The following is a 144,179-nucleotide window of genomic DNA, read 5'->3' on the forward strand; positions in this document are numbered from 1 at the left end:
GAAAAATGGTTCCGAAAATAACTTTGAAAGTGAGAAGGGAAACTCACGGTCTTAAATTTAATAGTGATAAGTGATAACTTAGAATGCTATTGAAAATTTTTGATGTATTATTCTCCTTGTTGCTTTTCATGTATTGTTGATCTATACTTGTCATAGAATTAATTTAGAAATAACTTCAAGAGTGAGAGTCTCAGAACGGGCAAAAACTGAAAAATAGTTAGGTAGTATTAACCTTGTGTCGTATTTGGATATGGATATTATGTTGAAACACATTCATATTGGATTTGAATGGATCCTCTTTATTTGTTTAAATACATATCAATTATAGTGTTGATATTATTGTGTGTGGATCCACATTGGTAAGATTTGAATCTAAATAATCATTTGGATTTTTGCTTTGGATCTGATTGTTGCTTAAGATCCATATTTGTATTTAGTTTGAATCATGACATATTCAAATCTAAATTTGTTTGGATATTGGTTAAAAATCCATATCCTGTTTATGTTGGCTCAAGTATATGTTATTATACTTGCTTTACGAATATTCATCATCATTTTGGGTCCATGCAGATATTAGATATAACCAAAACTTTGTTTTATATATCCATTTAGTTGTTGAATTTGAATCTCGCGCTAAACATTGCACTCCTTTGGAGCATGATCTGATTTGACTTGTTCAAGATCTATATCTTGTTTATATTAGATCTAAACATATTATGATGAGCAATGATTTTTAGATCTAATGGTTTTACGAGTTGTATACATTCAATGTGAGTAGCACTAGAGTGCTAAAAGATGAATTTCTTTTGCTCCTTATGAAAGAACATTCTTGGGATAAAGATTATATTATTATGTGTTTATCATATTTAAAATGAATGATTATATTATTGCATGTTGGTATGCTAAGAGGTGTAAATCAACACTCTTAGACATGGTGAGATCCATATAGCATTGTGTTTGGTTCATGTTAGATTTTTAGATCCATATTAACTTAGTTGGATCATTGGCTCCAAATACCTGTACTGACAATGAATACAGTATATCATCATGTTTGCCTTTTATAAGGTAACACTCTTAAGCATGATGAAAGTCATATTAATGAAATATTTATTTGAAGATTTGTTCTAGTACATGAAATTTTATTTGCCCTTATCAAAGATGGCTAGAAGATATGAATTCAAATCATCCTAGAGTGCTATTGAACAAGACTTTATTTGCTCCATTGCTGAGGTGAACTAGTTTGAAATGTATATTCAAGAGGTGTAATGCAACACTCTTGAACTGGAACCCATATGAGTTTGAATGCCTTTATTTGGAGACTTGCTTTATTCGCTCTTAAGGGTAATGGATTAGTATGGATACAGACATGCATCATCTCAAGGTAGAGAAATTTTTTTGTTTCACCTTGTTCAAGAATTGGGCTATTGTTTGGATCCAAACATGGTTGTTGAAATCATGTTGTACAATATTTCATTTGGATCATTTGTGTTTTTTAAATTCAGATTAGTTGTGTTGCCGATATTGCTGGTTTGATCCGAATTTTTATATTTGAACTGGTGAAATTCCCATTACATAAAGTTTAGCTTCGGATCTAAACTGACTTGTTTGGATATGTGAAAAAAAAAATCATATCTTGTTTGCTTTGGTTTCAATATATGTTTCCATGTTTGCCTTTGGATATGATCATATTGTAATATGTGTTGCCATTCTACATTGAAAGGTTATTCTAGAGAATTATTGAATAAAACTTCATTTACATCTCTTTTTTAAGAAAATGAATTTGTTTTTTAATGCATGTTGAAGAGATATAATATAACACTCTTGGACCAAAATTCATAATGACAATAATGTACTTATTTGAAGCTTTAAAATGCTAGTACATGATAACTTATTTTTCTCAAAAAAGGGATGAGTTAGCAATGATCCAAACATGTTGTTGAATCGTAATGTACATGAGCATCATTGTGTTAAATTCATATTAGTGGTATTGTTGATATTACTAGCTTGGATCTATGCTAATATAATCTGAATATTTATATTCATGTGGCCTTTGGACCTGGATCTATTTATTACTTGAGATCCACCTTACATACAGCTTTGATTCAGATTTGAATATATACATTTGGATATACGGTTAAACATCTATATCCTGTTTATGTTAGATCCAAGCATACTATGTTATTTGTTAATTTGTGGATCGAACTATGTTAGCATGATACTAAGCAAATTCTTGTTTGAGAATGAATTTGAATTTAATATTTGTCATGAGGTGTAATATAACACTCATGAATATCATGAAATCCACACTGATTAGATCCATATTGAGATCTTTGGAGATCAAAATGCATGTCAAATGCATATCTATAAATTAAAGAATATGTTTGCGAATACATGTGTATTGAATACCCAAATGAAAGTAGGATATATGATATTTTTATGCATGAAATTGAGGTGTTCAATTTATAATAACAAAGATAATAATCTAGTGAGAGATAATAACGATCTACTGGAAGATCTGATTTATTCAGATGATAAGTCTAATAATGAACTGACTGGGGAATAGTTTGGTAATGAATCAACTGAGCAAGATTCGTTTGAGGATCGGTTAGGGAAATAACCAACAGAGTCCAAATTCTTATATTCTTCAAACATTGATAATAGTCACGAAAGTCAAGAGCTCCATCGTTATATTTGAATAATTGTTGCATGCATAAGAACCGACTATTCATTTGATGATCAAGTTTGATCAATTGAATATGCTAATAAGCAGTCAGGTAATGAACCGACTAAGAATTAGTTTGGTAATGAATCGACTGAAGCTTATTAGTGATCTCAATGATCATTTTATGGAATACTTGAATGGAGGTATTTGAATTATTGATGCATGCATTTGTTGGCGGATCTTTGTATTGACCTTGATGAGTTAAATGAAATTCTTTCTATGAGGGTATGTATTAATGAAAACTATATAAGATGAAAAGTGCTTGTATGATAAATTATGAGTGAATTGCTTATTTTGTTAAATAGTCATTATAAAGATTAGGTATTGCTAATCAAGTTAATGACTATGTAAATATTTGATAAGTAGGAGCACACTTGAATATGCTCTTTGTTATGTTGGAAAGCTAATATGTATTTTGTCATATGATTATGTATTGCATGAATGCTTTGGAACTCTTGTTGTTAAAGGAGTCAAGTAATTGTGGAAAACAATAAAAAGGAAACATATCATTTGCTTTTGATGTATATTAAATTGTGTGCTGGACTTGATACAAGCGTTTTAATTTAGCTTATCAGTATAAATTAAGAAAGTTCAGGTTAACCTTGTTTTAAGGCAGTTAAATGTTTTCAGATATATGAATGAAACAAAAGACATATTCATATGATTGCTAGCATTTCTAACAAAAGGAATTCCTAATGATTTATTTGTCAGACTTGTAGCCCGTATGAGGCTAAGAATGTCCTGGTTTGCCTCTTTGTGAGGAGGTTGAAAAATATTTAGGTTGATTTCATTGTTGGACAAGAAGAGAATTTATATGTATGTATCAAATGCGTATATGATTGCTATCATTATTATCAAGAGAATTCTTGATGTTTTTTTATGTAAAGCTTGGTCCACATGGGACTAAGTTTTAACATGTTACGATGGAAATACTTGTGCATGAAGAAAACCTCGTAACTAATGTGAAATATATTGAATACTTGAAAGGAAAACCTCGCTGCAAACCTCGAACAAAATTGAAGTTACGATGGACAAACCAATTATGAAAAACCTCATAACTAAAGATCAAGAAAACCCACATATAGTGGAAGCAAACTGGCGGTCTCATGGCCAAGTGGGGGATGTTGAATAGTGGCCCTGAGCCCTATCCTTCATCTTGTAACTACAAGGGGGCCCACTTGTAGTTACAAGCTTTAATTCTCTCCTAAAATCTCTCACTCGCTATATCCGCCTGCTGGGCTAAGGAAAAACCTATGAGGTGGCACTGTATATGCCCAGCTATTCTTTGATCTAGGGTTACATGTTGATCGCCCTAAATCGGAGCCTCATAGAAGCAAACCCGTAAACATATCTCTCTTCTTCCTCTTCTTCTCTATCTGTTTCAGATGTCATCTTCTTGAGCGAGATGTCATGTGAGAATCTGCTGAGCAAATGAAGAGCTAAACTCAGGTGACATTTCGCTGCTGTAACCCAACAAACACTCCTTTGCTGTTTTCAACTTTGTAAAACAGTAGTCCTATGCTACTCCTAATCTGCAGCCGCTGATCTGCTCCCAACCTGTAGCTTCTAATGTCACTCACAAACTATAGCAGTCCGAAAGTTGAACATAAAACAATAGCCATTCTGCTACGCTTCTAATTTACAGCAATCTATGCCTCCTTAACAGCATATATTGCTTTTGTTCATAACCCATGACCACACAAGCTGCTCCCTAATTCGCTGCCACTTGAACTGCACCTAATGTCATGGTCAACTAGTTGCTCCCGGTCCGCAGCATTCCATGCTACCCCAAATCAGCAGCTTCTACTGCTGATCGTAATTGCAAGCACCCGAGCTGCATTCAGTCCACAACAACCAACCTACTGCCAATCAAATCAACAACACTCGACCTACTATTTGTTCGCACCCCTCCCTATCCTCGGGCATCGATTAGAATTAGCACAAATTTTTAATTGGGCTTTGAGGAAAAACTTCAAGAGAAATGGATCTGCCCATCAGAACGAGGTCCAATCGTACCTGCGGCCTTTGACAGGGGTAATCGGACCAAGGACTAAACATTTCTCGGATCATGTATGAGTCATTTGATACAATCCTACATGCTTGTGCATAGATAGTTGAAATTGAAATTGGAAGTTCATTTTGAATTTGGTTTTGAGCATGCAATTTCTAAACTTGTTTTAGGCAAATTGGAATGGAATTTAGACAAGTTGTTTAGAAAATTAACTTATTTGGACAAGTTATTTGAAAATTCAATTTGCTTTTAGGAATTGGGGCAAAATTTAAAAATCTCAAAAATGGAAGTCCATTATTTTGGTGGAAAATGTGTCATTTGAATTTGATTTCAAAATTCAGCAAGAATATTGAAAATTGATTTGGATCGTGGTTTTGACCCAAAATTTTAGAAATTTGCTTGATAATTTAAAAAATTGGATTGAAAATTTGGATAGATAATTGAGAATTTGAATTGGAAAATTGGAGATTGATTTAGATAGATTGATATCTAATCCTTTGTTATGAATTTAACATCATCTCATGATTTTAGATTTAACTTTTGACATCAACTTGTAATCAATTTTTTAGAAAAAATGTCTAAGTTGACTTAGCAAATAGATCAAATTTTGGACAAAGTGGCTAAGTTTTCTTAGCAAATGATTGTTTTTTGAAATCTCTTTTTTGCCAAATCATGTGATTATGTTTTAAGAGATATGAACTTGATTTCAAATAAATTATTTTTTTGGAGAAGAGTTGGGAGCAAGTAAAACTTATTTGTTTTAATGAAGATTCTAAAATGCTAGAAAACTTGTTGTTTCCAAACGTATTTTGACCAAATTAGGATATGATGCTATTTGTGTTTTCTTTTGAAACTAAAAATTTTCAAGTTCTTGTTGCAATAAGGCTACTTTTTGCAACTTGAAATAAGATCACTTAGTATCCATTTGATGCCTTGGAAATATAGAAACGGAAAGAAGTTTTCAAAAATTTATTTCTGGAATTGATGAATTGCAAATAAAATTCATATTTCCAAAACGTCTTTGTGCTTGTTAAACTTGGATTTATATTGTTGGAAACAAATTTCAATGTTTGATGGCTAAAAGTTGGAATCAGTCGGAATTAAATTTGTTTTGAAATTTTCTTAATATTATTAGGAGTATAGGTAATTTTTATAAAGGGTGCATCACATTTTGAATTTTTTCATTTTACCAGCGTAAAGAAGGGTTCGAGCTTTCATTTTCAGCATTTCTCTTCTCTCTCCTCTTTGTTGTTCTCTCTTTTTCACCACGACAAGAAAACTAGACCGGTGACATGTGGATGGCAACCACCGACCGGAGCTTGGCGAAGCTGCTGGCGTTGCAAGGGGAAAACCCAAACTGTATGCAGGTAGATTCAATGTTTTCTTTCTTGATATTTTGTCTTCTTCTTTTTTCATCAGTCTCTATGCTGGCGAAATCAAACCTGTGATGGATCGGATGTCTCTCCTTTTGTCAATCTCTCCCTCTCTTCCCACTGGGAGGGTTGCTCTAAACCCTTTGCAAAGAGAGGGTTTTAGTTCTTTACATCTGCATAGTGGGTTTTAGAGAGCTCTGAAACTCTCTATGCACAGGCAGAGTGTTTCGCTCTTTGAAACCCTCATGTAGAGGCAATTCTGAAACCCTTTATGATGCTGGTGTCGAGGAACCGCCCTCTCCTTCTGTGTTCACCATGATGTCTCTCCCCCCCCCTCGCAGAATGTTTTAGAGCAACCCTCTGCGGGTAAACCCTCAAGACATAGGGTTTCTTCTAAACCCAGTCTTGAAGAACCACCCTCACCCTCTAATGTTGTTGGTTCCCTCTAATGTCTCTCTCTCTCTCTCTCTCTCTCTCTCTCTCTCTCTCTCTCTCTCTCTCTCTCTCTCTCTTTCTCTCTCTACAGAATGTATCGCCTCGCAGCCATCGCGGGTGATGAAGTTTCAAGCAGCCTCGCAGCCATCACGAGTGACCAAGTTTCCAGCTGTCCCCTCTTTCCACCTTTTTCTTCCACTTGCACGAGACGGACAATGCCCTAATGGGCATTTTTTCGTCTCCAAATTTTTTTTCCACCCTCCATGATGGAAAAAAAATTTTGAAACATAATTTCTAGAAACTAAGTTATCAAACACTTTTTTCATCCCTTGTTTGATGGGACAGTGCATTTCCAAGGCATCAAATGTGCCCTTAATTTCTAGAGAAGGTGCATGTGATGTAATTGCAATTGATTTTGATGAATATGAATGCATGAAAGAAGAAGAGTAACTATATGAGACATTCATTCTTCTCTCTCTCATAATCTCTAGACATTCATTCAATAGAGACATGCATTATATAATTCATACACACAAAGATTGATTTTTAATTGAAATATATGACTTTCTCTACATATGCTTAATATTTTATTAAGCATAAGAGTTAGAGATGCATTCCACAAGTTTGAGACTTGAATTAAAATCTTAAAATAATAAGAAATCATGTAAATGATGTTAAAATCAATCTTCAAAATATATAAGAGACGTTGATAACACTCACTTTTGTCTCAAAATAGCCATAAAATCATGTTTTATATTGATTTATATAGCTGAAAATTTGAAATGTCGATTCTAAGAACCCTTGTTTCCTAGAGAATAATGACAAGTCATTAAAGGTTGTTTACCATTTTATGAGTTAAACATCTAAATCAGAAAGAGGAATGTTCCTCTTGAGAACATGCTCCCACTTATGTTGCGTATTCGTGTTGGGCTTAGACATGAAGTTTCAAAAAATTATCTTTTCTATAACCAAATTGGATTTCAGATTTTATGCTAAAAGATTCGTCTATACCTTGAAATTTCAATATGTTTGGTATTCTCTTTTGGAAGAAATGAAGATTATAATTTGAATATAATTTTACAGCATTTTGGAATGTTGATTAATCCCATGCAAGGTTTAAAAATATATTAATGAAACCAATGACTCTTAAAATATTCTTAAGGTTCTGGTTTAAATGAGATTAGAACTTTCTGAATTTTTATAGAAGATAGCCAATTTGTAGTTGAAAATTAACATTTCAAGAGCTTAAACTTTAGAGTTTTGAAAGCATGGTCTGATCTTAGTAATATACATGCATTTCACGCATATATTACTGGAATTGATAAAGTTTTAAAATGAAATATTGAGTGATCTTGTAGTTTTGAATTACAAAGATCAAAATGAAGTTCTCTTACTTTAAAATTAGTTTGGAAACATGTTCCAACCTAACTGTTAAAGAGAAAAATGATTTTAAATAAGAGGTTATATGTGCATATAATATATATATATATATATATATATATATATATATATATATATATATATATATATATATATATATATATATATATATATATATATATCTTACCTCTCAAAGTGGGATATTTGACAAGGATCCACTTAGCTTATGAACTATGATGATTCATAACTACGTTCTTTTATGTAAGAAGATGGAAAACTAGTTTCTAATCTCCTCTGCTACCTTTAATCAACTAAATCAAGAATGCATGAATTAAAATGCCTCAAAATGGAAGAAAACAAGAGAATATTTAAGCTTGTTTGCCTATAATTTCACCATGCAATGGGGTGGATCACATTCATAAGAATATATCAATCCCTAATAGGCATTTAAGTTATATGTATTGCAGCAAATATAAATCACTCTCTAACCATGTGATTCACTCATGGTGGGAAGTTAAAAATGATTTAGGCTAGTTATTTTGAAAGAGACATGGCCTTGGGGCACTTTTCAAAACTTGATCCATGGGTTTTCTTTTTAGAAAAACCGATTTATGCATGGATCATGCATTAAAATGGACATTGATCGTATCTCTCCCTGGCTGAATATCATTCACAGCTTTGAATAAGAATGAAAATGAAACCCTCCCACAAATATTGTACTTGAAAATAAAGAGCAGGAGGCAAAAATAGATAGAGAACATGCTTGAATCACTTAGCTTGTGATCGGTCTTGGTGTTTGAGGCTTCTCCTTCCTTGTTTTCTAGATCAAGTAATTTTAAGCAAGAATGCAAGCTTGGATTCGAGCTTAGCAAAGCTAGAAGAAGTGAGTCTTCTTGTTGAAAACTTCTGGAATAAAAATGATTTTTTTGTACTAGAAATCCTAAGCAAGAGTCCAGTGAATTACCCTAGCTTAGCAAATTTGGAAGAAAGGAATAAAAGAGAAAGAGAAGGAGCTTGGACGATGGAAGCTCCCTTTTCTAGGCTTCTTTTTCTGTTCTTCTTCTTCTTCCCCTTGGCTGCAACTAGGGAGAAGATAGAGACAAGATATGAAAAAAAAAAATGGTCCCCTCACCTTGGATTCAAGGTGGGTTTATATATAGATGGAATTGAAATGAAAAAAGCGTTAGAGGTGGCTTCACCTACATCCTTAACTCCCTCTTGAAACATGCCGAGGGCTTGGGGAGTTTGCCCCTCTTTGAGCTGGTAGGATATGATAGGTCCAGCTAGGTGCCAAGCAGGAATTAAAATTGATTTAAATTTTACAAAATAGGCTGAGGTGACTGCCACCTCAACCAGCCTCTAATTCAGTCACTTGTTTTTTTTTATTGGTCTAATCCATGATACATGGATTGATGATTTGACAAAGGGGATTAAATAAGCTTTAATCCTCTTTAAATGACTCCAACCAAGCACACCTTGCCCACGTGCATGAGCTGGGTGTGCTTGGCTAGGTCTAGTTAATCGTGGTTCAAAACTAGTCAAGTTTAACTTGGGTCCTAGTTTGACAAAAAATCTTGACAGAAATACTCTTGACTCCGCTTTTTTTTTTTGGAAATCGAGTGTTAGCTTCAGACCTAGTTGCTAAGCTCTAAATGTTATTGAATTGTGAATTCATTTTTGACAATTCAATTAAATTTAAAAAAACTTTGAAAATCTCATTAAATTTGATCTAAAATGGCATTTTTGTCCATAATTCAATTGAATCAAATTTCAATTTGAAATATTGCTTTTTCACTTGGTATTTGCTTTGCGCATTTGAAAAATTCAAATGTGTACTTGATTTTCATAGAATTTTAATTTGGGTTCCATGAATTCAATTTGATCATGGAAGGACAATGTTATCCGAATTTGGTCAAATTTGACCAATTGACCAAAGTCAAAACTCATTTTGTGAGCTGATGTTGACTTGGTTGAGGTAATTTGATGAATTTCAACTAAGGAAGCACTTAATTGTGTTTCGATTGCACTCAATTTCAAATTCTACTTTGGCTAGGTTTAGTCAAAGTGGATTTGATCCAGTCAAGACCTATCTCTGTCCAGTAGCTGGATTGTCGGATAGATCTAGCCATTTGACTAGATTTTGACTAAGTTAAGCTAATGTTGACTAAGCTCAATTGAAGTTGGTGCCACATTTGGGTGCACCTAAGGTCAAACCTGCTTGCCATTAAGTAGGTTTATTATGGAGCCATGATGGCACGCAAAAAGGAACCAATGCATGCTGCTTCATTTGAAACTTGATCCCCTTATTTATTAAAAGGAGATCACTTTTAATTAGGAGTGATTTTCTTTAAATTTCTCTAACTCCTTTTTAAAAATTTTTATCATTCCCAATCTCTTTCATGGAAAAGGAACATTTTTAACAAGAAAGAATAATTTCAATGAAATTGCATCCATCAACTAAGATGAAAAAAAATTGGGGTGTTAATAGATGCCCCTCTTTGCTGTTAAGCAAATTGAAGACTTTGCATAGCGCAAAAATTCACATGCCAAACTTTTCTACGAATTGTTTTGAAAATTTATTTTTCAAATGAAGTCGAGCCATCCTTGCTTGAGATGAAATGCTAGGCAAAGACTTGAAATAAGATCTTCCTCCATTTCATAGAAAACTCCATAGATGAATCGATATTTTTTGAGAAATTTTGTAATTGCAAGAGTGTCTGCACTCGACGCTTGTTGAACTTAACCATTCATAACTTTTTCCATTAGACAAGTGTTTTTTTTCGCTTTGCTTTTGCCTTTTTGGCTTTTGGTTTTAAATTTTGATTTTCTTTTGAGACATCCTTCACTCTTGAGGGAAATTCCTCACTACCCAAAGAGCTACTGTAGAGTTCCACTGCTTTGGTGGTTTTGTGTAGTCTACTTTGTGCAATATCTAGCCTATCGGGGGCTTTCTACTGAACCCTTATAGAGAACTTTGAGCTAGTAACTCCCAAACTAGTTGGCCTTAGGATACCAGGTGTAAAACACCCCTCAGACTTACTCAAATTCAGAAGGCTTTAGAAGGCTTGACATGAGCAAAATGTTCATGGATTGCTTTTTAGCTTCATGGTGTAAGCATAAGTCATATATCCACTCGCTATTGTAGAGGTTTGAACCAGAAGAAAAGCTACACTCATCCCAAGCTCATTTCTCAACTCCTTTTGTTTGATAGCTTTCTTCCATCTTGCCAAGGTCTTTTGGGTCATAAGGGCCTTTTTTCATGTTAGACTTTTACAAGTGCTCAATTGCTTGGACCAATAGTAATTCCTAAACATTGATCCCTAAATTTCACTGAAATTTCTTGCATGGTTCAAACCGATGCCCTTGAGGTTGCTTTCCTACGAGACATGGGTTGAATTCAACAAATTTTGAAAATTTTGGTTGAAAAATGCATTTTAAATTTTTTTGCAGAATTATTCTTTAAAGTTCCCTCTAAGAGATACGATGTCCCTTAGTTGTTTTGAAAAATTGCAAAACACATGCTTATCAAAGCATAATTGTTTCAAAATTTTTGAAATAGAAATATAAGTATAGAATTTCTTGAGATGCAAAGCATTAATTGGATCTGGATTTCGACCCACCCACATCAATTAGCCGATAGGAATTGTGAAATAAAACCTGTATGATGGCATATGTTATAGATTGTTAGTACAATTTCTTGTTAGAGAGATATAGCTTCTAGAAGTTACACAAAATTTTAAAATTTCTGCAATTCAAAATTTTGCATGAACTCAAAATGATACATCTCGAAAACTATAAAATACCGAAAAATCTCAAATGTCATGGCCTAAAGCCTGCAAACGATTATTTTAAACATGTTTATGCTGTTTATGCTCAACATGACAAAAAATTACAGAAATGACACATGTATACAATGAAAAAGAGAGAGAGATCCTACCTCAACTTCTTTCCCTTCTTCTTCTTTTTCTTCTTCTTCTTCTTCTTCTTTTCCGTCTAGGCTTGAACGTGGGAAGCAATGAAAGAATCCTTCAGGAATTAGTACAAAATCCAAGGGTGAAAGAGAAGGTCTCCATGTAGATAGTCCCCTTCTAGGATTTCTCTATTTATAGACAGTTAAGAGAGTCTCAAATGTGGTGTACTCTGTAGGATTTGGACATGTGTCCATAATCTAACAGTAGAGGTCACAAATGTGGTACTCTTAGGATATGAGATGTGTCCTTGGAGAGTGAGAGATTCGATATGACTGCGACATGTGTCCTTGAGAGTGGAAGATTCAATAGGATCGTAACATGTGTCAACTTCTAAAGAATTTGGATTTAAACCACGGATTTGAAGAGAATTTGAACTAAATTAGAGCAGATTATAGATCAAAGTTCTGATTCTATGATTAGAGTCAGGGAGCTAAGGTCTGGGCATTCGAACTTGGCACAATGTAAGCTGTATGGGCTTAGACTCAGTGTTTAAGAGGTCGACCTGGGCTTGATCTAGGTTTTTACCCTACTAGTCGTAGGTCAGATTGGAGTTAGGTCAAACTGGTTTCAGTTGAACTCAATGAGGTTGAGCTAGGTTCGAACAAGGTTGAGTCAAATTTCAAGCTAGCTTAGACCCTGCATGAGCCATTTTGGGTTTAGATTTGGTGTAGGAATTCATGTGACTCTAAACTTAGGTTTATATAAAATAATGTACATATGTACAAACGATAATTTTGCCCTTGAGTGCAAAACTAGGCTCTAAGGGGCTGGTTAGGTGGTCTCACCACACTGGGACATGGGTTAGTCTTAGGTGCATGTCAATTTTGACTGAAAAATTCCTCGATTTTTCCTTGGAAAATCAAACTTTCAAAATTAAAAACAAGGATTTTGACTTTGTCTACAAGAAAGAACGCACTGATATTATCTTTGAATGACCCTTAATCCATCGGTGCACTCAGATTGGAAATTGGCCTTCTAGATGTCTCATAAATTATTTCAAAAGTTACTAGTGACTTTGTCTGGATATGGACACTATGGGGCCGTTTGATGGCCTGGAAATCTGGAATTGGACATATATTTCCTGAAAAAATAGAATGAGAAAAATCTTTCTGATTCTCATTTTGATGTGTGTGTGATGACTGAGAAATATATTTCCAAAAATATATTTCTGTGTTTGATGATAAAGAAACATATTTCCAGATTTTCAGAAATATATTTCTTAGTTTGAAATAAGAAACATATTTCCAGATTTTTTAGAAGAGAAAGATTGATGTAGCACATAAACAACAGTAACAAGCAAAAGCGTAGATGCATGTGGTCAAATTTAAACATCACATGTGGTCAAATTGCATGCACAGCTGTAGGCACATAGCAACATAAATCATCTTCAAAAGCAAGGAAAGATAGATAACGTCCATACAGATCATAATCTCAATTTATACAGGATGTTGAACAAGATCATCGGTCAAGATCAGCACTTTTTGTGTCATGTATGGAAGATCTAGAAGAATAGTGAAAGACACCTTCAAGGTCATCAAGGTGCAATGCCCGTGCATGTATATGACAAGAGACCTGAACCCCAAAATGAATCCAGGCAAATATCTTGCAAAGAAGCTTGTCCATCACCATTTGTCTTTTCCTCCTCCTTAAATGCCACTCCTTCAAAAAACTGGACTCCTTTCTCCCAATTATGCAGCTTAGTGCCTCCATTGTGTTATTCCAGGACAAAAATTCCTGCTGAATAGACATTACTATACCAAATTTCTAGAGGAAGGTTATCAACATTAGCTACATTCAACAACACAGAAGTCTTTTGAACTCCCAAGTGCAAAAAAAGAAGCAAATGATTCTTCTCCTTGTGACATGCCACAAGCAAGCAATACCAAAAATACAGAATTCTTTATGATGCACTTTGATAATAACAAATGTAACATTAATTTAGACAAGGATAACACACAATGTTGCAATAATCCAACTTATTCAGATAACCATTTTACGAAGCATACCTTATACAATAATCAAACTTGGCAGCAAAGTCTAACCTGACTACAAAAACCTCTTCAAAACCGGTATCGTTTTGTTTGTCCTTGCAATTAAGTGTCCATCTGGCCTCATCCCGAAGTTGGAAAATGGTTGCAAACTTTTCATCACGAAATCGAGCAAAAATGGGGAAAAAACTAAGATCATCAAAAAACAAATACCTCCAGCAAGGCACTCCTGGTCATTCTGAATGCAAGATTAAAACCAAATGGATCACACAATGAAAAACTAAATACCTGCATATATTTTTTCTCTTCCTGACAATTTTGAAAGCAAGAGTTCCATAACAAAGAAAAAGAATTCAGCATGTAAGTAAAGGTAACTGTCAGAATGGAATTTTTAAAAATTTCGTTACAGAAACAGTAATTTGAAGGTACATGCCAAAGAACCCAAAATTGTGAGGTACATGATGTAACAGATAACATGAAACACTTGAATAAGCATGAGCTTTAGATAAACATGGATGAATTTACACATATCCCATGTCATAAATCTCACGATATATACAACATGGAAATAGAGAAAGAGAAAAGAAGCCTAATAGATAATAATCAGACAAGAAAAAGGCAAAAGTCCAAAAGCTTTGCAAATGAACTGGAGGATGCACAAACCTAAGAAGTCCAAAGTCACCCGAAATATTTGGATTCGCTTCATAGACTGCTTGACACGAGCCCCACCAAGATCTATTGTAAGGTATGCTAGTATAACAGACAACAGGAAACCATTCAAGTAGTCATGGCTATATATGGAACTTCTATTTCTAACCCAAATCTGAAATTGTGCAGTTAAAAGTTTGTAAGTAAAGGTCATCAGAGAAAAAAAGAATTAAATAACTTATCCATTCTCAAGATTTATTTGTCATCAACAATTCTACATTTCATCAATGTCATTATGCAACGCGAACCACCTAGGTCATTATGAAAGCAGCTCGAAAGCAAACATAAATGACACAACAATAACTTTAGATAACTTACTCTTAACAGGAGTAATGCCTGGCTCAAGTCCTTCCACCCAAGAAAAATATCTTTGTCAAAATCTGCATCTCTCTCCAAAAACATGTCTTCCAATATGCTACTGTTGTAATTGGGTGAAGCTTGAGAATCTACTTCAATAAATTTACATAATACAAACTCATTTAAATTTACACAAATCAACCATATGTTTGGAGAAAGTTCATTGATAACAAGTTAACAACATAGGTTAAAAAGAAACCAAGAACAAGTTACATAGAAAAAGAGTTTTTCCAAAAGGTGGTGCTCACCTGAACAAAGGCAGGCCAATTGGCCTGGTGTAAAACGATATGCTTTCCTTCTTTTCCTGCTAAAGCTAATCCTTTAACTGAAAGCCTCGAATACTCAATCTGACGGTATTCCAGAAGCAAAAGATACTCGAACCTTGCACGAATAAGAAGCGATTTCAGACAACAAGCCTTGACATATAATCGAGAAAGTTTCAGGATCTCTGAACTTTTCTTGAGGGGTGCCGGAGAGTGAGAGGGCGACAATTTTGTCTACCACTACTAACTTGATTCAGACAAGCATCACAAACACAATTGGATACATTGGAATCTTGATCGGGAAAAAAAAATTGGGTGCCTTCTTCAAAAATGAATAATTCATGAAAGTGAGAAAATGGTAATGAAAAAAAAAGAGGGGAATGGGCATTTACGAGTATCCTTCATTCTTGAGCTCCTTCACCACATTAAGGACACCCTTTTCCTTGTTCGACTTCAATGCCGACCTCAACACAGAAGCTGTTGCACAAACGAGAGAGGAAGAGACGGAAGACCTGTTCTTCAGCAAGGGTGAGAGAGACGACGAGGGGAGCAAGAGAGTGAGAGGGCGAGAGAGACGACGAGGTGAGGCAGTAGGAGGTTGAGCAAGGGCGAGATAGTCGACCAAGGAAGTGGCAGCGGCAGGAGGAGGAGGAAAGATGCGTGCGTGCCCTAACGGGCAAAAAAAAAACCCAGATAAATATTTCCACTTCTCTCGGTGGAAACATCTTTCCAGAAAAATTTCACGGTCATTTTTTTTTCGCGTTTGATGGGAAGGAAAATTTTAAAATATTTGAATTTTTTTCCTTTGCTGTAGGGCTTTTCAGGCCCTATAGGAGTGACTACAATGCTGTCATTATGCTCAATATGAGATAGAATTGTTTGAACTAAAGTTTAAAATAGTAAGATCAAATACTAAAGAATATGATCATAGCTCAATTTGGGCTGAGTTGCTTGAATTGTGTAAAAATGATGATTAGATATGTGAAAATAGGGAAATGAGGAAGCATTTCCTAGCAATGGCTGCTCCTACAATGGAATCCAAGCTTGAAAGCTGGAAATGAAGTTGTTGATACTCTGCTGACACTAGAGAGAACCTATTGCAAATCAAATCTGGTCTATAGGTGTATTGATGATGAGAAATGGTGGAAACTATAGAAAAATTGGCCATTTCTGGTAAACTTGTTCTGAGAGTTCTTCTAGGTTTGTAAAGATGAAAATAACACTGATTGATCTTAGATAAAACAATTTTCATGATTTCAATGACTATTCTTGAACAATTTAGACAAAATTGGGTGAGCAAAATAATCTTTTTGCTAGGTGGCAACAACTTGGGTAATCTGGTTCCATGTCTAGAACATTATGACTTGTTCTGGTATAGTTCATGGCTTCTGCATTTGAAATTCTTTCAGAAAACTAGTTGAAAATGCTCTTTGTGAGGGACAAAATGGTCATTTTTGCTTGTAAAAAGTTGGGGTGTCTACAAATTCCCCCTTTTGCTACTAAGCTGGTACAAAGTCATGCTTAAATGTCAAAGATAAGACACATCAAATAAAATAAAATGCCTAGCATAAAGGAAAGCTTTTGGTTTATGAAAAACAATAAAAGTTCCTCGCTTAGAAAACCTTTAATGATTTCTGAAAGTCAGAAGTTAAAAACCTCTTATTCTCCTCAAAAACAAAAATGCCCTAGTTTGAAAACTAGGAACATATTCTGAAAAATTTCTTGTTGAAGACATTGTGTGCTTGTTAGAGCGAGTTTTGATCTTTGTGTATTTATAATGGACGAGTTCCAAACATTGTGTGTCAGTAAAGGACAAGTACTAAACATTGTATGTCCATGAGTGTATCAATGCAAAATGAGCTCACGTGAAATAAAGCATTTTGTGCACAGTTATATTCCCTTTGGGAAACATGTTATGATCTCTTAACATCTTTAGGAGTTTGTCTTTTCTCTAATCATGGTTTTTGGTTCTCTATTGCAAGGCCCTCTTCATAGCCATTGCGTGATTTTTCAAAATATATGCTCTCCACTTCTTGAAGAGCCTTGTCAACAAGCACTCATTATCCTAGCAGTGTACAAATACCACAAGGAATTTCACGTCATTTGTAGAATAACTTCTGATTTGAGCCAGTTTTGCCTCTCGAGTAGGCACTTTTATTTCTTTTCTTTTCTTGTTTCATTTCTTTGCTTTGGCCGCTTTTTTTTGTTTCCTTTGCATTTTTCTTTATTACTTTTGGCAAGGTCAGCTTCCACCTACAAGGGAAATACCTCAACTCCCCATAGGCTACTATGAAGTCCTACTGCTTTGATGATCACGTATGCTTCTTTCATTCATAATGTCATCTCCATTAGGCTTTCTACTGAACCCATGTAGTGAGCTTTCAGGTCAGTAACTCCTAGACCAATAGGCCTTAGGGTACCAGGTATAGCAAACTCTTCAGACTTACTTGCTCGAGTTCATAAGGCTCAAGAGACATAACTAGACAAAGGTTCATGGGTCACATAACTTAAAAAAATATATACAAATCAAGCTTTATGCATACATGGTACTCTCGAGTGCTAATCTAGAGGAACGGGTATATTTTCCCCGAGCCCATGTTTTCCAGTGTCCTTGCTCAATTGGCTCTAACCAGTTCTAAATTAACTAGATTCTCATGGCCATTCAACCCTAGATTAATGATATTTCCAAAATTTTGGCTTTGTCCATCTCTTTGAGCTCTTCTTTCTTAGTTCATATCATGATACAGTTGAAGCTCTTGCTCTTTAAGTTCCTTCAAGCAATTATTAGAAATTGCTCTTTTCCTGAAAATGTTAAAATCTCACAAACAAGCCTCATTAGAAATACTTAGTTCAAAATTTTGCATGATGCTTTGTGATTAAATGCTAGGTCTTCTTGTATGTGTTGAAGTACAACTTCCATGTACTAAAATGCAAATTCCAATGTGCTCACTTGTTCCTATATGCATGTGAGTATGATTTCCAAGGGTTGTGATCATGGTTTCCTATATGCCCATGAACATGAGTTCAAAGGTTTGTGGTCAAGTGTTCGTATATGCACATGAATGTGAGTTTTAACATGTGAAAGTTGGGTTCCTTGTGAGGCGAGTTCTAAAGGGGTGAGTCGGAAATGTGAGTTCATAAACACTGAAGTTCTAGGGGCCTTAAAATAGGAGTTCTAGCCAATGCAATCCTAGTTTCAAGAGGTTGTATCAGAGACACAGGTTCGGTGTACATTACATGAGTTCAATGCACTCACTTGTTCCTATGTGCACGTGAGTGCGTCATGCAAGTGTACTTGCTTTGTTTATTGCAAAGGTTGTTAAAGACACAATAGCACAATGAATTATTCTTGATAAATGATTATGATTGACATTGAGCATGGAGAACAAACGACACAAGAATATGAAAGAGGAGAAAACACACCTTTACAATCATAGTTTAAAACTTGATATGAAACAAAAAAAAAAAAACTCGTTCCATCCACATACAGATACCAATTCCGATGTTGTCTTCACCGGACTTGTCAGAAAAAAATTTTGTAAGTTTCAAGTATTTGTATCAAACTGACATTAAGCATGAAGTGAGAAAATCATGATGCATTTTTTAAATATAATGTGCATTAAGCTCACATATGAATCCTAGATTTGGGTTTGATACTGAGACTTGGATTCAGGTTTAGATCTAAACAAAATTCTAGAAGATGGATCTAGATATGACAATGAGATCTAGATCATAATTTGATATCCAAGACCTCAAGTGGGAATAATGGATCTAGATCTATAAAGATAGATCTCATATCAAAAACTTGGATATGAGATCCATATATGAAAATAAGACTTGGATATGTGATCTAAATCAAGAATATGAAATGAAGATATAAAACTGTCAGAGATATAAAACTGTCATGGATCTGGACTAGGATCAAGCTGGACTAGGTGGGTTCAAGATGCATGACATGAGCTGGACCTGCGTGGGGTTCAGCTTTGAAAAACTAGTTTCAGACCTAGGTTGGGCGCAGGTTTACTGGGCTTTGGCTTGGTGCTAATTTTGAAAAACTCTAGTTTAGTAAAAAAAATGGAGGTGGGCCCGAGCCTAGACTCAGGCCTACCAGATTCATGTGAATGTTGATAAAAAGAAAACTATGGTTCATGTGATTCCTAAGTTTTCTTTTTTGAAAAATACATGCATTGTACATTGTAGCAAATGACTAAAATACCTTTTCGTATGATTTTGGGCTGAAATTAGTTCAAATAAGGCGCTTGGCTTGAACTAGGGTTCTAAGAATCAAAGAAAGTTATAAACCAAAGTATATGTGAGCTAAAAACTATGTTTATGTAGAAGAATAAGACTTAAAAAGAAAATGACCATTTTGCCCCTATGTGTGTTTCTAGAATGCTGGATGAGTTTTCTGAACCAGCCTTGGGATAGACTCTTCAATAGGTTCTAGTTAAAATCTTACTGAAAATTTCCTCAGATTGTGGAAAAAAAATAATTTTTTACCAAGTCGTAAATGACACGCTCATAAAAGATAATCAAGGAAGGCCATAAAAATCCAATTTTTATTGGATTTTCATTGGTAGAGTAGAAGGTGTGTGGATAAGCTACTTACCTATAAGGATATACTGAAAGTTCAGAAAAAATTGATTTAATTTTGCAAAATTGTGCTAAAAAATAGTTTATAGAGTGTAGCAAGTACTAGGAATAAGTTCCATGGTCTTCAAAACTGAATTGAACTCAAACCTGAATTAATAAATTAAATCAAAATAAGAGAGTATTGATTAATACATAATAAACATAATATGAACTTGGTTTCAGCTCATTCTGTCGGGTTGAGCACAAATTCAACTCAAACTTTTGAAAACAGTAGAGAAAATGAGCTTGGAACTGAATTGAACTAAAACTAAGAAGAATAAACTCAAACTGAACTAAGAAAACTTGATTTATACATTATAAACATGATCCTAGCTTAATCTGAACTCACTTTACTAGGATGAGCTCAAATCTAGCTAAACCCCCTAAAAACATGAGAGAGAAAGTGCTTGAAACTGAATTGAACTCAAACTAGGATGAATGAACTCAAACTGAACTAGGAAAAGCTTGATTATATACGATAAACATGATCCTAGCTCAGCTTCAACTCATTCTATCAAGTTTAGCTCAAATCCTTAAAAACAGAAGAGAAAAAAACCTGATGGTAATATACAAGTTAGTATAGGACTAAAACTTGGGTTGAGTGACTCAAAGTAAGTGAAATATAAAACTTTCTCAACATTAAGGTAAACTTGTTTTTTGAGCTTGGTTCAAATAAATATCATAGTTTCAAGTTCCGTTGACCTGATTTGAGCTACGAGGATCTAACTTCATGCTGGGATAACTCTAGTGAATTGACTCTAGCAACTCCTAGGGTCATGTAAAGCTAAGAAATGGTTTATCTACTCAATTAATAAGCCATCCTCAAAAATTTGGTGAAAAAATTACACTTTTTAGCTCAAAATGTCCAGATGAAGAATGCTAATTTTTGGCAAGGACAACCTAGGTGATTTGGGTCTAGCTGCTTGTTTAGCTTAAAAATGATCATTTGTTCTTCAAACTTAGTCTTCGAAAATAAATTTGGATAGGTGAAGGGTAAATGGTCATTTGAACTAGTAAAAATTGAAGGTGTTCACAAATGCTCCTCTTCACTATTGAGTTGGAAAGCGGTGCTTACTGGCAAAGACAGAACACCCATCCTAAAAACAGTGAAAATTTTGAAGCTGAACTTTTGAAAAGGAATATTTATAACGCCAAATGTAAATACATATGTGATGCCTGTGAAAATGCTCGAAAATGCTTATGAAATCTAGGCATTGGAGTGTAGGTACTTGTATGCTTGTGTTCTTTGAAGCACAAAAATATCACACTTGTAAAATTCATACAATTGAATGCATATGCTTATATCCTTGTGTTTGCCAAAGCACAAAAATCTCACATAAATATGAGTGCATGTCAAATGCTTGTGCACTTGTAAAAATGCTTGTGAAAGGCTTGTAAAGTTTTGATCAATTCTGTTCCCTTGTATCTTGTAAGGACTTGCATGATTTTGTTTTTGTAAGATCAAAAACTTTTTAGCCAATGTTATGAAGTTCATCTAAAACAATTGTTATTCCATTTCCAAATGATTGAGCCAAGAGGAGTTGCTATCTATGTCATAGGGTTTCTTAGTGCAGGATATGTCACTATCTTGACTCCCTTTGTAATCATAAAAAAGTTATAGTTTTTTTTATTTGTTTATAAAAGAATTCTTAACTCAAGCGACCTTGACTTTTGAGGCAGACCGTTTGCTTGTCTTGAATTTTTCTTCAAATTTTGGTCTTTTTTAGCTCTTTTCATTCATGTTCTCGTTTTCTTGACATTTCAAGTCGACCTTCACCTGTAGAGGAGAAACCTCACACTCCACATATAAGCACTCGTATTTGTACAAGATCCTCTATCACTCGTATTTATATGTGACCCTTAAACAATCATTTTTGTGTAACCACTCTTACTAGTACTTAACCCACAAGCACTAGCATTCGTATGAAACCCTCAAGGATTCATATTCATTTAAGATCCACAAGCACTCGTGTTCATATGAAACCCACAAGCATTAGCATTCATACGAAACCCTCAAAGACTCATATTCGTACAAAACCCACAAACACTCATGCTTGTATGAGACCCACAAGCACTCATATTCGTACGAACCCACTAGAACACAAGCACTCACATTTAATGTGAGATTTTGCATATTTTTGCACTTCAATGCATAGTATGGTCATGTAGCTTTGTGATGTGTAATGACATGTTAGGTTTGCTGGGGTCAACTCAGTCTCTTATTCTCTAATAGTTTCTTGATAAAGTCTTGTTTTACTATATGGTCAAAACCAGTGACATTTCCTAGACTTTTGATTCCCTCTGTTGCCTTGAGCTCTCTTCATAGCTTATAATGGGGTCTGGTCAAAACTCTTATCTTTCAAAGATCATCAAACTATTGGCTGAAATTTTCTCATCCTTGTAGAGAAATAAGAATCATTAAGTGCTTGCAAGATACAATATGATAACTTGTAAGGGTTGTTTATCAAACTTGAAATGATGCTTGTATGCACCGAGATGTGAAACTATGCATTGAAGTGCAAAAATATGCAAAATCTCACATTAAATGTGAGTGCTTGTGTTCTAGTGGGTTCGTACGAATATGAGTGCTTGTGGGTCTCATACAAGCATGAGTGTTTGTGGGTTTTGTACGAATATGAGTCTTTGAGGGTTTCGTATGAATGCTAATGCTTGTGGGTTTCATATGAACACGAGTGCTTGTGGATCTTAAATGAATATGAATCCTTGAGGGTTTCATACGAATGCTAGTGCTTGTGGGTTAAGTACTAGTAAGAGTGGTTACACGAAAATGATTGTTTAAGGGTCACATATAAATACGAGTGATAGAGGATCTTGTACAAATACGAGTGCTTATATGCTTGTGTGCCTATAGATACTTGTAAAGATTTAAAACTTGTATGCGTCAAGATACAAAAATTGCACCAAAGTGTGAAAATGCACTCCGAAGTGTGAAAATATGTGTTGAGGTGTGTGTACTTGTGTGTGCCAAAGCACAAATTTACACATTATAAGTTCACTTATATGCACCAAATTGTGAAAGACTTATGCAAAGACACGTTGACTTGGGGTGCAACAACAGGGATTTTCAAAATCAACTCTGTGTCCCAACTGGTGAGGTAAAACTCAAATGTCATTTATATTGAGCAAAAAGATGTTTTGAAAGAATTGGATATGTGAAAAAATAGCTTTTTAATTAGTTTTAATAATTAGTTCATATTGGTTAGATGACACACTTAAACTCATTTCTTTAAATACGTAGAGGTAGGGGTTGATCAAGGAATTTTTTGTTGCAAGAATCAAACTATAGTCTTAACATTTCAGTGAAGCCAAAACATATTTTTTTGATTTTTTTATATACGATAAACTTACCAATTGTTTTGAAAGTACAATTATTAAGATATAAATTTATAAGACGAAATTATATAATGACTAAATTTGTCAACTAGCTTTAGGTTGGACAGAAAATTGAAATTAGAAAACCATGCTTTTTCCCTTTACGCCCAATTGGAGTTGACCTGATTTAAAATGGAAATAGAAGCTTCCGGCCCATTCTTTTTTTCTTCTAAAAAAAAATTATTTTTATTAAGATAATTGGCTGGTACATGCAGGTTATTGAAGATGATTGGTTGCTACCTATTGTTTCTTCTTCCCTACACCACCCAACAACAAAAAAGAACCTCAGAACCTCCGCAGTGTTCTTTCCTTGCACCGCGTGAAGAAGAAACGCAGACCTCCACGGCTGTTCTTGTGCACGGCGTTGCCACCACCAGTGACCATTTGCCGTGATATTGCTCAGACAGTATCTCTGGCTTGTTGTGGTTCCAACGGACCCAAGCTCGACCAGAACCGAGGTCTGAGCCAACCGGAATCAACCAAACCCCAGCTGCCTGTTTGTTGTCTCTGTGACGCCTCAGCAACTGTCCAAAGAATGGAGAACCATTGTTGGCTCTCGGAGAAACGCCACTAAAGAACCAAATGGAGATCTTTTACTACGCTCAAACAGAAACGTCAATGGGGAAAACTGAGAATTAGATCTATACCGGTGAACATTCCACTGCTAAGCCTTCCTCAATTAAAGACCGCAGTTTCAGTGACGTTTTGGTGGATATGTTAATGAAGAGCCACAAAGGCGTGGACCATGAATGACTTTTTGAAGGAAACATCAGTAAAAGTCATTTTTACTAGCATTGCCATTGAAAGTCTTGAAGGTAGGGCTGTCAACGGATCGGATTTGAATCAGATATCCTTCCAAATTGCTTTTAAAAAATTGGATATGGTAAGCAATTTAACATTTGATTAAAAAAATCGGATCGGATTCAGATTTAAAAAAAAACAGCCAATCGAATATGGATTCAGTTTTAAATAAATATCTGATCGGATCTATAGCCTAATATCCGAGTCCAAAGCCTAATATCGGAATTTTTGGAGTTGGTGATCTTAGGTTTTGAAGTTGCAACCTGGTAAGATGTTTGTGCAAATGACAAGCCAAACACACTAACTTAGCATCATGAAATAAGATGAATAGAAATTTTATGTGAATGTATAACATGACTAAGAGCTAACGAGGAGTTGCATATAATAATAGCCCTATAGTTACCATTTACATCATTTAACTTAAAATATTTAAAATTATATCATATAAAACTAATTAATTAATTAATGTTTTGTTTAACTAAACGTTTTTTTTAATCAAGCAAACTACTATAGTTAAGGCATCAACTAAGCATGATATCTTAAATAATTTATTTATTTAATTGAAAATAATAAAAAAACTTCAATCAAGAAATTCAACAAAATGGGAATTTTCAAAAATATGAAAATTTTAGAGCTATAAATTTTTTAATGGACTGTTATGTCAAATTGGTTACAACAATAGCTATATTATATATTTAAAAAATAGCAGGTTTCAAAAAAAATATTGGCATGTACTAAAAAAAGTTGATAGCAAAAAATATACTTTTTTAAAAAATCAACTTAAAAGAAAATATGTTTTATCATAAATAGAAAATCTTAAATGCATTATGATATTCATTTTAAGTTGAAAGCATCTTAACCTTGTACAATCTCAAATAAATATATTTAATATGAAAAAACTGTTGAACTCATAAAAAAATTTTATTTATCAAATTATCAGTTTACTTATGTAACTAAGTATTTGATATATAATATATAATTCACAAATTTGAAAACAAAAATCTTTAATTAGTAGGAAAACAACAAATTATTATCTTATATATCAGTGGATTAAATATACAAGTTTATATAAAAAAAAACATGTGTGTAATCAAGGAAAGATGACTAATAAGTTATTTGATATATCCTTGAACACTTTTTTTTACGAATGTAACATAAATTATTTCAGTTAACTCAATCAAATGAGAAAAAATCATTAAATAATATCTTTTTAATGCAAAATAATATAGGTCACCTGATTTAATAATTCGCAATAAGTGATCATCATGAAATAATAGTTTATTCAATTAAAATATGTTATTTATTTAAAAATAAACTAATCAATGTTCAATCTACACAATTGTTATGAAAATGTATAAAAGTCAAATATACTAGTAAAAAAAAAAAAGAGAATTGATCAATATAAAGCAATTTATAGTCAAATTCACTAAAAAAGTAGTTATGTAAATTTACTGGACAACTATTGAATCAAACAGGCTAGATGCAAACTCTTAGGTGTTTGACCCATAAAAAATGATCTTAAGCGTTGATTTGGCCCATAAAAATAAAAAAAATAAAATAAAGTATTTTAGTCATTTACTATTAATTGACATGCTTCTATCATCCACTTTTCTCAATTATCAACATTGAAAAAATCAACTCCGAGTCCCAATTGATAAGATAAAAATCAAATGTCAATTATAATGAGTAGAAAGCTATTTTGAAAGAATTGGGTATGTGAAAAAATAGTTTTCTAATTAGTTTTTAATAATTAGTTCATATGTTTACATGACACACTTAAACAAATTTCTTTAAATACATAGGGGTAGGGGTTGATCAAGGAATTTTTTGTTGCAAGAAACAAATTATAGTTTTAAAATGTTAAGTTTTTTTAATTTTTTTATATCCGATAAACTTACCAATTGTTTTAAAAGTACAATATTAAGATATAATTTTATAAAACGAAATTAAATAATGACTAAATTTATCAACTAGCTTTAGGTCGGACATAAAAATTGAATTTAGAAAACTATGGTTTTTAGCTTTCCGCCTAATTGGAGTTGACCTAATTTAAAATGGAAACAGAAGCTTCCCGCCCATTCTTTTTGCTTCTAAAAAAAAATATTTTTATTGGTTGTTCAGTTTATTGGCTGTTTGATGCATATCATTGAAGATGATTGGTTGTCTACCCGTCGTTTCTTCTTCTCTACATCACCCAACAACAAAAAAAAACAACAACGAAGAAGAACCTCTGAACCTTTGCAGTGTTCTTTCCCTGCACCGCATGAAGAAGAAACACAGACCTCCGCGGATGTTCTTCTGCACGGCACTGTCACCACCGACGACCATCCGCCATGATATTGCTCAGACACTATCTCTGGCGTGTTGTGGTTCCAACGGACCCAAGCTCGACCGGAACCGAGGTCTGAGCCGGCCGAAATCAATCAAACCCCAACTGCCTGTCTGTTGTCCCCATGACGCCCGCCCGTCCCCTGTTGTTCATCTGCACGGCGTTGTTACCACCAGCAACCATTCACCAAGAAATTGCTCAGGTCACATCGCCGGGGTGTTGCGCTTCCAACCGACCCGGGCTCGACCAGAGTGGTGGTCGGTGTCGACGGGAATCACGAGATTCCCGTCCGCCTGTCTGCTGTTCCTGAGGTGCCCTTCCTCTGTTGTTCCTGAGGCCCTTCCCATTGATTATTACACAGGGCAGCTTTCTGCCTTCCCGTTACTTGAGTGCTTCACTTCAACAACACATGTATGCCTTTTCTGCTAGGTTGCAGTTGGAATAGAAGCTTATGAAGCATAGAGTTTCTGCTAGGTGACAGTAGATGGTGGAAGATTTTTTGCTTTTTTTGTATTTTACAGATTCTGGAATGCTTTATTTTCCCTATATTGCACAGCGAGTGCATAACAGCCGCATTACACTCTACTTATTTTTAGGGAAAAAATGATATAGATTTGACGACAGCCATGTTTCTCCAGTTGGCATAGATGCAATTAAGACTTCTACTGTGTATGTGCTGTTCTATAGACGGCTCAGAGTGAAGGAAGTGTTTCTAACTCCCACACCAAACAACACTACAAAAGGGCACGTTAAAATAAAACTTGAAAAGACCTCAACACTTTCATTCTTTTTCTCACATTGGATTACACACATGAAACTAGTATTTATAGAACAAAAGAAAAAAACTACCCACTAATGCCACTTGCCAAAAAGCAGCCCCATTTTGTGGACACATAACCACTAATTCCTATTTTTATGGCTAAAGAAAAGAAACAAAAAAAAAACCACCACATGTTCACACGATCTCCACTTCCACATATTTCTCACACTTTCACATTAACTAACAATTCTCTCCACTTCCACATGTTGCTCACATGTTCACATTAACTAACATTTTTCCCCCTTAATGTGAAAAATCTTGTACTCCAATCGCTTCTCGAAAATTGAAAAACTTTGATGGTGGTAGTGCTTTTGTAAAACCATCCGCAACTTGCTCTTTTGTGAAACATTGCTTCAACTTAATTTCTTCTTTCTCAATCACGTCTCTAATAAAGTGATAACGTAACTCTATATGTTTAGTCCTTCCGTGAAATGATGGATTTTTTGCCATGAAAATAGTAGATTTGTTATCACAGTATAACTGAGTTGGATTCTCTTGCTTCAATTGAAGATCTTCTAAAATACGTCTCATCCATATTGCTTGACATGCAGCAGCAGTAGCAGCAATATACTCAGCTTTCGAAGAGGATAAGGCTGTTGAACTTTGTTTCTTTGAGCACCACGACACAGCACTTGAACCAAATCCAAATACAAAATCACTTGTACTTTTTCGATCATCAACAGAACCTGCCCAATCACTATCAGTATATCCAATTAAACCAAAGTTAGTCACAGGTTTATAAAAAATTCCATAGTTGAGTGTAGATTGAATATAACGAAGAATTCTTTTTGCTGCACCAAGATGTTGCACTGAAGGATCTTGCATGAACCTTGATATCAAACTCACTGAAAACACAATGTCAGGTCTGGTATGTGTCAAGTACATCAATGCACCGACCATGCTTCTGAAATATTTTTCATTTACTTTTGTCATTCCATCATCTGCATTCAGCTTTTCGTTGGTGTTCATGGGAGTTGCACAACCATTACAATTCATCATTTTAAACTTTTTCAGAGTATCTAATGCATATTTTCCTTGCGATATAAAGATTCCTTCATCACTTTATACTACTTGAAGACCAAGAAAGTAATGTAACAATCCCAAATCAGACATTTCAAACTCTCTCATCATATAATTTTTAAATTCTGCAATAAGGTTAGAAGAAGTGCCAGTATAGATAATGTCGTCCACATAAACACTTACAATAAGTAAATGATTTTCACTCACTTTGACATAAAGAGTTGGCTCACTATCACTTTTTTTAAAGCCATTTTGATGAAGAAATTTATCAAGACGACTATACCAAGCACGAGGAGCTTGTTTAAGTCCGTATAATGCCTTTTTGAGTTTATAAACCTTGTCTTCTTTTCCTTTAATTTTAAATCCAGGTGGTTGGTCAACATACACTTCTTCATTCAAATAGCCATTTAGGAAAGCAGATTTGACATCAAACTGAAAAACTTTCCATTTAAATTGAGCAGCAATAGAAAGAACCATTCTTACTGTCTCAAATCTTGCAACAGGTGAAAACGTCTCAGTAAAATCAATTCCATATACTTGCACAAAACCTCTAGCAACCAGCCTTGTTTTATATTTTTTCATGTTACCTTTAGCATCATACTTCACCTTATAGTCCCATTTTACTCCAATTGGTTCCTTCCCCGAGGGCAACTTAGAGAGCTCCCATGTGTCATTCTTTTCTATGGTTTGTATTTCCTCTTCCATAGCATTCATCCAATTTTTGTCTACACATGCTTCATCAAAAGTTGAAGGTTCTATAACAGCAAAAGCAAATGCACACTTATAAATGTCACTTAAGGATCGTACCTTTCTTGGAGGAGTTTCTTCAGAAATGGATTCAATACCTTCATTGATCATCTCCTTCAAGACTTCATCTTTCTCCTTTGGTTCTTCGTCAATATGATTTGGATTCACTTCTTCCCCGTCAACTTGGAGTTTCATGGTTTCATTCTTAACCCAATCCCAGCAAGCTTTTTCATCAAATATAATGTCTCTTCTTATAATCATCTTCTTAGTGATAGGATTATAAAGACGATAACCCTTAGTTTCACTACTATAACCAATGAAAATGCATTTTTCACTCTTCTTATCCAACTTGCTTCTTTCACTAGGATCAATTAATGCATATGCAACACATCCAAAGACTTTTAACATACTTACATTTGGTTTGCGATTCCACCATGCTTCGAATGGAGTTTTGTTTCTGACTGCCTTTGTTGGAGAAATGTTGAGAAGATATACTGCCGTATGGATTGCTTCAGCCCAAAATTCACTTGGTAATTGTTTTTCATTTAACATGCTGCGTGCCATTTCCACCACTGTCCGATTTTTCCTTTCGGCCACACCATTTTGTTGTGGGGTCTTCCTTACTATAAACTGTCTACGAATGCCATGATTTTTACAAAATAAACCAAATTCGTCAGACAAAAATTCTCCCCCTCTATCCGTACGTAGTATATTTATTACATTTCCACTTTCTTTTTCTGCAAACACTTTAAACTCTTTAAATTTATCCATTGCATCAGATTTGTGACTGAGAAAATATACCCAACTCATTCTAGTGTAATCATCAGTAAATAGCAAAAAATACTTGCTACCATTTAATGAAGAAGTTTTCATTGGACCGCATATGTCAGCATGAACTAATTGAAGCGGTATTTTAGCTCTCCATGATTTTCCAACTTGAAATGGTAATTTATGTTGTTTACCATAAATACACCCTTCACATACATCATCATGACAATCAATAGATGGCAGTCCATATACCATACCTTTTTTATGTAAGAGCTTCAATCCATTAAAATGAAGATGTCCATATCTCACGTGCCATAGCTTGGAATCATCAATTTTTGTCATAAAAGCATTTGTCTCAAGAGGAAACATTTTATTTCGAACCATATTTACTTTCGCAAGAACTACACCACTTTTATTTTTAATTTCACAAGCATCATTTTCAAATAAAAGTGTGTACCCTTTTTGAACCAGCTGCCCAACACTAAGCAAATTTTGAGCCAACCCGGGAACGTAATACACATCATTAATAAATTTTTCCATACCTGTTTCTGATTTGATGATAGCAGTTCCTTTGCCCTTCACACTTATTCTATTATTGTCTCCAAGCCACACATCCAACTGTATAGTCTCATCAATATCTTTGAAAAAACTCTTGTTACCAGTCATATGATTACTGCAGCCGCTATCTACAAACCAAACTTCACTCTTGCAACGGTTAGCATCCATAGTTGTAAGAAATAAATTCTCATTTTCTTCTACAAAACTAGCTTGTTGTTTTGCCTTTTCAAAACATTTAGCTTCTATATGACCAAACTTCTTGCAAAAGTTACATTGTTTTCCTCTAAAGTACTGATTTTGATTACCTTTCCCTGTTGTGTCATGGGTTTTATGAAAATTTCCATGAAATCTTCCACGTCCTCTACCATAACCACGAGTGACTCCTCTATAGCCTCCTCGTCCTTGACTCCTTCCTTCATTTCTTTGATCATAGCTTCCATTCTTCTCTTTTGAAAACTCTATCTTTGTTTGGAAAACTTGCTCTATTCCTTTTTCTGTTGACCTGTTCATGCGTTGCTCATGTGCTAAAAGAGACCCCATTAGTTCATCAATAGAATAAATAGACAAATCTTTGGATTCTTTTATTGCAGTAACAACATGATCAAATTTAGAAGAAAGACTTCTTAACACCTTTTCAACCACCTTTTGTTCGGTTATGGCTTCACCGAAACTCTTCATTTGATTTACAATAGTAGAGAGTCTAGAAAAATAATTTTGAACGGACTCACCAGTTTTCATGCAAAATGTTTCAAACTCTCTCCTTAAGATTTGGAGCTTAACTGTAGTAATCTTCTTATCTCCATGAAATTTTTGTTTGAGGAATAGCCACGCTTCACTTGACTTCTCTGCACCAGCAATAGTTGGGAAGACAGTCTCTGATACAACCTGCTGCAATACTGAGAGTGCCTTTGCATCTTTCTTCCGAAATTTCTTAACATCAATTTTCTCTATTGACTTTCCTGCTGCCTTTGATACTTCAGTTTCTGCATAACCATTCTCAACTAACTCCCAAAGATCTTGTGAAATGAAGTAAGTCTTCATTTTGATACTCCAAAACTCATAGTTCTCACCATTAAAAATAGGCACTAAGGATTGGGATAAATTGAGAGTATTTGAATTAGCCATACCAGCTTTCAAAAAATAACTCTTACCAATAGCACGCAATTTGGAGTTCTTTGCTTCTGCAATGCTCCACGATACTTGAGATGCCCACGCAACCTGGCGCTCTGATACCAAGATTGAAGGAAGTGTTTCTAACTCCCACACCAAACAACACTACAAAAGGGCACGTTAAAATAAAACTTGAAAAGACCTCAACACTTTCATTCTTTTTCTCACATTGGATTACACACATGAAACTAGTATTTATAGAACAAAAGAAAAAAACTACCCACTAATGCCACTTACCAAAAAGCAGCCCCATTTTGTGGACACATAACCACTAATTCCTATTTTTATGGCTAAAGAAAAGAAACAAAAAAAAAACCATCACATGTTCACACGATCTCCACTTCCACATATTTCTCACACTTTCACATTAACTAACAATTCTCTCCACTTCCACATGTTGCTCACATGTTCACATTAACTAACACAGAGAAGATATTGCAGGTGAAAGTAAGGAGCAAAATTCAACTGAACGACCAAAACGATTGAGACCTTTACATTGGGCATCAGTATTGGCCTTCGCATTGAAGCTTGAACTGACAGGGACAGAGTTTCTAAATTTTGCTCTGAATCATATTATAATATTTAAAGATCCTTCTGGTGGTGGGCTGGGACTCATTTTATTGGCGGTTAAATAGTGAATCTAATAATATTAAGGGGGGAAGAGAGAGAGAGAGAGAGAGGGTGTTCTATCCAACTGTTGTCATCTATCAGGACTTATTGGAACTAAGTAGATCAACTAGTCATGTCGATCAATGTTTGAAGGCCTTAATATTGATTTCCTAGTTGACTTTGTCTTCAATGGTATCATTTTTTCCTTATGCTTTGATGGGTATTCTCTGTTTGTATTTGAAATTGTTTCCCTAACTAATAAGCAGTAATCAGTTTTGTACATAACCCTACTAAAATCTTTATGTTCGATTTGCTGACCTTGATTCTGTTTCTTGATCATGTGTTGAATGATGTTACTGTTGTTGCAGTTCGAAGTTGGAGCTAGTAACAACTTAAAAGTAGCAGATGTGATCAATGACAGGGATGCCAGCAATAAAAAAGTCTTGGAAGATGCTTTGAGAGGAAGTGCTGAGGGATTTGGTGCTGAGGCAAGCATCATGTCTGGCAGCAGCAGCTCTAGCAATACAGAATCAAGGTACGAGCTTCAACTTTTTTTTGTTTCCTTTTCTTCCTTGTATAGATTTTACAATCTTACAATTTCTTCCTTTGCCAGTAAACAGTAAACGATCTTCTTGAGAGAGGAAGCTTGTGGTAAGAAGAAAGGAAGTGACTAACCCATTAGGGGCAGTGATGAAGGCTTTCCTGAGTGCCTTCATAAAGTTTTGGACGAAGTGATGCAGGTGTCCTCAAAACATTGGCACTAAATGAGAAGCCCTTGTTTTTTAATTCTTTTGAAAATAAGGGTAAATATTGAGTGTTGTTTTCTACTCTTTGTGCTTAAGCGATTGTTATGTTTGATATCATCCATGTAGTTGATCCTCATGAGCTCTTCGTTAGAGGCAATACTATGTTGCTGATGGCTTCAAGTTTTTTGTTACAAGAAATGTGACAACTTATAAGTCGGATTTGGATATAACTTAAAAGTCGGATTTAGATTAGATTCAGTTTGAATTCGGATATAACTTAAAATTTAGATTCGGATCGGATTCAAGTATAACTTAAAAATCAGATTCAGATCGGATTTGGATACAACGTAAAATTCAAATTCGGACCAGATTCAAGTATAACTTAAAAATCAGATTCGGATGTAGATTTTAAAGTTGGATTTAGATATGATATAAATTGTTTTTTATCTGAATCCAAATATATGAATATCCAAAAAATCAGATATAATAAAATGTATATCCGATCCGAATCCGATCCATTGACACCCCTATCCATAGGTTTATGCCAGTGAACGAAGTAAAGAAATGGTGACGTTTCTTCTTCAAACGTCAGTCAGTAAAGGTGAAGATTAACTTACATATTGCCTAACATCAGTATAGGCAAAGGTTTACTTACATTCTTTTCAATACATCAATAAATATGTTTTTTTGTTAGTGTATCGTTCCAATTTTATCGGATGTCTCGGAAGACCGACATTTTTTTTAGGGACTTAATACATTGTTGAAAGAAACCGTATTCACGGGTGATGGACAGTGAATGGGAGAAAGTGAGGACGCAGGCGTTAGACACACCGAACCTCCATACATGTTGTGTTAGTGTGTTTGCTCTTTTTCCATAAGAACTATGCCACCTTGTGTCTCTAATTTTACTGGGTATTCGTCCATACGTATGAACCAGATGAACCCTTGAATTTTTAATTGATTCTACTACCAAATGCCATCTATAACAAGTTGACTTTCGGAGTCCCTAATTTTCTTCAACGTGTCAAAGGAATGAGAGCAAGTTCTTCACAACCGCTCAGTTGAAAGAGAGAGAATGTGTGTGTGATTGTGAGAAAGAGAGAGAGAGAGAGAGAGAGAATATGGTGCCTATTATCACTTTCTTTTTTCTTTATATTCCTGAAAGCTCAACCTCCCGTTCTTTTCTCGAGTGGAGTTCCCCTTTTCCACTTCTTCTTCCTTGTTCTTCCCTCTCTTTTTGTTTGGGTCTCCTTTTTTAGAGTGCGGTGGGCACCATAGACTGCATCAAAAAGCACAATGATGAAAGCTACTATCCTCTCGATTTGGGGTTAACAAGAGAGAGAGAGAGAATCAGCCTTTGTGATCACAACTTTGCTGAACAATCGACTTCAGAATTACAAACATTAATGATCATTTCTGACCAACTTGTAGGGTCCCCTTCTACTGGCAAGTTATACGGGTGCATTGAATGTAGACGCATTTTCTGAATTACTGTGCTTGCTATGTTCGAGAGAGAAGAGTAGGTGGGGCCACCGTCAGAAACACGGAGGCCATTGAAATCATATACCTTGGCCGACTATGGTGGAGGTTGCGATTGAACATCATATATTCAATCGGATCAATGGTGGGCACCACCAACCCACACTGAGAACTTGTGTTCTGGCGGGGAAATTTTGTTTTCTCAGCCAACAAGAGCAAAGAAAACTTTCCTTCCTACATGGTGTGCTACAAGATGACTCTAAATTAATTTCTTTTGCAAATATTGATATTTACATGTGAGCGTTCCTTCTCACATGAAAGTTGCTCCCCTTAACTTAAATTCCTCCTGGCAATATATGCCACTGTTGGTCCAAACCTTCGATCTCATTGTACCTACGCTTGCGGACAAGGATCATGGGATGCGGATGTGGCCAATGAATGCGGGCACTGTAATGACCACTGTAAATTTCGCTCACTTCATCGGCCGGCCGGCCCGCGGTCCCGAGGACAAGATAGCTTCTTAGTCAAGCTGCTTCATGTGGGTGTTTTCATCAGGCTCGGTTGCTCAAGCTTGCGAGTCATTCAAAGCATAGGCAAAAAGGTAGAAGGCGAAAGGATTTCTATCGATGCTGCAAAACAAGCTAGAACATTAATAAAGTTGGTAATCGCTCGCTGTCATGGATAATAGTCGCCGCAAGTTTTCTAGATGGAAAAAATCAGTACTTTTGATTTGCTTTCTTTTTGAAAGAAAGTCATGTAAACAGTACTGCTTCATGGTTATTAAGAATATTTGAAACCTCACGCGTTGACCAACTTGTCATATCAGTTTGCTGTGCAGCCACAGGCCCACATCAACCCGTTATCTTGTTATATCTATCGATCTATCTATTGGTTTCAACCCCAAATTCGCATTAGAAACATCAACATATATGTGTCGCTGTCTTTCGTGAAATATTGACCATGAGATATGGTGGCTCACGACTTAATACACAGCACTGCAGAGTGCAGAGAAAAAGCAGTGGCCGAGAGTTTTATTACGATCCCTTGCATGCTTAAGGATATAAAATAAGTGTATGCTTCGCTGCCTTCACAAATTTAGAGGCTAAGGAGTGTTGTCTAGATCTGTGTTCTCACTCCAGGTTGTTGTCGTCTAGTTTCATAAGAACCGGCACCAGTTCCTTCTTCCCCTTGTCAGAAACCGCTCGTTCTGTCCCAATAACATGAAGAACAGTATCTCCCTTGATTATTTTTTTTTTTTTAATAATTAAAGTTCAAAGGTCGTATACAGAAGGACAGGACTTGTGCTTTTGGGCGTGCAATAGAATCACCATCACATAGTCCTTGTTCCTTTTACATATTGTTTGAGGCTGCCAGCCTTTTAATAGGAACCATTTGTCCGTTTTCTATATATATATATATATACTAATAATATCCACCTTTTTGTCCTTTAAGAACAAATGTCCGGCCGACCAAGTTTCAGAATTGCACATGCTCTTTAGCCGAAGGAACATGTCCATCTTTGCGAGTGTCTATATGTGCGTCGCGTGATTCTGTATGTATATCCATCTATCCAGCACAAGATAGAACGAATAATTCCTTTGGAACATATTAGTTGTATCCTGGTCGCACCTTGTTAAAATGATGAATCCGCACTTCTACCCTGTCAATTTCCAGGGACGATTAACGATGCCAATTTGAGCGTTGGCGAACCCATATGATTTATATTCAATGGAGAATACATTGAATACAAAGGAAACGGAATGGTGGAAGAAATAAACTGCCACGAGACCTTTCTGCTATTTGTGTTTCTCAATGAAGGAATTTCGTTGATGGGAGCACTGTTCCCTTTGTATGATAAGCAAAAGCACGTACTCACATGGCGAAACTAAAGCTCGCACCGTAAGCTGATATATAGTACAAGTTCACCTAGTGAACTAACACTTTGTTCTTAAAGTGGAGAGTGAATTTATTGTCTAAAATTTTATACTAATCCGTCGTCAACTTGTAGATTCCATTTGGATTTGGATTCAATCGTAAGAGTTGGATCAAGGGTCTAATATGATCAGGTTTAAATGTTGGGCTTGCATTTGAGATTGAGGATTCTGGTTCTTGTTTTGAATTTTAGACTCTGAACATCTGATCTGACTACATTTGAAGTCATTTGAAAACAGCTATATTTAATTCAACAGAATCTCTATTTATTATTATCTTTCGTGGAAAAGTTTAAAAATTGATTTTGGATTTGTGGGACTAGTGAAGAAGGCTCAAACTAGAAAGCAAGAGCATTCTCTAGCTCTTTTGAATAAGTTAAAAGAGAGAAAGAATAGGTTAATCTTTAAAGCCTTTATTTTCAAAATCCATCTCTGTTTTCCTATGAACTTTGAAGGTAGCTCCATGGGGATCTTCAACCTGAGAACGCCTTTTTAGGCCTTTTGGCTAAAATCAAGCATGGCCATCAAGCCGGGTTGGGCCGGTTCAAGGCTTGACAAACCTTGGTTCAGGCTGGGCCGGGTTGGGCCGGTTCAAGGCTTGACAAACCTCTTTGCAGTCCCAGAAAAGGGCTTTTCATCCTTTAAAAGGTTTTCTTTTCTGAAAATCTTAAAAGGCTTCTAAAATAATGAGGGAAGTCTTTGAAATGGCATTAGAATTTTGAGATAATTTCATTGGAGGATAAACAACTAAGGTTGGGCATCAAAACCTTGCCGGCAACTCAAGCCCAACACACTTAATTATCGGGCTGGGCCTGACCATTACTTTATGCCCATTGGGTACCTGGTTCGATGTGTACTCATATTTGAAACCTTTAATATTTTTTATTTTAATGTATCATAAACCATTGGCAATGTGTCAAGAGTGTCTAAGAGAGCTATCAGTGACATATGAAGAGTGTCTAAGAGAGCTATCAGTGACATATGAAGAGTCTCTAAAAGAGTTATTGACAATGTGCCAAGAGTTTGTAAGTGAGCCTACTCTTGGCATCATGCCAAAGAACATAGAGATGGAAAGAGAGAGAGAAAGAGAGAGAGAGAGCCGATAAAATGGAAATATATAACAAAATTTGTGGATAAGAAGTTCCCTAACTACAAGAACAAACCGCAAAAACAAAATAAAAGAATGAAATTTACAAGTTAGTAGCACAATAAAACATAATAAGAGTGGAGAGAGAGTGGACAGACGGAACAGCAGAGTCACCCAACAGTAGATGAAGGCTGGTATCGTAACCGAATTGCAAAGTGGACATCTCCCTGCATAAAGCGTGCCACAGACTCCGACGATGAGAAGATACCCCTGAAGACCCTATTGTTGCGCTTCTTCCAAATGCACCACAAAGAATAAATGAGCCACAACCTCCAGACATGACCCCAAGTAAAAGACAGATGAGATGAAGGACAAAAGAAGAAAAAAAGAAGAATGGAGGGTGAGTTTGGAAGGTTACTAACAAAATCATGGAGAGGTTATGACACTATAGAAGAAATGACAAGAGGTAAGAAGCTGAACCTGAGACTCAGCCGCGGCATAACAGAGGGGACATTGGTTAGCTAAACTAATACCGAGGCGCTGTAGGTGGTCAAAAGTATTAATGTGACTAGCAAAAAGAAGCAAGACAAAAGCAACAACATAAGGAGATGGACCAGAGGACCAAAGGGACTGGGTGGGAGCAACGCAACGGAAGAACCAAAGGAGGCCAGGTAACAGGAACAAAAAGTGAATTCACGGGAAGACAAAAGAGGCCAAGATGGAGGGGCAAACGGTGGGAGGTCAGCAAGGCAGAAGAAAAGATGAAGGACAAAAAGCAGACCGCACCAAAAGTGTGAAGAAGAGATGTGAGAGATGGAAATATTCCAATCACTAGGGAAATACATATCATAATTGGAACAAATGAAAAGGGAGATGGGAGAAAGCTTATTTGCCAGATGCCACCACCAAGAATACAAAGATGACTCACATGCTCGATTAAGGTTGGTAACCCCAGCACCCCCAAAAAGATGCGGAATGACAACCATGTCCCAATGTGCAAGACAATCCGAAGGGAGATCACCATCCCAAATAAAGTTATGAATGATTTTATCAAATCTTCTTAGTACAACCACAAGAGGTCGAAAGACCGCTACAGCATGAATACACGTGCTTAGCAAGGGTAATATGTCCTGGCAGGGAGAGCAACTTTCCCTGTCAACAATGGAGGCGATTCGACAGCTTCTACTCCACACCAGCCCAAAAGAAGGGTGCAGGAGGCGACAACGAAATCTGAAAACCCAAGTAGTCCATGGGCAGACCAGTAGCCTTACACCCAAAATAGGCTTCCGCAAGAAGCACCGTGACCGGATCCGCGTGAATGAGAGAAAGGTGACACTTTGAGGAATTAATAGAAAGACCAGAGACAAGCTCAAAAACTCAAAGGATGAGCCAAATTCTCACAATCTGTTAGCGAGAAACAATGCCAAACAGGAGAAAATCGTCAGCAGCATATTGGAGGGTGAAGAAGGCCTGCAAGTGGGGTAGTGAATGTTGAATGATGAAACAAATGGCAACAGCATGACGAAATAAGTCATAAAAACACTCGGCAACTAAGTTGAAAAGCAAAGGTGATAGCGGACAACCCTGACGAAGGCCGCGACCTAGACAAAAGAATTCGCCACACAATCCATTGAAGGAGACCGCAAGTTGGGCCCTAGTGACGAGCGAGAGGATCTACTGCCGAAACAACAGACCAAAAACAAGACAGGTAAGGAGATCAGATAGGAACTCCTAACTGAATCAAAGGCTTTGGAAATGTCCAACTTAAGGATTAATGAAGAAGATGCAAACAGTAGAGAGAATGGACGACCTCGTTGATTAACAAACTCTACTGATGGTATGGACGAATCCGCTTCATCCAAATTTGTAAAAGATCATAGCCTTACTTAAAAGCCGTCTGGCATGACCAGAACCGGTGCTTCGCAGACTTTCTCCGTCATTTAGGTTCACACACAGAAGGAGTTTCATAGGCTACAATCATGCATGCATCTGATCTCTTTCTTAGTAGACGGAGGAGCACAAAAACCAAACGCCGACGCTTGATAAACGCAACCTGAAAGGGGTTAATGATAGATGGCATAACAGGTGCAAGTCGCAAGAAAAGCAACTTAGCGACAATCTTATAGGGAGTGCCTAAGATGGAGATTGGGTGAAAGTAACTGACGTCCCGTAGGGTTAGGACGCTTAGGCACCAAGACGCAGGAGGCTGGTTTGTCATTGATTTTTTGGTGCAAGAAAGGCTGCTCAAGAGTGATCGCCCAAGAGATAGAGAGAGATGAGAGGTGAATGTCAGGTGGCGAGACACAAAAGCGAAGAGGTTTAGAGTAGAAATTTCGAAATTGAGCGGTCAAAGCTGGGAGGATGTCATCACCAAGAAATTTTCTGTACCCAATAACCATGGACTGGAGCAACGCCTGACGGCATCTCTGAGAGGCAGTCAAGTGGAAGAAACGAGAATTCTAGTCACCATGAGAAAGCCGACTCAACCTAGAATGCTACTACCAGTGGATGGATTCTCTAATCCGCCACTCCTGAGCAAGACTTTAGAGACAAAGGAGAAAGGAGACAGGAAGACTGATCCACAGAAATATTATCAAATGACTGGAGGAACAGGATCTCCTCATCCCAAACGGTCACCTCAGAAAATTTACCACTTCAAAAAATATGCTTCCAAGCAATAACCTTCCTCCTAATGCAATGCAACTTATGCAAGAGCCTAAAAGCAACTCACCTACCATTGGTGGAGCGAGCCCACCACCTAGGGACGACATCAACAAAGGACTCGTCCCGGAGCCACTAAAGCTCAAAGCGAAACCGGGTGCGCCCGGTTCCAGTCCTACCTCGAAGAAGTGAAAGTAACAGCAAAGCATGATCAGACAAATGCCTTGGTCCTAAGAGAAGGACAACAAGGGAAAAGCAGAGAACAGCTCAGGCGAGAGGAAGACATGGTCCAGCCTCTGGAGAATGGAAAGATCTCTATTGTTGGACCAAGTAAACTTCTCATTATTCAAAGGCAGGTCAAAAAGGCCGAACTCATCAATGAACGAGCGAAAGACAGACATAGATAGATCAAAAGTGATAGGGGAGGAGGAGTCCACAAGGCTAAGGAGGCAATTGAAGTCTCATGCCAAAAGCCACGGTAAAAAAGCAAGCTCACGAGCATGATAAAGCTCAGCCCACAGCTGGTCACGCAAGGCCCTAACACAAGGGCCATAAACCGCTGTAACTAAGACCGAGCCCTTGGGCCAAAGACTATTGATGATGGCTAAAATAGAGTACTTACCAACATGCACAATAACCCCCGCAAGAGGCGGAGACCAAGCCAACAGAATGCCGCCAGCAACACCATTAGCCGGAAGGTACCCAAAGGACAGTTGACGCAATAAAGTACGGGCGCAGGTATGAGATACCACAAACAGCTTGGTCTCCACAACAATAAGCAAGGTAGGCCCATGCTGACGGACCCAAGAAGAGAGGTATCCATGCCGATAATGGGCACTCAGGCCACACACATACCAACAAGCAACCCTCATAGGGAAACCATGTGAAGTGACACACACCTAGCCGTCCTAGCAGCACTGAGAGGAAGGATGGAGGCCACAGAAGCCTCGATCCTACGCAATTCCCGTCGTAACCTGGCAAGGCTGGAGCGGGAGGCCAGTGCAACAGTGGCAACAAAAGATGAACGTAAAAAATGGGAGCGAGACCCTAAGAGAGGCAAGCGCATCCGAAAGAGAAATGCCCAACTCAGCATTTAACAAAAGAGAAATAGGCAGCAACCTATTAGGCGAGAGAGGACAAACAAAAGGTTTGGTGGTGGGACTAGGCAACCGAGCATGAGAGGGAGGAGAGGCCGGGAAACAGGGGTGGATGCAAAATCGAAACACGGAGTGGGGAAAACAGTGCCAACAAAAGGGATGTGGAGGAGGGCAGGGTTAGTGGGGGGAAGAGGCAAGCAGGTGGGGGTGTAAGGGCAGGGCTAGTGGGGGGAAGAGGCAAGCAGGTGGGGGTGTAAGGTCAGCCGCGACTGAATGTAGGGAGCAAAACAAGCAAGGAAGGTAGGTAGGTGACAAAACTATTGTCAATGTAAACAAAAGGGGACCATTGCAGGTGGGCGAAGGAGGTGGTTTTGGTTGGTAGCGGGGGCAAAGGGGGCCAGTTACAAGGGTGAAAAGCAAGGTAAAGGTAGTGAAGGGAGACGAGCTGATAGGGGGTGATGCTTGGATAGAGGCCAAAACAATCAAAACCGCAAGCAAAGAAGAGTGAACAACAACAATGGCCTAAAGGGGGCGACCTTCAAACGCCGGGAGCACAGGGGCACACACATAAGCAGGGGAGACAGAAGAAGGTGGGACTGCCGGCACACAAGGTGGTAAACTGTCCAACGGGCAGGTGGCCGACTGTGCAGGTGCAAAAGACCGGATGTCACCAAGAGTAGACAGAGCCGCAAGCAGCATCGGGTCGGGGCATCCAGAGGTAGGCGAGCGCGAACCGCTAGCTCTCAAAGAAGAAAAGGAAGGGGCAAGCAGGGTACCTCATAGAAGCGTGGCGGAGAGTGGAGAACAGGCAGGGCACCATCAAGTAGGCAAGGTCGGCTCTAGCGGTGAGGGAAGCAGGGGCGGGAGCTGCGATGGCGGGAGCTCGGCACGCGAGGAGAACTGGTGCGACAGTCCACCTCGGCATGCGAGGAGAACTGATGGCGGAACCTCAACAGAGAATGGCGGACCCCGTGCGCCAGGAAAAGAAGGTTTAGGGCAAGGAAGCCGGATAGAGCCAAAGAAAATAGAGCTAGCATCAGAGATGGGCGACCGATGAGCGGCTGACATAGAAACCTGGACCCAGAAGGAGGAAGTGACCGCCACAAAGACGTGTCGCCGACCGAAAAGTCACTGATCATTCTGACAAGCAAGGAAAAGGCAGCGCGAACACGTGGCAGCCTGGCGACCATTCAAGGTAGTACACCTCTGACACCACCATTGACCCCATCTGATGCGGATAAAAGCGACTGACCGAAGAAGGTGTCGAAGCCTGAAAGCACACCGAGAAGAGGGGACACACCAAGCTGAGGGGGTCAGCCGACCAATAGAGACCACCTTGGGGCTCCTCGGCCGCAAGGAACAGTCACCCATCTGCAATAGGAGAAACTCACAGTGTGCGGTAGGGAGGAATGCTTGGAGGAGGCCGCGAGCATCAAGTAGCTGAAGCAAGTCGGCGAAAACACAATTGAAGATGGTAGACTGCCAACTGAATGATGAAGTCAAAGCCTGATGGGCCCCCTCAGGCGAGTAGAGAAAACTGATAGCAACACGACAAAGCAAGCGATTAAGGGGGAGGGCATTACCTGGCCTGATACTGCAAAGACTGGGACCGCCAACCCAAACCCCGCACGGTGGCAACAAAGGCAGAGGAGGAGGGAGGGTGGTCATGTCACCAGACTTGCCAAGAACACATGTGTGGCTACCCACTGCCAAGGGCAGCTGTGTCCGGACCCGCTCAAAGCCTAAGCTGAGCACGACCTCGCAAGCTAGTGAGGTACAACTTAATACAACGTGAGACCAAGGCACCGGAAGAGGACCAAGAAACAAAAGTAGCAAAAGAAAGCCTTAAAAAGCTGATCCACAAATACTGCTGCATCAACACTAGCACACCAATAACACAAGCATTCTCATTCCAACGAATAGGAAGACATTTCGTCGAACGAGTAAAATGAATAAAAGAATATGAAGAGATGAGTTTTAAACATACATATTGGGCGAGTGGGTCCCCAAAACCTGCTAAAGTCAGCCCAGTCTGCTGAGCTTTTTCATCAGGCCAGTATAGGTGTCAAATAACCAATGTATGTCAGGCCCATCACAAGTCGTACTCAACTACCCATCAGTACCCCTCCAGTTGCCCTTCTTACATACAATACTTTCAAAGGATTGAATGTAAAATGCATATACTAGTGCATTTCCTTTTTTCCCATTAGTGACTATATTATTTCTTGTAGTGCCTCATCTCTAACTAAATTCATTCCTGATTTATCTAATTTGATAATGATTCAAGTCTCAAACAAGGTGACTTTTCAACTACCAAGCGGGTGTAAACGGAAAACCAGGCTTGGATTGATACCAGATCCAAACCAGTAAATATTTGAATGTCTCCACAATGTTATAAATATTTCTTTTGTTAAATTCATGAAGAAAAGATGTAAGTGCGTCCGTTCTCCATGCTTTGTGCAAGGTGGAAAATGCATGCTTTCTTTAGAACCGGAATAAAGTATTGAAATAACTTTTTGTATGAGAGAGAGAGAGAGAGGGAGAGATTAACCAAAGGTCAGGAAAAAGCAACTGGGGAAACGGTCAAATGGATGCACTCGCAAAGGTAAGCCTGGGTTAGTTATGGCAATTGCCTATATGGATTAGACAAACATCTTATTTTATATTGATATTTTTGAGCAATTTTTTTATTTATGCATTGATGCTCCTGAAAATTTTAAAATTTGATGCTTGGTGCTTTTTACCCGGAATTTTTTGGCTCTGCCCCTTCTCCCAGCTATAAATACATACTCAACAGGGCCTCGAGGGCAGAATGCACACCGATTTTCAGTGTTTGGAGAATTTGGTGAATAAGTGAAAAGCTTTGTACGAGATGTTCTCTCTCCCTCAAGGCTTCACATCCACCAAATGCTGTTTTTTTCACAAATTCAGACAGTGATCACCTCTCCGTCCAATGTGACGAACCCACCTCAGCTCTAATCAAGCATTTCCATACCTGCAGTACTCATCTTCAATTCACCTTTGCTTTGCCCTTCGGTTTCAGCCGCTGCCTTACTCTCTCACTCATGATCTGACTATAAGATTGAGCTGTTACCGAAGTTCTCCCAAGCACTTCAAAGAAAATTTCAGCTATGAATTCTCTTGGTCTAGATGCTTCCTCCACGGGGGAGAGTCGCCGAGTCGAACCAACACTTCGGCCGGATGATTTCATATCTGCTATTCCCGATCCCCCAAGTCCTTGGAAGGAGCTCATGGGTTCCTTTAAGCACTCCATCTTCCCTTATGGAAGCTTCTCAGCATTTAAGAAGCAACCTGTGTCAGGTCATTTTCTTTCAGCCATGAAGCGACTGTTTCCCATACTTGTATGGTTGAGAAGTTATGATCTAAAGTTGTTCAAAAGGGATATTTTGGCAGGACTTACACTCGCTAGTCTCTCCATTCCACAGGTAGAGAGCCATGACTATATTCGCAGCATATATACTTTCTCTTTTGTTTTGCTTACTGATATGTCCTTTGATTTCACAAGAAACTAGTGCGATGCTTTATCTTGCTTGTTATGATCTGCTGCAGAGTATTGGTTATGCCAATTTGGCAAAGCTGGATCCTCAGTACGGCCTGTGTAAGTCGGTTAAAACAATTTCCTTTGATCTTACAGAATGCTAAAGACAGATAAGCGGATTATAATGAATCGAGAGAGGGGGAAAGATCTTCTGTTTCGTTTACTTTCTCTTACTTGATCCTCTTATTTCAATCAACAGATACAAGCTTTGTACCACCTCTGATTTATGCTGCAATGGGAAGTTCTAGAGAGATTGCTATTGGACCTGTTGCAGTTGTGTCCATGTTGCTGTCATCACTGGTACAGAAAGTGATAGATCCTTATGAGAATCCCTCTGTTTACAGAAAGCTTGTCTTTACTTCTACCTTTTTGCTGGTTTGTTCCAGTTAACATTTGGATTTCTTAGGTGAGGATCAGTTGCATCTCGCTTGCGTCTATTCATTTATTTTTTACCTTCCCCTGTTTTTTGTTCCTGCTGGGATTTATGTCTTCTTGTTAACAGGCTTGGCTTTATAATCGATTTCCTTTCCCATGCTGCAATTGTTGGGTTCATGGGAGGTGCTGCCATCATGATTGGCCTTCAGCAACTCAAAGGACTGCTTGGCCTGCCACATTTCACCAACAAAACTGACGCAGTTTCGGTGGTGAGGGCAGTGTTGTCCTCACTAGCTCATGATGTAAGTAAGAGCTAGGTAGCTAGTGCTAATCAGAAACTCCACCTGAACTTCGCTTCGTTCTTATAAACGTGAACAAAAGATCGTAAACAGAAACCATGTAATTTATGTCATATATGGCATTTTCTAAAACTGAAAACGATTTTTTTTTTTCCAAAAAACAATCATCTCTACAGTGAAGTTATATACACACACACACACACATATATATATATATATATATATATGAGCTCTTTTTATCCCTGATCACCATATAATGTTTGTGCTTAATTATTTTTCAGTTTTATGTTTTTCTATACTTTGCATATCGTATAGTTTTCCTGGTGGATTCTTCAATTGAGAGGAAAGAGAAACCAATTCGGGCCAATGTATAATACTGGGTCGAATGGGTCGAATCTGTTTCTGTTTAAAGAGATAACTCTGCAAGTGGGTCTGGCAGGAGGATGAAAATGCCTTGAAGTGAAGGCCTTTCCTTGTTTTCTGCCCGACATGACTTCCTGGTGATGATGGCTTGACGTTGCCCATACAAAAAGATTCTCTTTTCATTTTCTATATTCTTTCTATTTATCTGTTTCTAGCAAGTAGGTTGCGTCCTGAAATCCGAAAAGGAAGATAGGGTGCTGACTGGTCCATACCCCACAAGGCACAGCTATGTGCCTATGTTGTCACAAGTTGCAATAGCCGAGCACCTACTTTGGACTCTGGTGCAGCAGCCCTCATTTTATAAGCAAAAAATGAATTGATCTCTTGTCTTCAGGATTGTCTTGCTTTGGTAGGCTTACGGTTTTCATGTGCAAGAAGTTTTAATTGGATTTATTGGGTCGCTTGCGCATAAATCTAGACCAGTTTCGCAAATTAATTTCCTCATCTTCTTTTAATATGAAATGAAACGCAGAAACCGGTGTTGGATTAACGAGAGACCGACCATCCTCAGGTAACGATTTGATGGTAGCAAAAAGTTGCCATCAACGGTGATTTAGTTCTCAAAATCCATTGCTATGTGTGTGTGTATGTGTGTGTGTGTTTCTAGTTGGACCAAAATGTCTGGACCTGGGTGTCAGCTGGCGTTTTGACGTCAGCTTCAGGTCAGATGGCCGTGCTTCCATGAATACATCTATTAATGGCTCTTCTCTAGTCCTCTTTAAACTGTTAGGCATACAATTGATTTTTGTTTTGGTGCTTAATTTTTTCCTGTTACTTTGAACCAAAACTAAGACGGGTTTCCCATATATCTAATTCATGATCTAAATTAAAGATCCAAATTAGCTAACCCTTTGTAACCCTAGCTTCTTCACAGCACTTCCACGATTAAGGCTGGTTTTTGGCAGGCTGCAAAGAAGCTTGCTGCACGCATGCTCCATTTTGTGTCAAATTGCTTATACCCATATTGATGAAATTGATAAAGTGGTTCGAATTTTTCATTAGATTAATTATGGCCTTTAATCCTGTACTTGAGTTAGGAAAAGGACCCAGCTTGCTAATTGATAAGGACTAGGCATGGTAAGGAGGTGCCGCCTTGGCCAGTCTAGGGCCAAGGAAAAAGTCTGGGTCAGCTCTGGTTAAATTGCCGGTTAATTAGCCAGTCTGCTAAGCTGAGAATAGGCTGAAAGTCAGATGATGGGGTTCTGCCATTGCTAGGTGATTCAATATGATCATAAACCGGTGTAATCTGAACTTTATTTATCAACAGTGTGAAATTCTCATGTATGTCATTGGGAATGTTCTCCTGGCAGCAATGGCGTCCCTACAGCTTCTTCATCGGCTCCACGTTCCTTATCCTTATTCTGGTGGCAAGATACTTGGTATGATCGATCAACGATCTTTTTGTTGAGGGCAAAAGTACACTAAATTGAATCCAAAGAAAAAGTGTGAGAATAATTAGTTGGCTGTATTGTAATTAATTTGATTCAAAATTTACAGGTGAAGAGGAACAAGAAGTACTTCTGGGTGGCAGCCATTGCTCCTCTGGTTTCTGTCATACTGTCGACTATTCTCGTGCTTTTGACTAAAGCAGAAGAGCATGGGGTCGTCACGGTATAAGTTCGAAAGCACCCACCCAAATTAATTAATAGCCAATGCATGTTTAACAAGCTTAATTGCAATCTAAAAGTAGGGGCCTGTTTGCTTGAATACTTGAAGGTGAAATATGTGAAAGGAGGGATTAATCCAAGTTCAGTTACGCAGCTAAGTTTTGGAAGACCTTATGTTTCTGAAGCAGCCAAGATCGGCTTAGTATCTGCAATCATTGCCCTCACGGTGCGCCTCTCTCTCTCTCTCTCTCTCTCTCTCTCTCTCTCTCTATGTGTGTGTGTGTGTGTGTGCATGCGCCCTTAATTTGGTTGTATGCCATCTACTTCCAACAAAGGATCTGCGGGATTGTTGCTCCATGATAAATAATGCTGTTTCACCAAATCTGATGGAAGAAGCAGGTTCAACATAGTTTTTATTACCGGTTGTCATGCTTCTGATCTTTTCTAGTTTTTTTTTTTCGTTAAATAACTTATTTTGATCATTTTCTTTCAAAAAGTAATAATGTCAAACTGGCACCACACCTGTACACAAATGGAAAAGCCCTTATAAGGACAAAGTGGAAACCAAAAAAAAGCTAAAAAGTCCAATGCTGTTTTTAAAAATTGGCTTAAGTGCATATGCGTGCGTCCACAAGGTTGGTGCTTGCGACATCGTCCACTAATATTGTGGTTTTTTTTTTTTTTACTCATGAGTTTTAATGTACTGTGCCTAGGGAGTTTTAAAGTATTGGGACATTGATTTCCGATACTTTTGATGTTCTTATTGGGTGATCAAACTGTAAGAGCCATACAATGTTCCAGACAAAAAAAATCCAGTTAAGGAGTACACTAAGGCACACTAGTGTTCAGTGGAGGCAGTTTGCATCACTGGACATAGGACCCAACTCTATTGTCCATTTACAACCCACATGTAGCTCTGCCACTGCATCCAGAACCTATTGTTTGTTATGTATATGAACTGTGAATGTCACATCAATCAAATTATATCATTGTCACTAATCACATCAAATGGTTATGAAGCAAGGAGTGTGAAGACACTAAATATTTGTAGCACATCGTTTAATCAACATATATATATATATATATATATATATATATATATATATATATATATATATATATATATATGTGTGTGTGTGTGTGTGTGTGTGTGTGTGTGTGTGTGTGTGTGTGTGTGTAGAAAAATAGGTAGATACCAGATCTTAATTATACTGGTTGATGGGTATTATCTCAATCATTGATTTTAAGGAAATCATATGAATGGTCCAAATGATTCCCATCAAATATGACATATGAGGTCTAGTATATGATGGCTAAAATTTTAAAAATTGTTACTAAAAAGATCATAAATCACTGTTGAATATAATATAAATTGCTGTCGTTTCACCAATGATCACTAATACTAATGTAATTAATGAATATGTTTTTTGGAACAAATTTTTAAATGTTAGCCATCATCTAGCATCTAGCATCCAATCGAGCCATGTACAATGGCATGTTCATGTTCCATGGACTGTGAGCAGTGGCGGATACATCAAGTGTATTTATTTTCATATTGCTTGATTCCAACCATTTGCTTATTAGTATATTATTGCCCCCTCGTTCACTTGTTTAGTGCACTTCAACAATAATTTCGTTGTCTTTTAAGGGTCTCAATTTTTTTAAAAAATTAATGTCCTTCAACCAAAAAATTCTGTGCAACGACTGGCAGTGAGCATGGCAGTTGATGGAAGGACAAAAAGGAAGAATTAATTAAGGAGAATTATGGCCCATTAGGGGGAAGCTCACAGGTGTTTGTTGACTTGGATTAAGAAATCAGGCCAAGAACTCGCGTGAACCACACATCAAAAGGATCTACTTGGTAAAGAGTCGGTCGTCGCTGTCAGAAGGGCCCGTTTCGGGAACTAATGATGATGATAATAATAATAATAATAAAGTGAAAGTTTTGAAGATTTTATTTGTGTTTTTAAGTATTGCGCCACCAGTTAAATGTCAAATGATGTATACCAATAACAAATCGTTGGCTTCGAACATGTCAGGAAGCCATTGCTGTGGGGAGATCATTTGCCGCTATCAATGGCTACCATCTTGACGGGAACACGGAGATGGTGGCCATGGGCACCACCAATATCGTAGGGTCAATGACCTCCTGCTACGTTGCTACAGGTGATCTTATTTTATATCCTTCTCCCTTTGCCTCTACGCTTTAGATGCTTATTTGTAAAGAATTTCAAGTCCTAATGCTTTTGCTTCTATTAGGTTCTTTCTCTCGAACAGCCGTGAATTTCAGCGCAGGCTGCCGGACAGCAATGTCCAATGTAGTCATGTCTATCACAGTGCTGTTGTCGATGGTGCTCCTGACTCGGCTCTTGTATTACACTCCCATATCAATCCTTGCTTCAATCATCCTCTCTTCCCTTCCAGGACTAATCGACATTGCAGAAACAATAAGGATCTTTAAAATTGATAAACTTGATTTCCTTGCATGCATTGGTGCTTTCATTGGTGTGGTATTTGCTTCCGTCGAGATTGGCCTTCTAGTTGCGGTAAGTTACATGAACAACTTTATTCATAAATTTGTTTTAAAAATTGAGTCAAATTCACGACTTATTCATAAATTTGTTTTAAAAATTGAGGCAAATTCTTTGAATGCTGTCAGCCTTCTACGAACATGTCTCAATCTGTCTGTAGACAGTATTTCATGAATCTGTCTCAATCTTTAGGATATTTACTAAACATCGATACAATGTTTTTTTAACCAAATGTCCCTAATGCATTGAGTGCTTAAACTTCATGAGACTACCATAGCAAGTCGGGACACAATTTCACTATATTGTTTCATTGTTTAATGTTGATCGAAATCATCTTTCGCCTCCATCGAACAGGTATCTATTTCTTTGGGAAAGATTCTTCTGGGTTCCACACGACCCAGAATAGACATACTTGGACAGGTGCCAGGAACCAACTTTTTTTGCAACACGAAGCAATACCCATTTGCACTCAAACTTCAGGGGGTCGTCGTAATACGGATCAACACAGCTTTCCTATGTTTCTTCAACGCTCGATATACTGAGGAGAGGTAGATATAAGTTTTTCCCATAGGCGTCAATAAACCTATCAAATTAACCAGTATGTTATGTCTCAGGATTATGAGATGGGTTGAAGATGGAGAATTGACAGAGGGAAAATGTCTGCAAGCCTTGGTATTGGACATGTCAAGTACGTGACTCTTCCTAAATAAAAATAATATAAGGTTTTGCCATACATTTCACGCTTATCAACCGTGTGGACTACAAATAGCTCATGCAAGTACGTTGCTGTTAAATTTCACAATAACCCTTGATTGGACAATCAGTCGTGCAATTGTCTCACACAAGAATTTGCCCTTATAATGAACACTGTCATGCTAAGATAAGATACATGTGTGCAATCACATGCATGAGAGAGAGAGAGAGAGTCATCTACTGTCTACTGAACAAAACTAGACATCGGGCTGAGTAACTCATCCCTAAACGGGCCTGGCTCGGGCCTCATTTTTTTGTTCTCGGGGCTGGCCTGAAAAAGTTTCGGGCCAAATAGGTATATATATATATATTCTTTTATTTCTGTCTGGCTGGGTTGCATGCTTGTGTCTTGCTGGTCAGGCAGCCAGAGCCCGACTTCTTATCGGGCGAGGCCAGCCCGATGCCCATGCCTATAATTGAATGTCATGATGGGATTAAGGGAGTTTGTTTTCCTGTTGAGTCATTCCCAAACCAATTAATATGATGCAAATTAATTATGTTTTTATTATTTTCTCTACAGACATAACAAGTATTGATTCAAACGGGATTGTTACCCTGGAAGAACTTCACAAGAGGCTGGCATCACTTAAAATACAGGCAAGTTTAGGCACGTGATTCATTGAAATGAGTTACTGATAACACTCTGGAGTCTCTCAAGGACCTAATGGCGGTTCCTGCTTGCAGCTAGCTCTAGCCAACCCAGGGTGGGAGGTGATACATAAGCTCAAACTGGCCAAGGTTGTGGATAAAGTTGGAGGAGAATGGATCTTCCTTTCAGTTGCTGAGGCAGTAGATGCGTGTTTCAGCACGAAAAAGAGCATGGTTTAAGTCTTGCGCCTTCATTTCACGGGAAGCCCCCTAACAACCTGAATCTAGGAAATAAGTTATATCTATTGATTCTCCTGAAACTGAGATATGAAAGGAATCTTCATTCCTTTGCAGACAACGACCACAGGGATACATCAAAAATACAGATGTCTAAGCTCAAGGTGTTGCATAGAAACCTACCTAATCCATAAGTACTTGATTGTACATTGATCTAAAATGGCTTTTATGGCGTTCCTCATTTGCAACCATCATTTCTCCACGTGATAGTCATAAAAATATTGCAACATGTTACCAGTGTTGTATTATTGCATCGTTTCTAGTGGTACATGCATGCATTGCCATCATTTCGGCTGTAAATGTATATCTACACGCGAGAGAGGTAGAGATGAGTACTTGAACGGGGGCCAAGGAAGAACCAGATGCAATGGGCAGAGGCTAAGATGAAATGTATAAAATAATGTACTAGTCATTTACATTATTTCTTTCATTCTTTCGTTATGAGGAAATATTATACCATTTAACAGCAGATCGGAGGGAGGGTACAACACAATAAATCGTACAACGTGTCGCTCTCTCAACTCAGCTAGCAGCAGTAAGCTTCAATGGGGAAAGAGAGGGCAAAAGTTCATGTATATTTCATTGCCTTCAGAATAGCAAATGAAGCTCGTGAATATCCAAAACTTATCATTGTCTCACCAACCAAATGGTCACCTGTGAATATTCCAAACCCATACTAACAATTCCTAAGTAGTGGCGTTCTGAATAGAGACCAGAATATCCTTCGGGCATGCACAAAACATGTAGAATTGAAATATCAGGAACATAATGTATACATATGGGGGTGGAACAGAAAAGCAAAGGGACAGACTTAAATTGAGAATCACTAAAGGGCAAAATGAGTTTAAAAATCCTAGGAGGGCAGAAAAAACTACACCAAATCAAAACATCCGCCAAAAGGTTTTCACTTTAAATTCATAAGGGAAAAGCAGCACAAAGGGGACACTGTCATACCAAAATTCTTTAGGCAATAGAAAGATCTGCAATTTGTCAGATGGTACTTTAAAATATGTTAAAAAGCTTTTGTTTGGCTGGACCACAAGTTGTCCTTTTAGTTTTCGCTTTTGAATTAGTCGTATTAGAAACATAACTCACAAATACAAATTGCTTATCTCATCAAAATGAAATGACATGCAGTTCAATCATAACTATAATTAATCTAGTCTTTGTAATAAAGGCAATGATATGCAGAGGTCAGAAACACAGACATACAAAATAAAAAGAAAAATAAAAGATACAAGGTTGGGCAAGACACACAGCTAGATGTAAATAACATAACAGGTGATGTGCAACAAAATCTACTTAATGAGGTTCACTTGACCAACTGCCTAGAAAAGAAACATTGCTATGGTACATGATGAGCATGAATAGAATTTCGTATTGCATATCGCTGATCAGCCAACATCCCATTAATATGAATTTGCTCTAGGAAATCCACACGTAAGCTTTTGAAATAATATGCCTGCTTCAAGTAAAATGAAAATTATCAACCATCCACTAGTTATAAACAGATTGAGCAGCCAATTAAAAAATGTAAATGTTTCATAGATTTACCTTTGCCTTCCAAGTAAAATCAACTACTCGATAGAAAGGATTGATCAGTGTAAGTCTATCTCCTTCTTTGATCTGATCCAAAGACAACGTATAGTAAATGTGGAGATGTCTAATGAAATGGGCCGCTATCATGGCAAAACCAAATATCCTATAACTATGATCTCAGGGACAATCATTGGTGTGTAAAAAAATTGGAAAGAAAAGAAAGAATCCCACTTTGCATTATTGAAGCTCAAGGTTCAGAAGTAATTTATGTAGTTAAAACATGTGTAAGAACTAACACTGCATTTGGATGCCACTTTTAAAGGAGGTTTTGGGATGAAAAAACCCTTGTTTTGCCATCCAAACAACGTTTTGGGGTTGTTTAGGCAGCAGCTATCAGCGTTTCTGGGAAACCCAGTTTTGCAGGCAATGATGTTGCAACCAGGTTGCGAAAAACCTCGTCCCTCCTGATTTTTTACCCCAAGACAATGTTTTGGGTGCGGGCCAGGAGACTTGGCAAGAGAATTTTGCTCCGATAGAAACTTGATTGCAGGGACACCAGCGGCTGAACTGAACACCACACCAGGCATAAAACAATGATTGCAGGAGAAACATCGTTCATGGGAGGTGTCAGTGGATGAAGTTCCACCTTGGAAGCATTGTTTGTGGTGGAACTGGACAGCAGTGGCTGCCGATTTCAATCTCAATAGGCAATGGAGAGTTGTTTCTTGTCAGCAACCACACCATAATGTCGAGGCAACGAGCAGGTTTTAGAACTGTTGATTTTTTAATACTGAACTGTCATGGGCTTGCTTGCATTCTGATCGGGACCCGATGAAAGATATTTACTAAGCAGCTCACAGTTTGATCAGTGTAGAGGGACAAGGCAACCACAGTTTGATTCTCATGGTGTTGGCCCTTGCAAAAGCCAAAGAAAAGTCATAAAGCAGTCATACTGTTGCTCATAGTAGGGTTAAAGTCCAATTTTTCCACTCATCCTTTCCAAATTAGACAGTAAATTATGAACATTTGGTCTGCTAGTTATCCTAAAGAATCTTTTCTTGATCAAATTCTTGTTTGTGTTAAAAGATTACTAAATGCTCTGTGGTTGGATGACAAATGACTCATATATGCTCCACGTCCCTGTTGGAAACGGGAAAACGAACTCATATACCCCACTCTCTAAATAGCTTCTGCAGATGAAACAAAAATAAGAAGCCACTACAAGAGTAGAATGAAAAGAAATTTGAAAGCTCACGGTCAATGACATGAAGCACATACATTAGTGCACAAAATTTCACAGTAACCACCAAATTGCAATGACACTGATTTTTTAGAGTATCATCAGTCTACATTAGATATTTCTTAATTGTGTCGCATGTCCTTGTATCTGATGCTGAATTTTGGAATCAAGTTGGACAACTTTTATATATTTGCGATGTTCACATCAGATTATGAGATTTGTAACTGTTGAAGTATGTTAGATGGGTCTCGGGACCGGGTCCGGATCCGTATCCGATCCAACTTGTAGCCCTTGTTGGGCATTATTTAAGTTGTGTAACCCTAATCCTTATGGTGTGAATGAAAGACAAAGGAGAGAGAGAGTCTGGCGGCTAGTGGGCACCGGCTCCTCCTCATTCGTGGTTTTTTTCCTCTTGTTGAGGGTTTTTCCACGTTACATCGTGATCGTTGTTTCTCTTCCTCTTCTTGTTCGTGTTTCTACATGGTATCAGAGCCGACGAGTTTGGGAAATTTTTAGGGTTTGTGAAGTTCCAACCCTAATATCTCTCACCGCTACCATCGCCACCACTGCAGTCACCGCCGCCGCTGCCGCTGCCACTACCGCCGCTGCCGCCGCCGTTGCTGCAGCAGCCACCGCCGCCGGTGTACCCAATACCACTGTCGCTGTTTCCGCCGCCGCCGGTGTCACTCTTTGCGCCATCGCAGCCACTCTTGCGGCGTCGCTCTTGCGCCGTCGCTCTTGTGTTGTTGACCGTCGCCGTCACCGTTGTCCCTTGCGCCACTGCCTTTTGCGCCGTAGTCTTGCTTCCCGAAGAAGAAAGAAGATATGCGTGCTTAGGCGCTTCCTAAGCTTGCCTCCCCCTATTCATGTCACTTCCTAGGGGTCTTTTGCAAATCCGGTGAAGTGCATCCGCCTCTTACCTGCAATATATTGCTTGGTTGATCTTTGATTCCATCTTCTTGTTTTTGTTTGGCGCCCACCGTGCAAGAAGAGGTGGCTGGTCCGTGACTTGGTAGAGGACGTAAAGGAGGAGAGGAGCGTAACTTGAGGATTGCCTCAACGTTTGCCAGCGCTCCGGCGATCGCATCCCCCTTTCCTTACAAAAGACCGGGGTTAAATTGGTCTTACGGGTGAAGGCTTTCCTCGTCTCGAAGTTGATTTCCTATTCACTTCTATACCTTGATACTTGTTGGGTTTTGCCTCTTGGATCTTGTTTCCAGCAAGGAGAACGTGTGGCGAAACCTCTACCCGTGGGAGATTGCAGCCCGAGAGAGAGAAGGCACCGCTTCCGTCGAGCGACATCGACGATCGTTTCCCCCAATCGACATTCTGTTCACTCTTGGGGCTGATTGGGAATCCGGATATTACTGCCCGTTGGTGCTCTCTGTTGTCATCGGTGCATCTCTTGTTGCCTCCTGTTGGACTATCTGTGATTATGGCAGCTTCTTCATCTATAGACGTTATGGCGGATTGCCGTATGGGAGAGTGGATCATTGATAGTGGCGCTACTCACCACATGACCGGCGATCCTAAGGTCTTTCATGGGTATAAGCTTTCATCAGGAAAGGATCGTGTTTCCCTTGCCGATGGTTCATCTATCTCTGTGGCTGGAAAAGGGAGTCTCCCACTTTTGAACAAGTTCTTAGTCCACAATGCTCTACATGTTCCTCATATTCCCTTGAATCTCTTGTCGGTTAGCAAGATCACGAAGGAGTTAAATTGCGAACTTATATTTTCCGCTGATCGCTGTGTTATGCAGGACTTGGTGACAGGGAAGAGGATTGGGATTGGCCTAGCTTCTGACGGGCTCTATCGTTTACCTATGCGTGCTGCTCAGGCTCTCATGACGGCAGTCAGCCAAGCCACGAAGAATAGAGAGGACTCCCTTCAGTTGCTTCTACGGTGGCATGAGCGCCTTGGACACTTGCCTTTTGGCCTTCTTAGACAGTTGTTTCCTGATATATGTTCCAGGTTAGATATGACTATGGTGTCTTGTGATGTCTGTCACCTGGCCAAACATGTTAGGGCTTCGTACCCATTGTCTAGCCATCGGTCTAATGAGGTATTTGCCATGATTCATTCTGATGTGTGGGGGCCTGCAGGGATTCCTTCTTGTCATGGTTTTCAATATTTTATCACCTTTATAGATGATTATTCTCGTAACACTATTGTCTACTTGCTGAAAGACCGTAGTGAAGTTCCTACTGTCATAGAGACTTTCATTGCCTATGTGGAAACTCAATATGGAGCATCTGTTAAGACATTTCGATCTGACAATGCTCGAGAGTATATGTGCCAGTCTGTTGATAGCTTCTTTCGAAAAAAGGGAATTGTTCATGAGACTTCCTGTAGTTATACCCCTCCTCAAAATGGAGTTGCTGAACGAAAAAATCGTCAGTTATTGAATATGACTCGGGCTCTTCTTTTTCAACGTCATGTTCCAAAAAAGTATTGGGGGGATGCTGTGTTGACCAGTGCGTATCTTATAAACCGGTTGCCTAGTCGCGTGTTGAATGGGAAGACGCCTCACTCTCTGTTACCGGGGACTCGTGAACCTTTCTCTCTTCCACTCAGAGTTTTTGGTTGTGTTTGTTTTATTCACAACCATAGTCCTCACATTAAAAAGCTTGATCCAAGATCTATTAAGGGCATTTTTTTAGGGTATTCTCCCACTCAAAAAGGGTACAAGTGTCGAGACCCTTCCACTGGTCGGGCCTATGTTACCAAAGATGTCACTTTCCTTGAACATGTTTCCTATTTTGGTGAGAATCCTCTTCAGGGGGAGTACTCTATGTCACGGGAAGAGTATTCTCCGAGTCAGGAAATTCAGTTTACAGATTTTTTGAACTACAGGCGTGACTCTGTTGGTCCATCTAGTGATGTGCATGAACAAGAGAAAAATGGTCCATCTAGTGAGGTGCATGAACAGGAGAAAAATGGAGAGTGTTCCACTGAGGCAGAAGAGAAGTGCAATCGTTTATTTGGGCAAGTTTACTCTAGGCGAAGAGTTTGTACAGATGAGATGACAGGTGGTGAGAATTCTACTCCCAATCCAATTAGTCCTTCCTTGGATGACCCAAGTCGTGCGCAGAAGCAACCTGTTGAAGAAGAGATTCAGACTGTTGCTGCTAGTGAAGAGCTTCCCATCGCCCTGCGAAAGGGTGTCAGGTCATGTACTCAACATCCTATTGGTAACTTTGTTTCATATTCTAGACTGAGCAAGGACTACAAATGCTTTGTATCTTCTCTTTCTTTGACTATGATTCCCAGGAATGTTGCTGAGGCTCAGAGTGATCCTAAGTGGACCTATGCTATGCAAGAAGAGATGGAAGCCTTGCGAAGAAACATGACATGAGAAGTTGTAAAGATTTCTGAGGCGGCTCACTTGGTTGGATCTAAGTGGGTCTACACCATCAAGTACAAACCAGATGGGAGTGTTGAAAGATACAAAGCTCGTCTTGTGGCCAAGGGGTTTAGTCAGAAATATGGGATTGATTATTTAGAGACCTTTGCTCCTGTTGCGAAGATGAAGACGGTCAGAGTCATTATCTCTTTAGCTGTGATGAAGGAGTGGAAGATGTACCAACTTGATGTCAAGAACGCATTTCTCAATGGAGACCTTGAAGAGGAAGTATATATGTGTATGCCTCCAGGATATGAGGAACCTGGAAAATGTTGCAAGCTAAGGAAAGCTTTATATGGGCTCAAGCAATCTCCTCGAGCATGGTTTGAACGACTCAGACTTGTCATGAGACAATGTGGATACCATCAAGGGAATGGAGATCATACACTTTTTGTAAAGAGAAATAAGCAAAAGGTTACTATTCTGTTGGTATATGTTGATGATATGATTGTCACAGGTGATGATGAAGATGAAATAATGAAGTTAAAGAAACTGTTGGCGATCGAGTTTGATCTTAAGGACCTTGGTAAGTTGAAATACTTCCTTGGCATAGAAATTGCTAGGTCTGGGACTAGCCTTGTGCTAAATCAACGGAAGTACACTCTAGATTTGTTAAAGGAGACTGGGAAACTAGGGTGTAGACCAGCTTCTACTCCTCTAGATGCTGGCCATAAGCTAAGTCTGAGAGACGGGGAGCCACTCTGTGAAGAGGCAAAAAGAAGATATCAATGTCTTGTAGGGAAGTTAATTTATCTTACTCTCACTAGACCTGATATTACCTTTGCTGTGAATGTGATGAGCCAGTTCATGCATGCTCCCACGGATGCCCACTTGAAGGCTGTTGACAGGATCTTGTGCTACTTGAAGAGGAATCCTGGCAAAGGTCTCTTATATGTCAAGCAAGACACTCTTGGGATTGAAGGTTATTCAGATGCAGACTGGGCAGGCTGTATTGACACTAGGAGGTCCACCTCTGGCTATTGTATTTATTTGGGAGGGAATCTCATAGTGTGGAGAAGTAAAAGGCAAGATGTTTGTTCGCGTTCCAGTGCTGAAGCAGAATACAGAGCTGTTGCTATGGGAGTTTCTGAGCTTTTGTGGCTGAAAGTATTGTTGACTGACATTGGTATAAAAGTTGAAGAACCAATGAAGATGTATTGCGATAACAAGTCTGCAATTAACTTGGCCAACAACCCTGTGCTTCATGACAGAACAAAGCATGTTGAGATTGACCGACATTTCATTCGAGAGAGAATTGATGCTAAAGAACTTATACTTCCTTACATGAGATCTGAAGACCAAACGGCTGATGTTCTGACGAAGGCTTTATCTTCAACCTCATTTGAGAGAAATGTATCCAAGTTGGGCATGTTTGATATGTATGCCCAACTTGAGGGGGAGTGTTGAAGTATGTTAGATGGGTCTCGGGACCGGGTCCGGATCCGTATCCGATCCAACTTGTAGCCCTTGTTGGGCATTATTTAAGTTGTGTAACCCTAATCCTTATGGTGTGAATGAAAGACAAAGGAGAGAGAGAGTCTGGCGGCTAGTGGGCACCGGCTCCTCCTCATTCGTGGTTTTTTTCCTCTTGTTGAGGGTTTTTCCACGTTACATCGTGATCGTTGTTTCTCTTCCTCTTCTTGTTCGTGTTTCTACAGTAACAATGAAAACAAGCTGAAAAATGTCCTTTTTTCTTTTTCTCTATCTCTAACTGATATTTTCTGATTTTTTTTGTCATTATGGTATCAAAAAAGTATGTTGACATGGATTTTATTGGTTTGTGGTAACTGGTAATTGCATTGTGAAAGCCAAGGTGCTCAAGGATTTGACTCTGATCAAGTAAGCAGCCAGTAATTTCATTTACTAGGATAATTTGCTAAATGTACTTCTTGTTCCCTTTTATATATTTGGTGTCCAACAACTTCAGACATGGTTAGGTTTTATAGAAGTATCTTCCTAAATGATTTCAATGTCTATGTTTTCTAATGATTACATCATTATGACAGAGTGAAGCTAAAATTGCTTTAGGAAGATTTTATAATGCGAATGCATAATCTCAACATGTTCTAGGACACTTTGGCAAATTCTGTGTTAATATATCCCTCTTCAGAGACAGAAGGCCATTGAGGCTCAAAAGGCTTGTGTGGAACTCAACAGAAAATTCAGGACTTGATTAAAAAGCTTGAAGATGCTGAAGGAAAGATCGAACAATTTCAACAATATTCTTTACAAAAGTATTTTGTTCAATAACAATATTTGGATGATGTGATCATAAGCATTCACTTCATGTTTTATTTGACATTGTTCCTAAGCATATAGTTCATAATTATCTTTATTCTGCAAGTAAATAAGTCTAAAAGCAATTTGATTGGATATATATTGACAAGCACCATATACAGCTTTCGAATTTTGTTTCTTTCTAATTTTATGCTTCATTGGTTCACATCATGTTGTTCAATTACTTTTAAATCACATAATCCTATATTGATCATGCTTTTTAGTGCCATTGGCTATTCATTAGATATTGATCATGTTTTTTAGTGCCATTGGCTATTCATTAGATATTCTACTTCTTGTCAAATTTAGGCTTGAAGATAAGCTTTCAAAACCGAAATCGTGTGATGGAACTCACATAGGCATTCATCCCATGAAAGGGGAATAAGAATCAAGTGATTGAAGCAGAGACTCATCATAAATAGTAGCAGAGAGCAGTCAAATTTTTCTTTTCCCTACCAAATATGTATCTACGATCAGATGTAATTGTATGACTGATTGCATTTGTTTAATTGTAATTTAACTGTATTCAATGTTCAACTGAAGCTGAAATTGAATTCTGGAAACACCCTTAAAAACCAGGTTTTTGTCATCCAAACAAAAATCAGGTTTAAAAAGTAAAGACCTGGATTTTCTATTGGCATCCAAAGTTTTAAAACCTGGTCTAGAAAATCAGGTTTATATAAACTTGATCTTCTCATAACCAGGGTTTAAGGACTTGTGACCCAAACAAGTCCTAAGAAGCTAGCAAGAGTTTCATATCTCATATTGGTCAAATATATCTAGTGACTGACAAAGCTGGCTCGTCATACAATCTCAGATTTGCAGACGAAAACATAAAAAATACAGTTAACTGGTCAGATAACTGGTAATCAATGCTAACTAATCAAACTATTAAAAAACATAAGCATGAAAAACACTTACAGCATTGCTGTGAAGTCCATAAACAGAGAGAATGGCATGTGTATCGTCAGAATCAAGAACGAGAAAGTATCTGCAAAATGAGCTATTATTTATCTTACAATGAATCCGTAGATGTAGATGAAACTAATTGCCAATTTCTTTCCAATATCTTATTCCGTCTGGAAATTGATAATAGTCTGCTTGATACCGACCATACCGACCAACAAGCTGATTCATGCAAAACTAAATACCAGCAATACAAAATAGCCAGCCACATGCTTATTGTGTGGTATTGGAGAAAATTTACATTACGTAAATCCTGAGAATTTTAGAGCCAAATGAAAACTAGATAGACTAAGTCAAAGAGTAGTCACTTACACTGGTGTGGTAATATCATGTCTAATGAAAAGAAGCACCACAACTTCCAATACTGTTGTTTCATTTTGACCCTCAAGGAGAAGATTTATTGTGCTGATTCTGCATGATGGATATCCTTGAGACCAAAACAGAAAAAAAAATTCAATTATAAATACTACATTACTGAAGAGGATAAGAAGTAGAAATGGACCAAAAGAAAATAAAGAATGCAAGGGAACACCAAATGATAGTGCCAGATACACCTCAATAGCCAATTTGAAAAATAAAAACTTACTCTTAGCAACTGCAGCATTTGACTGAGCTACAGAAATGCGTCTCGGCCTTGAGCTTCCCTGCAATAGAGGGGAAATGGAATGTAACAACTTTAGAACCTTTAAAGAAGCAGTAAGACATCTTAAAGAGACGAAAGGAGAAGCAGAAGAGAGTACAAGTAAGGCATCCTAAGGAAAAAGGAATTATACATAAAAAATCTTGTCTCAAAACCCCCCAACAAAATCGGGTTGCCGAAAGAAAACATAGACACATTCTTGAAACAACAACAGCTCTTTTTATATCAAAAAATGTTTCAAAAATTTTTTGGTGGAAGCCATTTTAACATTCATTTATTTAATTAATAGAATGTCTTCTAAGATTTTAAAAAACATTTCACCATTTCAAAAACTTTTTAATTTGGAACCAATTTACAAAAGACTTAAAGTCTTTGGTTGCAAATGCTACATTCTAAATGATAAAAATGACAAACTTTCATATAAGGCAATTAGATGTGTCTTTATTGGCTATTCCGCAACTCAAAAAAGATATAGATGCTATGACATTGAAAAAGATAAAGTGTACCTTTCAAGAAATGTGATATTTTTAGAAGAAGAAAATGGCTTTGATGCAAACGAACCCAAGCGTGAAGATGATTATGCTTTCTTATGGACAAAGGATGATGATGATCATGATGTGTTGCACTGTTTATGTGATGATCTTTTGAACCCAAAACATAGGGCAAGTTTATTGGATATTGATAGCTATTAGGAGAAATGGGAATTTTGAAATGTAATTACCTGAAGTTACTAGTGTCATAGAGTAAATAATGTCGGGTCTGATCTTTTAAAAATGGATCTCCCTCTATCTTACAGCTGCACTATATAAGTCTATTTAGGCGTAAGAGCCATTACTGATTAATGAAGAGTAAGGTTTAGGGTTGGTTAACCCTAGAAGGCAGCGTGAGTGTGTTAAGCTCTGTTAGTGTTTCTTATTTGCATTTTAGTGGAGCCTCAATATGACCAACAAAGAGATGCTATTTGCGCTAGAGGTCTTCAAGAAACAGAACAAGGAAGCATGAGCATAGCTGCAATGAAATCAGGTGACGCTTCTCTGAGGTCGACTTGCTTGTGCAGGTGATCTTGAACGAAGAACAAACTTTGTCTCCTCTGCTGCGTGATATGCTTTCAAAGAAAGACAGACCTTCACCTACCATCAACCCGGCGAGCGATGGTCCACGAAGCTGAGAGCAGCGAGAAACACAGGACCCCCTACAATTGTCAATCAGAAATGATGGCTCAAGTGAGTTTCAAGGGAGGAGAGTTTCATTTGAACCTTGAAATCCCAAATGGAGTTCCCCAAATTTTCAGGGGAAGCCACGTTCAGTTGGGTCTTCCGCGCACAGCAGTATTTCGACTGTCTGGGCAATCCCCTTGAAAACAGTCTCCCATGCGGCTGTGCATCTAAAAGGGCCAGCCATAAGGTGGTATCGGTGGTTACTGGCGCAGCAAGGTAAACCTCCTTGGCCTGAGTTCGACGCAGTTCTGACTATGTGTTTCGGCCCCTCCACTTACCTGGATTACAATGTTAAATAGTCTAAGATTCAGCAGGACATTGTCACTGAGTACCAAGCAGAGTTTGAGGACAAGAGCAACATGGTGCAAGGGTGGCCCAATGAAGTCCTCATAGGTGCATTCATTCGGGTCTGCGAGACTGGTAGAGAGCTTTGAATTAGCCAGGACAGCTGAAGAAAAACATGTCAGATTTGGGTTTGGGTCGCGTGAGAGCAGGGTGCTAAAAGGACCACTGTGGTCATTGTAAAAAACGACGACTGCTACTGGCGAAGTTGGAGTTCACGGCACCACTGACAGACACAAGGGAAAGGGCAGGCAGGTGCTGATGAAACGTTTGAACCCTGAGCAGATGAAGGAAAGGAGGAGACATGGGCTCTGTTTCCAATGCAACGAGAAATGGTCGCCTGGTCATGTGTGCAAGAGGCTACACCTCTACCTAGTCGACGAGGCTGAAGAAGAGAGCGTGGAGGTTCAGGAGGAAGAGGAGTCAAGGGCAGGAGAGCACAAAGAGATGACGGCAACAACAAAGATTTCCTTTCATGCCTTAACAAGGGACCTTGTACCGCAAGTCATGCGTGTAGAAGGGCAGCTTCACAGGCGGCCTGTCAGCAGTTTGGTGGATACATGATCCACCCATAACCCACAATTTTATTTGTGAAAGCACAGCCAAGGCACGTGGGTGCAGGGTCATAGAACAACCCAGCTTCAAGGTCCTGGTGGGGAATTGAGATTCATTGTTTTACAAAGGGAAGTGTTCCCTTGAAACAATAGAAGTTTAGGGACAGCAGTTTGAAGTGGAACTGTACCCCATAGCCATGGGAGGGTCTGATTTGGTACTTGGAAGTTGGGAAACAATGGCTTAAACAGTTAGGGAAGATCGAATGAGACTTTGTTGAGATGATGAGATTTACGGGAAAAGACAGAGACAGAACATTAGTGGCCACAAGAGTGGAAGACAGCAGGAAGATGGTGGACAGCAAGAAGGTCAAGCGAGTCTGCACCTTTTATTCATGTCCCTTACAAAAGAGTTAACACCAACAGTGGCTAGTGCAGACCAGCATCATAGACATCGTGATATTTTTGTAAATATAGTGATATTAACATCAAAAATAAGGAAAACGAGAAAAAATTGCAGTATTTTGAAAAAAACAGGAAAAAGTATTTATTGCATTATTATCATGTTTTTTTGTGATTTTTTCATTTTTCTATTTTTTAGCATTGATATTATCATGGATTTAAATGTAAACTTAAATTAAATTATTTTCATCATTTATATTATCATTAAAACATTCCTTTATCACTTTTACACAGTTTTATTTATGTTTTGCTATTAGTTTCTCATTTATTTCATTTATACCTAATTCTTTTATTTTTTAAATTTTTTCCTGAGATTTTCCCAAAAAAAAAAGAACAACTTTGCTGTTAAAAACCCAAGAACAGTATTTGTGACACTGGTGCAGACTCTATATCACTCTTGCTGCAACCTCTACTTCAAGATTTCCAAGGTGTAGTTGACAAGCCCAAAGGACCGCCCCCTTGCCGCAGTCATGACCATAGAATTGAAATGGTAAGTGGACCTGTCAACCTTAGGCTCTATCCCTACAGCCATCAGCAAAAGGCAGATCTTAAAAACATGGTGGAACAAATGCTGCAAGAAGGTGTAATACAGACAAGACGGAGCCTGTATTCATCACCAGCGCTGTTAGTAAAAAAAAAAAAAAAGATTGGTCTTGGAGGCTATGCATCGATTACCAAAGCGTCAACGCTGTCACAATAAAAAACAGGTACCCCATACCCGTTATTGAGGGAACTTTTGGATGAATTACAAGGGGCAGCAATATTCTCCAAGTTAGATTTGAGAGTTGGGTACCATAAAATTGGAATGGCAATCAAAGACAACCGAAAAACGGCTTTCCAAACCATGAGGGCCACTATGAATTCACGGTTATGTCATTTGGGCTCAAGGATGCTATTATTAACACACCCACTTCAACATTGCCCAACTTCAACAGGCCATTTCAGGTTGAGACAGATGCATCAGACTTTGGTATATGTGCAGTGTTCAGTCAGGAGCAGCAGACCACCACCTTTTTCAGCAAGGATATGGGAGGAAGATTCAGCTCCAAATCTGCTTATGAGAGAGAACTCGTAGCAGTTGTATTAGCGGTGAGGAAATGGCACCACTATCTCCTCCATATCTTTACCGACCATAGCAGCCTTAAGCACTGTATGCAGCAGTGAATGCACATGCCTGCCCAACAAAAAATGGGTAATGAAGCTTATGGGATACGATTTCAACAATCTTCTACAAGAAGGGATCAGACAACCTTGTGGCTGATGGCCTGTCAAGGAGGTTTGACCCTCATCACATGGGCGAACCTCTTTGCAGCTCATATCCCAACCTATTCTGGACATCTGGCATCAGTTGGAAGAAGCACACAGGCAGGCTAAGACAGTGCAAGAAATAAGAAAGAGGCTGGATTCTACATCGCTGCAGACGAGTACACTTGGCGACCTCCCTATCTCCTCTATCAGAACAGAATCTTTGTTCCACCGGAAGCAGGCCTAACCTAACACTGCAGGCTGAGTTTCATGATGCTAAGGAAGCTGGGCACCAGGATGAAGCGGGACGTCAGGAATTATGTGTGTGTGTGTCCCCAATGCCAAAGGCATAAATATGAAACTCTCAAACCTATTTGCCTTCTTCAACCCTTGCCAATCCCAGCCCAAGTATGGGAAGACCTTTCTATGGATTTCATAGAAGGATTGACTGATTCAAGAGGTAAATCTGTTATTCTAGTTGTTGTTGACAGAATGTCTAAATATGTTCATTTTATGGCCCTTGCTCACCCATTTTCAGCCAAGGATGTAGCCAAAATCTTCCAAGACAACATCAGGAAACTACATGGCATCCCAAAATCTATTGTCAGCCATCGGGTTACTCTCTTCCCTGGTCAATTTTGGCAAAGCTACTTCACCCTGCACGGCACAAAACTGAAGATGAGTACAGCCTACCATCCTCAAACGGATGGGCAGACTAAGGTATTAAATAGAGTCTTGGAAACATACTTACGTTGTTATGCAGAGCTGTAGCCACACAATTGGGTAGATTACCTATCATGGGCAGAGCTTGCATACAACAAGGCTCAGCATTCAGCCACTAAAAAAAGGTAACCCCCTGTCTTACATCCGCACTATATAAGGCTGTTTAGGCATAACAGCATTACTAATTAATGAAGAGTAAGGTTTAGGATTGGTTAACCCTAGAAGGCAGTGTGTGTGAGTGTGTTAAGCTTTGTTAGTGTTCCTTATTTGCATTTTAGTGGAGGTAGCTGCCGCCAGCTATGTTTTCCCCAAAACATAGGGCTTGTTTATTGGATATTCACTCTTATGATGAACCTTCACCCTATCTTGAAGCCAAGTCTTATCAACATTGGATAGAAACTATGAAGGAGCTTAGAGCCTTTAAAAACAATAAAGTCTAGGAAATTGTTTCTCTTTCCATAGGGAAAAAGACATGTAGATGGGTACATAAAGCTAAGACTAGAAGTGATGGACCATTTGAAAGGTATAAACCTATATTGGTGTAAGATTTTGGGTGTCGAAGTATAACCCACATCCAAATTCAGCAAAGGAAAGATAAGAGAGAGAACAGGAAAAGAGAAATGAGGAACAATTTCCTATGGAAAGAGAAACAATTTCATTCTCACACAACCCATTTATATAGTGATCCCTCTACACATTTTACAAGAATCTAAAATGAAACAATCATAATCTATAGCCTAGAATGAAGCAACACAATAACCTAGAGTCTAGAATAAAACAATTATCACAATAATCTAGAGCCTAGAGTGAAGCAACACAATAACCTAGAGTCTAGAGTAAAACAATTGTCACAATAATCTAGAGCCTAGAGTGAAGCAACACAATAACCTAAAGTCTAGAAAGAAACAATTACAAAAATTGCAATCATAAACCTGCCTAGATAAATGTGCTCAGACATGGTAAGACGTGTTGGATCTGAATCAATAGACGTGTTGGATCTGGATCAGATAAGATCCAACATCTTATCATCCTCCCTCAAGTTGTATATGGTTTTGCACCATGTACAACTTGCCTTTTAGAAACCAAAATCGTTGCTTCGTTAGTCCTTTTGTAAATAAGTCTGCAACTTGTTCATCTGTACGAACATAAATAAGCTGGATCTTCTTATTTTCCACCTTTTGTCTAATAAAATGTTGATCAATCTCAATGTGCTTTGTTCGACCATGTTGTATGAGATTAAAAGCAATGTTAATAGCGCTTTGATTATCGCACATTAACATTGGCGTTCTAATCTTTTCTCCAATGTCTTCTAGCAAATGTCTAACCCATGTAACTTCAGTAGTTCCTACAGCCATGCATCTGTATTCAGCTTCAGTGCTGGATCCTGCCACTGCCTTTTGCTTTCGACAACTCCAGGACACAAGATTACGTCCAATGAAAATACAAAAACTAGAAATGGACTTTCTTTGATCGGGATCTCCAGCCCAATCTGCATCTGTGAATGTCATAAGTTGATGTCCAGTAGTTATATTTTCACTCTTACCATAAACTAAGCCATCTCCTGCAGTCCCTTTTAGATATCTTAATATTCTTTTGACAGCATCCATGTGAATATCTCTAGGTGCATGCATGAATTGAGATACTTGATTCACAACATATATAATATCTGGTCTAGTGAATGTAAGATATTAAAGTGCCCCAACAATACTTCAATATTGTGTAGGAACTTCATATAACTCCCCATCCTGAGCACTTAGTCTTTGATTTAGAACACTAGGAGTTCCAACAGGCTTACAATCAGACATACTTGTCTTTTTCAGCAGATCCAACGTGAATTTATGTTATGTCAATGTGAGGCGATTATTGTGCCTATCAATCTCCACTCCAAGAAAGAATCGTAAATCACCAAGCTCTTTCATTTTGAAGTTTTGCATCATCAAAACTTTAGCTTTTCTATGTGTTTTTCTGAATTTCCTGTGACAACAATATCATCAACATATATAAGTAAATATGTTTTCCTTTCGATAAATGAAAAGAGAGTGATCTAGAGGACATCTCTGAAAACCACATTTTTGAATCCTGCAGGAGAAACTGTCAAACCACGAGCGTGAGGCTTGTTTGAGTCCATAAATGGATTTTCTTAGTTTACAAACCCATGCATGAGAGTCTCATTTCGTATATCCTGGAGATTGTTCCATATATACTTCCTCCCTCAAATCACTATGAAGAAAAACATTCTTCACGTCCATTTGATGTAATCTCCATCCATATTCAACTGCCAATGATATAACCACATGAATTGTTCCCATTTTGATCACAGTGCTGAATGTTTCATCATAGTCTTCTCCATATTGTTGTGTGAAGCCTCGTGCCACCAATCTTGCCTTGTATTTTTCCACACTGCCATCAGGTTTATATTTAACTTTATAAATCCATTTCGATCCTACTACATTCTTTTCTTTGGGTCTAAGAACAACTTCCCATGTCCCACATTCATGTAATGCATCTATTTCTTCATTCATTGCCTTGATCCAATGCGACGACTTGGATTCTTCCTCAAAAGAAGTAGGTTCATCTTGTTTTATAACTTGAGACATAAAAAGCTGAAAATCTAAGGAAAGATTATCATAACTTACCCATCTATGAATGGGGTGTCGCACTCGCACAAATCTTCTAATAGGCTGATCATAGACTTCAACATGGGAAGAGGTCGGATTGCCATCTCTCCTTCTTTTCTGACGAGTGTAAACTTGTCCTGAAAATCGACATGAAGCATTGTTTTCTCCTTCTTTCATGGCTAGAACAAGTTCTTTGTTTCCTTATATTTGTGTGATATGTGAAGATCCTATCCCATCATGTGGATGGGATTCTAGACTACCTTCTGCAAATAACTCAGCACTTACCCAAGGATCATACGATTCCACGGGTTGAGAATTCTCAGTAGAAATGTTAAAGTTGTGTTCATCAAATACAACATTTTTTGATACTTTGATGCGTCTGGTTGTAGGGTCATAACATCTGAAACTTTTGTATTCATCTGCATAGCCAACGAACCTGCACTGCTTTACTCTGAAATTTATTTCCCAGTGACGAGTCAATGTGAACATAGCACACACATCCGAAAACCCTTAAATCATTATAGTTTGGATTTCGACCTAAAAGAGTGAAGTAAGGAGATTTTGAATCCAAAACTGTCATGGGCAGACGATTTATTATATGTACAGCGGTGTGAAAAGCCTCTGTCCATAGAGTAATAGGAGTATTACTATCATGCATCATACTCATACCACTTTCCACGATGTGACGATATTTCCGTTCAGCTACACCATTTTGTTGTGGGGTGTATGGGCATAAAATCTGTCGAGTAATCCCATTTTCTCGTAAAAAGTTAATGAAGTCATGTGAAGAATATTCTCCCCCACCATCACAATGGAAATTGACAACTTTAGATGAAAACTGTGTTTGGATCATGGTATGAAATTCTCGAAAGATATTAAACACTTCCGTTTTTTGTTTCATGAAGTGAATCCAAGTATATCAAGAATAAAAATCTATGAACAAAACATAATAACGAGAGCCAGACAAGGAATCAATGGGAGTTGGCCCCCCATACATCAGAATAGACAATCTCAAAAGGTTTAGAAGTTCTTTTATTGATATTATGAAAAAGAAATATATGACTCTTACATAGTTCGCAACTAGAACATTTCTTGTCATAGGAATCAAAGGATAGACTGGACTTTGGAATGAGATTATCTGATGCAAGTTTTTCCAAAAACCCACGACTACAATGTCCCATACGACCATGCCATAAATTTGACTTACTAACGTCTGATTGGAGACAGCTAGAACTTGGAATTTGTGAAGGTGCATTGGAAGGAAAACAGGTCAATTGAGCTGGACTTGAAGAGGCTTGTAAGAAACAAGGATTTTCCTTGAAAACATACATATTTCCTTGGCGTTCCCCTTCAGCGAATGTTTTCTTCGTTAGAAAATCTTTGACATACACAGAAAAAGAAGTAAATTCAACAGATGAGTTTGTATCATCTACAAGTTTAGAAATGGAAATGATATTCTTTTTTATATTTAGAGCAAGGGCAACATTTGACAAAGATAGTGAAAATGGTGATGTTGGAAGGGAAATTTGTGCATTTCCAATATGTGTGATAGGATGAAAACTTTTGTCACCTTTAACTATATTACTTTTACCAAAATAAGGAAGAAGGCCATGTAACTTACCAGCATTTCCAGTTACATGAGTAGCAACACCTGAATCTAAATACCATTCGCCTTGATCATTTTGTTTCACTGTCATCTTGGAGAGGGCAGTCATAAGTATTTGTTGTACATTGGCTGGTGGGAGTTTGATATTATGTTCAACTTCAGGTTTATTGCCTCTGTTTTGTGGACTGAACCAGCAATTTGCTTTGATGTGACCCTTCTTGTTACATTGGAAACAGTTGGCACCTTTTTTCTGGTATTAGTTTGAAATCTTCTTGTAACACTTGGTGTGGGCAGAATACCTTTGCCATCATGCCCACGATTTATGCCTCCTTGATGAGCCCCATTTCATTTTCTATGACCTGCAACTTCCATAACTAAAACATTGTGAGCATTACCTTGGTTTGTTCCTCCCATCAGTTGTTTCATGTTCATTTCTTGTTGAAGCAGCTTGCCCTGAAGTTCATTGAAGGTGGGCAAGATAGGCAAAACTTCAAGAGCAGTAGTGAAGACATAAAAAACTGGTCCAAGGCCGCTAAGAGTCTGCTGGACTTTTTCTTTGTCGGAAACAACATATCCAGCAACTCCCAACTGATCAGCTATCCCTTTAAGACGTCCCAAATATTCCATAATCGAAATTGACCATTTGCTAAGATTCTGAAATTCTTTCTTTAAATATAGAATACGTGGCTCTGAAATTTGAGAATAGGTTTCAGCAAGACTAATCTATAATTGTCCTGTTGTACAGTCATCAGAAAGAGAAATCAACACTTCTTGAGAGAGCATTGATGTGATATACACAACAACACGTTGATCTCGTTTCATCCATGTTATAAATTGAGGGTTACGCATTTCCTAAGTGGAAATTGTCTCTCCTCTCTCATTCTTAACCTCCTGTTGAATGAACTGTGGTGGTCCTTATGAAAGGAGTGATCTGCCTTTTCCAGGTAAGGTAGTTGGACTGGTTCAGTTTTTCAAAAATAAGATGTGGCAAGAAGTTGGAGGACATATTGGATTGTGAGAGAATATCCATGATAAATTATATATCTATCAACGTAGATATATACTAACAGAAATATAAGAGTGTTGTCAAGATAGATGAAGGTTTAGGAGCAAAATGTTAGAAGAGGTATAAGAGAAAACCAATCAAGAGATTTCAAGTCTGTTCAAACATTCTCCTTGGTAGAACCAACAAGACCTTGCTCTGATACCATGTAAGATTTTGGGTATCGAAGCATAACCCACGTCCAAATTCAGCAAATGAAAGGTAAGAGAGAGAACAGGAAAAGAGAAATGAGGAAGGGAGGTATAGTTTTACATTCTCACACAACCCATTTATATAGTGATCACTCTACACATTTTACAAGAACCTAGAATGAAACAATCACAATAGTCTAGAGCCTAGAGTGAAGCAACACAATAACCTAAAGTCTAGATTCTCTAGAATAAAACAATTATCACAATAATCTAGAGCCTAGAGTGAAGCAACACAATAACCTAGAGTCTAGAATAAAATAATTACAAAAATTACAATCATAACCTTGCCTAGATAAATGCGCTCAGACATGGTAAGACGTGTTGGATCTGAATCAGTAGATGTGTTGGATCTGGATCAGATAAGATCCAACATCTTATCAATTAGTTGTTAGGGGACATACTCAAGAATATGGCATAGATTATGAGGAAAACTTTGCTCTTGTTGCTATAATGACATCAAATATGACCCTAATAGTTGGAGCAATGATTAAGCAATGGTGCATATATCGATGTCAAGAATGTTTTCTTAAATGGTTACTTTAATGAGGAAGTGTACATGCACACACCCCTGGGCTTGATATACCTGAAGATAAAGTTTTTCATCTTGAAAATGCACTATATGACTTGAAACACATTCTAAAAGCTTGGTTTGATAGGTTTAGTCAGTGTTGTACATATCGAATGATAACGTATGATACTTACCGTCACGTTTATAAAATGCGATACAATACCCCACCTATGTCATAAACAGGTGGTGTATCGTGCTTGTATTGCACGTATCGATGATACAGGCACCGTATCATACGATATGGTGCGATACACCCCGTATTGCATGATACGGTCTGATTTCGAGAAAGGTAGGCCTGAACCACCTTTTTCACGAAACATTTTAAAAAACCGCCCTTTCTTCATTTCTAACCCTAGACACTGTGCTACCTTGGAGGGAAATCATTGATTTTCACCGTGAAATCATTGATTAAACCGTGGATTTGTGCATGGGTGGCTGATTCCCGTTGGGAGGAAAGGGGTTTTTTAATTTCTTCTCCGTAAGGTATGAAATATCTTGTTTTTACCATACATTCATATATTTTTACCGTAGATTCATAGATTTCAATTGTTTTTCGTTAAGTTTATCGTAAGTGTTCATTTTTGTGTGAATATATGGCATCGTCTGATCCCACATGGCAGTGGTGAGAAAGAGTGAAGGAGAATGACCAGTTAAGAATCAAATGTAGCTTTTGTGAGAACACATCTTCAGGAGGGATTATTAGAATAAAATTTTGATGTAGCTCCATGCACTGGAAAACTTAGAGAAACCTTTGCCTCCATTTGTGTGTCAGCAATGTGTAGATATGCTTAGTGTTTTACATAAAAAGAAGGTACGAAAACAAATGAAAGAGGCAAATCGAGGCTATAATGAATCTTGGGAAGATGAAGAAGAAGAAGCTGATGAAAACATCGCAGATGATGAATATGACATCATTCTAAGAACATATGTGGAGAGCTCAAGAGGTAAAGGGAAAGGAATCATGTATGAAGGAGGTAGACATGGACCATCTGAAAGGAAGAGAAGAGGTGTACCAGATATTAGGCATGGCCATGGACCTAGTGGTAAAGTTCCTAGTGGTAGGTCTAGTGTTGGTTCTATTAGAAATTTTTTTTCTTCTTATACTAACCCAAGTTGTCAGCCCCATATTCGTGCCGATATGACATCCAAAGATATGTTACATCAGGCACAATTGACGGTAGAGAAATGTTTTATGATGCATATATTCCTTTTAATGCAATTAATTCCTTTCAGTTCCAGGCCATGGCAGATGCAATTGCTTCTATAGGCTATGGATTCAAAATGCCATCATATCATCAATTGAGGGGCAAAATTCTTGAAGCTACGATGAAAGAAGTAATGGAACATTGCGATCAGTTGAAATTAAGTTGGAAGGAAACAAGTTTAGTAACGTTATGGTTAAACGAGGTTTTAAATCATGTTATTCTGACACTGTTATGGTTGTTAAAAATACTACTACCGGCACCGGCACGTAGATGACATGATTATCACAAATAATGATGTCTAAAGAATTATGCAGGTAAAGCATTTTCTAAAGAATGAATTTGAAATGACTAATTTGGGTAATCCAACATATTTCCTTAGTATTGAAGTGGTTTATAGTAGAAGGGGAAATTCTAGAGAATCTCAAGCATTTTCGTCACCTAGTTGGAGCTCTCACATATATATCAATTACAAGGCCTGACATATCCCATGTTATACATGTCATACATCAATTCCAACAAAGACCTACTTTTGTACATGTGGGAGCTGCATTGAGGATTGTTCGATATGTCAAACACACTATAACTAGGGGACTCTTTCTATCCCCCTCATTTTAATTTGAATGTGATCGCTTATACTGATGTTGATTGGAGTGGAGATTCTAATAATAAGCATTCCACCACCGGTTTTTGTGTTTTCCTAAATAACTCTCTTGTCTCTTGGAGGAGCAAAAAGCAAAATAAAATTTTTCTATCTTCAACCAAAGCAAAGTATCATGCTATGGCCACCACTACTATGGAGATTGTATGGTTAAGGAGTTAAATGAAGGACATTATTAGAACTGATTTGACTGAAGCTACTAAGCTTTGTTGAAACAACAAAAGTGTCGTCTACATTGCTAGCAATCATACTTTACGTGAAATGACAAAACATATTGAAATTGATTAGCATTATGTGATAGAAGAATATCTCAGTCGAACAATTGAGATATTCTTCACTAAGGCACTTGCTTCAACTAGATTTCTTCAGAATATCAACTTGGAGATTTCTTCACTAAAGCACTTGCTTCAACTAGATTTCAGTTCCTTCTTAGCAAACTTTCGGTAATCATACCGTAAGTTTGAGAGGGGATGTTAGCATTTAAGGTTTAGATATCTTGTATGCATGCATATAAATCTTTATATGTACTGTCATATGTCATATAACCTTGGTTGTTTGATATATGATTTGTATATATTTATATATATATGTGTGTGTGCATAGGTGTTCGCACCCCTCCCCGTCCTCGGGGGCGTCGATGCGAATCAACAAAATTGTCAAATTGGGTTTTGAGGAAAAATTTTAAGAAAAAGGGATCCAGCCATCGGCACGAGGTCCAACCGTTCTTTAACAAGGATAATTGAACCGAGGACTAAGGATTCTTTAGATCGTGTACAAGTTATTGATGCAAATCCTATATGCTTATGGCTTATGCATTGAGGCTTTGGATTTGAAAATTGAAAGTTCATTTCAAACAAATGATTTGAACTTGTTTAGGAGTAAAATTGATATAAGTTGCTTGGAAAAATGACTTGTTTTGACAAGTTATTTGAAAATTCTTTGGAGAGTTTTCAAATTGATTTGTATTGAAGGCCATTGTTTTGGTCGAAATTATGTCATTTGAATTGAATGAGATTGGTTTGAAATGAATAATCATCATGATTTTAATCAATGATTTTGAAAGTTGAATTATCAATTTGACGACTTAGTGTTAGGCGCAAGTTATTTCATAGCATGTTATTTCTATTCATTTCTGTTTCTGCTCTTTATTGCCCCGCGTCTCAGTTCAGTCATTGCTTTTGTACGAGTCGGGTCCAGTTAGGCTTTTGTTAACCCAACCCATCACCCGATGTACTTAAGCTCGATTAAGGGCAATTAAACCCTAATGAAGAAGTATTTGGCGTGAGAGAAGTTGGGCTTCGTGTGTGGCTTTGTGAAGGTTACAGCAGAGGGCGGCGTTGATCAGGCACTTAGCCGTGCAGAGGCTAACAAGGTATCAGAACTTCAGCGACCATGGCGGAAATGATCACAGCGAGAGATGCGATTGTAGCGGTGGAACAACATCGCAATCAGGTGGAAGCAGCAATCAGCGGCCTGGAAGGGTGGATGCATGGAATGGATCAACGCCTGAACGCTGTGGACGCATGATTGGAGGCCATGATGGTGGAGCAACAGGCAATGTCGGTGCTTTTACATGAAAGTCTGTGGCAGGGTTCTCAGCAACGTTCCCCTAATTCTGACCAGACTCAATCTGACGATCGCAGGGAACAAGGATGGCTAGTGAACGACACAGGAGGAGCAGCTTGGCAACCGGCGAAGATGGAGTTTCCAAGATTTTCAGGGCACGACCCAGTGAGTTGGGTGTTTTGCACCGAACAATATTTCGACTGCCAAGGGATTGTGGGCGATCATAGAGTGAACCAAGCGGCAGTGTATTTTGAAGGTGTGGTGATACATTGGTACCGCTGGTTGCTATAGCACCAAGGAAAACCTGATTGGGAAACATTGGTCAAGGAGATCACATCTCGCTTTGGTCCGTCGGCATATCTTGATTATAATGTTGAATTGTCGAGGATCAAATAGATGGCTACGGTGGTGGAGTACCAAGGAAATTTTAAAGCTTTGACTAAAATGGTGCATGGATGGCCCATCGAGGCCTTGATCGGAGCCTTCGTAGGCAGACGTAAGGATGAAATACGTATTGAAGTTCAAGTATGAAGCCACAAACCTTATTGAACTACTTCGAACTTGCTCGCACGGTGGAGGAGAAAAACAAGCGACTGCATGTAACCAGTCGGCGCACATCAGCAGAAATTGGTCGGATGTGAGGAGCAGTCCGCGCTAGATGATGAAACCTGAAGTTTTTTCATATGCCGCAGGGAGAAACCAGAAAGGAAACGCGCCTCACCAAGTTGTGAGACACTTAACACCAGAACATATCAAGGAAAAGAGCTGGCAGGGCATATGTTTCTACTGCGACTGCCCTTGGATACCAGGGCATAATTGCAGGCGACTGCACATGTACCTCGTGGAGGAAGGCGACGAACCACTAGAGGTCAACGAGGATTCCCCTTTAGCCGCTAAACCAGACACCAATGAGGAACGGATGACACCAAAAATCTCACTGCATGCCCTGGCTGGTGATGAGGTTCTGCATCTGATGCGTGTGAAGGGCAAGTTGCAAGGCCGACAGGTGAGCGTGCTGATCGACACTGACTCGACCCACAATTTCATTTGTGAGAAGCCTGCTCGAGCTCTTGGATGCGGCATGGAGGCTCAGCCAACTTTTGACGTGGTCGTTGATGACGGTAGCACATTGAAGTGCAAAGGTAAATGCCAGTTGGAAAAGTTGCATATCCAGGGTCTTCAGTTTCCTGTACAGCTGTATATTCTAACCATGGCGGGAGCCGACTTGGTGTTGGGCATCCAGTAGCTGCACGAGTTGGGAGAGGTTGTATGGGATTTCGTAGGTATGAAGATGCAGTTTAGAGGACCCGCGAACGAAAAGTTCACACTTGAAGCAAGTCCCTGGCGACCTTGTTTAGAAGCCCCAGCCACACGTCTGATGAAAGGATCGACGACCTCTTTCCTTTTGCTCTCAACTCAAGTACCCATGCATGTCGAAGCGCAGGGTCAGTGCGGGTCTGAAGGGTATCGAAGAACGCTGCAGGAATTACTACATGAGTTCAATCCAGTTTTCATCCCACCCAAGATACTGCCACCTGAGCGAGGACACGAACACCGCATTGAGTTACAGCCAGGGTCGGAACCAGTTAAATCACGACCCCACCGCTACAGTCGTGTGCAGCAAGAAATGCTAGAGGAACTTGTGCGGGAAATGCTGAAAAGGGGGTGATTCAGCCAAGTCGCAGCCCCTTTGCATCGCCCGCCTTATTGGTCAAAAAGAAAGATGAAAGCTGGCGTTTCTGTGTGGACTATCGTGCGTTGAATGCCATCACCATCAAAGATAGGTATCTTATACCTATTGTGGAAGATTTGCTAGATGAGCTTCATGAGGCATGTATATTTTCCAAACTCGACTTGTGCTTAGGTTATCATCAAATCCGCGTTGTGAAGGAAGACATTCCTAAAACTGTTTTCCACACCCACGACGGGCACTACGAGTTCACCGTCATGCCATTTGGGTTGACAAATGCACCCTCCACCTTTCAGTAGCCGATGAATGATGTATTTTGCCCCTTCTTACGACGGTTCGTATTGGTATTCTTTGATGATATTTTGATTTACAGCTGTAGAAACACGAACAAGAAGAGGAAGAGAAACAACGATCACGATGTAACGTGGAAAAACCCTCAACAAGAGGAAAAAAAACCACGAATGAGGAGGAGCCGGTGCCCACTAGCCGCCAGACTCTCTCTCTCCTTTGTCTTTCATTCACACAATAAGGATTAGGGTTACACAACTTAAATAATGCCCAACAAGGGCTACAAGTTGGATCGGATACGGATCCGGACCTGGTCCCGAGACCCATCTAACATACTTCAACACTCCCCCTCAAGTTGGGCATACATATCAAACATGCCCAACTTGGATACATTTCTCTCAAATGAGGTCGAAGATAAAGCCTTCGTCAGAACATCAGCCGTTTGGTCTTCAGATCTCATGTAAGGAAGTATAAGTTCTTTAGCATCAATTCTCTCTCGAATGAAATGTCGGTCAATCTCAACATGCTTTGTTCTGTCATGAAGCACAGGGTTGTTGGCCAAGTTAATTGCAGACTTGTTATCGCAATACATCTTCATTGGTTCTTCAACTTTTATACCAATATCAGTCAACAATACTTTCAGCCACAAAAGCTCAGAAACTCCCATAGCAACAGCTCTGTATTCTGCTTCAGCACTGGAACGCGAACAAACATCTTGCCTTTTACTTCTCCACACTATGAGATTCCCTCCCAAATAAATACAATAGCCAGAGGTGGACCTCCTAGTGTCAATACAGCCTGCCCAGTCTGCATCTGAATAACCTTCAATTCCAAGAGTGTCTTGCTTGACATATAAGAGACCTTTGCCAGGATTCCTCTTCAAGTAGCACAAGATCCTGTCAACAGCCTTCAAGTGGGCATCCGTGGGAGCATGCATGAACTGGCTCATCACATTCACAGCAAAGGTAATATCAGGTCTAGTGAGAGTAAGGTAAATTAACTTCCCTACAAGACATTGATATCTTCTTTTTGCCTCTTCACAGAGTAGCTCCCCGTCTCTCAGACTTAGCTTATGGCCAGCATCTAGAGGAGTAGAAGCTGGTCTACACCCTAGTTTCCCAGTCTCCTTTAACAAATCTAGAGTGTACTTCCGTTGATTTAGCACAAGGCTAGTCCCAGACCTAGCAATTTCTATGCCAAGGAAGTATTTCAACTTACCAAGGTCCTTAAGATCAAACTCGATCGCCAACAGTTTCTTTAACTTCATTATTTCATCTTCATCATCACCTGTGACAATCATATCATCAACATATACCAACAGAATAGTAACCTTTTGCTTATTTCTCTTCACAAAAAGTGTATGATCTCCATTCCCTTGATGGTATCCACATTGTCTCATGACAAGTCTGAGTCGTTCAAACCATGCTCGAGGAGATTGCTTGAGCCCATATAAAGCCTTCCTTAGCTTGCAACATTTTCCAGGTTCCTCATATCCTGGAGGCATACACATATATACTTCCTCTTCAAGGTCTCCATTGAGAAAAGCGTTCTTGACATCAAGTTGGTACATCTTCCACTCCTTCATCACAGCTAAAGAGATAATGACTCTGACCGTCTTCATCTTCGCAACAGGAGCAAAGGTCTCCAAATAATCAATCCCATATTTCTGACTAAACCCCTTGGCCACAAGACGAGCTTTGTATCTTTCAACACTCCCATCTGGTTTGTACTTGATGGTGTAGACCCACTTAGATCCAACCAAGTGAGCCTCCTCAGGAATCTTTACAACTTCCCATGTCATGTTTCTTCGCAAGGCTTCCATCTCTTCTTGCATAGCATAGGTCCACTTAGGATCACTCTGAGCCTCAGCAACATTCCTGGGAATCATAGTCAAAGAAAGAGAAGATACAAAGCATTTGTAGTCCTTGCTCAGTCTAGAATATGAAACAAAGTTACCAATAGGATGTTGAGTACATGACCTGACACCCTTTCGCAGGGCGATGGGAAGCTCTTCACTAGCAGCAACAGTCTGAATCTCTTCTTCAACAGGTTGCTTCTGCGCACGACTTGGGTCATCCAGGGAAGGACTAATTGGATTGGGAGTAGAATTCTCACCACCTGTCATCTCATCTGTACAAACTCTTCGCCTAGAGTAAACTTGCCCAAATAAACGATTGCACTTCTCTTCTGCCTCAGTGGAACACTCTCCATTTTTCAACTGTTCATGCACCTCACTAGATGGACCATTTTTCTCTTGTTCATGCACCTCACTAGATGGACCAACGGAGTCACGCCTGTAGTCCAAAAAATCTGTAAACTGAATTTCCTGACTCGGAGAATACTCTTCCCGTGACATAGAGTACTCCCCCTGAAGAGGATTCTCACCAAAATAGGAAACATGTTCAAGGAAAGTGACATCTTTGGTAACATAGGCCCGACCAGTGGAAGGGTCTCGACACTTGTACCCTTTTTGAGTGGGAGAATACCCTAAAAAAATGCCCTTAATAGATCTTGGATCAAGCTTTTTAATGTGAGGACTATGGTTGTGAATAAAGCAAACACAACCAAAAACTCTGAGTGGAAGAGAGAAAGGTTCACGAGTCCCCGGTAACAGAGAGTGAGGCGTCTTCCCATTCAACACGCGACTAGGCAACCGGTTTATAAGATACGCACTGGTCAACACAGCATCCCCCCAATACTTTTTTGGAACATGACGTTGAAAAAGAAGAGCCCGAGTCATATTCAATAACTGACGATTTTTTCGTTCAGCAACTCCATTTTGAGGAGGGGTATAACTACAGGAAGTCTCATGAACAATTCCCTTTTTTCGAAAGAAGCTATCAACAGACTGGCACATATACTCTCGAGCATTGTCAGATCGAAATGTCTTAACAGATGCTCCATATTGAGTTTCCACATAGGCAATGAAAGTCTCTATGACAGTAGGAACTTCACTACGGTCTTTTAGCAAGTAGACAATAGTGTTACGAGAATAATCATCTATAAAGGTGATAAAATATTGAAAACCATGACAAGAAGGAATCCCTGCAGGCCCCCACACATCAGAATGAATCATGGCAAATACCTCATTAGACCGATGGCTAGACAATGGGTACGAAGCCCTAACATGTTTGGCCAGGTGACAGACATCACAAGACACCATAGTCATATCTAACCTGGAACATATATCAGGAAACAACTGTCTAAGAAGGCCAAAAGGCAAGTGTCCAAGGCGCTCATGCCACCGTAGAAGCAACTGAAGGGAGTCCTCTCTATTCTTCGTGGCTTGGCTGACTGCCGTCATGAGAGCCTGAGCAGCACGCATAGGTAAACGATAGAGCCCGTCAGAAGCTAGGCCAATCCCAATCCTCTTCCCTGTCACCAAGTCCTGCATAACACAGCGATCAGCGGAAAATATAAGTTCGCAATTTAACTCCTTCGTGATCTTGCTAACCGACAAGAGATTCAAGGGAATATGAGGAACATGTAGAGCATTGTGGACTAAGAACTTGTTCAAAAGTGGGAGACTCCCTTTTCCAGCCACAGAGATAGATGAACCATCGGCAAGGGAAACACGATCCTTTCCTGATGAAAGCTTATACCCATGAAAGACCTTAGGATCGCCGGTCATGTGGTGAGTAGCGCCACTATCAATGATCCACTCTCCCATACGGCAATCCGCCATAACGTGGGCAGTAATATCCGGATTCCCAATCAGCCCCAAGAGTGAACAGAATGTCGATTGGGGGAAACGATCGTCGGAGCGCCGGCAGACGTTGAGGCAATCCTCAAGTTACGCTCCTCTCCTCCTTTACGTCCTCTACCAAGTCACGGACCAGCCACCTCTTCTTGCACGGTGGGCGCCAAACAAAAACAAGAAGATGGAATCAAAGATCAACCAAGCAATATATTGCAGGTAAGAGGCGGATGCACTTCACCGGATTTGCAAAAGACCCCTAGGAAGTGACATGAATAGGGGGAGGCAAGCTTAGGAAGCGCCTAAGCACGCATATCTTCTTTCTTCTTCGGGAAGCAAGACTACGGCACAAAAGGCAGTGGCGCAAGGGACAACGGTGACGGCGACGGTCAACAACACAAGAGCGACGGCGCAAGAGCGACGCCGCAAGAGTGGCTGCGATGGCGATGGCGCAAAGAGTGACACCGGCGGCGGCGGAAACAGCGACAGTGGTATTGGGTACACCGGCGGCGGTGGCTGCTGCAGCAACGGTGGCGGCAGCGGCGGTGGCTGCTGCAGCAACGGCGGCGGCGGCAGCGGCGGTGGCGGCGGTGGCAGCGGCGGCGGCGGCAGTGGCAGCAGCGGCGGCGGCGGCGGCGGTAGTGGCAGCGGCAGAGGCGGCGGTGACTGCAGTGGTGGCGATGGTAGCGGTGAGAGATATTAGGGTTGGAACTTCACAAACCCTAAAAATTTCCCAAACTCGTCGTCTCTGATACCATGTAGAAACACGAACAAGAAGAGGAAGAGAAACAACGATCACGATGTAACGTGGAAAAACCCTCAACAAGAGGAAAAAAAACCACGAATGAGGAGGAGCCGGTGCCCACTAGCCGCCAGACTCTCTCTCTCCTTTGTCTTTCATTCACACAATAAGGATTAGGGTTACACAACTTAAATAATGCCCAACAAGGGCTACAAGTTGGATCGGATACGGATCCGGACCCGGTCCCGAGACCCATCTAACATACTTCAACAACAGCAAAGACGAACAGGAACATATTCAACATCTGTGCATTGTATTAATAGTGCTAAAGCAACATCAACTGCACGCTAAACTCTCAAAGCGTGTCTTTGGTACATCCAAGATTGCGTACCTAGGACATGTGGAACAAGAAAAGGTCCAAGCCGTAAAAGAGTGGAGCATTCCAAAAACGGTAAGAGAACTGCGCGCATTCCTTGGGCTCACAGGTTACTACTGCAAGTTTGTCAAAAATTATGGTCTTGTGGCTGCACCTCTCACAGCACTAACAAAGAAGGGTCGATTCGTGTGGAACCCTCAAGCGGAACTGGTGTTCCAACAATTAAAGGAGGCAGTGACAACAGCCCCGGTTTTACAGATGCCCAATTTCCAGCTTCCTTTCACCGTTGAATCGGATGCATCAGATTTGGGGGTAGGAGCTGTTCTTAGTTAAAGCAGCCATCCAATTGCTTATTTCAAGAGAGCGATGGGGCCGACATTTGCTAGTAAGTCCACTTATGAACAAGAGTTGACAGCCATAGTTCTTGTCGTTCTAAAGTGGAAATATTATCTTATGGGGCAGCAGTTTGTAGTATTGACTGATCATTGCAATCTTAAACATTGCCTCCAACAATCGTCGCTATCTCCAGCACTTCACAAATAGATACTTAAGTTGATGAGTTTTGATTTCAAGGTCTGTTCTTGCAAGGGGAAAGAGAATGCAGCAGCGGATGGGCTGTCAAGAGCCTTCGAAGCACAGGTCAATAGCCTACTTTCCATTTCACAAGTTCAAGCTCACTTGTGGGATGAGATTCGGCAGGCGCAGGGAGAAGTCGTATCTGTAAAGAAAATCAGAGAAGAGTTGGAAAAGAACCCTCTCAAGGTACATGGGTATGAGTGGAAACCACCATATCTATATTGCAGCAGACACATCTTTATTTCGCCTGAGACCATGCTGCCACATTCCCTTATACAACATTATCACAATGAACAGGCGGCAGGTCATGAAGGAGTAGAGGGCACGTACCATCGACTGCACCCTACCTGATGCAGGCCTACTTTTGACTTCGTCAGAGATGGCCGAGGGAGAGGCCGAGGCCAGACCAAAGGCATGTAACATGGGCTTTAGACTAGGCGAGGCTGGTCGGAAGTCGGCTGCCGAGCAAGAGAGGCTAAGGCCAAAGGAGGCCGCGGCACGGCGCGGGGCCAACGATGGGCACCAGCCAAAGGAAAGAGGCATGCACAAGGTCGGCAGTGCCAAGAGACACTCGGCCAAGAAGGGCCGAGCTTTGAAGGTCAACTCCGAGTTGGAGGTGTTGGCCTACACAACCAGGAGCATAAGGAGAATGTCTCCCAAGACTTGCAGGGACGTGGAAGTATTGACAAAAGAATGCGAGCTTAGGGAGGTTAGCAAAGTACTTGGAGGTGCTACAGTGAGCGGTGTGGGCGGAGCATCAATGGCCAAGTACGGGTAGCAGCTTGAATGGATCAGTGGGCAGGATGTTCAGCATCTAGTTAGGACAGAAGAGTCATGTCAGTGGCAGTGGACCAGGACCGGGTTAGACCAGACCGAGCCAAGCATCGCATTCCAACCCAACTCGACATGAGCGGCCTCAAGCAAACCAAGGTAAGTATCGACCGCAAGGCTATCAAATTGGAGAGCCTGGGCATAACCCAGGCATGTCATCCCTCAGACCTACAAGTCTGAGATTTCAGAGAGCGGGCGCAACAAATCATCACCAGCACCCATTTGCTTAAGTTATAATTGCTGTTGATAGATTGTGGGTTTCGGGTCCGGATCCATACCCGACCCGCCTTGTAGCCCGTTTTGGGCTCTACTTAAGTCATGTAACCCTAATCCTTAAGAGTTAATGATAATCTTAAGAGAGAGAGAGTCTGGCTGCTAGTGGGCACCAACTCCTCCTCATTCGTGGTTTTTTCTCCCTCGTGTTGAGGGTTTTCCACGTTACATCGTGATCATTGCTTATCTTCCTCTTCTTCTTGTTCGTATCTCTACATGGTATCAGAGCCGTGAAGTTCCGGCGTTTCTGGTTGTCTTTTGCCCGTGTTAGAGGAGAATCGCCCGGCACTGTTCATCGTCTCGCCCGTGCCCGACGCTCGTGCCCGAGCGTCGTCTGTCGTCCCGCCGCCATCTCCGCCCAGCGTCGGCCTGCCCAGACGACGACCTGTCCAGCGGCGGTCTTTTTCCGCCCAACGCCGTGTCCTTTTCCGGCGCCGTGCCGCTCTGCCTGGTCTGTTTCCGCCCAGCGCCGCGCCGACTGCCTGGTCTGTTCCCGCCCAGCGCCGCGCCGCTTTGCCTGGTTCCGTTTCCTGCTCTCTGTCCGTTTTTTGGTGTTGTATCGTGTGATTGCTTCTTGCTGCCTACTGGTCTGTGATTATGGCAGCCTCTTCCTCGTCAACCGTCAACACCAATCCCACTGAAATAGGGGCTTTTAGAACTGAGAATGTTCCCATGCAGGTCATCACTCTTCGCCTCACCAAGGATAATTATTTCTCGTGGTCGCCTGCTATGACCATGGGGATTGCTGGCCGTGGTCGCATGGCCTATATTGATGGGAGCAACCCCGAACCAGCAAGAACAAGTGATGTGTGGCATACTTGGTTTCTTGAGGATAATCAAGTGAAAACTTGGATTGTCAATTCCGTTTCCGCCGATATTCAGCCCCTTATCCTTCGGAAGAAGACTGCTAGAGACATGTGGGTGGTCCTCGAGCAAATGTATGGCCAAAAGAAGACCGCAATTCGTACTTACCAAGTAATGAAGACAGTCTATGGCATTCGACAAGGGACCTCGTCTGTTGCAGAGTACTATGGGGCTTTGAAAGCCAGTGGGAAGAGCTTGACTATCATTCTGATATTCCTTGGCATTGTCCCCATGATCAGGCGCTCTATGTTGCTCATGAATGGGAAAACAGGGTGTTCCTATTTTTAGCAGGTTTAAATGATGAGTTTGAAGGTGTTCGAAGTCAGATTTTGAATTCAGGGGAGGTGTCCAGTATTGAAGATGTGTATTCCTGTGTTGAAGCGGAAGAACAGAGAAGGCTTGTTACAAAAGAAGGGAAGAGGGAACTTGTGCCCTATAACGAGAGATCTGCTCTCGTGAGTCGTGGTCCTGGCGGCCCATCTAGGTCTCTTCGCCGGTGCACTCACTGCAAGAAGACAGGTCACACTGTGGATTATTGCTGGGATCTTCATCCAGAAAAGAAGGGGAACAGAGGGAGATCTTTGACTGGGAGAACGCCCGTGTCTGAGGTGCAAGCCTCTAGTGGAGAAAAAGTCTCCATTTCTGCTGACCAGCTTCGTGAACTAAGGGCTTATTTGGGCAGGCTCGATGTCAACAAGACTGAGACCTCAGAGGGAACTACAGCTAATCATGCTCTTGCAGCTATTGGCAATCAAGGTAACTCTTCTGTGGGGGAATGGATTGTCGATAGTGGTGCTACTCATCACATGACAGGTAATCCAAAATTGTTTCATGAGTATAAGTTGTCCTCGGGAAGGGAACGTGTTTCTCTTGCAGATGGTTCCTCTACCTGTGTGGCAGGCGAAGGCACTCTGTCCTTGTTGGACAAATTTCATGTGCAGGGCGCTTTACATGTTCCCCAGTTTCCTTTAAATCTCTTATCAGTCAGTAGACTTACTAAAGAATTGAATTGTGAACTTATATTCTCTGCCGATCGTTGTGTTTTGCAGGACTTGGTGACAGGGAAGAGGATTGGGATTGGTTTAGCTTCTGATGGATTATATCGTCTTCCCATACGTGTGGCTACTGCTCTGTTGACAGCGATCCGCAAGACAGATAAGAGAAGAGAAGATTGTCTTCAGTCTTTTATGTACTGGCATGAACGTTTTGGGCATTTACCTTTTGGGATTTTGAAACATTTGTTTCCAGACTTGTGTTCCTCCTTTGATGTGTCTTCCATTTCTTGTGATGTTTGTCAGTTTGCCAAACATGTGAGGGCTTCGTACCCTCTTTCTTCTAGTTGTGCTAATGAAGCTTTTTCTCTGATTCACTCTGATGTATGGGGACCTTCGGGCATTCATACCCGTCAAGGTTTCCAGTATTTTATCACTTTCATTGATGATTTCTCTCGTGCTACATTTATATACTTGTTAAAAGACCGCAGCGAGGTTCCTCGAATCATCGAGACATTTATTCTTCTTGTGCATACCCAGTATGGTGCGAATGTTAAAACTTTCAGGTCCGATAATGCCCGTGAGTACATGTGTCGGCCTGTTGAGGAGTTTCTTAGACAACGGGGGATTGTTCACGAGACATCATGTAGTTACACCCCCCCTCAAAATGGGGTAGCTGAAAGGAAAAATCGTCAACTTCTTAATGTCACCAGGGCTCTTTTGTTTCAGAGAAATCTTCCTAAACACTATTGGGGTGATGCAGTTCTTACTAGTGCCTATCTTATTAACCGCATGCCCAGTCGTGTTTTGAATGGTAGGACTCCCCACTCGTTGCTTCCTGGCAGTCGTCCACCATTTCCTCTTCCTCCTCGTGTTTTTGGTTGTGTATGTTTTATCCATGATCACAGTCCAAATGTCAAGAAACTTGATCCTAGGTCTATCAAAGGTGTCTTTGTTGGATACTCCCCTACGCAAAAAGGATACAAATGTATTGATCCTATTACTGGTCGAGCTTATGTTACGAGGGATGTTACCTTCTTGGAACATGCCTCTTACTTTGGTGCGAATCCTCTTCAGGGGGAGCAGTCTGTGGGCAGGGAAGAGTATTCTCAGAGACAGGAACTTCAGTTTATAGATTTTTTGGACTACAAGAAAACAGAATCACTTAATACTGTTGATGTGCCTGAGAAGGAGGAAAGGGGTGACAATAGCATTGAGAAGGAAGGCCCTCAGTTGTTTGGACAGTTCTACTCTAGACGAGGTACTCGGACAGAGGTGATGACTTGTGATGCTAGATCTACTTCCAATCCCAATGCCACTCCTTCCCTGGATGAACCAAGTCCTACCGAGGAGACCGTGGAGACCCATGATGAGGTTGAAAAGAAGAATGGCGATCTTCCCATTGCCCTGAGAAAGGGTGTCAGGTCATGTACTCAACACCCCAGTGGTAATTTTGTTTCTTATTCCAGACTTGGGAAAGATTACAAGTGCTTTGTTTCTACTCTTTCTTTGGCTGTGATTCCCAGGACTGTCGCTGAAGCTCAAAGTGACTCCAAGTGGGCCGATGCAATGAAAGAAGAAATAGATGCCCTAAGAAGAAACTTGACATGGGAAGTGGTGAAGATTCCTGAAGCCGCTCACCTAGTTGGATCCAAATGGGTGTATACCATCAAGTACAAACCAGATGGGAGTGTTGAAAGATATAAAGCTCGACTTGTGGCCAAGGGGTTTAGCCAGAAATATGGAATTGATTACTTGGAAACCTTTGCTCCTGTTGCGAAAATGAAGACTGTGAGGGTGGTTATATCCCTAGCTGTGATGAAGGAGTGGAAGATGTATCAACTGGATGTTAAGAATGCATTCCTCAATGGTGACCTCGAAGAAGAAGTATATATGCATATGCCTCCAGGATATGAAGAATCAGAAATGTGTTGTAAGCTGAAAAAGGCATTGTATGGCCTTAAGCAATCGCCCAAAGCGTGGTTTGAACGACTGAGAAGAGTGATGATACGTCATGGATACAAACAAGGAAATGGAGATCACACTCTGTTTGTGAAGAAGAAGGAGAGCAAGGTTACTCTCCTGCTCGTCTACGTAGATGACATGATTGTTACTGGAGATGATGAGGAGGAGATTATCAAGCTAAAAGGGTTACTGGCTACAGAATTCGACCTCAAAGATCTTGGAAAACTAAGGTATTTTCTTGGTATGGAGGTTGCTAGGTCTAGTACTGGTCTTGTACTAAACCAAAGGAAATATACATTAGACCTGCTGGAAGAAACTGGTAAATTGGGATGTAGACCTACTCCTACCCCTTTTGACACTGGGCACAAGTTGAGTCTTAGAGATGGAGAGCCTCTCTGTGAAGAAGACAAAGGAAGATATCAACGTTTGGTTGGGAAGCTAATTTATCTTACCCTCACGAGACCTGATATCACCTTTGCGGTGAATGTTTTGAGCCAATTCATGCATGCGCCAACCGATGCACATCTGAAGGCTGTGGACAGAGTGCTATGCTACCTGAAGAAAAATCCTGGTAAGGGACTCCTGTATGTGAAACAAGAGACTGTGGAAATCGAGGGCTATTCTGATGCGGATTGGGCAGGTTGTGGTGATACCAGACGATCCACTACAGGGTACTGTGTCTACTTGGGAGGAAACCTTGTTGTATGGAGGAGCAAGAGACAGGATGTTTGCTCTAGATCCAGTGCAGAGGCAGAATATAGGGCAGTTGCTATGGGAGTGTCAGAGTTATTATGGTTGAAGATATTGTTGACTAACATTGGAATAGAGATTGAAGGACCTATGAAGATGTATTGTGATAACAAGTCTGCAATCAACTTAGCCAACAATCCTGTACTTCACGACAGAACAAAACATGTTGAAATTGATCGTCACTTCATTCGGGAAAGGATTGATGCGAAAGAGTTGATCTTACCTTACATGAAGTCTGAAGACCAAACTGCTGATGTTCTGACGAAAGCTCTTCCTTCAGCTTCATTTGAGAGGAATGTATCCAAGTTGGGCATGTTTGATATGTACGCCCAACTTGAGGGGGAGTGTTGATAGATTGTGGGTTTCGGGTCCGGATCCATACCCGACCCGCCTTGTAGCCCGTTTTGGGCTCTACTTAAGTCATGTAACCCTAATCCTTAAGAGTTAATGATAATCTTAAGAGAGAGAGAGTCTGGCTGCTAGTGGGCACCAACTCCTCCTCATTCGTGGTTTTTTCTCCCTCGTGTTGAGGGTTTTCCACGTTACATCGTGATCATTGCTTCTCTTCCTCTTCTTCTTGTTCGTATCTCTACAATTGCTTTTGCACATGTTTTAGTTTCGTCTCGGTTTGAGACGCCTTAGGACTGATTTGCTTTTATTGTTTGTAACGTCTCGGTTTAGGCTTTAGAAACGAGACACTAGCTAGTATAAATACTTTGTAATCGTGTGAACTTTATGCTTTTTGAGAAATGAAATATTGAAGTTCGTTTGAGAGTCTCTCTCCTCTCCCTGCGTGGGAATCGTCTTCACTCGTCCTCAACTGGCGGGCTGCTGGATCTCTTCTCCACTCGTCCTTAACCAGCGTGGCTGGAATTTCTTTATTACAACCAGCGGTCTCCAAGGCCGATTGGATAAAAGATTGAAGAAGAACGCGAAGTTGCTACCGGCGGCATCTTCCTCGACTTCAACCTTCGCAATACCTCCACCTGCAAGTCAGCTTCCTCACGGTGCAATTCTCCTTAAACACAAAAGAGAATTAGAGGCCGGTTGAAGTCTCAAGAAGGCTACAAGAGAACAGGTTTACCCGTGGTTCTGGTGAATCTCGCCTCGGCTGTAGCAAGTGACGTCCGGCTGCTCTAGAAACCAGGTTAGTACCGGTTGTCTCCGTGGTACCTCCGACTCTAGGTAGTAAACGAAGGCCTTTCCAAAATCAACCGAGGACGCGACTTTTCCTCTTCAAAATCCAGAGAGAAAGCGGCAGAATTCCAACAAGCCAACATCAAATTCATGCAGGAAACAGCCCACGGCTTGACCGAGAAATTAAGAGCAGGCGGAACTTTCTATTGAAATCTGAAGGAAACTGCGACAGTCCTCATTCAGCTGGTTATTCCATTAACATCGCCCAGGAGAGAGCTTCTTCCTGGCCAAATTTCAGTTCAATCGAACAAGAGACGGCTGAGTTACAGCCCACAGCCGGAATCTGTAAATTGAGCACCAGCGGCATCCACCGTTGCACTCTTTCCGGCGATTATTCCAACCGCTCGACAATACCAGCTTCATACCGATTTTGCAAATGGTCAATTAATTAATTGATTGATTATTAGCTTAGTGGAGAAGGGCAGTTCGGTACATTCAAAGAGGATACGCTCAGAACTTCAAAAGCCCAAACCGTGTGCACATTCTCTTCCTCACCTCTTCGGTTTCCCCTCATCAAAACGGGAGTTACAAGTGTCAATCTCATTTAATCTCCACCCTACATCATTGCCACGTGCCATCCATCCAAGGCCCCAAGGCCTGCTCGCTCCAAACGTTTGCACAATGGATTAAATCCCTCTCCACACATCACCTCCTCCATCATTAAGCCATAAAGGTAAGAGTTTCTTAACTTGCGCCAAGTGTCCCTCACCTCCACTCGTTGGACTCCCCTCCTCTTGAAACCGTTCCTAAAACCCCATGAGCTAAAGAGTCATCCTCATAGCTCGCCACCTAGCACCACCTCATCATTAATACCCCTTTCCACTCATAATTCCCACTTCCATCTCGTGAGTCCCTTGGCTGCCCTATTAGTGTAACCGACCACTTCTCCTTGGCAGCGTCCACCATCAATTAGTCCACTACCTCATCCGCATGACCCTTAGCCCATTCTCCAAGCTTAACTGATACCCTCTTAAGTGCTCCACTCCTCACGCACTTAACTCCCTAGCCACTACCTCATCACTCTACATTATTAGCCTCATTCGTCATTAACCCATCAACATTACTTCCCATCACTCGTATAAGCCATCTCTTGGCTTTCCCTAAGCATAACCGCCCCTCATCATTAGTGTCCACCTCTCTAGAGACGTAACCCCTTTCATTAGCTCAACCAAGTCCTAACTCACTTAGGCCTAGACCTATCCTTCACTCTAGACGAGCTTTCCAACATTATGTGTTTGCCAGCGCCAGAAGGTGACCGAAAAGGACCAATGGAAGATCGTTCCTTGTCAATCAAGGTCAAGTCAAAACTCTAGAAGTAATGCGCAAACTAATGGGAAAACAGAGCTGGCCCTTTCTAGAGAAAGATGGGCATAAATGCTTCCAACTACAGGAACTTGGTGAAGCATATTCCCAATATATCAATCCTGCTTCACTATCTAAAAGTGTCGCAAACAAGTACAAGAACTCCATGGTAACTTGTACTACGGGTCTCATCTGCTTCAAAAATGAAGAACACATAATGGATTTTCGTACAACTCGCCTCTTTAGAAAATGGAAGCATGTCAAAGTCTGTCACATATCTATAGCAATGGCAGTTTTGGCATTCCTTTACCGAAGATTGACCAAATTATCAATTGGGGATACAGATTCAATGGAAGGATGTATTTCCGCATTACAAGCATGGTTCTACAAACACGTGGGAACACAATCATGCCATTTTCAAAACACCGTACGGAGCACTACCGTAGGAAGATAGAGGAAGTAGATGACTCCTCCATTATTTGGGACTTCTTTGATCGAGAAATCATCAAGTCAAGATACACCTACAACCCAATCAGAAAGAGCCTTTTGCTAGAACTATTTTTCATAGTTGGATACCATCTAGAGCACTGCATCAGACAATTCTAATAGCGTCAAAGAAAAGCATATTCAATTGAATCAGAATGAGCCATTGTGGAGTGTGAACCGGATACCGAAGAGTGGTCCGGAATATACACCCACCCAACAACGTTGGGAACCATTTGCTCACTTATACCTTATCCTTGGTCTAAGAATGGGTCCTGAATACGTGAAATGGTGGAATGAAATATGTCCATTTATCCTTCCATCCTAGATCATCCCGTCTAGTTTGAATATTGTTGTCAAGACCAAGCCAAATTTTGTCAAGCATTGTCAAGTTGTGTTAAATTTTGTCAAGTCTTTTCAATCTCATTTTCCTTACAATATGCAATCAAAATTTGCTACTTAGTCGTATGTACAAATTATCTTTCATCAACTCAGATATTGACATCTTCAATTTTTCTTCTCACAAGGTGAACATCTGCTTTATGGTGGAGACTAGATGCCAACAAAGAAAGAGGATTGAGATGAAACAAGACCAACCCTTCATGGGAGACAAGGGAGAAGAATCCTCCTCGAACACAACTCCCAGGACAGAAGCAAATGATTCGGAGTATAAAGAATACAAGAGATTCCGAAAATATATGATTATGTTCAATGAAGAGCAAGCTCAGGCAAAGAATGTCAAAAAGAAAGAGAAGAAGACAAAGAAATCTTCATCGAGCAGCTCTGATTCTTCTGAATATGTTACTATAGAATCAAGTAGTGAGGAAAAGCAAAAGACTCCCAAGAAAAAGAAAAAAGGCTCGAAAGCAAAGATCCAAGAAGTTGAAAAGAAGTTGAATGCAATTCAATTCAAAAACAAGAATAAAAGAAATTTTACCTATGAAGACTTTTACAAAAGCTTTGAAAATGACAATCACATCAAGAACTTGCCTAAGAAATTCAGCAAATTTGATGGCCATCGAGACTCAAAGGCACACTTGGCCATGTTCTTTGCAGAATATTACAAATTTCACCACAATCATAAAGCTTTCCTTCGATTCTTCCCAAAGAGCTTAGAAGGAATTGCAGCACAATGGTATAGAGAGCACATTAATCCGGTAGAAGCAAAAAAATTTGATAGACTGATCAACCTTTTCATTGAAAGTTTCATTCAAAATGTCGAAACTACACCAACAATCACCATATTGTGTAATCTAAAACAGAGACCAGGTGAGAAGGTCAAAGATTTTATTCAAAGATGGAGGTCTTCTTGCAATAAGATAAGAGACCCAATCTCCCAATCCCATACATTGGGGTTGATCACCAACAATTTGACACAACCATTAAGGAGCCTCATTTTTAATGCTCCAATCAAATCTTTCATTGATCTCATTGAGAGAGCAGAATGCATCTAGGCAGAAATTGAAAATGGAGCTTTTAATGTTGTCATCCCGGTAAAGTTCAAAGAAGATGCAAAGAAAAGCAGCAGGAGTCGGAATGCTCCACCCAATATCATAGCCAACGTTGTTGTCTTCAAAAAGGAAAAGGCAGACTACTCCAACAATAAAGGAGTAGCAAACAAAACCAACAACAGCAGTGGCACCAAAAACAAATATCTTGGATGGGAATATGACAGAAAATTGACTCCATGAGAACAGAGTTACGAAGAAATCATGCACGAGCTGGTTGAAAGAGGCACTCTATTTCTCCCAAAAGTTTTCAATCCTTCACCAATAATGGGAAGAACAAAGAGCAATTTTGCAAAATTCATCGTGCCCCAGGACATGAGACACATACAGATGATTGCCTTGTGCTCAAAAACATTATATAAAGCGCAGTTGACAAAGAAATAATCAAAGCAGTCAGTGAACAACCAGACATCCTGAAAAACTCTTTTCCTAATCATAGGAAAGAAACAGCTGCAATGATCAGATTTTCAACAAGTCATCAAGTCACGGTGACAAACAAAAGGGACAAAGCATCCTTGGATTTCTTTGAGTTGCTTTCCAAACATGACAAATGATCCATTAATGAACAAACCAGACTGGGCAAACAAAACAGTCAAACAGAGGTTGATCAAAGGTCGCAAATATGGGATCCCGAACCTTTGGAAGTCATCTTAAGGGAATTAGACTCCCTACCCTGAATCAAGAGGGAAAGATTTAGCCGTAATTGGGGAGATGAATGGGCTTTTGAACTATACAAAAACGGTCCAATCACATTTTGTGATGAAGATATACCAAACATAATGACGCCTTGTACATAATAGTTAAAACAATGGGTATCAAAGTCCCCCATGTCTTAATTGATGGAGGAGCTAGCCTAACCACAGCAGACAGCTTGAACATTGGGCATAAGGCAAACTGACTATACCCCATTATCAATTTTTATTCATGGATATGACAGATTGCGACAACCTTGCATAGGTTGTGTATGTCTCGATCTAAATATCTTTGAAACACATCATCGGGTTTAATTTCATATGGTAGATATAGAACCCTCATTCAACTTGTTGCTCGGCAGATCATGGATTCATGCTACAAATGCAGTTCCTTCCACACTACATCAGTGTGGCAAATGGGTTCACAACATGAATACTATAACAATCTATGCAGAGGACATGCAAAATCGTCTTGTGCATCCAATGATTCCGATACAACATATACAATTGAGGTACCAAGTAATCGAGTCTGCAAAGAAGAACTATCTCAAGGTCTCAGCAAATTGGCTATTCAAAAGCCAAAGAAGCAAAAGTGGGTGGTAAAGGGTACCAAGCCAAATCTGTTTGAAACAAATTACAAGTCATCCATTGTTCAAAAATTTCTGTCGAAATGAGACAGGATTGGACCTGCTCATGCGTCATGGCTACCGACATTCACTAGCCTTGGCAAACATGAAAATGGAATCCTAGAACCAATTACGTTGGCAGGACAGTGAGACACTCAAGCCCTAAGATGTCAAAGTTATGAAAAAGAGGATGTCAAAGAAAAATTTAAGCCAGTACCTTTTGTCAAAAGTGACACCATAGGCAAATCTTCACCATCAATTTGAATCAATCATTGCTTCAACAAGTCCACTATCATTTTGACATCGAGTCATCATTTTGTCATTCTACTCCAATAGACATAGTGTCTTTATTTTGTAACACATTCAAAATGTGCGGTGACATATGTAATTTGCTTCCATACAAAGTGTCTCAATTTTTATCTAACATTTTCACAATCTTTACGATGGCACCTGAGGATCAAACATCAAAAGCCTTCAAGGAGGTAAATCCAAAACTCACCGAGACAAAATGTCTAGAGTTCATCCAAATGAAAAAAAACAAGATCAACTGTCACCTTTGATTAATGACCCGATTGAGGAATTTAACATTGGCAAGGAAGAGAATCCAAAGATTTTGCAAATCGGAACAAGACTCTCAACAAAAAAAAGAGAAAAGTTGATAGACTTCTTCAGACCCTAATTTGGATATGATCTTGATTACCGAATTAAGATCTAGACTCGTAATCATGCTTTGGGATTCGTGTTGAGTCAAATTCATGATTTGAACATAAATTGTGTTTAGATTCGAAATTGGCTTTGAAATTGCAATTTTTCACAATCTTTTTGTGAAATTGTTTTGTAAGATTTTGAAATTGCTTCCATCAACTTAGATGGAAAAATTTGGGGTGTTAACAATAGGTTAAGTTCATTATGTATTTTCTCTTTGTTTTCCATGTATTTTTTTTGTTCCTTTTCTTTCTTCATTTAAATGAAAAAGAGGAGCTCGCTGTTGGCCAGCTCCCAACGGCCAAATTCCTAGCCGTTGGAGAGAGCCCAACCGCCATCTCCTTCTCTCTCTCTCTCTCTTTCTTTTTTTTGTATTATAAATAAGGGACCATTGTCCCTTGTTTTGTATGGGATTTTAGGCTTGCTTTTAGGGGTGTTCACTGAGACTTAGTAATACAAGTTATCTACCTCTAGATTGAGGTTTCTCATGTTCTCTTCAAGGGTGTGACTATCGAAGTATTTCTTTGATCAAGTTCAGCTCTGATTTACACATAAACCATTGCTAATGTCAATATAATGACCTTTTTATTTTCTCACAGATCATCTAATTTTATTTTTTTAAGAAAGCTCAAGGTTTATATTTGGAGGCTTACACTCAACAGGGACTGGGTGTAGAACTTTGCGATGCCTTAATGCGTATGTGTTTGAAAAGATCACTGCACATTAAGGAGACGGCAAAACAAGGACCCACAAGGCATAAAAGGATAGGTTGCTATACTTTATTTTAGCTTATTTATATTGCTCTAACTATTCAATGGGAAAGGAGATGACCTTTTCTAATATGGAGTCTTCCAACTTGTTAAGAAGATCAACAATCTTTCCAGCCTCTTCTTTAGCATTGAGAGATGGGTCCTTTGAAGCAGCAGCATCAAATCCACTAAGAGCCCTTTCATAATTTTCCAGATATCTATTGGCCTGTCAAAATAACATTTAAATTCAGCTCTTCGAACTAGAGAAAATTGGAAAGGGAATGAAAAATATCTAAGACCAAACAAGCAACAGATTAGATGCCTCAACTTTGGGAAGAGAGTGTTCACTTACTATTGCACAGTTGAAATACAGATCAGGATTGGTATTTGCCTTCTCGTCTTTTTCCTTGCGCAGGAAAAAAAAAATCAAAAATTCATGAGTATTTTACTAAGGCTCTATGAAATTTCACCATTGAAAAGACTTTTCCCCCCATTCAAAGACAGGCAGGCATGGGAACTATCCAACAATCAGACCAATCAGGTTCAACAACATTTTGTTAACTTACTGCATTTTGGTAAGCTTTTATTGACTGCAAGAGTTTTCTCTGTTCCCATGCTCCAGCCACAAAAAAACTTGTAAGAAATGCATTGCCTAAAATGTCTGGCACGTACGGACAAGAAAAGGAAAGGAAATCTCAGAGTGCAAGCAGTAATACACAAGTTCAAATGATAAAATCAGACCTGAGAAGCACAAGCAAAACCAACGTCAGAGCATCCAAGGGTACTAATGGAATTACAGTGGAAGACAGTACAATCACAAGATACTTAAATTATCTTTCAGGAATGAGCTGAAACCATGGTTATCTCATGCAGAGACAACTAAAGGAGAAAGCAGAAATAATAGATAATAAGAAGCCTAAGTGCTTTTCTAAGCAAACAGAAATAACAAGGTAATCACTGATGAATTCCTTCATCTCTATAGAAAGGATAACCAATAGGAATGTCATAGAGTCACATGTGCATTATTATCTTTATAGTAGGTCTTACATGCCAACATGTATTCCTATGAAATTACTAATTTCACATTTTACGTAAGTGATTAAATAGAGATATCTATCAACTACCACAATTGTTAATCTTTTATACTTTTTCCTTTGTTTTGAACAGAATCTAGATAGCAACCTTGTATACCAACTGTCCAGCCAATATTTAAAGCTCATTGAGTCAACTTGACTCGGTTGACTCGGCCTTCTACCAAGTCAACCCAGATTTTTTTTTTTTTTTTGTTGAAACTCGGCATGACTTGGCCATGACTCATCTTGACTCGGGCCAAAACTCGGTTTGACTTGGCTGAAACTCATTTAACTCGATGCACTCTAGTGACAAACTTTGTATGTTGTAATTAATGGGGTGATTTATTTACTAATTACTTAATGTTTGACACGAATCGTCTGACTTATTGAAATGCAAGAATTTAGAATTATTGTTCATTTATTAAATTTGCACATTACAAATGAAAAGTTAAAACTAATTAGGCTAAACTTCATGTACAGTGTATTTATTTCAATTCTTCGGACATTGGACTCTTTGCTTTTGGATTTTCAGCTTTACATAATATTACATACATCATACATGTTGAGTTTGTTAGCCATTATATAGTTGTAAATGTTGAATATATTGATCTTAGTGTTTGATTTTTATTGACTTGTTTGTCATTAATATATTGATTCTTGCTACAGGGTTTTTTTTAAATATGCAATTATAAAATAGGAGAAGCAGCACAGTTGCCTAATTTCTTGTTTGAGCAAATATAATTTAGTTATGACTTATGACTTGATGTTAGGTTGGCTTGTTTCTGAGTTATACATGTATTCAAGTCATTTTACAATATCTTTATCTTTAAATGACAAATATATTGTTTTTCTTTCACAAACAATAGTTAACAAAACCCTGACCGAGTCGCCGAATTGACCTGCCGAGTCACAAGTCCAGAATGGACAAGTCGAGTCCCGAGTCACCGGATTTTAAAACATTGATACAAACTTGAAACCTGCCATGAGATTACAAATCAGTTCATCTGTTCCCAGAGTCATGACCATAGAGGGATATTCAAATCAGTATACAAACGGTCACATCATCAACAAGATTTTCAAGAACCACCTATAGAGACCAGAACAGATTAATGTTTCGTTGAATTTGGACAAGAAATACATTTTAAAAGACAACAGGCACTTGCCCCGGGACATTCTCATTTCAAAAGGTATAGATGATTACACCATCAGAAAGATTTATATCTATCATGGAAAAGTCACTTTCTGGATGACTGATGCTACAATTCCTTTTTTTAATACACTGATAGTGAAAATTAGTATGGAAAAGGTCATGCAAAAAACGTGAGGATACAAAAATTCACAGGTTTAGGCACGTTACTTTGAAAGAAGCCTAAAAAAATCACCCAGGTATAATAAATCGCTAAGCATTCCTACATTTTGTAGGCAATTAGGAAAAGAACAACCTGCTACAAATGTCCAAAAAAAGCCACAATCTCTTGTGTTGGAAATCACTATAATTTCATAAAGGTGGTGAATTGCCTTACACCAAGAGTATCCATCCCTTACGTCCAACATGACTGCTTCCTTTGCATGTCTAATGCTTTCATCAACCATCTCACACTGGTTTTCAGCACCTAAAAGATAAGGGCACAAGTGGACAGAAACTTAGCATGTCTATCAGATTTTTAAATAGATCCATCTCACATTGCATAATCAACCGGTTATAGTCCAAACCTTTATCAAGCATGCATATATTAGTTTCATCAAGCTTCAACAAAAAAATGAAATATATTTTCTAGTTAAAAATTTCAGCTTCACTAGAAAGCCAAGCCATTTACCAATTCCATCAATGAAGAAAACCAGTTACCACAGATCTTAGATCTGAGATGATCTGAGATCTTAGGAGCTTAGATCCTAGGATTTAGATCGTTGATTTCTAATAAGGATATGAATCCTTTGTTTGATAGATAAAAGGATCACATCATGGATTTGTAAACCTTGCATCTTGAATTCCATGGATCTCATATCAAACCCCTCCCACTTGGACCTGAGATCCATATAACGGGGATCTTAGATCCATAGGTCTCAAATCCTAGTTAGCTAACCATAGTCACAAAAAACTTTCTTGTGTTTTAAAAGGCGAGGTTTTTCTCCAGTATAATATCGTGAGTTTGAAAAAAGGAAAAAAATATGGTAAATTTAAAAAAAAATTAAAAACAAACAAAATGAAGAAAATAAGTGAGAAAATAATAACACACACATCAAAAAATAAGCAGATTTGCGCTAAACAAAAATTAGAAAATGAAAACAAGCAGTCTGTCATTAAAAAAGCATGAAAAAATGAATAAAAGTAAGAAAAGGAAAACACACGAAAAAGAGTTGAAAACGCATTTTTTTCATTTTTTTTGTTTTGGTGTCTTTTTCGAAAAAATAGTGTTTTTTTTTTCTTTAAACACCTCATTTATTTATCGTGTTTTTCTCATTTTTTTTTTTAATGTGCCTTTTGTGACTATGGACTTACAATTTAGGATACTCAAATGCTATACATGAAGAAAGACACCTTGCCTTGAGCCAGCCTTCTTTCTAGCATTGACAACTGAGAAAGTATCTTCTTGTCAGGACCCTGTAGAAAATCGAAAATATCATAAGAACATTTACAGGAAGTTAAATTTGAAGCATCATGAATGATGGGAATAACCTTTTGTAAAGCAAGAGAAAAGCAGTTCCTGGCAGAAGATAAATCTCCCTTCTTCCACATACAGTTGCCCAAACATAACCAAGCATCTAAAAGAGAAGGATTCAATTTGACCTGGAGACAATAACAAGTCTTCACTATAAGTTACCTTCCACATTTGCTCTCTCTCTCTCTCTCTCTCTCTCTCTCTCTTGCTCTCGCTTTTGAACCCCATAGGCATGCAACCCCTGCATAAGCAAAAGCAGATACCTACCCAGGGCGAGGCAAAGACGGCAGGTGGTTTTATCCACCTAGGGAACGGTTTTTGGTGAAAATTTGGGAAAAGAAAAACGTACTGCTTTTGATAGATGGTCTTCTGCCTCTTTCCTATATTCAGGGTATACATCAAGTATCTTGCCTCTTAGAAACTCAAAGCTGGCCCGCTGGGACGGCTCTTTTCTTTGATCTGCATGAAAAGCAGGGAAGTTTATCTCAGTGGCTTAAGGCATTTCCAATGTCTAAAACCACCAGAAACTCGAAGTAAAACTACATTAACAATTCCCTATTCGCATTGTAGACTTTCTAGTCTTAACCCATCCTAAGAAATACCAAGTATATGTTTTTGTATTTTTGACTGTGCTATTTTAATTTGTCAGAGAAGGCATGCAACTATTGGACAATGTTACTGGTACGTTAGTTTCAGAATGCTAATCCGGCAATCGAATCTACGGAAAGCACTTCAAATATTATTAAAAAGGAAAAACTGTTCCAGAGCTTACAACCACTGCTATGGCTGTTTAGTAAGCGCCAGAGAACCTCGGATAATTCGTTTATACCTTTGTTTCTCACGGTCATTTACCATTCAATCTACAATTTAGTAGCTTATCCATGTTCCGTTACCCCTAATCGTGCATGAAACTATGGGTTAGAAGGAGCGCTGACGCATGACGGAAATTTCTAATAGGCTTTTAGTGAGTTAAAGCAGAGGTTTGAATCAGGTTTTTGAAAAAAAAACCTTGAGTCGCCTAACTCAAGGCCGCCCGAGAAACAAGTTTCATTTGATCGTTGATTAACGAGTTCTCCTTCTCGCAAGGTTAACAACTAAAGAGAAGCAGCAATGCTCCACTACAACCAGGGTTTCCTAAAAACTCATCCGCCAAGATGGATCACATCAAGGTTATGATTCCCAGCTAAACCGCTCACTTAAGGTAATCAAACTATTTTCCACGACCAGGCAGCCAATCCTTTGTCATCGAGCCGAAGGAGCTTCTCACAAACTGCTTCCTGGAGAGGCCACTTGTTCATCCACCCAATTGACAAATGATTCTTCTGTTCTTTTTTTCGCCGTATCCGGGACGAAAAGGAAACTGCAAAGTGGCAGGGCAGTGCGCTTGTGCCAGCAACGCACCCAGACACTGAGGACCAACTCCCTTTCAACTCATAAGGCGCTGTCTAAGGCTTCCCGCAGCCACATTTCAAGAAAGAAAAGCATCAGGCGCAGGAAAGAGGGAAAATACATACCCAGAGGGAAAGCGTCGTCGAGGATGCGGAGGGCGATGTTCGCCTGTTGGTGAAGAGCGGATATCTTCTCCACGGGGTCAGAGGGGAAGTAGGTGTCGCGAAAGGCGTAGAGATCGTCGGCTGCCTTCGTAGACCTCGCGATAGGATCGGCTACAGCTTCGCCAGCTGCAACTCCTTCGATGCCTTCCTCCATCGCGGATAGAACATCCAAACGAACGAAGGTGGGGGCGGGCAGTCGCGAGAGTCTAATACCATTTTTGAGACAGGAAGGGTAAGGATGTAATTGGGAATCAAAATATAACTTAAAGCAAGCGAACGGCAAGAAATAATCCAACTCGTGGGAACCGTTTGAGTTCTAAAAAACTAGGGGGCGTTTGTTGAATTTTCTGATTCTTTGGTGAAATATTATCAGGGGCAAAGTTTCCTTGGTAAAGGGTTGGAGAGTTGAAATTCCACAATGAAAAAGTTCACTCGTTGGTGTTTGATGCTGAAGTGAGGGAATGAGAGAAAAACAGACATTGATCATAACATAATAAAATTATCAAGTAATCATTAATAAATAACCACATGAATTTTCTTGCTTATGAAAGATGGCCTTTGCAAAATTAACAAATTTACACAACAAATGATCATAACATAATAAAATGATTAAGCAATGATAATGAACATGAAAGAAAAGAGATGTTCACAAGCGCCATATAGATAAGACAGCTGAAGGTTATAACAAACCAAAAGTTGAGCATTACACAACCTGGAACATAACAAAAAAGATGTTAATAAGAACAGAGAGAAATGACGAACAAAGAACAAGCATGTATTGCGTTCACGGAGAACAAGCGATTTTAGTATTTTATATTTTCTTTGTGATGTTATGTCACAAGTTCATTGGGGAAGTCAGCATGCATTGTCTCTCCCTCATAAACATTTAACGGACACTTAAAACACATTCTGTGCATGAACCCGTAACATGGAAATAGGGAAAACAAGACCAAAGAAAAACGACAAACAAAGAACAAACATGCATATACATACATCAGAAAATGCTTAACACAAAATCCTCCAAAACACTATACAAGATCAAGAACAATCCAGTTTCGGCATACATCTTTGGTGCATATGCAGTTGCAACAAAGAGACGGGGGAATGAGAGAGAGAGTGTGTGTGTGAGTGAAAGAATGGCGTCTTCTACTACCTTTGGATGTTTGGGATGGAAGGTCACCGGGGCCGAAATCTGCATAGAGTCAAGAACCAGAGGTGCCGCTCAATAGTTCGGCAAAATGGTTTCCTGCATGGCATGTGCAAGTGAGGTAAGTTTACCTGGATAAATAGTCAGAGCCCTCCGACCATTTACCGTGGTAAATTTCAATAAAAATGCTCCCTTAGGTAAAGTTTTTGCCATTTGATGGAGGGGAAATCCATACCAATTCCCCTCCTCTAGAGTGTTTCACCCGGCTATCAAACGCCCTCCTAAGGAGGACGGTGGACATGGAGCCCTTTGGCTTTGGCACCAGCAAATAACAAAATAGCATTCAGGAAGTGTCCTCGAAACTTGCTCAACCAAGAGGCTAGTATGAAATAGTTATAAGGTTTGAATTTTGTAAATGCCCTTTGATTGGTGCGATGATGAAAAAAATGCAAAAAGAATATTTCAGAAACATCATTCACATACTTTGAAATAAAAAATGGATTCTGAATGTGCTTTCAATTGTTTTTTGCACATATCACTACTATTTCAACCAATTGTTATTTATGAAACGTCAACTTTAGTTTTCCCACTCAATGAAAAGGAATTGAACATAATTTCCATTCAGTACATGCTTCCAATGAACTGTTTGCTAATGACACTACCTGTAAGCAAAAAATGCAAGGTATGTAAATGACTAGATAGAAATTTGTTCGTTTACAAACAAAAGAGAGTGCTTATGGTGATTATGTCACATGTTACATGTTGTAGGGAAGGCATTTGATGAGTGGAAAACTAAGGATATTTTGTCAAGGCATAGGTTCACCAGAGTGGACGTTGATTGATCACTACTACTTCTAATAAAAGAGACAACATGCTATTGCAATTGATGTATTCCTGTTTTTGTAGTCCTTTACATCATGTTAAACATGAGCAACATGTATAAAACACTATTAGTAAAGCATTATTGTATGAAGTTTCATTGTTCTCTTACCATTTTAAAGTAAATAGTGTTAGTAAAATGCTATAATATGCACTTTCACTAATTTATTTCTATTTTAATGTAAATGCCACCAATTATGGCAGTGTCTATTATAATTTTAGTATAAACACTATTAGTAAAGTGTCACAGCATGTAGTATCACTACCATCTATTTCACTGTTTTAACATAAACACTATCTACTGCATTTAATTATGTCTTTGAAAGTGATATAAGGCATCTATATCAAATTTCATTGTCATTGCTTCATGTGCAAATTAAAATGTTAGAGTTTGGTAAAGTTACCATACATCTGTAGATGTTAATTTTGTGGGGATATATGCCAGCTACTTTGTGAGTTGTAAATGCAGTTGTTAATATTGATGATGCTTATAATGATACAAATGACATGATGAATGTAAAGCACACAAGTGATACAGTTTTAGTTGAAGATGATTTCCAATATGGAGAGTCATATGTGAGATGAACATGTAAAAGTTCATAGTGTTCCACTACTTACATGCATGAAGGAACAATGGGAAGATAATGTTGATTTGCGCAGTGCAAATGAAAGTGTTCATATCGATATGCACATGTATGAACAAAACGTTGGGGAGTTTGATGCATATGAGGACCATCAAAATTGCTTGCACAAACATGGCAACAGTGACTTTAGTGCATACAAGCATACTCCTAAAGAGCATGGACCTGATAATAGTATTTTGATAGATACACACATGTAGTAACAAGGCAGTTATGAGTTTGATGATTCACATGTGGTTCATATTAAAGTTACAAATCTATATCGCATCTGCTTCCAATTTTTGTCAACGAAATAGCTATAATATGATTGGCAATTGTAGTGTGACATCATATGCACAACCAAAATCATTGGCAAAAGTTGTTTATTCAAAACAACTTTTCTCTATCCAGATTATAGTTTCCTTCAAATTTGCTTAATATTTACTACAATCCTTAATTACTCGGGATACATGAACTAAATTTTTTGACATTTTATCAAACATCTATTTTTCGCAAACTTACTATAGACAGAGGTCATGATTAGTTAGCCAATAATTCATTCCCATCTCTATTCAAATAAATAAGTACATAGTTACAAAGTCATTTTCATCCATTCCCCCGAATTGTGTCCATCCAATCTTGCCATTCCTCTCTTGATATTAGTTACTTATAAATGAAGAATGATGAGAAGACTATATGACCATCAACCATTTTCTCATCTGGGAAAATTAATGGTGGTTGAACAAAATATGAGAAGACCTTGTTGGTGAACAATCAATGCAACTGTGAAGTGCATTTTCATGGGAGCCAATCATGAAAAGGTTTGAGCCATGGGCATTAATGGATAGAAAGCTTCACCATCTATGAAGTATGTGAATACTTGTTCTTAGGAAATATTGTTTGTGCCAACTGCTACATTTATAGCCTGTATGTACAACAAATGTTGCAAAGACCACAACTTGGGCCAAACTTCACTCTAGCAAAGAGTGTTGTTCTTATTGCTAACAAAGAGCGTTAGGATGACCTCCATACCTAAGTTTGGTAATTCATGGATATTTACATCATGTGTTCGAATTTTGGTTAAAAACCAACTTTCACACTTGTATAATGCGGATAATACTATCAACATTATGGAAAGTGAATACCACTAGGTTATGTGTTTTGTGTATTTCCTCAACCATACCATCACATGATACAACTCCATAAAGATAGATAGTGGCATTAGCTAAGATATGCACTTCATGGTTGCCTTCATTGATTGACAATTGGGGACAATATTTCATGAGTTTGATTTTCATCATGTAGAGAAAATCCCCAAGTTAGGTCAATGGATTTGATTGTGGAATGTTCGTGGTCAAGTATATGGAGTCTATATTGCTGGATGAACCCATGCACTTCACCCACATCAATACACTAGTAAAGAATTTAGAAGATAGTTATGCATGAAGATGATGATTTACATTTGTCAAAAGTTATATACAATAACTCAAATGTTGAAGAAGATAATGGAAAATGGTGAAACACTGATGACTAACATAGATGGGAACTCTCTAATCATGTAAAGGCTATAAGTGGCTACTATGAGAACTAGGTGGCACTAGAACAATGTTAACTTTTTTCGTTGTGCTACTAACTTGTTTTCACATAATTTCTTTCGATTTTCAACTTGTAATCATGCTATTTTTTCCACTTTAGCATTTACACTCCCCATGTTGATGAGGTGCTTCATTGATAGTTGTAGAAAGATGTATAGATCTGCAACTTATTTTTAGGATCTGCATGTCGCTAGTCTCTTCCACCATGATACAACCACAGGTTTGAGAATAGGCATAGGATGGACAGTAAAGTCTTTTAGTGCACGATTGATCTGTTCTTTATTGTGCTAAATATATTGCTTTTTTGGTGTATCATTCTTCGATCTATATGGTGGTGAATTAGCATAGTTGACATGTGTTAAGTCGACCATTTAAGCTGCTAGCAATGTGACATGTGAAGTCACACTAGTCTAACAAGTGGTGAGGACAACACAATCATAAAATGAGGCATTTTTTGCTTGAAGTTTCTTTTGCTTGAAACTGAACTTTCTGGCACCGAAGTTGTCGTTGTTGTCGATTTAGTAGGTGTAAAGGTGAAAGTTGGCCAATTTCTTTGTTCCTAATTCATTTGACGGTTTCTAGATTAGCCTAATGTGCAGCTTAGTCAATGATGATGCATGCGTTAGAGCATTGTTCATTCCTAGTCAAATTTGAGTTTGAAGACCTACATTTTTAAGTTATACAAAAATAGTTCAATGCAAGAATGTACAGTTGCAAGTGAAAATGTTGTCAGAAAACCTGAGTTCGACGATAGCCATTGTGCACAATTGATTTAATAGTTATTGCAGCAGGTGGATTTTTTTTTTTTTGGAGTATAGTGCATCATCAAACCTTTATTTTGGTGCATCAACATGGTTGATGTGTATCAGGTTGACCATCTAAGCTCCTATTTATATGATGTATGAAGTCACATTAGTCAAACAAGTGATTAAGACATAAATAACATAATAAGGCCATTTTCCCAATCTTTTTACCTACAAAAACACATCCATTCATTGTCGTGGCCTATTACTAGCAAGATAATGGATGTGAAGGCTAACTGGACCAATTTCACCAATCATATTTCACTTGAACATTTTTGAATGAGCCTCACGTGCAGCTTAGTCAACAGGAAGTCATGTATGGTAACATTGCCTCTAGTCCCCATCAAACTTGATTTGAAATAGCTACTTTTATAAGTTGTGTAAAGACAAGACTTGTACATGGGATGTAAATTCAAGGCACTTACAAGGTTCAATCCAATAGAAATTTAGGAATAAGGCCCATTATGCTCCTAATAATGCAACGTGTTAAGACACAATAGCATAACAAGTGATTAGAACATAAATTTATGATGGGGCCATTTTCACCAACATTTTCTCCATATTTTTGCCTATAACAACACATCCACATACCATGGTTGTAGTGTCTTTCTGGTTAGATAGTGGATGTGAAGGCAAAAGTTGGCCAACTTCACCAATCCTATTTCATTTGAACGTTTTTAGTAGCCTCACATGCAACATAGTCGATGGAGGGCCATGAGTGGTAGCATTGCCTCTGGTCCTAATCAAACTTGAGTTGGAATACCTAATTTCATAAGCTATCTAAAAAACAAGACTTGTACATGGAATATACATTGACGACACTAACATATCTTAATCCAACAAAAAGTACAAGAATTAGGCCAATTAAGCTTATATTGGTGTGATGTAAGATACCAATGTAACAAGTTGTCATAACATAAATCATAGAATGGTGTTGTTTCACTAGCACTTCCCTCATCTTTTTGCCTGCAACTACACATCTACACACTAGCCTATAGTTGGCGAGATAGTGCATGGGAAGGAGAAAGTTGGCCGACTTCACCAATCCTATTTCATTAGAGCATCTCTCAATGAGTCTCATGTGCAACTTAGTTGACAAAGGGTCACACGTTATAAAATTGTCTCTAGTTCCAATCAAACTTGAATAGGAATACCTACTTTCATAAATTGTCTAAAGAGAATACTTGTATATGGGAAGTAAATTCAAGGCAATAACAAACCACAATCCAACAAAAATTACAATAATAAGTCCAATTTATTTCCTAATATTGCAACTTGTGAAGATACACTAGTCTAACAAGTTATCAAACCATGAATCATAGAATGGGGCCACTTTTGCAAGCATTTCCCCCACCTTTTCGCCTACAATAGAACTTCATGTACTATGGTTGTAGCATATCGCCAACAAGATAGTGGATGTGAAGGAAAAAGTTGACCTATTTCACTAATCTTATGTCATTTGAGCATTTATAGATGAGTCTCACATGCAACTTAGTCGGCAAGGGGTCATGCATGGTAGCATTGTCTCAAGTCCCATTCAAACTTGAATTGGTATACCTACTTAAATAAATTGTCTAAAATATACTTGTACATGGGATGTAAATTCAAGGCATTAACAAAGCATAATCCAAAAAGAACTGCAAGAATAAGACCAATTAAGATCCTAGTGATACGACATGTGAAGACACAACAACATAGTAAGTGATTAGAACATAAATTATAGAATGAAGTCATTTTCACCAGAATTTCCTTCACTTTTTTGCATGCAGCAATACATCCATGTACCACAATAATGGCCTATTGCCAGTGAGATAGTAGATGTGAAGGTGAAAGTTGGCTAGCTTCATTGGTCTTCTCTCATTTGAGCGTTTTTAGAAAAGCCTCACATGCAACTTAGTCAATGTGGGCATCACTATGTGATGGCATTGCCTTTGATCTCAATTAAACTTGAGTTGAAATACTTACTTTCGTAGCTATCTAAAGACAATATTTTTATATGGGATGTAACTTGAAGGCATTAACAAGGCCCAACCAGAAATTGTAGAAATAAGGCCAATTAAGATTCTATTGTTGTGATGTGTGAAGACACACCAGTCAGACAAGTAACTAAAACAAAAATCACAGAATGAGGCATTTTCACCACCATTTTGAGCACTCCCTTTACCTGCAACAACATCTCTGTACATAGCAATTGTGGCTTGTCACCATGCGATAGTGTCTGTCAAGGAAAAAGTTGGCCAACTTTACCAATCCTATTTATTTGAGTGCTTTTAGATGAGCCTTACCTGCAGCTTAGTCAACAGAGGATCATGTGCGGTAGCATTGCCTTCGGTCCTAATCAAACTTGAACTGGAAAACCCACTTTAATAAGCATTTCTGAAGATATGACTTATACATGAAATGCAAATTCAAGGCTCCCACTACAGCAAATAGTATTATTGGCCAGGGCTCTTGTTATGGCCAATAACTAATTCAGCCATTGGCAAAAATATTTTGACAAAAGCCCTTCCTCTAAGGATTGCAATGGCTGCCCTGTCATATGTCTTGTGCCCAAAAATAATCAAGCGAGGCACAAGCTGTTGCCAAAAAGTTTTTGGCTGCACCCCAAGTAGTTATTGGCTACAATAAAATCTATAGCTAATAATATGACTTAACCTTACCCCAAGTAGTTATTAGCTACAATAAAAGTTGTGGCCAATAATATGACTTAACCTTACCTAGAACCAGCACTCGTGCATTATTCATATATATATATATATATATATATATATATATATATATATATATATATATATATATATATATATATATATATATATATATATATATATATATATATATATATATATATATATATATATATATGTGTGTGTGTGTGTGTGCCACGAAGAGTCCAATTACACACAAATTTATACAAAACCAAAAAATTTTATCCACACATTCAACCAATATCTAGTTTTCATAAATTGAAATTTTTATTCAACTGATCAAAATCAAAGGCTTGACATGCTGATTTAGTGTGCTCTCCACTTTTGTATCTTCATCTACAAAAAAACTTCACTCATTATGTTCTTGCCATCAATGTGCCAAAGGTTGCTGAAAATATCCAAGAAAACAATAGTTACTACTTAGACTACAAAAAGAAATACCACTACAATTTTGAGATTTTTTTATTATCATATAGTGAGACTCAGCAGGATTTGAAATTAACAAACTTATATAAAGAAACATATGAATTTTTTTACAGCACTTACATATGATGGGTCATTGATAATTATCACTAACCAACATAGAACTTGCACCCATTTTCCAAGTTAAGAAATTCCACCGACTTGTTCAATGAACGACACACAAGGTTAAGTATTACATTCACATATGCGAGTATTGCATTTAAATTGATGGAAATAGCTGTCAATCTTCGAAGCACTTGGAGATAATGAAAGGCACATGCTTGAACCAAATACTAATCACAAATTTTTTCTATATTGGCGGAACTGCCTATTAGTTCTAATGGATAGATCCATCATAGATACTTCTCTATGAACTGGTCGTCCAAGAACTACATCTTATTACATATCTATTACAAGTTCAATCAATTTTGGCACTTTATCAAACTCTAAGTCAACAAGTTAATCAACTCTCAAGCACCAAAACTTAGTTATGATGAACCTAGCTAGTTCCATCACCAACAATCATGAAAATACAGATCATGTGGCCACTACTATAACAAGACTAATATTAGTTTAAACATTTTTATAGTGAAACTTTAATATATGATTGAGAGCCTGACTAGATAAATCTAGATTGTAAACTAAGGGAAAAGTAAGAATTACTGATTTAAGAAGTATGGGAGGTCTCTATGAGATGGTTTATGTCTATGGTATCACAAGCTACCAACTTGTAAAGGGTTATTTCCTATGTCACAGCGGTATGCCAGAATGGGCCGCGTACTTGTATCGGTACGCCGGTACGGCAAAACGGGTATGGTGGTACATTGGATCCGGTTCCGGGTCGAAACTAGATCCAAACCACGAAAAAGATTTAAAAACCCTGCGATGCCCGACGCTCGTCTCCTCCCTCCCTCTCGACTTCGACAACAGGTCTTCCGGCGGGTGTAGACATTCAGTTGGAGACGAATGGCGATCGGCGATGAACGGCGACCAACGACGGACAGCGAGTGGCGATGGAAGGCGAGTGGGTGACGCCGATGGTAGGTTTTTCGTTTGTTAGTTTGTTCGTTCCCTTTTGGTTTTTTGGGTTCCCAACTTCCAATCTGCTTCATTGTTGTGGGATTTATTCTTCTCTCTAGTTTCCCAAAATTAGTAAGCACATTCCGATGGAATTTCCTGCTCCCCAATTATCTATTTTGAATGTCATCATCTTTTTGAAGAACCTGCTCCATGTTCGTCTGTTCCTATGGCCTCCATTTTCAGCCACTTCATTTGCTGTACGAGAAATTGGACAGGCATCATTCTGTCGTTCATGTCCAAGGTTTCCACTTCAAAGGGCTTAACGTATGGAATTGGGTTAAGGTTCTGGCGGTTCCTTTCTGCTTTTACCGTTGGGGAAAGTTGAGGTCAGTTTCTAGCTTAAAATAAATGGCATCGGGTGCTCATCTGCATCCTTTTCTTCCTTCTAAAAAATTAGTGGGAAGGAACATAGGTAGGAACCGGGGTCATCCAACGATGCAGGGCTCTTATGTTTCTCCCCATTCTATATGTTTCTGCTTTATTTTACATTGTCATATTGAGACCAATTTTGTTTCGTGAAAAGAATAATAACTTGCATAATGAGGTTGTCCCTGGTTGACTGTTGGCCCTTAAAAAAAAGTGCAGTTCTAGTTTTGCATATGCCCTTGTCGAGTTTTAAGACATGTTCATTAATTTGATTATAACTTATATGTTATGCACTATGTAGCTTACGGTTGTTGTTGACTTGTTATATCAATGTTGTTTTATGTTTTTCAAGCATGTTTAAGTTAATTGCTTGTTTAATTATCTTTGTTATAGACTATAGTATGGCTGCCTCAAGTAAAGGGACGTGAACTACGTCTACACCTACAAGTTCAAGTTGTGCATCGAGAGCTTCATCACAATCACAAGAGGACCAGCCATTATGGGGTTATGTGGAAAAGAAAGGAAAAGCTCATGGAGGTGGTGGGAATGTAATCTTTGAATGTTCTTTTTGTAGAAAGGTATTCGGTGGGACATATACAAGAGTTAAAGCACATCTATTTCACATGAAAAATTATGGCATTCAATTGTGTCCAAAGATCAAGCCTGAGAGTGTGAATGAGTTGAAGAAGGAGCAAGAACAATATGATATGAAGAAAAGTGGTAAATCATCTGGTTTTATTAACATTCCTTCAGTACTCTTGTACGATGATGCATACGAAGGGGAAAGGCAGAAAAAAAGAAAGGTGGACACATCTCAAAAATCAATTAAGCAAACGTTTGCTTTACATAAAAGGCAGAAATTAGATAGAAAAGTTGGATCATTCTTCTTTTCTAGTTGCATACCATTTAATGCAACTAGAAATCCATATTGGAAGAATCTAGTTACATCTTTGGCAAATAGCAACATGTCTGGATATGTTACACCAAGCTCTGAAAAGCTTCGAACCATCATCCTACAACAAGAGAAGAGTCAAATAGATAAATTGCTGCAATATAAAAAATTGACATGGGAGCGACATGGAGTTTCAATTGCATCTGATGGCTGGACAGATATTCAAAGACACCCACTTATTAACTTTATTGCAACTTCAGCTAATGGGCCAATCTTTCTAAAAGCAATGGATGCATTTGGTGAATTTAAAAATGCTGAGTATTTGAAAGGGTTAGTTGTAGAGTTGATTGAAGAAGTTGGAAAGGATAATGTCGTCCAGATAATTACAGATAATGCACCTGTATGTAGAGCTGCCGGTCTTCTAGTGGAACATAAATATCATCACATTTTTCGGACACCTTGTGCAGTCCATAATTTAAATTTGGCATTGAAAAGTATCTGCAATCTACCAAGCAAAGAACAAGATCCTCATGCGAATTGTGTTTGTGGATTGAAGACTTGGAGAGAGATGTTAAAAACATTAGAAACTTCATAGTTAATCATCAGCATTTGCTTTCCGTTTATAATAGATATACTGATTTAAAGTTGTTAAGAATTGTAGAGACACATTTTGCTTCTATCATTGTTATGATGAAGAGAATCAAGAAGGTTAAAAGTGCATTAATCAATATGGTGACAAATGATGATTGGAACTTCTATCGTGCTGATGATGATGACAAGGCTCAAATCATCAAACAGTTGCTTGTTGATGACGTTTTTTGGGATAAATCTCTTATTTTCTTGCATTCACAGAGCCTATTCAGGAGATGTTGAGGGCACTTGATTGTGATAAGCCAATGCTTCATTGTGTTTATGAGATGTGGGACAATATGATTGAAAAATTACGGGATGTCATTTTCAATCATGAGAAGAAGGACTTTGCACTTGAAGATTCAATTTTTTTTATCATGTGCACAATATATTAGTAACAAGATGTGATAAGAGCAACACCCCTTTGCAATGCATGGCACACTCATTAAACCCTAAGTATTATAGATTAAAGTGGCTCTCTGAAGGTGTTGGAAGAACCCCACCACATATAGATCCTGAATTATCAAGTCATAGGGTGACATGTCTTAATAAAATTTTTAGAGATCCATATCAAAATGAATGAGCTCACAATGAGTCTACAAGCTTTTCTATAGTAAATGAAAATATGGCTGCAATTGTAGATAGAGACACATATCTATCTATTCCTTGGTGGGTCAAACATGGACATGATTATCCCACTCTTCAGTACCTTGCTTTGAGGTTGTTAGTTCAGCTTGCTACATCTTGATGCTCTGAAAGGAATTGGAGCACTTATTCACATATTCACAACATTAAGATTTACAAACTTACAAGCAAGCATGCAGAAGATTTAGTTTATGTGCATTCTAACCTTCAGTTACTTTCACGAAGCAGTAATGAATATAAGTAAATCAACACTTATTGTCTTGTAAATTTTCGTATTTATATTGTTGATTACTTGATAATTATACTCTTAATTCTTATCCTTTTATAGGGAAGGAAGTAGTAAAATTGGGATGTGAATGGTGAGGAATTTAACTTTGAAGGAGAGGATGATCTAGACCATCTTAATTTGGGATTAAATGAACCATGTACAATACACGAGGTAGAGGTGAATGACGAGGACGTTACGGAGGTGGACATGGAAGAGGAAGAAGAATCGGAAGAATAATCTCAGTCAATTTATGTTTTCTTTATGAGATTATGTGTACGAACTATGAAAGAAACATTTTATGTTTTTTTTTATGAGATTATATGTAGGAACTATGAAAGGAATGTTTGATGTGATGATATCATTTGTTTTTTCAAAAATTTTAATTTTTTAAATTAAAAATATATAATGATCGATAATTATCACCATACTGCCATACCAAGACTTATGAAAATGCCGTATCCGTACCCGTTTTCCCATACCCGTACAAGCACCCGTACATGTACCTATGTGACAAGGTTATTTCTAACAACTTCTTGATCCATAAAAATATCAAAGTGAAACTCTTATGCAAATTAATCCAACCAATCCTCTGTTTGGGAGATTTTTTATGGTTGAAAGCTGATAAAGTTCTGGTGGAGGACCAACACGTCGATTATCTTGGTACTGATCAAGTTGTCTATTGATAAGCTTTTGCCAAGTTGTTATCTATTTCTTGCTGAAGATTGCATCTATAGTAGTCAGATTTTTGCTGGAATCCAATTTGATATATTTCTATAAGGAGGCTTCTTCCACAGACCTGAATTCTTATCTCCTACCACTTGGGGGGCTGTGGATTAGTTTTGCTGCTGGGATCATTTCTTCTTCATGTGGCCAACAAACTTTATTTGTCAAAGTAAAGATCTCTCCAAGGGAATTCTAAAACTCAAGTAGATTATCTTCGTTAGCCTTATTCAAAGGATGAAAAAGTTTCCCCTATTCCTTTTCCTAAACTTTCATCAATAAACTATATCCAACGGGCTAGATCCATGAAGTATTTCATTCATAGTAAAAACCTTTGGGGACTAGTTGATGGGATGAAAATTGAACCTCAATTAGTCTTGACCAAGGTTGTTGATGGAAAGGCTGAAGAATTGGATGAATGGAAAAGGAAAATGTTTGTGGCTGAGTATAATAAAAAAAGTGAGAAGTGTGGAAGGTAGATCATCACAAAATTAATACAAGTGGGCAGATTTCAAAATTAAATTCTGCTCAAGAAGCATGAAAATGCTTAAAAAGGACTCACACTATAAGGGACATAACACACATGCATAATATCAACTCAAGATTTATAATCTCCAACAATGAGGTATATCCATTAAAGACTACGTGGCTGAAATGGATGAATTGTATGATGAGTTGAGCATATTTGAACCACATTGGGTTGATGCACAAGATCTTGTTGTAAGAGAAAATCAAATCTAATGTGATAAAATTTATAAGTTTGTCATTGGTCTAAAACCCAATTTGATGGTGTTAAAACTTCCTTGTTTCATCATTCTAAAAACCATCTATGAATGATGGTATTGCTGAACTTTAAATGGAGGAGAACCGGCTAAACCTTGATAGAGAAAAAATTAGTAATGTTCTTGCTACATCTAGGCTGCCTACTTAAAACCTCATCAACCTTCACATTTCAACTGAATGAGGAAAGAAAAAGATGATTTGTTACCATTGTCAAGAAGGACATATTAAACCCAAATATTTAAAGTTAATAAGTATTGAAAAAAGAAGCAATGTGGCTGCTCCCATCCAAGAAGAAAAGAAAGAATCAAGTTCATCTCATCTTGATCAACTCATAAGTGCGCTAACCAAAACTCATTAAAGCCATTCAACCATTACTAAAGGGATGAGGTACACCTTCAACATTGGGAGCTACTATTGTGTCTACTTCATCAAGCAAGTTTTCTTTGAGTATTGATTCGGGTGCACCTTTCATATGACTTCTTGTGGATCCCTTCTCACTGAATGCGCCAAAACTAATTGATATTCCTTTGTGCAAACAGTTGACAAAACTCTTCTTGAAATTAATTTTATTGAAAATCTTGATAAGATATTTGAATCCAAAGTTTTAAAATGCCCCAAGTTAGATGTAAATTGGACTTGATTTTTTATCTTCTTTCCAACTAGCTGACCTTGGTTTTGATATAGTTTTCTCACAATATAAATGTTGGATACAAGACCATTTATCCAAGAAGACGATCAGGGAAGGTTTTAAGACAAATGATCTCTATTACATTGATTGTTTGGACCTTCAAAATATTCGTGCAATACCATCAAGAAATGTGATATTCAAACTTGACACCAAAAGCTTAGACATCCAAATTTAGAGAAAATGTCTCATCTTCTTTTCTTGAAAAAATATTGTAAAACGACTTTTTGTTGTAATGATTGTAACAAGGAAAAAATGAAGGTCTTACCTTTTTATAATATAAATTTTGTTGCCCAAATGTCTTTTGAATTGGTGCATTTCAATATGTGGGGACCCGCACTTGTTATGTCTAAAAGAGGATTATTATATTACATAATTTTTATTGATGATTTCTCTAGGCATGCTTGTCTTTACTTTCTCAAACACAAATCAGAGGTATTTGTAAATTTCAAGAATTTCTTTAACATGATTAAGACTCGATTTGACACCAACATTAAAGTCTTTAGAAGTGATTCAGGAGGTGATTTTGTTTTAAACAAATTTAAACAATTCTTAAGAAACAATGATGTCGTACATTAAAAATCTTGCTCAAAGCCTCTACAACAAAATGGAGTAGTTGAACAAAAACATAGACACATTATTGAACGTGCAAGAATGTGTTTTTGATCCAAAAATGTTTTAACATTTTTGGGCTGAAGCTGTGTTGACATCAACCTACTTGATTAATGGAATGCTTACCAAAATCTTGAAGCATATCTCTCCATTTGAAATATTATACAATATTAAGCCAAATTATAATAAAATTAAAGTTTTTGGCTACAATTGTTATGTTGTAAGTGACAAATTCCCCAAAAGCTATTAATTGTGTATTCATTGGATACTCAAAAACACAAAAGAGTTATAGATGTTATGATATTGAAAGAGATAAAGTCTATGTTAGTAGAAATGTGATATTTTTTAAATATGAAAATGGTTTTAAGAGTGAATCCCAACAACTAGAGAATTATGTTTTTTATGGACTGATTTTGGTGATGATTCTAATGATAAGGATCAAGTTGAAGAAATTGGAGAAGATAGTTCTAAAAATGACGATTCTCCAAGATATATTGTTGTTTATTTTGAGGCTAAGAAAGATCCAAATTAGATTAAAGCCATGAATAATGAGCTTAACGTTTTTGAAAGTAATGTGACTTCAGAAATTGTTTCTTTACCTATAAGGAAAAAGACCATAGGATGTAGGTGGATCTATAAAGTCAAAACCAGAAGTGACAGGACATTAGAAAGGTATAAGGCTAGACTTGTCGCTAAGGGCTATGCCCAATAATATAGGGTTGACTATGAAGAAATCTTTGCTCCGATTGCTCGTATGACCTTTGTAAGAACTCTTATTGCAGTTGCTTCTATTAAACAATGGTCTATTTTTCAAATGGACATTATAAATACTTTTATAAACAAAAATTTAAATGAAGAAGTTTTTATGAATTGACTTGCCTCAAGATATAGTTTTAAGACTTAAGAAAGCTCTTTACGGTTTAAAACAAGCTCCCAATGCCTATTTTGACAAGTTTGATAGTGTCATGTTTGATCAAGGTCTTCGATCATGATATTTAGATACTGCCATGTTTGTGAAGAACATTTCTACAGAAATAATTGTATTGTTGTTATATGTTGATGATATGGTAATTACAAATAGTGATGATGAAGGAATCATAAAAGTAAAACAATTTCTTAAGAAGTGCTTTCAAATGACAGATTTAGAAAAACTAACATATTTTCTTGGAATTGAAGCTGCCTATAACAAAAGAGGCTATTTGCTTCACAAATGAAGTTTGCTGGTGAGATAATTGATAGAGTAGGAATTTCAGATGACAAAATTGTAGACACTCTAGAAGCTTTATGAATAAAAATGAAGATTGATGATGGAGAGATAATAGAGAACATCACTCCATTTTGACAAATTGTTGGAGCTCTCTCTTAACTCTTGATCATCAGACCAGATATCGCTCATGCGGTTCATGTTATAAGCCAACTCCAACAAAGGCCCACTTTAGTACATATGGGGGGGACAACGAGAATTATGTGTTATGTCAAGAATACAATCAACAAAGGGCTTTTCTTATCTTCCTCTTGCAAATTACAATTAATTGCTTATACAGATGATGATTGGGTTGAAGATCCCAATAATAGGCACTCCACCATTGGTTTTTGTGTGGTTTTAAGTAATTTGTTAATTTCTTGACAATGCAAGAAACAAAACACGGTGTCTATTATTAACTGAAGCTGAATATCGAGCCATGACATCTACGATAATGAAAATTGTGTCTCAAAAGTTTATTGAAAGATATGGGAATTCATCTAGTTGATCATGTTAAGCATTGTTGTCAGAACAAGAGTGTAATTTATATCATCAACAATCACATGTTTCATGAAAGAACAAAACATATAGAGATGGATTGCCACTAGATTTGTAAAGAGTTTTTTCAGAAAAACATTGAACTCTCCTATGTTCCATCAACTAAGAGATTTCTTTAGTAAGGCGCTTGTTGTTGCGAGGTTTCAATTTCTTCTTGGCAAACTTTCAGTTATTACACAGTAAGTTTGAGGGAGGTGTTAGAATGTATATGTCCATATACATATATATATATATATATATATATGTATATATATGTATATATATATATATGTATGTATTTTGTATATTAGTTAGCTAATGTATGTCTTATATATATATATATATATATATATATGGTACTTAGGATCTTTATTTCATTTTTCTTTTTCTTTATGTATTTTCCTTGTTTCTTATTTTCTTTTTTGACTTTTTCTTACTTTGACTAAGAGTTGACTAGTCCCAATGGCTAGATTTCTAGCAGTTGGAACTAGTCCAACGTCTAGTTCTATGGCTTCTTGTGTAGTCACCTTCTATATAAAGGGTGGGTATTCATATGCTTTGTAAGGCTCTAATACATCATTTTAGTCATTATTTCAACCTAAGTGTTGAGTTATTTTTGAAAACATTTTCAAGTTTACAATTTCCCCATACTTGCTTAGAAAATAATGTAAATTTCATTACTACAGTTGTATATACACAACATCAATACCGTGATAGAATAGGACTCAAGCTTAAAACCAGCTGCAAGGGCAGCAGGTGCATATGGAGCACAAACACTACCATCCACGTAATTATCATAGAGAACCTGTACTAGCAATAACGCGAATTGTTAGATGGATAAAACCTGTCAAACACGACATCTTTGCACCCTAACTTAATATGGAGCACATCATCTAATCGTTTCTTTCATAAGAAAAAATTACAGTAAAGAAAAAAGGATCAGAAAACAGAAGGTTTGCATTAGGAATCATAAAAATATGTAAATCATGCAGTCTAGTAGGAGATGAACCATCCAATTACAGTTGACACTGTATTCACATCTATATACATGCTTGAAAGAATGACTGATTCCTAAAGCAGCCTATATATCTGAGCAGCTTCCAAGCCAGTATCTATTAATAATTTTGACCATTAGATCTGGACTCTTGTTGCAGAGTTGGCAGCAACCAATGGCAATGAGCTACACAAACATGCTAGAATAGGGATACCACAAACAATGAATACCACTACACAAACATACTAGAGCATAAATGATGTAGTGAGACCATAGCTTATTGACACAAGCTTGACTACAGTGTAGCTCGTTACTCTATCCTACCTAAACACAAAAGAAAAATATATATTTCTGTTAATCTTATATATGTTAATTTCTTGTTCATGACAATAATCTGATATATAAGAAACTAGTGTTGTAGAGTGGATTTGCCATTTAAATGTAACTTTTAGCGTATCTTGAACTGTTTGATCTAGTAGCAAGGCTAATACTTAAGGAGCACATTGTTAGAGCAGGTTCCATGGAAACACTAACAATATTGGATAGTAAATGGTCCATTTGATTTAGCAGTAGAACAAGAACAAGGCTAATATTTAAGGAGCCACATTGTTAGAGCAGGTACCATTGCAGCAAACAAATTGTTGTGCACCAAACAGCAAATATTGTAGAACAAAAATTTAGAACTATACCTACTATCACACCTTTTCCTTTTTGGAACTACACTTATATAAGTAGGTTTTCCAATCACTTTTCGTAACATATACCCTCAATGATATAAAAGACAACATGTAATTTATCATAAACCAACTTACCATAATGAAGATGTAATATAGAGGAGCCCATTACGTAATGTTTTTACAGCCAACTCGTGCATCTATAAAATAAGGCATAGACACAACGGTTAGATGATTAAACCAAGCCGTAGCCTAATGAGCTTACGTAGGCTATACAGGCCAGTCAAGTTAAAAAAGCATACCCATCTTTTAGCACCTTTAGAAGAACCCACTCAAAGCCCACAAAAAGTCAAAATCTTGACCCTTCATCAACAAACAAGCAAATTTAGTTAATGCTTTTGATACAATTTAGGAATAATGCAGGTGGTAAATTGTAAATATCTATAAGTAGGACTGAAATAAATGGATCGGGTCGGGTTAGAGATGCAAATCAGCCCGAACTTAATGGTAGAGACATTTTAAGAATCACACTCTTGAAGCTACCAGCGATACCAAGAAATCACACAAGGTGGAACCTCAAACTAAAGGTGAAAAAACTTGTATTCAGTCTCAAAAAATACATAAAAATAGGCCTTAAAGCCCACACAAAGCAAGGGACCCAAGTCCCTTATTTATAGAAGAAAGAAAGGAAGAAGGAGAAAATAAGCTAGTTGTTGGGCAGCTCCAATGGCTAGATTTCTAGTCATTGGGGACAGCCAACAACTAGTTCTTTTTTGTAAATAAAAAGAAATAAAAAATATACAGAAAATTCCATGAAAAATAAAAATAAAATAAATACAAAAAGAAAAATAAATACAAAAAGACCTATGCATACATACATATATTTATATATACAAATCATACATCAAACTACTAGGAGTTTAAGATATATGATAGTACATATAAAAACATACATGTATACTTACATCAGAGCTAATCCTTAAATTCTAACACCCCATCTGAAACTTATGGTGTAATCACTGAAAGTTTGCCAAGAAGAAACTAAAATCTTGCTAAAGCAAGTGTCTTGGTGAAGAAATCTCCAAGTTGATATTCTGAAGGAACAAAAGATACATCAATTGTTCGACTAAGATATTCTTCTGTTACAGAGTGACAATTCATTTTAATATGTTTTGTCATTTCATGAAAAGTATGATTGCTAGCAATGTAGATGATGCTTTTATTGTCACATTAGAGCTTAGTGGCTTCAGTTAAGTCAATTTCAAAGTCCTTCAATAAACTCTTTAACCATCAATCTCCATGGTGGTGGTAGTCATAGCATGATACTCTGCTTCATTGAAGATAGAGAGACTTTATTTTGCTTTTTGTACCTCCAAGAGATGAGAGAGTTGCTTAGAAAAACACAAAAACTGGTGGTGGAATGCCTATCGTTAGGATATCCACCCCAATCAACATCAGTATAGACAAACATATTCAACTTTGATAAGGAAGATATAAAAAGTCCGTTAATTATAGTGTGGCTGACATATCGAACAATCCTCAATACAACTCTCATGTGTACAAAAGTAGGTCTTTATTGAAATTGTCTTATGACATATACAACATGAGATATGTCAAATCTTGTGATGGATAGATATGTGAGAGCTCCAACCAATTGACGAAAGGGTTTGAGATTTTCTAGAATTTTTTCATCATCAATCTTCATCTTTATTCTTAAAGCTTCAAGAGTGTTGAGCACCTTGTCATTAGTGATTCCAGATCTTCTTATAGTATTATTGACAAACTTCATTTGTGAGAGTAAGTTTCCTTTTATACTATAAGCTACTTAAATACCAAGGAAATATTTTAAGTTACCAAAATCAGTCCTTTCAAATTCTTTCTTTAAGAAATCCTTTACCTGTATAATTCCATTGGCATCATTACTTGTAATAATCATATCATCTACATATAAAAGCAACAACAATTATACATACAATAGTATTTTTAACAAACATACCAGTATCAGAATAACATGATTTAAAACATTGTTTAAACATAACATTGCTAAACATGTCAAACCAAAGTTTTGATGCTTGTTTCAAGCCATTAAATGTCTTTCTAAGATGGAGAATTTTTCCTTTAGGTAAATCAAGCCAAGGGGTTGAGTCATGTACACTTCCTTATTTAAGTAACGATTCAAAAAAATATTCTTAACATCCATTTGATATATGGGCCACTCTTTGATGGCAACAACAATCATTAGGGTTCTAAATAATGTTATTTTAGCAACAGGAGCAAATGTCACCTTGTAGTCTGTGCCATATTATTGAGCATATCATTTGGAAACTAATCGAGCTTTATAACTTTCAAGTGATCTATCACTTATAGCCTTAACTTTATATACCCACTTACATCCTATCGTCTTTTTCCATATTGGAAGAGAAACAATGTCCCAAATTTTGTTGTTTTCAAGGGCTCTAAGTTCATTATTTATAGCGTCACCCAATGTGGGTTAGTCTTGACTTCAAGATAGGATAAAAGTTCATCAATGGAATGAATAACTAATAAGCAAGTCCTATGTTTTGTAGAAAAAGACTCGTACAAGACAAACTTTTGAGGTGAATTACTATCTCTTTGAGATATCCTAAAAGTAGGTTGAGACTCTTGGGTGTTTTCTTAAGTCATTCTCCTATAAACTATAACTTCTCTTGGTGGTCTATTATAAAAAAGAATGCTATCAATCTCATTCAAATATCATCATATTAGGAACGCAAATCTTCATCATCATCATTTATCCATAAGAAAAAAATAGTCATCTTCATTCTTGGGTTCATTTGCATCAAAGCCATTTCTTTTTCTAAAAATATCACATTTCTTGAACCAGACACTTTCTCTTTTACAATGTCATAGCATCTATACCCTCTTTGAGTTTCAAAATAGCCAGTGAAGATACATTGAATAGCCTTAGATGAAACTTTGTCATTTTTGTCATTTAGAAAGTGACACTTGCAACCAAAAACTTTGAATCCTTCATAAATTGGCTCCAAATTAAAAAGTTTTTGAAAAGGTGAAATGCTTTCTAAAATCTAAGACATTCTATTAATTAAATAAATGGATGTTAAAATGGCTTCCTCCCAAAAAAATTTTAGAACATTTTTAATATAAAAAGAGATTTTGTTATTTTAAAAATATGCCTACGTTTTCTTTCGGCAACTCCATTTTGTTGGGGGTTTTGAAACAAGAGTTTTGATGTATAATTTTTTTCCTTTAGAAATTCTTCAAATTCATTGGAAATGATATCTCCTCTATAATCACTTTTAAAAATTTTTAGGTTAGCATCAAATTGTGTTTTAATCATGATATAAAAGCTTTTGAAATTTATAAAAACTTTCGATTTGTGTTTTAGAAAATAAACCAAAGCATATCAAAAGTAATCATCCACAAAAATAACATGTATAGCAAATCACCTTTAGACATAAGAGGAGTTAGTCCTCATACACCATAATGCACTAATTCAAAGGGTGCCTTTGAAACAAAGTTTCTATTGCTAAAAGGTAAGTTCTTAATTTTGGCTTTAATAAAATGATCAAAAGAAATCGCTTCTTTACATTTTTCCTTAAAAGATTGGATACAAGACATGTTTCCTAAACTTCATTGTCCATGTCTTTGATGTCAAATTTGAATGTCAATTTTTTTGACAATATTGGAAGTGGGGTTCGAAAGATCCAAAATCTTTTTTCTTAAAACCTTCCTCAATCATCTTGTTGAAAAGATGATCATGTATCAAAAATTTATTTCGTGAGAAGACAATATCACAACTATGATTAGTTATTTGAGAAATAGACAAGAGATTCAAGTTCAGTTTGAGAATAAATCTAATTTTTGGTATTTTGAAAACTTTTGACAATAAAATTTTAATCAATATTTTCAATACATTTGACTTCAAGAGAAGTTCCATCGACGGCTTTAACAAAAGGGCATGACTCTTCTTTAGTGCATTTAATAAGTAGTGAACTATAAGTGGTCATATAAAATGAAGCTCCAGAATCAAATATCCAAGAATACTTACTTGATGATGTAGATGATAGAATTGCTCTAGAAATTGGAGAAGCCCCTCATTAGAAAAGCGGTTAAAGTGCATCAATGAGTTTCAGTTAAAGAGCACTTACAAGCTTGTCTAGGTCAAAGTGATTATTTTCTTTACATTCTTCACTTTCTTATCAAATTTCTTTATTTAGAACACTTAGGTTTAATATGTCCTTCTTCTTGACAATAAAACATATGATATTTTTGTCTCTATCCACATAATTTCGACTGAAATGAGGAGGTGTTCGCACCCCAAATTTTTCTACATCGGAACTAAAGTGATATCAAAATTTTACAAAAGAATTGTGAAAAATTGTAATTTCAAAGCTAATTTCGAATCTAAAGAACAATTTAGATTTAATTTAACCCGTGACACAAATCCCAATGCAGGATTACGAGTCCAAACTATTTGCAAATGTCATTTGACATCCAAATTCAATTGCAAATGTCATTTGACATCCAAATTTAGTTGCAAATGTTATTTGAAATCCAAATCCACTTGCAAAATTCAAATTTTGACTCAAATCCAAGAATTGGATCTAATTCGATCTAGAATGCTATGTGGGAGCCACGTGTGGGCCCCACCTAACCCGTGTGGTCAAGAGCCCCCTAGGGGTCACGCCCCCCCATTCAAAAAAAATATATTAAAGGAAGAAAAGTCATTTTCAAGGAGAAATGAATGAGAAACCTAGAAAAAGAGAGACATTTATGTCTCTCTCTCTCTTCTTTAACTAGGTACTCTTTAAAGAAGAGTCAATTTCCAAAAAGCAATAACTAGGCTGGTCAAACTCACCTAACCTACTTAATCCAAGTAGGTTTGACCCGAGTGCACCCAAATGTGGTGCCAATTCCAGCGAGGTTCGGTCAACTTGGGCTCAACACAGTCAGAAGGGTAGATCTATCCTACGACCCAATGAGTGGACGAAAATAGACTGACCGAATCAGACCCACTTTGGCTAGACTCTGTCGAAGTATAATTCAGCTCAATTAAGAGCTTTCTTAGTTCAAATTTATCAAATCACCTCAAACAAAGTTAAACTACTCGCAAATGAGCTTTGACTTTGGTCAATTGGTCGAAATTGACTAATCTGGACAATTTTGCCCTTCTATGGCCAAATTGAGATTACAGAGCCTAAATTGGTTTATGAAAGGCACATATACATTTGGATTTGTCAAATATATAAATCAAATACCAAATCGAAATTCAATATTTCAAACCAAAGTTTGATTCAGTTGAAATCCATCTTTAATCAAATTATGGACGAAAATACCCCTTTCGAACCAAATTTGATAGAATTTTCAAACTTTATTCAAATTTAAATTGAATTATCATAATTCAATGGCATTTGGAGTTTAGTAACTAGGTTTTAACCTAACAAGCTCGATTTCAAACAAAGAAAAAATAAATTGCACAAAATAAGGAAAAACCCTATGCAAGGACATTTTCGTTCAAAATTTTGGTCAAAGTTGTTCTGCTAGGTGTGAACCAATGTTCACCAAACCTAGCCCAGCCCACCTAACTTGTATAAATGGGCTAATAATGGTCAAATTAGAGCCATTAGACCCTCTTTAACTCATTTTACAAGTCCCCATGGTCTTAAGCAAGTTCCCAAGGTGAGTTAAAGAGGTGGTTGAACCCACCTCCTCCTCTATATATGCCTCCTCTTGGCCACCAAGGGGGAGGACGAAAATTTCAAATACTTCACCAAGTTGTGGCAGCCAAGGAGCTAGGAGGGAGAAGCGAAGGAGGAGAAATAAGATTCATCCAAGCCTTCTTTCCCCTTCTCTCTCATTTTCTTCTTCATTCCCTCTATCGAGTTTGCTAAGTGAGGGTGCTGAAGTGAACCCTTACTTAGGATTTTCATAGAGAGAAACTCTCTTCTTTTCCACTCCAAATTCCAGCAAACTATTCTTTTTCTAGCTTTGCTAAGCTCGAATCCAAGCTTGGATTCTTGCTTAGGATTGCTCGATTTAGAAAACAAGTGAAGGCGAAGATCAAGTATCAAAACCGACCACAAGGTAGGTGATTTTAATCAATTTCTCATTTATTTTGGCTTCTTGTTGGTTCATTTTAATTTCAGCAATTAGGGGGAGAGGTTTATTTTTATTTATTTTATAGCTGAGAATGATGTCCAGTTAGGAAGAACCTATGATCAAATGTACATGTTAACGCATAATGCAGGGCCCCAAGGACACGACCCTTTCAAAAGAACAAGCTTAAAACCATTTTGAAATCCTCACCATGAGAGAATCCCACGGTGAGAGAGAGTGATTTTGCTGCAATATATGTGATGAAAACGCCTATTAGGGATGGATACATTATTGTGAATGTGATCCACTCTTGCATGGCAACATTATGGATGAATTAGTTTGAGTATTGTTGTTTTCTTTCTCATTTGAAGTCGTTCGGATTCATGTCTGTCAAAATTTAATTGATCAAGGGTGGTAGAGGAGATTAGAAACAAGTTTTTAATCTTTCTACGTAAAAGAACCCAGCCATGAATCATCATGATTCATGAGTCATGCGGTCGCTTGATTAAATTCAATTTTGAAGAGTAAGATACGTATATATATATACTGCTATATATATACACATGCAATCTCTTCTTAAAAATCATTTTACTCTTTTAAAATCAGGTTGGAACACGTTTCCAAACTGGTTTTTAAGAAGGGGGGTCATTTTGTTGATTTTCATAGTGCAAGGCTATGAAATCATTTTCATTTATTTTTATTTAATTTCAGCAATCCATACATAAAATGTATGCAAGTTGCTGGAATTAGACAATGATTTATGAGAATTAGCTTAAGAATGTCAAATTTCATATATTTGTGATGCCAATTTTCATCCATAAAGTGGTTGTATTTTGAAGGACAATAAAAATGTTCTACTCCTACCTAATCGGCTCTCTAAAAGCCTTTTAGAAATTTCTGATTTCCTCTACCAATTTTCAGACTTACATGTGATTGATTGAGTCTCAAAAATAATGTAAGATCACATTTCAAAAACCATAGTCTTTGTATCCCTTAAAGAACAAGACCAAAAGTGTTTTCATAGTCCAAGAAATGAATGGATCTTCTAGGAAAAGAATATGAAATTTTGTTTGATTTTGGTGAGAAAGAAAGGTTCTTAGAACTCCATGATATGAATGAGAACTTGTGGCACATGATTTTTGCCAACTTGATGCTTTGTTCATATGGAGTAAAACTGAATTTGATCATTTTCCAAAGAGTGAAAATCTCTTAGAATCAACATTTTAATTTTTATCCATTTAAGCCAGAATAAAATCTGATTTTCTGATAATTTTGAGGGAAAAGGATGATATCCACATTTCCTCCATGTTTTAAAATTTGATTTCATCTTCATTTGCCTAATTCTTAATTGTTTTGAGTTTCTCATCCATGACTCAAGCTTGTGGACTACATCTCTAATTCATGTGCTTAATAATATAATAAGCACATTTAGAGAAAGTCCTACATTTAATAAAAATCAATCTTCATGCATAGATTGTATGACGTGTGATTGCAATGAATGAATCTTGAGAGATTATGAGAGAGAGAAGAATGAATGTTTCATATAGTTTCTCTTCTCATATCATGCATTCACTTTCACTTAAAATCAATAGCACCACGTGCACATTATCAAGAAGTTAAGTGATTCAACTTTGAGTTGCAAAAAGTGACCAAGTCATATTGCAACAAGAATTTGTAAATTTCACTTAATTTCAAAAGAAAACACAAGCAATGCATTCACAATCTTGGCCAAAATATGTTCAGAAAACAATGTTTTCTAACAATTTGGATCATAAGTTTTATTAGAAGAAGAACTCAAATCAATTTTGTTTGCTAAGGAAACTTAGTTATTTTCCCAAAAGTTGATCATCATTTCAACTCATCATATTGAGCTCACAACAAAGAACTCAATCTCAAATCTTCAAAATCCTCAAGAATTGCGGATTTCAAATCAAATGACACCAAAAGAAAGGTTTTTAAATTAACTTGAAAACTCTCCAATCTTCAAATCCATTTTCAAAACAAGTTCAAATCACTTATTCAAAATGAATTTTGGTTCTTGAATCCAAAATCTCAATGGACAAGCATATAGGATTTGCATCAATAACTCATACATGATCCAAGAAATCCTTAATCCTTAGTCCAATTACCCCTGTTAAAGGCGACATGAACGGTTGGACCTCGTACCGACGGGCGGATCCCTTTCTCTTGAAATTTTTTCTTCAAAACCTTAATTTTAAAAGAATTTTGCTGATTCGCATGTCGCCCCCTTTGGAAAAGGGGTGGGGTGCGAACAGATGGCACGCCCGGTGGGACCTGTCATTGTTTGTCTAAGGACCTATTTGGATCATATACAAGTTATTTTCAAAATATCGGATATCAATTGCACAAAATTTTTCATAAACGTGCATACCGACATCATTGAGGAGATTCCATGAACTCTTTCTATTTCAATTTATCATACCCCTCCTTAATTTAGGGATTGTATGCAGCCGATGTATGCTCTCAATTTTTCAAATCTATATCTTAGGAATGTATGCAATAGAGTCATTTATTTCACATTTTGTCATGAATTTTGAAAAACCAATCCTTACCTATATCTTATCCCGGTCATCATGTTGTCAGGCTATTTCTAGGACATTAGTCCAAGATATAGCCCTATAACTGGACCGCCCAATTGGACTGAGAAGTCCCCCCATTAGTACCGAAATGGACAATAGTCCCGGTATATCAATGAGAGAACAAGGAGAATTGAAGAACCCAAATCTAGAAAACCCTTGGAGGAGTCTATGCCAGTACCATAAGATTGTTATATAGGCATACCTTAAATTTTGGATAAATCAAGAATGATTTACCCATTTATTCTTCATAGGTTCCAAGACCAATTTTCAAAACAATGCATATAAGCAAGGGTCATAGGGATTGCATTATCAATTTTTCATCAATTGCTTGTTTTGATGCATGAGATGTGATGTTTAACCTTGTCTCCAAACCATATCCAAACCCAATGTCAAAGCTCTTCTCGAGTCTCTATTGGGTCAATTCATGTCGACATCTAATACTTTCTCTTGTCCAGAAGGACTCAGAAAGCATTTTCCCATATGACCAGATCCTATTCGGGTCGTGTCAAGGTCGATCCGAACTTCGCATCATCCCAAGTGGAGTCTACCTACCTTAGTGGTATCTTTTATGGTACCCAGCTTTTCGGTGTATGTTCTCGGACCGGTTAGAAGATTGCAGTTTCGAAGAAGCAGTCAGTATTTTCATGCAACCTATCAATGGCAGTTTAATTCATGCAATGGTCGAGAGATGGAACCCAAGGAACAATACATTCTGGTTCCCATGGGATGAAATGGCAATCACTCTAGATGAGTTTTCAAACATTATGGATTTGTCAGAACCAAAAGGTGACCGAAGAGGACCAATTGAAGACCAGTTCCTCGTAAATCCATGTCAAGTCAAAACTCTAGAAGTGATTCGTAGACTCACAGGTAAACGGAGTTGGCCCGTTCTAGAGAAATATGGGCATCAATATCTTAAACTACAAGAACTTGGTGAAACATATTCCCAATATGTCAACCCTGTTTCACTATCTAGAAATGTTACAAACAAGTACAAAAACTCCATGGTGACTTGTACTGCGGGTCTTATCTTCTTCAACAATGAAGAACACATAATGGTTGCATAGCTCGCCTCTTCAGAAAATGAGGGCATGTCAAAGTCCATCACATTTCCATAGCAATGGTAGCCTCGACATTCCTTTACAAAAGGCTGACCAAATTCTCAATTAGGGATGCAGACTCGCTAGAAGGATGTGTCTTCACACTACAAGCATGGTTCTACAAACATGTGGAGACATAATAATCATGTCATTTTCAAAACACTGACGGCCAGTTATCCAGTATGGAGCACTACCGCATGAAGATGGAGGAAGTGGATGACTCAGCCATCATTTGGGACTTCTTTGATCGAGAAGTCATCAAGTCAAGATACACCTACAACCCAGTTAGAGGAAGTCTTCTATTGGGACCATTCTTCATAGTTGAATACCATCCAGAGCATTGCATCAAACAATTATCACTACGTCAAAGGAAAGCAAATCCAATGGAGTCAGAAGGAGCCATTGTAGAGTGTGAACTAGATACCGAAGAGTGGTCTGGAATATGCACCTACACCCAACAACATTGGGAATTGTTTGCTCACTTGTATCTTGTCCTTGGTTCAGGAATGGGTCATGAATATGTAAAATGGTGGGATGAAGTCCACCCATATATCCTTCTGTCATAGATTGTCATGTCTAGTTCATTGTGGTTAAGCCAAAATTTGTCAAGTTTTGTCAAGTTGTGTTGAACTTTGTCAAGTCTTGTGAATCTCATCCTTCTTTCAATATGCAATCAAAATTTGTTAGTTTGTTCTTCATACAAATTATCTCTCATCAATTCAAATCCTAACATTTTTAATTTTTCTTCTTGCAAGGTGAACATCCGCTTCATGGTCGAGACTAGAAGCCAACAAAGAAGAAGGATTGAAATGGAGTTAGAGCAAACTTTTGTGGGAGACAAGGAAGAAGAATCCTCCTCAGAACACCTCCCAGGAGGATAGAAGCAAATGATCAAGAATTTAAAGAATACAGAAGATTCCAGAAATATATGATTATGTTCAATGAAGAACAAGCTTAGGCAGAAAAGACTAAAAAAAAAAGGAAGAAAACAAAGAAATATTCATCAAACAATTTTGACTCTTCTGAAAACATTACAACAGAATCCAGTAACGAAGAAGAACCAAAGACTCCCAAGAAAAAGAAGAAGGGAGAATCTTGGAGAACAAAAATTCAGGAAGTCAAAAAGAAGTTGAATGCAGTTCAACTCAAAGGCAAGAACAAGAGGAATTTCACCCGCGAAGATTTCTATGAAAGATTTGAAAATGACAAGGATATAAAAAACTTGCCTAAAAAAATTATCAAATTTGATGGCCATTGAGACCCAGAGGCACATTTGGCCATGTTCTTTGGCAAAATGCTACAAATTTCACCACAATCACAGGGCCCTCTTTCGATGTTTCCCAAGCAGTTTGGAAGGAACCGCAACACAGTGGTATCGGGAGCATATCAATATGGTTGAACTGAAAATTTTTGACAAACTAATCAACATTTTCATTGAAAGATTCATCCAAAATGTTGAAGCTGCACATACAATCACCATACTATGTTATCTGAAACAGAGGCCAGGTGAAAAGGTGAGGGATTTTATTCAAAGATTAAGGTCTTCTTGCAACAAGAGGAGGGACCCAATCTTTTAATCCCATGCATTGGGATTGATTGTCAATAATTTAACACAACCATTGAGGAGCCTCATTTCCAGTGCTCCAATCAAATCTTTGATTAATCTTACTGAAAGATCCGAATGCATCGAAGCAGAAATTAAAAATGGAGCCTTTGATGTCGTCATCCCAGTAAAGGTTAGGAAAGACAAAAAGAAAAACAGTAGGAGTCAAAATGCTCCGGCCAACATCATAGCCAATGCCGCCACCTTCAAAAAAGGAAAGTCAGAATATCCCAAGAATAAAGGGGTGACAGACAAAGCTAGCAGCAGTAGTAGCAACATTAAAAACAAACATCCTGGATGAGGATACAATAGAAAATTCACCCCATTACAACATAGTTATGAAGAAGTCATGCACATGTTGATCGAAAGAGGTACTCTGTTTCTTCTGAAAGTTTCCAACCCCCCACTGATGATGGGGAAAACAAAGAACAATTTTGTAAATTTCATCGTGCTCCAGGACATGGTACAAAAGATTGCCTTGTACTCAAAAATATTATGCAAAATGCGGTCGACAAAGAAATCATCAAGGAGGTCAGTGAACAACCAGACATCCTCAAAAACACTTTTCCTAAACATGGAAAAAGAATAATTTCAATGCTCAGGTTTTCAACAAATCATCAAATTATGGTGACAAATAAAAGGGATACAACATCCATGGATATCTTTGGATTACTTTTCAAACATGATAAATAATCCATCAATGCACAAACTGGACCGGTTAAACTAGACAATCTGACAGAGAATGATCAGAAGTCACAAGTATGAGATCCTGAACCTTTAGAATCCATTTTCAAGGAATTAGATCCCTTACCTCAAGTCAAGAATGAAGGATTTAGCCCTGACAGGGGAAATGAATGGGCTTTTGAACTATGTGAAAATGGTCCGATCGCATTTTCTGATAAAAGATCTACCAATTGGAGGCACATCACATAATGAGGGGCACCATAGTTTCTCATGTTTTAATTGATGGAGGTGCAAGCTTGAATATTTGTCAACAATAGACAACTTGTACATTGGGCATCAGGCGGGCCGACTATAGCCCGTCGTCAGTTTTCATCCATGGATATGATGAAACAAGACAACCATGCTTTGGATGTATATGTCTACATCTGAATATCTCTGGGACATATCGTCGGGTTTTATTCCATGTGGTGGATGTAGAACCTTCATTCAACCTGTTGCTTGGCAGATCGTGAATCCATGCTACCAATGCAGTTCCTTCCACTCTACATCAGTGCGTCAAGTGGACTCACAACAAGAATACTATAACAATCTATGCAGAGGACAGACTGAATCGTCTTGTGCATCCAATGATTCTCGTACCAACGTATGCAATTGAGGTACCCAGTATTCAAGTTTGCAAAGAAGAAGAAATATCTTAAAGTCTTAGCAGATTGGCCATTCAGAAGCCAAATAAACAAATGTGGGTGAAAAAGGGTATCAAACCCGAAACAAGTTACAAAAGCCATCCATTATTCAAGAAATTTTGTCAGAATGAGAAATGATTGGATTTACTCATACGCCATGGCTACTGGCCATTTACTGGCCTTGGCAAAAATGAAAATGGAAACTTGGAGCCAATTACCTTGATAGGACAATGAGGCACTCAAGCCTTGGGATATCAAAGTTATGAAAAAGTAGATGCCGGGGAAGGGTTCAAGCCAGTACCCTTTGTCAAGAGCAGCACCATAGGCGGATGTTCACCATCAATCTGAATCAACAAATCCGCTATCATTTTATCATCTATTCATCATTTTGTCATTTTGTCGTCATACCAAGTGTCTTCATTTTGTAATACCTTCAAATATGCAATGACATATGCAATTTACTTCCATATACAATGTCTCAAATCCCATCTAACTTTTTTATAATCTTTAGGATGACATCTAAGGATCAAACATCAAAAGCCTTTAAGGAGGTAAATCCAGAACTCACTGAGGCAGAATGTCCAGAATTCATTCAAATAAGAAAGCAAGATCAACCGTCACCTTTAATTAATGATCTAATTGAGGAAATTGACATGAGCACAAAAGAGAATCCAAAGATTTTGTAAATCTGAACAAGTCTTTCAGCAGAAGAAAGAAAAGAGTTGATAGACTTCCTCAAAGAGCATCAAGAAGCCTTTGCATGGACTTATGAGGACATGCCAGGACTTGATACAAAATTAGTCGGCCATTGACTACCATTGAAACCAGAATGCAAGCCAATCAAACAAAAGTTGAGGAAACTAGACCCTCGTTTTGAGGGGTAAGTTAAGGAAGGCCTAGATGACCTACTAAAGGTAGAGTTCATCCGAACAATCGACTATCATGAATTGTTAGCAAACATTGTGGTAGTTCCAAAGAAAAATGGCAAAATTCGACTCTACATCAATTTCAGAGATTTGAATAAAGCCACACCAAATGACGACTTTCCACTTCCAAACATCGACTTGTTGGTAGACAGTACCGCAGGCCACACTATGTTCTCCTTTATGAATGGATATTCTGGTTATAACTAAATTAAGCTGGCAGCTCAAGATCAAGCCAAAACATCATTTACAATCCCATGGGGCACGTTTTGCTATACTGTAATGTCGTTTGGTCTGAAGAACGGTGCGGCAACATATCAAAGGGCTATGGTAACCATTTTTCATGATCAGATGCATCAAATCATGGATGCATATGTAGATGATCTACTAATTAAGTAAAAAACAAGGGAGAATCATATCAGCATTCTCTCTAAAGTTTTCGATAGACTTCTGCAGTATAAGCTTAGGTTGAATCCACAAAAATGTGTATTTGGGGTGAACTCTGGTAAGCTTTTCGGATTTATAGTCAACAAAAAGGGAATCGAGATGGATCCTTCCAAAGCGAAGGTGATCATCGAAATTTCACCGCCAATAAATCTTAAGGAGCTACGCCGCTTGCAAGGCAGAATTAAGTCAATCAGAAGGTTTATTTCTAATCTTGCCATGAGATGTGAACCCTCCAACCATTTACTACAGAAAGAAGTCAAGTTTGAATGGGGACATGAATGTCAAGCCTCATTTGAAAAGATCGAGAAGTATCTTCTTTGCCCACCAATTTTAAAACCCCCAATTCTGGGGAAACCTCTACTTCTTTATATCACAGTTAACAATTCAGCCTGTTGTGGATTTTTGGCTCAATATGAAGAAGGATGTCGAATAGAACATGCTATCTATTACATCAGCAAGACATTTGTGCAATATGAAAAAAGTTATTCCCACATCAAAAAAACTTGCTTAGCCTTGGTATGGATGTGTCAAAAATTAAGGCACTATCTATTGTCTTGCGAGATTAAAATTTTATCCAAACTCAATCCACTTAAATATATCATTGAGCAGCCATTTCTAGATGGAATGATAGTAAAGTGGTAGGTATTGTTGATGCAATATGATTAGGAATATGTGTCACAAAACTTAATCAAGGGTCAAGCCATCACATATCAATTAGCAAATTTTCCTCTATATGAAGAAATTAAAACAGATGATGATTTTTCATATGAGCAAATCCTAACGATCGAACCAGAGCCGATGTGGGAAATGCATTTTCATAGATCAAAAAGCATAGCTGGGGCAGGCATTGGGATACTTTTCATTACACCAAAAAAGGAAATGATTCTTTACTCCCTCAAATTGAATTTCTCTTGCACACATAATATGGGAGAATACATGGCCTTAATCCAAGGAATCAAAATGCTTCTCAAATTTAAAGTACAAAGAGTTCGCATTTTTGGAGATTCTCTCTTAGTTGTCAGTCAAGTCAATGGGGATTGGCAAGTAAAAGATCAGAAATTGATCCCATATCAAGGAGTATCAGCTCGAGGAGTATCAGCTCTTGCATGTCAAAAGAGAATTTAACCCGATTGCAGATGGTTTGGCCAATTTAGGCTCTACCATTCAGCTTCAAACTTGGAGAATCTATCAGATCTTTTGAAGTCAGAGGACTCGAACAACCATCCTTTGTCATACCAGAACAGGTGTTACAAGCATAAAATAGAGAAACACCATGGTATCAGAACATCAAAAATTTTCTCTGAATAAGAACACTTCCACCTGAAATGTCTCGAAAAGAGCAAGGAGCTCTGAGACACATGTCTTCAAGATATTTCATTTTAGCTGACGTTCTATACAGAAGAGGATTCAACACAAAATATGCTAGATGTCTCGACACAAATGAGGCATTAGAAGTCATTCAAGAAGCCCATGAAGGAATTTACGTGGGACATGTAGGGTATCAAACCCTCATCAAACAGATAGTCAGAGCAGGGTACTATTTGGCCCATAATGCAGAGAGACTGTCACCAATTTGTCAAGAAATGCATCAAATGTCAGTTGCATGCACCATCAATTCATGCTCAAGCAGCATACCTTCATTCGGTTAGTTCACCCTGGCCATTCTCTATGTGGGCCTTCAACGTGGTCAGTCCAATCAATCCACCTGCCTCAAATGGACACAGGTATTTTCTTGTAGCAACAGATTATTTCACCAAATGGGTCGAAGCAATCACCTTAAAAATAGTCGAAGGATGACATGTAGTGTCCTTCATTCACAAAAACCTTTTGTGTAGATTCGGCATCCCGCACGATATCGTTTCTGACAATGGTACTCATTTTAAAAATGAGAAAGTGCGCAATCTCTGTCACATACACAAAATACAACATCACTTTTCTGCTCCGTATTACCCTCAAAGCAATGGTCAGGCAGAAGCAACCAACAAGATTTTGATTCGTGTCTTAGAAAGTAATGTGGAAACAGGCCAAGATTGACACGAGAAAATGTACAATGCCCTTTGGGCACATCAAACTACAATTCGAACGCCCACCAATGCTACACCGGCAGAATTAGTATATAGAACAGAAATTGTCATTCCATTACATGTCCAAAAACCAACAATGAAATTTGCTACTCTCATTGAACCCCCAATTAACAAGTATAAAAAAAGAGACTTGCTCAATTAGACCTCTTAGACGAGAAAAGGCTACAAGCGGTAGAGCATGCTGAAGTCTATCACAAGAGAGTCACCCGACATTATGCCAAATTGGTCATTGAAAGAATATTGCAGGTAAATGATCTTGTACTAAGATCTATAGTTCCACTCAAGACTAGACCCAAAGGAAAATGGGCACCGAACTGGGAAGGACCATATGTCATCAAAGAAGTTCTACTTCACAATTCTTATCGACTGATTGACGCCGATGGGGTCGAAATCCATGATCCAATTAATACTTTGCATCTCAAAAAAATCTACACTTGAATTTGTAATTCAAAAATTTCAAAACAATTGTGTTTTGATAAGCAAATTCTTACCAATTTTCAAATCAACTAAGGGGCATAGTATCCCTTAGAGAAGGTTTCAAAAATGCATCAAAATTGTCAAAATTTTCAAACTCAGCCCATGTCTTGAGAACAACAGCAAGGGCATGGGCTCGAAATATGCAAGAAATTCTCAATGAAATTGAGGGATTAATGTATAGGAATTAATGTTGGTCCTGACGATTGGCACTTGTAAAGGTCTAGCATGAGACGCCATAAGAAAAGCCCTTGTGACCTAAAAAACCTTGGCAAGATGCAAGAGAAACCTATCAAGCAAGATGAGTTGAGCATTGAGCTCGGGGTGAGTGTAGTTGTTCCTCTGGTTCAAAGCTCTACAGGCACGGGTGGGCATATGACCTATGCTTACGCCGAGAAGCTAAAAAGCAATCCACGAACATTTTGCTTATATTAAGTCTCTTAAAGCCTTCTGAATTCGAGTAAGTAAGTCTGAGGAGTGTTTTACACTTGGAACCCTAAGGCAAACTGGTCTGGGAGTTACCGGCCAAAAGCTCGCTACAAGGGTTCAGAAGAAAAACCCGATATACTTGATATTGCACAAAGCAAACTACACAAGACCACCAAAGCAGTGGAACTCTGTAGTAGCTTTTGGGGTGATGAGGAATTTCCCCCAGGGGTGAAGAGTAGCTCAAAAAGAAAATCAAAATTCAAAAGTTGAAGCCAATAAGTGAAAAATTAAGTAAAAAGGAGAGAAAAAACACTTGCTGATGGTCTAGAAGGCGTCAAGGGCAAGTTCTCCAAGCATCAAATGCAAAAACTTTCACAATTGCAAGATTTTTAAACCAACATTAATTCCTCTACAAAGTCTCCCGTGAGATGGGGGAAAATCTTCTTATTTCAGGTCTATGCCTAGCATTTCCCCTCGAGTGGGGATTGTTCAACATCATTTGAAAAATAGATTTTTCAATTTTAATTTGCACAAATTTGTGCGTAAATTTTTGTTATTAAGCAAATCCTTCAACTTGCTTAATAGCAAAGAGGGGCATCTATTAACACCCCAAAATTTTCCACGTCGGAACTAAAGCGATATCAAAATTTTACAAAAGAATTGTAAAAAATTACAATTTCAAAACTAATTTCAAATCTAAAGAACAATTTAGATTCAATTTAACCTGCGACACAAATCCCAATGCAGGATTACGAGTCCAAACTATTTGTAAATATCATTTGACATCCAAATTCAGTTAAATTGGATGTCATAAGAATTTTGCTGATTCGCATTTCGACCCCCTTTGGAAAAGTGGTGGGGTGCGAACAGATGGCACGCCTGGTGGAACCCATCATTGCTCGTCTAAGGACCTATTTGGATCATATACAAGTTATTTTCAAAATATTGGATATCAATTACACAAAATTTTTCATAAACATTCATACCGACATCATGTAGTAATCATTGATGAACCTCTTTCTATTTCAATTTATCCTACCCCTCCTTAATTTAGGGATTGTATGCAGCCGATTTATGCTCTCAATTTTTCAAATCTATCTCTTAGGAATGTATGCAATAGAGTCATCTATTTCGCATTTTGTCATGAATTTTGAAAAACCAATCCTTACCTATATTTTATCCCGGTCATCATGTTGTCGGGCTATTTTTAGGACATTAGTCCAAGATATAGCCCTATAACTGGACCGCCCAATTGGACTGAGAAGTCCCCCCATTAGTACCAAAATGGACAATAGTCCCGGTATATCAATGAGAGAACAAAGAGAATTGAAGAACCCAAATCTAGAAAACCCTTGGAGGAGTCTATGCCAGTACCATAAGTTTGGTATATAGGCATACCTTAAAATTTTGGGTAAATCAAGACTGATTTACCCATTTATTCTTCATAGGTTCCAAGACCAATTTTCAAAACAATGCATATAAGCAAGGGTCATAGGGATTGGATTATCAATTTTTCATCAATTGCTTGTTTTGATGCATGAGATGTGATGTTTTACATTGTCTCCAAACCATATCCAAACCCAATGTCAAAGCTCTTCTCGAGTCTCTATTGGGTCAATTCATGTCAACATCTTATACTTTATCTTGTCCAGATGGACTCAGAAAGCATTTTCCCATATGACCACATCCTATTCGGATCGTGTCAAGGTCGATCCGGACTTCGCATCATCCCAAGTGGAGTCTACCTACCTTAGTGGTATCTTTCATGGTACCCAACATTTCGGTGTATGTTTTTGGACGACTTAGAAGATTGCAGTTTCGAAGAAGCAGTCAGTCTTTTCATGCAACCTATCAATGGCAGTTTAATTCATGCAATGGCCGAGAGGTAGAACCCAAGGACCAATACATTCTGGTTCCCATGGGGTGAAATGACAATCACTGTAGATGAGTTTTCAAACATTATGGATTTGCCAGAACCAAAAGGTGACCGAAGAGGACCAATTGAAGACCAGTTCCTCGTAAATCAATGTCAAGTCAAAACTCTAGAAATGATTCGTAGACTCACAGGAAAACAGAGTTGGCCCTTCCTAGAGAAATATGGGCATCAATATCTTAAACTACAAGAACTTGGTGAAACATATTCCTTATATGTCAACCCTGTTTCACTATCTAGAAATGTTACAAACAAGTACAAAAACTCCATGGTGACTTGTACCGCGGGTCTTATCTTCTTCAACAATGAAGAACAAATAATGGATTTTCGCATTGCTCGCCTCTTCAAAAAATGGGGGCATGTCAAATTCCGTCACATTTCCATAGCAATGGTAACCTCGACATTCCTTTACAAAGGGCTGGCGAAATTCTCAATTGGGGACACAGACTCGATAGAAGGATGTGTCTTCACACTACAAGCATGGTTCTTCAAACATGTGGGGACATAATCATGTCATTTTCAAAATACTGACGGCCAGTTATCCAGTATGGAGCACTACCACATGAAGATGGAGGAAGTGGATGACTCAGCCATCATTTGGGACTTCTTCGATCGAGAAGTCATCAAGTCAAGATACAACTAAAACCTAGCTAGAGGAAGTCTTCTATTGGGACCATTCTTCATAGTTGAATACCATCTAGAGCATTGCCTCAGACAATTATTACTGCGTCAAAGGAAAGCATGTCCAATTGAGTCAGAAGGAGCCATTGTAGAGTGTGAACTAGATACCGAAGAGTGGTATGGATTATGCACCTACGCCCAACAACATTGGGAATCGTTTGCTCACTTGTATCTTATCCTTGGTCTAAGAATGGGTCCTGAATATGTAAAATGGTGGGATGTAGTCTACCCATCTATCCTTCTGTCCTAGATTGTCATGTCTAGCTCATTGTGGTTAAGCCAAAATTTGTCAAGTTTTGTCAAGTTGTGTTGAACTTTATCAAGTCTTGTGAATCTCATCATTCTTTCAATATGCAATTAAAATTTGTCATTTTGTCATTCGTACAAATTATCTCTCATCAATTCAAATCCTAACATTTTTAATTTTTCTTCTTGCATGGTGAACATCCGCTTTATGGTTGAGACCATAAGCCAACAAAGAAGAATGATTGAAATGGAGTTAGAGCAAACTTTTATGGGAGACAAGGAAGAAGAATCCTCCTCAGAAACACCTCGTAGGAGGATAGAAGCAAATGATCAATAATTTGAAGAATATAGAAGATTCCAGAAATACATGATTATGTTCAAGGAAGAACAAGCTCAGGTAGAAAAGGCTAAAAAGATAGGGAAGAAAACAAAGAAATATTCATCAAACAATTCCGACTTTTCTAAAGACACTACAACAGAATCCAGTAGTGAAGAAGAACTAAAGACTCCCAAGAAAAAGAAGAAGGAAGAATCTTAGGAAACAAAAATTCAAGAAGACGAAAAGAAGTTGAATGCAGCTCAACTTAAAGGCAAGAACAAGTGGAATTTCACCCATGAAGATTTATACGAAAGTTTCAAAAATGACAATCATATAAAAAACTTGCTTAAAAAATTATCAAATTTGATGGCCTTAGAGACCCAGAGGCACATTTGGCCATGTTCTTTGGCAGAATGCTACAAATTTCACTACAATCACAGGGCCCACTTTCGATGTTTCCCAAGAAGTTTGGAAGGAACTGCAGCATAGTGGTACCAGAAGCAAATCAATTCAGTTGAACTAAAAATTTTTGACAAACTAATCAACCTTCTCATTGAAAATGCCTATTAGGGATGGATATATTCTTGTGAATGTGATCCACTCATGCATGGCAACATGATGGATGAATTAGCTTGAGTATTGTTGTTTTCATTCTCATTTAAAGTTGTTCAGATTCATGTCTTTCAAAATTTAATTGATCAAGGGTGGTAGAGGAGATTAGAAACAAGTTTTCAATCTTCCTACGTAAAAGAACCCAGCCATGAATCATCATGATTCATGAGTCATGCGGTCCCTTGATTAAATTTCATTTTGAAGAGTAAGATATATATATATATATATATATACATATATATACATATATATTGTTATATATATACACGTGCAATCTCTTCTTAAAAATCATTTTTCTCTTTTAAAATCAGGTTGGAACACGTTTCCAAACTGGTTTTTAAAAAGGGGGATCATTTTGTTGATTTTCATAGTGCAAGGCCATGAAATCATTTTCATTTTATTTTTATTTAATTTTAGCAATCTATACATAAAATGTATGCAAGTTGCTGGAATTAGACGATGATTTTTGAGAATTAGCTTAAAAATGTCAAATTTCATATATTTGCGATGCCAATTTTCAGCCATAAAGTGGTTGTATTTTGAAGGACAATAAAAATGTTCTACTCCTACCTAATCGGCTCTCTAAAAGCCTTTTAGAAATTTTTGATTTTCTCTACCAATTTTCAGGCTTACATGTGATTGATTGAGTCTCAAAAATAATGTAAGATCACATTTCAAAAACCATAGTCTTTGTATCCCTTAAAGAACAAGATCAAAAGTGTTTTTATAGTCCAAGAAATGAATGGATCTTCTAGGACAAGAATATAAAATTTTGTTTGATTTTGGGAAGAAAGAAAGGTTCTTAGAACTCCATGATATGGATGAGAACTTGTGGCACATGATGTTTGCCAACTTGATGCTTAGTTCATATGGAGTAAAACTGAATTTGATCATTTTCCAAAGAGTCGAACTCTCTTAGAATCAATATTTTAATTTTTATCCATTCAAATCAGAATAAAATCTGATTTTATGAAAATTTTGAGGAAAAAGGATGATCTACATTTCTTCCATATTTTAAAGTTCGATTTCATCCTCATTTGCCTAGTTCTTAATTGTTTTGAGTATCTCATCTATGACTCAAGCTTATGGACTACATCTCTAATTCATGTGCTTAATAATATAATAAGCACATTTAGAGAAAGTCCTACATTTAATAAAAATCAATCTTCATTCATAGATTGTATGACGTGTGATTGCAATGAATGAATCTTGAGAGATTATGAGAGAGAGAAGAATGAATGTTTCATATAGTTTCCCTTTTCATCTCAAGCATTCACTTTCACTTAAAATCAATAGCACCACGTGCACATTATCAAGAAGTTAAGTGATTCAACTTTGAGTTGCAAAAAGTGACCAAGTCATATTGCAACAAGAATTTGTAAATTTCACTTAATTTCAAAAGAAAACACAAGCAATGCATTCACAATTTTGACTAAAATATGTTTAGAAAACAATATGTTTTCTAACAATTTAGAACCTATGTTCTATCAAAAGAAGAACTCAAAATCAATTTTGTTTGCTAAGGAAACTTAGTTATTTCCCCGAAAGTTGATCATCATTTAAACACATCATATTGAGTTCACAACGAAGAACTCAATCTCAAATCTTTAAAATCCTCAAAAATTGTGGATTTCAAATCAAATGACACCAAAACAAAGGTTTTTAAATTAACTTGAAAACTCTCCAATCTTTAAATCCATTTTCAAAACAAGTTCAATTCATTTATTCAAAATGAATTTTGGTTCTTGAATCCAAAATCTCAATGGATAAGCATATAGAATTTGCATCAATAACTCGTACATGATCCAAGTAATCCTTAGTCCATGGTCTAATTACCCCTGCTAAAGGCGACAGGAACGGTTGGACCTCGTACCGACGGGCATATCCCTTTCTCTTGAAAATGTTTCTTCAAAACATCAATTTTAGAAGAATTTTATTGATTCGCATTTTGACCCCCTTTGGGAAAGGGCTGAGGTGCGAACAAATGGCTATAAGTTTTCATATGAGCACCGAGTCTTGAGGTAGCAAGAAAACTTTCATTCTTCTCTATAAAAATGTTAAGTTTATTCTCTTCCATTTGAAGCTCCGCTATAGTCTTATTCATGGATAACACTTTATGTCTATAAAGTAAAGAGGTTTTGACCTCATCATAGTCTGGTCTAAGACCAAGAACAAATTTATAAAATTTCTCCCTTGAATTTGTTTTTCTCTTAGCACTATGTCTTTTGGATCAAATCATTCAGATTCAAATAAGGCTACTTCATCACATAATTATTTTATCTCTCCCATGCACTCCTTCATAGATTTATCTCCTTGTTGGAGACTTGCAATTTTCATTTGAATGTTGCACATGTAGGCTACATCCTTCATAGTATGAGATTTCTTGAGGAATTCCCAAGCTTCATGAGCAAAGTAATGTTTTGTTATTTAACTTATTGTTGTAGTGTCAACACAAGAAAGAATTCGTGTAATGATTTTGTAGTATCCTATCTTTCATTTTTTGTCATATTCATTCACAACCTTATCTTTTGTGATTTCATCTCATTCATTTATGGTTTGGTTAAGACTAATTGTGGTTCACTTTTAGACCCATCAACAAGTCCCCACAATCCTTAACTTCCAATGAAGTGTTTCATAGTTCTTGTCCAATGAACATAATTAGATGAAATAAGCTTAGGAAGAGGAATATAAGTAGTTCTATTATCCATGATGTGCACTTTGTATATATATAGTTGAGTTGTTGAGGTAACTCTAAGATGAAAATAGAAACAAAAACAACAACAAGAGAACTTGAGACAACACCAAAACAGTAAATGAAAATTAGCAAGATAGAAGCTTGTGACAACACCAACAACAGCCACAAAAGTTAGTGAGATATCCATAAAAGCTACCAAAGATCGGCAAGAAGACAGCTCCTCTTGTGCAAAACGGCAGCCAATACTTCCATCAAATAGTTGGTGTGCTTCAAAACTATGAATAGGCAACAAGGACTAATTTTTCAAGATTTTGAAAATCAGCAAATGAAGAGCCAAATTATGGATCTGATACCATGTAAATCAGGTTTGAACTTAATAATAGAAACACTTTAAGAATCATACTCTTGAAAATACCAGCCACTCCAATAAATCACACAAAAAGATACCACAAACTAGAGGTGAGAAAGTTGTATTCAATCTCAAATAATACACAAAAATAGGCCTCAAACACCACACAAAGCAAGAGACCCAAGTCCCTTATTTATAAAATAAAGAAAGAAAAAAGAAAGAGAAAAGGAGCTAGTTGTTTTTCATGTATTTTTTTGTAAATAAAAAAATAAAACATATACAGAAAAATATATGAAAAATAAAAGGAAAATAAGTACAAAAAAGCCTATGCATACATACATATATTTATATATACAAATCATACATCAAACTAATAGGAGTTTGATAGATATGATAGTACATATAAAAACATATATGTATTCTTACATTAGAGCTAATCCTTAAATTTTAACAAGAGAGGTTTGAGACATTGTATCAGCCTACTATATAAGACTGTTCGTAATCTGGCTTTTGATAGCTTTTTGATTAATGAAGTAATTGGGGTTTTGTTTCCCTAATTTGGTGTGTGCGTGGTTTGCTAGTGCTAATTTGATAGTCAGCAGCTATCAACTTTGCATAGCATAATTCTACTTGGTGCAAAAGTTTAACAAACCTGTTCTATATACATGTATGCAATAAGCTACCACAAAGTTAATTGATAGAATGCAAACAATATAAT

At 38.1% G+C, this 144,179-nt stretch overlaps 2 protein-coding genes across 2 annotated transcripts; one reads left to right on the forward strand and one right to left on the reverse strand.

Annotated features, from left to right (window-relative positions):
- Positions 1–43,881: 43,881 nt before the first annotated feature.
- LOC116261763 (low affinity sulfate transporter 3-like) lies at positions 43,882–51,877 on the forward strand. Its single transcript, XM_050079802.1, is given in 14 exon segments — positions 43,882–44,502; positions 44,627–44,675; positions 44,815–44,979; positions 44,982–45,021; positions 45,118–45,292; positions 47,023–47,091; positions 47,210–47,323; positions 47,429–47,545; positions 49,359–49,485; positions 49,579–49,865; positions 50,205–50,398; positions 50,465–50,538; positions 51,124–51,204; positions 51,292–51,877. Coding segments are annotated over 14 exon segments (1,947 nt in total). The 5' UTR covers positions 43,882–44,187; the 3' UTR covers positions 51,432–51,877.
- A 743-nt stretch (positions 51,878–52,620) lies between these two features.
- LOC116261688 (uncharacterized) lies at positions 52,621–101,374 on the reverse strand. Its single transcript, XM_031640480.2, has 13 exons — positions 101,122–101,374; positions 99,957–100,066; positions 99,625–99,735; positions 99,492–99,549; positions 98,471–98,560; positions 96,441–96,535; positions 96,227–96,280; positions 95,957–96,100; positions 61,500–61,557; positions 61,226–61,340; positions 60,869–60,938; positions 53,043–53,114; positions 52,621–52,950 (listed from the first exon to the last, which is right to left on the reverse strand). The coding sequence occupies exons 1-13, from the start codon at positions 101,312–101,314 to the stop codon at positions 52,834–52,836; spliced, it is 1,287 nt and encodes a 428-aa protein (XP_031496340.1). The 5' UTR covers positions 101,315–101,374; the 3' UTR covers positions 52,621–52,833.
- Between the last annotated feature and the right edge of the window lie 42,805 nt (positions 101,375–144,179).

The sequence above is a fragment of the Nymphaea colorata genome, chromosome 10 (assembly GCF_008831285.2).
Source record: "Nymphaea colorata isolate Beijing-Zhang1983 chromosome 10, ASM883128v2, whole genome shotgun sequence".
In the NCBI taxonomy this organism is placed as follows: Eukaryota; Viridiplantae; Streptophyta; class Magnoliopsida; order Nymphaeales; family Nymphaeaceae; genus Nymphaea; species Nymphaea colorata.

What these genes read in the sequence shown, in the direction of transcription:
- LOC116261688 (XM_031640480.2), bottom strand. Translation starts at nt 101,314, where the DNA reads ATGGAGGAAGGCATCGAAGGAGTTGCAGCTGGCGAAGCTGTAGCCGAT. An exon ending in ATGGACTTCACAGCAATGCT is followed by an intron (nt 53,115 to 60,868) that starts GTAAGTGTTTTT and finishes TCTTTGGATCAG; the next exon opens with ATCAAAGAAGGAGATAGACT. An exon ending in ATTTTACTTGGAAGGCAAAG is followed by an intron (nt 52,951 to 53,042) that starts GTAAATCTATGA and finishes TACTTGAAGCAG; the next exon opens with GCATATTATTTCAAAAGCTT.